The 122,903-nt window shown below is 32.5% G+C and overlaps 2 protein-coding genes across 2 annotated transcripts; both read right to left on the reverse strand.

Annotated features, from left to right (window-relative positions):
- Positions 1 to 5,555: 5,555 nt before the first annotated feature.
- LOC129229637 (WD repeat-containing protein 75-like) lies at positions 5,556 to 96,639 on the reverse strand. Its single transcript, XM_054863991.1, has 20 exons — positions 96,445 to 96,639; positions 86,478 to 86,607; positions 77,520 to 77,585; positions 68,478 to 68,559; positions 65,940 to 66,049; positions 61,610 to 61,680; positions 60,413 to 60,508; positions 53,019 to 53,107; positions 49,466 to 49,621; positions 44,836 to 45,035; positions 43,047 to 43,231; positions 34,435 to 34,580; positions 31,912 to 32,098; positions 28,160 to 28,251; positions 26,908 to 26,994; positions 20,620 to 20,783; positions 11,592 to 11,657; positions 8,542 to 8,661; positions 8,340 to 8,428; positions 5,556 to 5,750 (listed from the first exon to the last, which is right to left on the reverse strand). Exons 1-20 carry the CDS (start codon positions 96,555 to 96,557, stop codon positions 5,594 to 5,596), a joined length of 2,406 nt encoding a protein of 801 aa, XP_054719966.1. The 5' UTR covers positions 96,558 to 96,639; the 3' UTR covers positions 5,556 to 5,593.
- Positions 96,640 to 117,224: 20,585 nt separating this feature from the next.
- Positions 117,225 to 121,378, reverse strand: LOC129229842 (serine/threonine-protein phosphatase 6 regulatory ankyrin repeat subunit C-like; the record flags this gene model as incomplete). The annotated part of the gene is given in 2 exon segments (XM_054864217.1): positions 117,225 to 119,971; positions 121,191 to 121,378. Coding segments are annotated over 2 exon segments (1,878 nt in total). The 3' UTR covers positions 117,225 to 118,230.
- Between the last annotated feature and the right edge of the window lie 1,525 nt (positions 121,379 to 122,903).

Here is a 122,903-nt window from a genome sequence, read left to right on the forward strand (position 1 = left end):
CTTCCATGAAAATCTATTAATGATTTTTGAATGTGCAGCTTTCTAAAAAGTTATGATTTCCTTTGAAAGATATGCAAATCCAAACTAGTAAATATTTTGATATCTTCATTTTTCCGCTGATATAAGTAGTCTTTGGGTAAGTACTTGCTTTTCGTGCAAATAAGTCTATTCATTCTAGTTTTGGTAAGTAAAGAACATAACCTTCTTACTGCAACAGTTTATGATGCAAAAGAATAGTTTTCCAGGCCCGTTTTCATAACTTTCTAGGTTTTTGACTATGTTATTGATTTTTCCCAACTTTTTCGATCAAAATAAAATTTGTTGACAATTTCAGATTCTTACCGACCTGTGGGAATCCTGCTTATCAGGGGAACAAATGGTCCAAAACACAAATTTTTCATAAATTTGAGTTTATTTTTTCCAAATATTCATGAAGAATGAGAAATATGCAATCAGCATATGAATCCAAATTTAATTATTTTTACTATTACTGGTTTTTAACCTTCTTTCCCCAAAGCAAAATACTACTATATTTGCGACATACGTCCCAGAACAGATGCCTGAGCTGCAGAACAATTCTGTTCAAATGTGATCTGAGATCTCAAATTTTGTGCGGAAATTCTACAGATTTCTGTGAAATTTCTCCAGGAAATCTGCAGATCTTCTGCTAATATATTCGCACTCAAGATAGAATTTTGCACAAATTCATCGGATTTCTGTAAACTAGAAGAAATCTAAAACTCCTGGAAAGCGATAACTCGGCGGAAAGCTCGCGAAAAATGTTGAATTCGTTAAGTCATTTGCAGGATCTTTAGATTTACTTTTAATTAAAAGAAATCTGCAGAAAATTTGTGCAAAGTTTTCTTGAAGAAAGGTATTTGTAGAAAATCGGCAGTTTGCAAAAATTTCATGTTCTAAATCTGAAAAGATTCAAAGATTCTAATTTTTTATTGTTTTTAGTTCCCATTATCTTTATTTGTTCCAATCAATCTTTATGCTATGCAATTTCCTCCATAAACGTACGTTTTGAAACAGCTCCACCGCCGCGTGTCTTGTTTGCGATTTCAATCCTTTTGCATCCTAAAAATATTTCAAATATTTAGAATATTTTGAAGTGTTTTATCATACGCTACCAGGGCTGGCTTTTTGCCGGCAGAAACTGGTTTTTGCCCTGCCAGTGGCAGAAACTGGTTATAACCGGCAGAAACTGGTAGAAACTGGCAAAAACTAGAAAACATGTTTAATAACTCTAGTAATTACTTAATGACAGGCAATTAAGTAAAATGAAAAATATAACTCCATTTCGTCATTGCAAAAACTTAATAGAATAGTAATAATTAGTGTAAAAATATGTTAAATAACAAGACTGACATTTCCACAGCAAAGTAAAATTTATCATAGTTGAAATTGCTATGTGTTAGAAATTTTAGCCTTGTAATGTCGTAAACGTAACAAATTTTTCAGTTTGTTGTTTATAATTATTTTGTTTGCATTTAATATAAAGTGTAATATATATATCAAACATTTAAATGAATACAGATTTATTTTATTTCATTAAACTCTAAAATACAAGAATTTGTCCTTTTACACTTAATATAACTTAATAAAGCTATTCTCAAAGAGCTTAATCAAGCAGTTATTGATAATCATTTACTCGCCTATATGCTCCATCCCAAGTATTTGGGAGTAAATTTATCATGTAATCAAGAAGAAAGTGCCCGCACTTTACTCACAAATATGTACCCTGATTATGTACCTTATACCATTGCTTTACAAAACAAATCGGCCCCTTTTTCCAAAAGATATTTTTCCAATCACGTTGTAACAACTACTCCAAATACCGCATGGTGGTCCAGTTTCAAAAAATGTGCTATAGATGAAAGTATTGTGAATCTTGCTTGTTCTTTGAGGATAATGCCAACTAGTTCTGCTGGGATTGAAAGAATCTTTTCAAATTTCTCCGTTGTGCACAACAAATTGGGAAATTGGTTAGGTTTAGAAACAGCGTCAAAACTTTTATTTTGTTACAGGCTGCTGCAGTGTGAAAACAATGTAAAATTTGATTTTGAATGGTGATAGTGTTGTAAATAAATTGTATTTGGGTTAATATTTAATTATTTTTCTTATACATTTTATATTGTATGTCAGGAATTGCATTTATGTCACTTTTTGAGTTTCTGCCAGTTTCTGCCATAAATGTGGCAGAAAGGGGTTTTTGCCATGCCGGTTTTAACCGGTTTCTACCAGTGGTTTTTACCGCCTCGGCAGAAACCTGCCAACCCTGTACGCTACCCTAATTTGACTCATTTTATGTATTATTTTAGTAATTTAATTATTTTTTAACAATGTTTTAATTGTTATTCATGCCAAGTAAAATTATACCAAAAGAAAAAGGTAATTTGATTAATGGGTTTGGAATTTTATAAAATTTTGTATCTTTGCTCTTTTTATGAATTTTAGAATGCATATAAAATATTTTTGGAGATTCTCGATCAGTTAAGGTTCTACAGAAATGCATAGCAACAGTGAAATTTTAAAAACTGGAAAAAAAACCTCCTGCATGAAACGATTTTGATTTAGGGCTCCCGATTTGTGGAAAAGGTCACCTTGGTTGCTTGTGTATACAATGTTTGAAGTACTTGCAGAAAAATTTTGGTCAAATGATTTTATGTTGCAAAACATCGTCAAGTATTCTGCTTTGGGGCCTTCTATGAACGTTAGAGAAAAATTTAACATTATGAAAACTCACATTTTGACAAACAATTTTTACCTTTACATGGAAGAGGAATGCACACATTTTCCAGCAACTAATATCATTGAGAAATCATTGGGTTATGACCAATTTCATCTAAGATAGTATATTATTTTCTAGAAAAGTAATAATATAAAGGAATACATGAAATACACCGCCAGCTCGGTCATTTCTAGCCAAGGACTGCAGTTTCATGCTTATTAGCACTCATCAGCCCGGAATAATCTTCGAGTTGAACCGAATCATTGCTTCGGTCACTCGTCTGGTCTGCTAATTCTACATTAGCTACCAACTTGTTTGGCACTCTTGGCTTCCTTATGAGGTTTTCCATCTCCAGCTCAGTCACTTTCCTATGCCGAGCTGATGAGTGCTAATAAGCACGAAAATGCAGTCCTCGGCTGGAAATGACCGAGCTGGCAGTGTATTTCTGCTTTAGCCGTGGCTAATTGGGCGGTAATTTACTAAATGTAAAGAATATCGTTCTAGTGTGTTCCGGTACCAATTCAGCCATGACCCATAGGTGGTTGATATCAATGCTAATTCCTCTTTTTCGAATATACAGGAGCACATATAAAACATGCTCGCTATTCTTGATTTTCTATTTCCCTAGTATAGAATTAAGTCTTCTTATAATTAACATAAATAATTCAGCTTTAAGCTTTCATGTTTCAAAAAGGTTACTTCGTTTATAACATACATCACATTTTACTTATTGAAATTTTCTTAAATATTTTTTTGGATTTGAAAAATATTTGAATTGAATATGATTTTTATTTTTTTTTAATAACAAAAGGTAAGGGGTACCAAATACAAATTATTAAATTAATTTATTTGCTGCCCTACATGCTTTACAAAATAATATTTTAGCCCAAACTTACCAGATTCCTTTTTATACATATATAACTACACTAGTAGAGAACCTGACAGATGTTGTTCTGTTCAAACTTTGAAATATTTTAACTTTTCAATTTGCAATGTGTTTGAACCGTTTTGTTAGAAAAATATGTAAAAAGAATATTTTTTTTAAGATTCTTGATGTCAGAATGCGTGTATTTATTACAACTTGATTTATCTAATGCCCACTGAGCAGTTGTTTCATTAACTATTTTCTTGCGTACTTGAAAGATCTTCATAGATTGTATGGTTTATTCCTTCAGTCATACTCAAAGGATAAATATCATTCTCAGAAATTAAGTGTAAAACACTAACTACCCATCTAGAACAAACAGGAAATCCCGCCAATTAGAATACTTTGCCAAATAAACAAAAAATACAATAAATTTCCTTAACAGTAGCTTTAAAATTAAAAAAAAATAATCATGTAACTCTATTATTTATGGCCAAAGTCGCCAAGCCACCACGTTACTGCTATCCAGCCAATCAGTAAACGAAGCCAACTCCGACCGATTAGCGGTCCAATCTTTTGAACGAACTTTTAAATCCAGCTCTCTCTCTGAGCATTTGTCTCAATTGCTGTCTTTCCTTGCATACTTGGATGATCTTCATACATTGTTCTTTCCACAAAAGATAAAAATCTTCCACTGCACTGATCTTTTGTGTACAGAGTTACCCTGTTAGACTAAAATAAAAATTTTTGCCTTCAAATTCCACTATCTTTTCCCTTAATTATGTACTGATTAGTTTAATAATCCTTAAAGTGTTCTTACCATTGGTGCCGGAACTCGGATGTATTTGAGCCGAGAAACAAATGTTGCTAGGTATGGTACTTTCCAGTCATCACATGATTCAATTACAACGAAAGAAGATATGTGTACCCGATTTCTTCCAGTACTTTATTTTAAAATACATCACCTGACCTAAAATCGTTGCCTTCAAGAGAGAAATGAAGGCTTCACTCTCTCTCTCTACGTTTTATCTCTTCTCAATTCACATGCCACATTAGGAAATTTCATTACAAAAAGCAGAGCTGGGTTTCTTATTGTCCTTTGGCAACAGGTTAAATATTTATTTCAGTTCTCGCTCAACAATAGGTTAAAATAAATATGAATCATTTGGGAGATATAACCATCCAATGTTTAAATTAATTAACAAAAACGTTTCCGATTCGATCCATCGCGCTTCAAAACCATGCTTGCCACAACTTAATTACACACAAAAAATTTGATCAAAATTGGTCCAGCCATTTAAAAGCCTTATGGTGACAAAAGTCCACACAGAAGATTTTTATATATTAAGATCATGTTTACACGGAAAGCGCAAAATTAAAAATGTTTTTCCATATTTTGCTCATCAGATTACCGCTATGACAATGTGATATATTTGTGTACGTTAAGCTATAATGTACCTAGTTGAGTGGTCGACAAAATTTTACACAAGTATTTTTTTTCTGGAGACAATTTATTCCAGCACTTTATCAGCAATAAAGATGCACCATTGCATTATGAACTAAAATGTTGCATTATTTTTCAAAAATGTAAAGGTTGGCACTAATTGTGCAAGTTAACATAAGTTGTGATTACCAACATAAAAGTTCATGGTAACTACCAGAGCTAGATCTTCAATTTTTCCCAGTCTGGGCAAATGTTAAAACCACCGCCCATCTTCCTTCAAGTTTCAAATAAAAAATGCATATAGAGTGAATTAGCAGCCCCCAGAAATTGCAGACTGTTGAAAGGGCCCTAGTTTGCTTTTCCTACTGCCACTGGTAATTACCATCTTAAAAACTTTATACTGTAAACTTAATACTGTATTTTTAAAGAAGAGTTTTGATTCTTCATTTAAGAAATTTTCTTCTCTAATAGAATTCTAATACATGCCTATTCAAAAAATATGAACAATAACATTCCATTAATAATTTGTTTTATTATTTACATATTATTTTCACTTTGAGCTAAAAACTTCTCTTAAAAAACTAAAGTCCGTGAAAAAATTTCCATTTGATGAAAGATAACCCACATCTTCGCTTTTACTTTGTTTCTCTTCTGAATCATAATACTCTGATTTTCCATCTGTTGTTGGCTCTGGAATCTTTGGAGTCCTAAAATTTAAAGTAATCAAAATTATTAATGCAGTTCACAATCTGCTCAGGAATGGAAAATCCCCCCTCCCAGAAATTCTCCGCTACATTCTGTGCCAAAAATATTTTCAGGAACAAAATTTCCCCCATACAAACAAACATAGTGATGTATTAAAAAGTAAATTTCACAACTGTTACTATAGAATTGCAAATGAAAATAAAGAAGGATATATATTGCTGTAAAAAAAATCTTTTGCCAAGTTTGACATTTTCAGAGTTAGACTGAATTAAAAATTAACAACTGTGTTCCTTCATCATATATCTCATGCACAGGAAAACTTGTGTGTAAGCCAACTGTTTGGCAAAAAGTCCCCCCTCCCCTCCCTGTGAATAACATTCCTCAAAAGATTTTCTCCAAGACTTTCTGACAAATTCTCACATATAAGCATGGAATCCAATCATATATGCAGTTCTAATTGAGAAGTAATGTTGGATTCTTAAATAACTGAGCTTAACAAATATTCAAATTCATAACAGCAATCTACATTTTGATACGTTTCGGTTTTTAAATTTCATCTTAAAATGAAAGCAATGATATTTTTCGAATTCAGGAATATTAAATAATTATTTCTTGTCCAAAGATTAATAACATTGTTAGTAGATAAGCAATTTTGCTCCTCAAGAATCCATGCACTTTCATTCTTAAATTTTGTAAAAAATATTTTTTTATGTAGGGTTAACCTCATATAAATTATTTCAGCTAACTTAACAACCCTTCAGCCCACTGCTTTAGTTAAAATTTCAAAAGACAAAGAAAAAAAAATAAAATATTATTCCTTATATGATATTCTATTTGAGAAAAAGCAATACAGCACATTCCCATTAAACCTGCAAAACCTTTATTTTCACAACCATTAGTACTAAATGCATACTTCCAATTGCAAAAATTGTCAAAATAAGATGCAGAGGTAAGATATAAAAAAATTGAAGCAAAAAAAATTCATAAAAACATCCAGAATCTAACTTTTTAAATGGTCTTCCAGTCCCCCACACTGCAATTAGGGAATTAATCTCCATTAAAATATAATATCAACAAAGAAAAAAAAAGAAGCATTTGTTATGAAAATTCAAAGAGATATTCCAGTTCAAAATTATTAGGGACTGCGCAGAAGAATGACATGCTGCCGAATATATACAAAATATTTATAGTTTTCATTGCAACTGAAAAATAAATGCAAATGTTATGCTATGATACGTAAAAACACACTAAAAAAGTTTCTACAATTTGTTAAAACATACTCTGTGCACACATATAACTACAAACCCTTGTTCGTGAGTGTACTAAATAAAAAATAAATATACATTTTGCTCACTGCAGCTATATCAATTTTCAGCAGTTAAAATACTGAAATTTCAGATGCCTCGATGATTTTAGGTTCAATGAAAATAATTTCAACTGCTTAACATAAATATGGCTTGTTGTATCAATATTAATTAGCAAATGAAATGTGAATGAAAGCATTTTCCAGATAAATTACTGATGAGTACTGGTAAGCTAAATATATTTGAAGACCTATGCTAGCAGATAAATACAGTAGACCCTCGTTTTACGCGGGTTTGTTTTACGGGGTTTAAGATTTGACACTTTTATTTTATTTTACATGGATGAGTTTTGGTTTTATGCGAGGGCGGCAATGCAAACAGATAAAATATTCCCCTCTTTCAAAATCCAAACTCCTAAAGATTTCAGATGATACGTAATAAACTGCATTTTGGCAGGCTAATAATCGAACTTCGGCCACTGGAAACCTTTTAATGTAATTGGTTCTAGAGCTCTTTCGTGAAGTCAAGTTATTAAACTCACACAGTTCAGAACTCATTCGAAGAGCTTTTAGAAGTGACAAAGCAGGACAAAAGCAACAAGGATACCGACATCGATGACACAGTAATTACCAAAGAAACAGCAGAACCAAAAAACGTTAGCATTGAAAATTTTGAGCCATTCCTTGACAACAGAAATGATCTTTCTGATTTGTTAGTGAAGGAAGATTCTATCATGAAAATGATCATAGATGTGTTAATAATGCTCTGCAAAGAACTACAGAGAAAACCTCTTGACTGCCAAAAGACTATCATAGCCAGCTTCTTTTCATAAATATTAAATTAATTTGTGTTTTCTTTATGCATGTTGTGCATAGAAATCGATATAAGTACACATTAAATTTATTAGACAGTTAGTCATCACTAGAATGATGTAATTTTTTTTATCTACAGAACTTAAACCCTATTTTAACGTTAATACTAAGTCTTAATTTACGCGGTTTTGATTTACGCTGCATTTCTGAGGAACGTAACCCCTGCGTAAAATGAGGGTTTACTGTGCAGCATGACTTTATATTAATTTGCTCATTTTTGGCATTTCAAAAATATGTTTCATTAAAAGTTTTAAAATTAATTACAAAATAAAAGGATTTTTTCCTCAGGTAAAAAGGAAGTTTACTAAAACAATTTACATTAAAATCACAACAATTGATATGTAAAAAGCATTAATTCGGTAGTATGTTAAAGTAATCAAATTACAAGTTCTCTTAAATAAGATAGACAACTTACTTTTTTGCAGAAATTAGCAGAGTAGGCAATATGGATGAGCACAGAGCAAGAGGGTCCATTAATGTTGGACATGAAATTTCAAACATATCCTGAATAGGGGGATAAAAGAAAAATTAGCATTTTTTAAAACTATCAAATGAATGAGTGATTGAACAAAAATCAACACTACTGTACATTAATTATTCTTAAAAATACCACCTACCTTATTATTGTTTAAATTTACATCCAGCTCAATTGGTTCCGTCATAGTGACATCGGTGACTGAGTGTTCTGCTTTCAACATTCCAAATGGTGTCAAAGGAATATTCCTACTAACAACGATCTGGAATGACAAAAGAAATAAGTTACACAATATTAAGTAAAGACTTAAATTGCAGTAAAGGACACTGACTTTTTACTATAGCCTTAGAGTTTTTTTTTTTCTTCAATTAATGAGGAAGTTTTTTGAAGTATAATAATGAAATTAATGGAAAATACAGATTTTGATGATTTTTTAATTTAACTTTAGCATCAAAATTATTTCTTCTCCTTTAATTGTCCATCTTTTTTTTTTTTTTTTAATACAAAAAGTAACTTGCTCTTTGTTGCTAATACTTCAAAAAGAAAAAAAAAGAGCAAGCTTTCTAGAAAAATTTTGATGGTTTAATTAATGTCTTGTGCTCTTAATGTATTACTTATTTCACAAAATAATTCTTACTGAATATGGTACAATCCACATGTTTAACTTTTTGGATCCTATAACAGTTGAAGCCCACCAGTCTTGTGTTATGAAGTCAGGGATACTCCCTACCCCTTCAAGAATTAACAAGTACAGATTCGAGAAGTGCATACAGACAGGTCTTGAAAGAGACGAGTTTATACAAACAAGATTACAATTATTACTACTTAATTCTTGAAGAGAGGAAGATGAAGTTTCTTATTTTTTGCAAGATTAACAGCTCAACAACACTTTCAGAGAGAACAAAAGAGAATTTTTGATCTTGGGGCACATGGAGTAAAATAAAAAGTATAATGTGACATTCTACCACTTCATTTTTTACTTCAATTAAATCTAGTAATTACTTAGCTAAATTACTTTAATTCATCATTTACATAAAAAATATAAATACATTATTTTAATTTATTATTTACATAAAAAGAAAAAAAACAAAAATAATAAGCACATAGTCATTGCATTTTTTCATATGAATTTTTAAAATAAATATATTATTTCAAAAACAAATAATGAATCAAACTTTTTTTTTAAAGCTAGAAGTTTTTTTAAAAAACTTGTCACTAAGCAATACATATTCCCCCTAAATTTTAGAATGTGCTACAAATATTGAAAAAAATCCTGCATTTGTGATTTTTGCATCATTTTTGAACTTTTAAAATTTTAGTCTTTAAAATTCCCTGATTTCTGTATCTCACTGATGTTCTAAACCTCCTCAATTAACTTTTTAGACCAATTTTATTTTCTAAAATCTTCATTAACTTAAGGCACTTCTTAAAATTAATGATAACTTTTATGAGTCTCCCGAATATCAACGGGGATGCAGATGACTTAAAATTTTTGAGTCGAATGAGAGCGACAAAATTAGAAGTCTATAAGTCCTTAACTACACAATTCGACATATAAGGGTTAAAAATACTACTAAACACATAATTATAAATGTCCTAACAGTAGAATCACATAGCAAAGAAAAACGAGTGAGTATTATAGAAGCAGATGCAATCGGATTTTGAAATGTGAAAAATCTGGACTAACGCGTAAAAGTGTAAGAAACAACTAAGATGCGTAAATTTTGAATCTAATCTGTACAATTCAATAAATATGCATGTTCTTGAACTCAAAACCCATGACCAGTTGTCAGTTATTATGACTTTTGAGCATTTTTTCCGGAAAACCATGATTTTCCAGGTGTGCCGACACCCTGCAAGGTGAGACTTGCATACCTCCCGGCAAGTCAGGCACATTTCCGTCAATTGTGGGAGGAAGATAAGGACAAGTAGTTTTCTAAAAAATTGTTCTCAAAATTTAGTTGCTGCTTACGAATGGAGCGGGTGCTTTTCTACGGAATTTTAGAGGTCAGAATCTACTTTTAGCTCATTCGAATATGAGAACTAGACATGCTCATGTTGCATTCAGATCACAAGAATAATAAGTACATTAATAATCACTTTTTGTAGCAAAAGGATGAACTAAAAACAAGAGATGTTTCAGAAAAAACAAAAAATCTTAAGCAGACAAAAATAAAAATTTTAGTTTCTCTATTCAAATATATTCTTATCATAACATTCTTAACATACTTTACGTGGAATATAATAATTTTTGTTGGTGCTATAATTGTTTTTGTGTGTTTGAAACTGAGCTCCAAGAGTGACCAACCTCCAAACCACTTTTTTTAGGAATGGAGAATGGTCGCTCCAGAAAAGTTTCACTGTAATTTCAAAAATGCATACTTGCCAACTTGCCAACTCTACTGGATTTTCCAAGAGACTCCCGGATTTTTAACATTTCTCTCGGTCTCCCGATTTTTATTGAAAATCTCCCAGTTTTCATTAATCTCTTTTAAAAAAAATCCCTCCATTTAGGGATTTTATTGGAAAAAAAAAAATTTTAAATTTTTACATTGTTTTAGTGCTTTTACTCCATGGTTTGAAAGCTTTCTACTTAATTTGAAACTTTAGCACATTGGAATCTGGCAACATCAATTCTTGTTTACGTTTGCAATCTCACTTCGCGCACTCATCGCTAAGCCTATGTTGCTTAATTACAACATATCTTGTTGTACACAAAACGACCGCTATTATCGGGCACTTTGCGGCTGAAAAAAATAGATTAAATGGTGTTGAAGACCTGAAAAAACTTGTCTATGATTGTATTTTTACAGATAATTGAAATTCTTTTTTTCAATTGAACTTTTCATTGAAAAAGTATTACTTTAACTTTTATTCTTCCATTTAATATTTTCATTAATTAATCTCTATGTATATGACTCAAGGAACTTGCAAATGATTGTACTTTAAGAGATAATAAAAAAATCCCTATTTTCCACTCAATAACATGGAAAAAAGCAATATTACGCCACATTGAAAAAATCTACTGGATTTTTTTCTTTGAAGGTTGGCAGGTATGAAAATGTGTAGTCACCGTATACTTTAAAACATTAAGAGATCCTGAAGAACATAATAGAAGCTAAATCATAAAATATATTTATTATGCTTCAATGCAAAGAATAGCTGTTGCATTTCATGTACATACAAACATACCTTTTTATCAGTTTTATGTTTCCATTCAAGTTCAACCTCGGGATCATCTGTCAGCGTGAAGAGATTCTGTAAAATATAAAAGAAAATAAAACACCTTGACAATAGCTTGATTTGAAATGCATTTTAGAGGAAATATTTAGAGCAGGGGTCTCCAAAATGGCTCTGTGGGCCAAAAGTGGCCTGTGAGCATATAAAATCTTACCTGCAGCAGCCGGCCAACTTTTAGATCAATAAATCATTAAAGTCATAATTATTCGCTATATTTAATTACACTGTGGGGATTTCTTATGTATTTACATTGCCTGATTTTTACTTTTCACACATACATTAGGACAAATGCAATATCAATCGTTAAAAGTATTCAGTACCATCGAATAACTCAGTTCCTGTTTTCTATTTTAGGGTTATGTTCAATTCGATCGAATTCTAGCTACCAGTATCCTAGCGAGAAATTTGCTTCTTGGGAGAGCAAAGGAAACTTTTGGTTGTGCTACTGGGGGACACTATTGATTGTATTTGATTTGATTGAATATTGTTAGAGTTATATATGCCCCTTAGTCTATCACTTAAAAAGTCGTTACATTTTTTGCACTTTGTTTCATTACAAATTAAGGACAATAAGATCCCTAATTGGATAAAAGTTAGATTACAAGCTGGAAATTTTCATATTTTGTTTTAACGAAGATGCAGCACTGTCCTATTTCTCCCGACTCTTTCTGACACGACAAAGATCTCGGAGAATATTCCTAAGTAAAAAAGGGATTAATAAGGTGATACAAAATGTTTCTAACAGGCAAGGAATGGTATTTTTTCACGAATAATAATTTATGATGATTAACTAAGAAAAATTCAACATAATGTATGTTTGCATGATACAATTTTGTATGATGTAACCTCTAACTGGAGGAGAAGGGGAGGGGACGGTATTGGCCGGCAGTCTCGAGAAAATTTCAAATATGGCCCTTTGGCCGAAAAGTTTGGAGTCCCCTGTTTTGCAGTATAAGTTAGCAGATAAATGCAAAATATCAACAGCCTGGCCATGACATCCAGAGAGTGCAGTTTGGTCCTTGTTGTGGACTTGTCAGTCTAGAATGATCGATAACTGAGTTTCAGGCAGATGCTATCTCTACGGAGCTGAGTGCCAACAAAGTGGTGGCTAAAATTCCACTGCAATCAGCATTTTCTAACAAGTTACAATTAAAACAGCAATATAACTTTTTGTCATTTTGTGGCTTGTTATATCAATCACTTGCATATCTTCCAAATGCTATGAATTTTCTGTAAATGCTACAAAAATTCAAACTCAAAAAAAAAAAAAAAATGTTTAAAATATTTTGGAAACGTCAACTAAAATTATTTGACATTTTATGACATTCATATTAGGTATTTCATAAAAGGATTCTTTAAAGATGCCGGTTGCATTTGTTATTTAGGTCAAAGTAAGGTAAGTGCTGCGGCTGAGCAATGATCAATGTTGATAGGTAAGCATATGGATATAATACGCTCTAAATTTGACACCACCCTACAAAACACATTTCATTTTTAACAGAAATTCCCTTCCTAGTTAAGGAACAAAAGAGGGGTGTTTTCGATTCATTTGAATTCGCTGCAGTTTCAGTTATTGTTTAAATTCTTATTGCATCGAACACAGCTGGAAAATTTTAAGATTTATTCTGTCAAAAAGTTGATAAGCTAATTTTCTTTTGTTGTTTTCATTTCAGAAGGTATTCCATTATGAAAAAAAAAAAAAATGCAGATGCAGATGAGTTACATGAGTGTTAGATGAATGCCTATTTCTCATGACTTCGTTTATATTGATTTTACGAATAAGCTACTCTTTTTTGGTTGTCTCTCAATAGGTGCCGCATAACAAGAGGTCTACTGTATTTCAACTTTTATCCTTAATTCAAAATTTTTAATGAACTATATCCTTATTACAGCAAAAGAATAAAATTAGTAATGTGATAATTAGAGACGTACCGAGTACTCGGTAACTACTCGGTACTCGGCATACTCGGCCAATTTGCCGAGTACTCGGTACTCGGCCAAATTTTGATCAGATACTCGGCCAATACCGAGTAGTTGCAAAAAATTGAATATTGTCCAAGACAGATATTAAAATTTATAAAAAAGCGCAAGCATATTAAATATTCTGCAATCATTTTACAAGTCAATTTTAAATTTTGAGAATAATGAAGTTTTTAATGCTTTAATGAAATAAATCTTTATTTTAATGTCCCCAAAGTTAATAAAACTTATTTATTAAAAATTGTGCAAAAAAGGTAAGTATAGAAAATATGAAATTTTTACACAAAAAATAGATTTTTGCTACAAACAAAAATTAGTTATAAGAAATATAAAAATTCCTTTGCTTAAGAAAAAGGGAAATAAAACAACATTAAAAGCATAGTGCAGGAACATTGCAGACACGTGTTTTGGCGTTACATGAAATTCCAAAATGTGAGCTTGTAGATTTAAAAGCATCCGACAAAAGTCGGATTTTTTTGTCGAATGTCTTAACATTTGTTAGCTCACATTTTATGCACCGATAAAGACGTTCCTTCTAATGCAGAAACACATGTGTGCAGTGTTCCTGCACATTTGCTTTTAAAAATTATTTATGTTTGGCGGACTAGAACTAAAATAGATTGGTATAGTTTGTCTTAATTCCAACTTGATCAATCATACCTTTTATTTATTTATTTTTAATTTTAAAAATAATTTTTTTGTAAAATTTTTGACGTAAACAAAATTTTTTAAATAATGCGAAATTAAATTTCAGCAGGAATTTAGTTTTAAAAACTTTTATATGGACAAAGAGGTCTATACCTACTACTATTCCAATAAGTTCAAAATTGATCACGTGTGTGTCAGTGGTTCTTCTTAAAACATAATTGGTACTTGTTAACTCGGCCGAGTAGTGAAATGCCGAGTACTCGGTAACTCGGTACTCGGCCGAGTAGTGAAAGGCCGAGTACTCGGTACTCGGCTACTCGGCCAAAGTGCTACTCGGTACGTCTCTAGTGATAATGATAAATACACACATAGAATGATAACTGTAAATGTAGCTAGCAAACGTAGAGAAAGCAAGAAAAAACAACATAGAAATATTGAATTGTTTTTTATAATGAGCAGTGGCGGCTCTTGGGAAGGGCCAGAGGGGGCCCGGAACCCCTCAATTTTTTCAGACAATGATTTACAACTTTTTATTTTCCTTTTTTTTGTGCATATGTGCTTGAAATTTAATAAAAAAAAGATTGTATCATATTTTCTGCGTATAATCTGCGGATTATCTGTTAAAAAAGTATAAAATTAATGCGGCATAAAAATGGTGCGGCTTATACGCTGCCTCGGCCTATTTGTTTTTCTTCAATATCAGCGTATTGAACCTCAATATTTACAGCAGAATTCGCCAAGATCGTTACTCTGCCTGTATGTTGTTCATTTTACATAACTTGAATCTTCTTTCTGCGCAATTCAAGCTATGTAAAATAAACGACATACAACAATAAAGGAAGAAGTCTTCATTTGCACAAGATCAGACCGTTTGCTCCTTTCTTGACTCTTTGTCTTCAATTAATTAGCATACTACAATGACAATTTGGAGGAGAAATCATTTTTTAGATTGTTTTTCACAATAGTTTTGAATATACCTTAAAAGTTATTATTTCTTCACGTTTCTAATTTAGTTGCTAAAACTGTATGTAAATCAAAACTTTTTTTTGCTTCGGATTATCGGAAGATTATTTTTTCTTCAAGCCGATTTTAAGGTTTCAATTTTGAAAAAATACTAGGGGAGAGCTCCATAACCCCTTCCCATAAAAATCTTCAAAGTTTGTCTACAATTGCGTTTTTGGAACTGCAATATTGAAAAATTGGAGGGGAGGGGGAGGGAGAAATAGATTTCTATTTATTTTTCAGAAAAATAACAAAAAAAAAAAAAACTATTGGGGAGAGTCCCGGAGCGTCATCCCTTACCCTGTCATCAATAAATCTGGCCTATAACCGCATTTTAAGGCTTCAATTTCTACAAATTTTCGCGGGGTCCTCTGCTGTAACGTTCTTTCACCTAACATCACCAAAAATAGTCTAAAATTGCGTTTTAAAACAAGTTACAAAATTGAGAGATTTGATGAGCAAATCAAATCAATTGAATTGAGATTTTTTTTTCCTATTATGTCCTCCCCCCACCCCTTGAAAATTATTTTGTAGTTGCGCCACTGTTGTGTGTTGTATATAGGTGTGTGCACATATAGTTACCAGGTTATTTTTTTATTCAAAAAATGTCTTCTCATTGTCACACAGAGATTATTACGTGTTTGAAATTACTGCTCTTGTTGTTTTAAAGAAAATGTGACGAGTTATCAATAATTTGAAGAAAATAAAAAGGGTTCCATTTTTTTTCCTTTGCCTGCATAAAAATTCTGAATCTGACTCATGGGCTCCGGCAGATTCAAATGCAAAAGGATGCATCTGCATGTGAATCGCTAAGATTTTTGTAATTAGTTTTTTAATTTAATTATTTTTAGTCTTTTTAATTCAGTTTATCTATTTTATTTATTTTAAAGTGAATACTGCGATGTATTTTAATATTTGTTAAAGTTAATTAATTTGTAACTTTACATATTTCTCTGATCACAATATTTTTGCACTTTTGTAATTTGGCCTTGCTAAAAATAAAATAAATTTTACTCATTTAAAATAATTAGTTATTTAAAGATTAAACATATTACTTTTTAAAATATTAGATTAATATTGCTTTTTAAAATTTATTTATTTTGAAAAGCCACGGGGTGAAAGTTCCTCCCTTGCAGCCCCCAATGCTGCCAGGCGTACTGCAGCGCCGGAAAGCGTACTGGACATTAACTGAGATTAAAAATTTTCATGCTGTATTTTGTAGCTTTTCCCTATCTGATAAATTAAATTTTATTTTTGAAAATCATGGGGTGAAAGTACACTACTCTGCCAGCAATCATGGACATAAACATGATAATAATATTTTTCGTGATTTGCTTAGTAGTTTAAGTGTTTTGTAGTTTGTCCAGTGTTTAAAATGAATTTAATTTTATGTATTTTGCCCAAATAATTATTTTAAGAAAGTTTAAATATCAAAAAGATATTTTTTTTTCAAAAACCGGAGAGGGGGGGGGGGGGGTCGGTGCGAGTGCACCCAAGATCTGGCCCCCTCACTTTCTCAAGGCACAAGCCGCCACTGATAATAAGGGATATTTATTTTCCGATTGATAACAAATTCTATTGCAGGGCAATAAATCAAAAGCACAAGTCTCTTCTGTCAATTTTTGGAAGAAAAATTCTATGAGGTATGTTTGGGGAAGTGGAAATAAATGGAGTATGGAGAACTGTACAGGAACTATTGAGATATTGAGGTAGTAAAATACATTGAATTATAAAGAATGAGATGGGTAAAACATGTTACCCACTAAAGCTCCTAAATGTATGAGCAACTGGTAGATGTCTGAGAGGAAGATCAATAATTAGATAGTTGGATTGCTTGGAAGAAGATTTTAAAACTATCAAATTAGAGAAGTCAAGCAAAAAATAGACCCAACTGGAATAAACTTATGGAAAAGGTAAGGACCCATAATGGGTTGCTGAAGCAACAATGATGATGAACAAATGCATAATTGCATTAAGATGCATAATTAGTGTTTCAAAAATATTTGCATTTAAAAATTATTCCAATGTACAAACGAATTGTTAGATTAAAAATTTCACTGACCATTTTTGGGGTTAAGTAATTCATTAAAGAAACACATGTAGCATACAACCAATAGTGTCACTGCAAGGGGGGGGGGTGACACCCTTTTGGAGGCTGCTACCCAAAATGGATTTGAGAGTTTATGAATAACATAGATACTTAAATTCTGACATTTGTTTCTTCAAATGCACCTTCAATGAATTTAAACTATCCAATTTCAATGAAAATTACAATATTATGAGGAAGAGGCAGTAAGATATGCATGCATTTGGAGGAAATTTTACATAAAATGCATTTATAATTTATACATGTCTTTTACTGTAAATTTTCATTGTGACACTTAAACCAAAATTTGTGTCTAAAAATTTTATGAACTTCATGTTTTCATGAAATATTTAAAGCTTTTTTCAGGGGACAGTAGCAGAAGACATCACAAATCACTGTCCCTTCCTTCTAGGCATTCCTTTTAGGAACGCCACTGCATACAACATACACCTTAAAACCTCTGATCCTAAAGGTCATTATAAAGATGATCTAAACCAGTAGTTCCCAACCTTTTTTGGCTCATCGCCCCTTTCGGAAGTTAAATTACACCTATGCCCCCCCCCCCACGTTCTTCCCTTAAAAACACAAATTAAATGGCGCTGATTTTAGTGAAGATTAATGTTACTGAATGCCTAATTTTAGTTTAAAGCTTCAAAAAGTGCACGATAAAGCAATAATTAGCTTTAAAACTGAATTTTTTATTCTTAACCCCTCCCCCCCCCCCTCAAAAAAAGAAGAAAAAACGTAATTTGAAGTGCTCTAATTAACCAACGTCATTTACATACTTAGAAAAAATAAGAATACTACTTTTTCAGTAACATGCTTTTTTTTTAAATTGAAATCCGGAAAAATTAAAAACTTTTAACTGTTAAGATTTGTTCTTTTTTACCTTTTTAATGGCTGCCTTGTGCTTGATGGAACTATGTTAAAGCTTTGATGTCTGGCTTTATATTAGTGAGATTTAATCTGAGGTCCCCTTTGAGGCAGATGTCCAATCTATTTCTTTGCTTCGTGAGAAGCTGCACTATAGAGCTAAATACTCTTTCAACTAAACATGTTGAAAGGAATGAGATGAGGAGCTGTTCAACTTTTTTCCAAAGTTATGGGTAAGTACCCATAAGCTTCACCCAGGCAAGTTCGTAACCGTATTGCTTGAAAGTAATTTTTGATTCACAATCAAATTTCAAATCTATAAACTCTGTCTGCAAAGAGTTTTCCAGTTCATCCACATCTTCAAAACTAAATGGGTCTAAAGTCCAGTCAGGAATTTGTAAGTTGATCAAATCTGCAAACCTTGATTCCATGTTCTTTTTTCTGATCAAGGTGATCAATAAAAATTGAAATTTTTTCTTCAGCAAGTTCATCATCCACAATTAAACTTTTTTTTAGAGTCAGAAACAGGATAAATTCTTTACGGCCAATATTTGCCATGTGGATTTCGAATTTGGCAATGAATGCTGAAATTATGCTTTTGGCCTGGATGAGGTTCATCTTGTTTCCTTGAAGCTTAATATTGACTTCGTTCATTTTTTCAAAAATATCTGTGAGATACGCAAGTTCCAATTTGCGCTGTTTCAAATTCTCACTTAAAGCAGGATCATGCAAGTCGAGAAACTCAGCTATAGAGTCGAATAATTGAAAGAAATGGCGCAAACAGTTTCCCTTGGAAAGCCATCTCACAGACATACGTAAAAGCAAGAGTTCGAATTTTTCATCATTTTCATGGCAAAGCTCTCAAAACAGGCAATCTTTGAGAGAATTAGCTTTGATCTTGTTATTACCAGTAATGACTAATTGTAAAGTTTCATGTAAACACCACTCAATTTTTTTGCAGCCAAGTGTTGACGATGAATGACACAATGGATGGTAATCACTTTTGGCACTTCTTTTCTGAAGTGTGCAAGAAACCCACCACTTTAAAAAATCGACGTTCCTTTTGTATCAGTATCCTCAGTTATCTCTTTCAGCTCATTAATAAATCTCACGTAAGCTAATAAAATAGCTCTGTTATCTGTCACAGTTGATTCATCAATCTGTAGTGCAAATTTACTTTGTTTCAAAACATTTATGAGTTTGCAGTCAACATCAGCAGCCATTTCATCTATTTTTTTTGGAAACTTTGTTGTTTTTTAGGGGGGGGGGATAGACTTATCTTTTTACTGGAGCCCTCACCAAGCAAAATTTCAAGTATTTTTTTGGCAGCCGGTAGAATAAGAGATTCACCAATTGTATGTTGCTTACCACATTTTGCTATCAAAAGAGACACTTCATAAGAAGCAAGAAGCCCTTTGTCAAGATCTGTTGCTTGTCTACTAAGTAATTCACCCGCCTTTGGCCGTTTATCCGCTTTGTTTTGAGGTCTTGAAAATAACTAAGAGGTTTATTTAATTTGTCACCATGTACTCTTGACAAATACTCTTTCATTCGTGAGGGCTTTATCGCTAGAAAATGTTTTATCGCAAAAAAGATAATGCGGAAACTGCACATTTTGCGGTGACGTGACAAAACCAAATTTTAAATACTCTGCTGAATACTGCCGGCACTTCTTTTTCGAATTCATATCGAACTTCCACACTACGAAACATGCACAATTAAACAGAAATTCACTAAATTAAACCAAACAATAGAATTATGCGCTGAAGCGCTGATTGCAAGATTCTGAATGACGACTGATAAGTAAATGCAAAAATCCATTCCTACACATATCCATCCACTTTTCAGGTGTTAAATATGTGCAGGTGCCAACGGTCAGACAGTGCTTACAAGATTTTTTTTTCTTCTTCGTGAAAACGGCAATAAAATAAAATATACTATTTTTCGCTTTTGGGATTTTTTTAAATCCAAACAGATTTGATTGAGCTGTACATCATACATGCCTTATTTTCTGGGAACGACCCCTTTCTTTGGTTTGACCTGCCATATGCTTGGTTCAGTATTACACAACATAGGTATTCTGAAAGATATTTCTGAATTGCGTACTGATTTGTTTTAATAAATATAGTTTTTGAAAGGTAAAGAATTTCCCATTACCAGGTATCCGAATACCGGTCGCCCCCCTATCGCCCCCCCAGGAATTTATCGCCCCCTAGAAGAATTTGATCGCCCCTTTGGGGGCGATTGCCCGCAGGTTGGGAATCAGATCTAAACACTCCATTGCTATTTCTTTCATACCATCTTACTAACGGTTTTCCTACTCTATCTTATGTTATACTCAAAAAGATAAAGCATAAAGGGGCAAAAAGAAAAATAATAAAATTTCAGTACCTGATCTTGATCAAGGAAGAACAATTGAGATTTGCTGTGGAAACAAGACATTTCTTCATTAATGGAATCTGGAATGGGTATGAAAAGTGCAGACATGATCGGTTTTTCTGATACCTTTTCTAGAGAAAATACTGGATGAGGACTGTTTGGCTTGAAGATGATCACTAAAAGAGAACAATATTGTTTTAGACATTTCAATTGTAAATCATCAGGGTTTAAGCAGATGAGAATTATCTTATAGTCCATATATAGACTTGCCATTTGCAAAGAATATTTTGTACTTCAGTCAAGGCTGCACCCAGAGCAAGGCTTTACCGGCATGCGATACCCTCTGAAATTATACAAAATAGTACCACCACTTGCTCTGACACATTTCCAATATGGGCTGTCCCCCCCCCCCCAAAAAAAAAAAATCTGGGAACAGTCTAAGCTACAGTGAAACATCTCAAAAACAATCAGCCTCTTGTTTATTTAAAAAGTGGTTCAAGTGTCTGCTTACTTTTCTATATATATTTTTTCTTTTTCCCCAGCAGTGGTACATTAAAATGTTTTTCAGAGCATGATTAGTTTCAACTTGTCAAAATCAAATATTGCCATTTAGCACCATACCCAATTTAGTCCACTAAATACCCCTGAGAATAAATTGAATCACTGTTGTTGCTAATAAACAATAAAATACTCACTAAAGATACTCTTAAATCGATTTTTAACTTGTAAATAGCATCTTTAATTCTGAGGAAAAACAAAAAAGATTTTTTTTTTCAGCATTTGCAGCCAGGCTCGTGCCAAGCCTGATCGGCGCCGTCGTGCAAATGTCTTTTGAGAGCCTTTATGCAGTGCTGTCCGGCGAAAATATAGTTAATACCTACAAACAGGTTTTTTTTAGACAAATATGAAGTGGGAAAAAAAAGTTTGGCATTTAATTTATTTTTTTTTTAAATGTGCAATGATGTGTATTAAATTTTGGATTACAGTGTTCGTTTTTATTTCATATCTAAAAGTTATTTCCACTTCAATAGCTCCTCTGATATGCTAATGCGTTTTGGTTAAAGAAAATATTTTAAATATCAAAGTTAATGCCGCTCTAAATATCTCTTTAATCTCTAATTGATGAATAATTAAACACTTTTATGCCTGTTAAAACATGACACAACAGGGTACTACTCATTATATTTCTAAATTGAAGCATAGAGGGTATTCCACCTTAAAATCAGAAACTGAAATCCTTTCCGGTAAAACTAATATTTCTAAAATACGGAATCATTAAGAAGGCACTGAATGTGATTAATAAAACAAATTCATCTTCCATACAAAAAGTCAGTAATCCAACGTCAGAAAGCACAAATATTTGAAAAATATTGCAGACACGTGTTTCGGTGTTACAAGGAACACCTTTTTCAATGCAAAGAAGTGTGAGCTTCTGGATGAAAAGTCATCCGAGAAAAGCAACACCGTGGAACAGGAGATAGTATAAATATCAAAAACTAGAAATTAAACAAAAACAAAAAAGATAAAATGACACCTGGAGGCAAAATTTATTATATAATTCCATCAGGAAAAAAACCGTTAAGTAATAAATTTTCCAAGAAAACCCATAAACAATGCAAAAAGTCCAAAAATGAAACCACTCTGAATAAATTAGCAATAAATTTGCCAGCGGGAAAAACTATGTGTGAAAGCAATGTATCAAATGGAGAAATGCATTTAAGAACAAAGTGAAGGATAAACATATTGGAATTAGTTAATCACAAAACGAAATAAGAAAGCAAAAAATGAAAAAAATAAAAGTAAGAAATGTACGACGTTTACATAAAAAATAATATAAAAACTAAACCAATTTTAACAAAGGAGTCCACACAGAAGAAAAATAGGGAATTGCAGTAAGATCATTGACTAAATTAGAACGGTTCCTCAGGATGTGGAAAGATTCCCAGAAATCAAGATCCAACGAATTGGGGCATTTTTGGATAATTTGATAAGAGTTAAAGTCAAAAGAATGATTTGATTCCCAACAGTGCTGGGCAATACTGGATTTATTCAGCTGTTGTTTCCTCACATAGTTTTGATGTTCTTTTAACCGAAATTTCAAAGAACGGCGGGTCTGTCCGATGTATCCGAGTCCGCAATTGCAAACAATTTTATAGATCCCACAGCAATTAAGAGGATGAATAGGATCTTTAAGAGAAGAGAAAGAAAGTTTATTAATAGGAGAAAATACCACTTGGAATTGGAATCGCTTCAGAATCTTAGCAACCTGAAAACTAATACCAGGGAAGAAAGGCAGAACAACTAAATTCTTAGTGTTAAAAGTTCTATTAAGAGCAATATTTTGAGATTTTCTGCAAAGTTTTTTATAAATGGAATCAACTAAGGTGGGCGGATAGTCTCTATCAACAGGAACAGCTCTTAAATAGTTGAGTTCCGCATTAAGAAGCTCAGGTGAGGAACAAATTTTCATTGCACGATAAACAAATGTCTTGAAAGCTGAATATTTTTGATTAGGAGGGTGAGACGATAATCTATGTGGGGGTAATGAAACAGCAAAAGGTTTGCGATAAACTGTAGTTTCAAAACCGGACTCAGTTCGAGAAACGAGAACATCCAGAAATGGAAGGCAATTATTCTGTTCTTTTTCACAAGAGAATTGAATATGAGGATCAATGGAATTTAAAATAGATAAAGCATCATCAATGCTTAGTTGATCGGGATTCATAAGAACAAAACAGTCATCAACATAGCGAACATAGAATTGAAACTGTAGTTTCTGAAACAACTTGAGCTCAAAGTAATGCATGTAAATATCACTAAGGATGGGGCTAAGTGGGTTTCCCATTGCCAAACCATCCGACATTGTATAAAATTTAGCATTAAAAACAAAGGAACATTGCTTTAGACAAGTTTGAGTAAGGAAAACTAAATCCTCAATTTCCTTAGAAGTAAAATGAAATTCAGACAGTCTACTCTGAAGGCATAACAATGAACCCTCGACCGGAACGTTCGTAAATAATGAGTTCACATCAAAAGAAGCCATAAAAGAATTATTTGGAACGCAAGTCTGAATTTTTTTGACAAAATCGATAGAGTTTTTTACAGTGAATACATTATGACTCATAAGAGGAGAAAACACAGAGACTAAATATTTTGCAAGTTTATACGTTCCGGTCGAGGGTTCATTGTTATGCCTTCAGAGTAGACTGTCTGAATTTCATTTTACTTCTAAGGAAATTGAGGATTTAGTTTTCCTTACTCAAACTTGTCTAAAGCAATGTTCCTTTGTTTTTAATGCTAAATTTTATACAATGTCGGATGGTTTGGCAATGGGAAACCCACTTAGCCCCATCCTTAGTGATATTTACATGCATTACTTTGAGCTCAAGTTGTTTCAGAAACTACAGTTTCAATTCTATGTTCGCTATGTTGATGACTGTTTTGTTCTTATGAATCCCGATCAACTAAGCATTGATGATGCTTTATCTATTTTAAATTCCATTGATCCTCATATTCAATTCTCTTGTGAAAAAGAACAGAATAATTGCCTTCCATTTCTGGATGTTCTCGTTTCTCGAACTGAGTCCGGTTTTGAAACTACAGTTTATCGCAAACCTTTTGCTGTTTCATTACCCCCACATAGATTATCGTCTCACCCTCCTAATCAAAAATATTCAGCTTTCAAGACATTTGTTTATCGTGCAATGAAAATTTGTTCCTCACCTGAGCTTCTTAATGCGGAACTCAACTATTTAAGAGCTGTGGCTGTTGATAGAGACTATCCGCCCACCTTAGTTGATTCCATTTATAAAAAACTTTGCAGAAAATCTCAAAATATTGCTCTTAATAGAACTTTTAACACTAAGAATTTAGTTGTTCTGCCTTTCTTCCCTGGTATTAGTTTTCAGGTTGCTAAGATTCTGAAGCGATTCCAATTCCAAGTGGTATTTTCTCCTATTAATAAACTTTCTTTCTCTTCTCTTAAAGATCCTATTCATCCTCTTAATTGCTGTGGGATCTATAAAATTGTTTGCAATTGCGGACTCGGATACATCGGACAGACCCGCCGTTCTTTGAAATTTCGGTTAAAAGAACATCAAAACTATGTGAGGAAACAACAGCTGAATAAATCCAGTATTGCCCAGCACTGTTGGGAATCAAATCATTCTTTTGACTTTAACTCTTATCAAATTATCCAAAAATGCCCCAATTCGTTGGATCTTGATTTCTGGGAATCTTTCCACATCCTGAGGAACCGTTCTAATTTAGTCAATGATCTTACTGCAATTCCCTATTTTTCTTCTGTGTGGACTCCTTTGTTAAAATTGGTTTAGTTTTTATATTATTTTTTATGTAAACGTCGTACATTTCTTACTTTTATTTTTTTCATTTTTTGCTTTCTTATTTCGTTTTGTGATTAACTAATTCCAATATGTTTATCCTTCACTTTGTTCTTAAATGCATTTCTCCATTTGATACATTGCTTTCACACATAGTTTTTCCCGCTGGCAAATTTATTGCTAATTTATTCAGAGTGGTTTCATTTTTGGACTTTTTGCATTGTTTATGGGTTTTCTTGGAAAATTTATTACTTAACGGTTTTTTTCCTGATGGAATTATATAATAAATTTTGCCTCCAGGTGTCATTTTATCTTTTTTGTTTTTGTTTAATTTCTAGTTTTTGATATTTATACTATCTCCTGTTCCACGGTGTTGCTTTTCTCGGATGACTTTTCATCCAGAAGCTCACACTTCTTTGCATTGAAAAAGGTGTTCCTTGTAACACCGAAACACGTGTCTGCAATATTTTTCAAATATTTGTGCTTTCTGACGTTGGATTACTGACTTTTTGAATTTTCAGCACAAAGGTATTTATTCGTTATTCGTTATCATCTTCCATAGTTCTTTCAATGTGCAAATAATTAAAGAAAAGAGAGGGGGGGGGGGAACTAGTAATTATTGTCAAGTTGCTGCTTTTTGGAACTTAACCAAAACTGATGTCCACAATATTCAAATATTACGTACAAGGAAATATAGTATTTTTCCATGTATGATAACATTGTTCAAATTACCATGAACAATAGTGTGAAATAAAAAAAAAAACATATTTCAAATTACAATACATTATAACCTCAAAAACCAAAATGGGGAATGAATTTCTTGCTCCTCATATGCTCACTCAGACATGTGTAATAGAGACATACCGAAATAGGCTCCACGTCAAGAAGAAAATAGCTAATGTATATAATAATTAGCATCATGTGTTTTCACTGTAAAAAATTGCGCTTTTTAATAGCATATTTAGACATAACAAGGCATTAATGTTTCCTTTTGGATAGGCAGCGAGTGGGTTGCTTGTTTCAATGAGCAGTGTAATTTCACCGCCACAATTGGATATAATCGACCCTTGGTAAACGCACGGTCCCGCAGGTCTAGGGACCTGTGCACCACAGTTTTAGGGATACCAAAATAGGGTAAATTTCTTCTTCCTTTTTTTTTGGAAACTTCCACGTGAAAAATGTGGAGATTATCTTGGAAGAGGGGCTCCAAATTTTGCCAGGGCTTGGGCATCACTTTGGCTTGATCTAGCCCGGATTTAATGAAAAGTTCATTTTTATTTTTTGGTAAGGGAGATTCTCCCAATTTTTTTTTGGAGCATTTTTGAAGGGAAGAGCTTGGAGCCTTTTTGACTCTGGCGTCGTTGTGCGCCTCACGACCTCGAACATAGGGACAGCACGGCCCTGTTTGCAGCATACATATTTTGTTTACTTTTCTATATTTAGGCATGCCTACTTTTCAATATTCTGTGAAGAATAAAAATTTATTGCTTGAACAGTAAGGTCTTTTTTTACAATGTTTATCAATGTTTTAGCGCACTACACTGTACTTGTATTTAGTTTCTTCAGTGGAAGACCAAAGCTGTCTTTGTTTTTAATCACAAACCATACTTAATTTAAACTATGATTTTTTCAAAGAATTTTTTTTATGATTTAAACAAGAATTAATAAAGAGAAAATTTAAATCGGTAATTAAAAAATGAGCGCCAATAATGTGTCAAGTGACACATATTCAACAATCGAGCTTATATAAAAGGGGAAAAAAAGTACTATTTCCTATGAACCTGTAGAAAAGAGCTATTTTATGACTTAAAATTTTAATTTAGACTTCTTTGGATTTTTTAAAAGTCAAATGATTAAGAAATGAATGATTAAACATTTTGATGCAACTTTAAATACAAATGAATGTACTATTACAGATCATAAGAATAAAGAATTTAAGAAAAATAGGAAAACTACTTACAGTTTTGATCTTGCGTGAAAGCAGCAATGAGACCAGAGATGGGGTCAAGAGTGAAGGTTTGAATTTCGGAATGCACCAGCCAGGAAACTAGAATTATATATAATGTTACTTATTCAATCATCTACTATTATGTGCATGAACATATTATCTATATAAATAAAACAAAGAATATATTTATATGTGTGTATATGTGTATGTTCCCTATACAAATCCACAGTTTACGTCGGATCTCAACCAAATTCGGCAGGGAGGTACTTGGGCACCCGAGAAAGAACGTGTGTGGGGGGGGGGGGGTAGGTCAAACGCCAAAAAAAAGCACCAAACCGTTCAAATTTTAATTTTAGGGCCCGAAAATGGCATTAAATGGCTCTTTATACCTGAAATAATTATCTGATCTGTTCAATTTTTACACCATTCGAAAGCCCACAAAAAATACCCACAGAGTTCATTCACTTCCTTCGAATTTCAAAAAAAAAAAAAAAACAGCTGTAATATCACTGGAAAAAAAATAAAAAAGCACTTTTAAGTATAATGGAGCTCTATTTTCATATCGGAAACCTATCGTTTGCAAGATCTCATTTTAAATTAGCGATCTCATTTTAAATTAGCGTTTAGAAGGTTGCCACTTTTTTTTCTTGGTTGTGACTAAATAAAATTTTGTTTTTATTTTGAGGTAAAAATTTCCCCTGATTATTATTTGGCGATTTAAATTCTTTCTGTTTTTTAAGGATTTTAGTTGTATTTATGGAGAGTTGTCTTTAACTTATTCGGGAAATTTTGATTTGCCGTTTAAGAATGATTATTTTGACAGGAAATTTTACAGCATTTTTTTTTCTCTAATTGAAACGCAAATGTTGAACATGTGTCACTTGACATAACTTTTATTTTCCAGGTACACTGTGTGAAGCTGGGCAATGCAGCTAGTGACATATAAAAAAGGAACTAAATTATCCCTACTCAACACTTGTCCTTTTTTTTTTACCATTACTGTGATTTTTTACAAGATAACGGCAAAGATGTCATGAAAAAATAAGGCTTATTTTAACAGCTGTTTGAACTTTGTTAAACATTCTTCAGAAGTATATTCTTATTAAGAGACTCAGATTTCTATAGGCATTCTATCAAAAACTTGAATAAATTTGAAACTCACGTTCCTAATACAAAAACAAAAGCAAGAATTTAGAAAAAGAAAAAATGAATTTTAGAAATAAATTAGAAAAATCAATGAGAAATAAGGAATCAATTTTCATACTTGTCAGATTTAGGACATTCCACACTACTATTGATGCACCATCATGGCAAATGAGGTAATGAGAGCAGGTGCCCCTTCCAAATGTAAGCTGTCTGGAAAAGAAAAAAAAAGTATACTTACAAACACTGACACATTTAACATTCCCCTACAAGTGTATTTAAAACCCTGAGACACAGAAATGTGTTGTATAATTCAGTCAAATGTATTTTCATGTTTTGTATTTTTAATAAAAAATTTAGCATTGAGAAAAACAAGAAAAAAAAATTGGAATTAAAAAAAAAAAACATACTTTTTCATTACATCATTAAATATTGCAAATGGTGGGAACTTGAAAATCCGAGGTAAGTGGCGCTCAGCTCATCTAGGATTACTGAAAACTCTGAGTATCCGAAAAATTCTTCCAGATTTAAAAGTTACACTACTTGGAAAACATAAGGTGGAACACCTTTTACTTCCTTGTATAAAGAATAGTAACTATTGTCTTCACAAAAAATTTATCACACAAATTTCAACATAAATTTCCTTTTTAATTGAGACTAAATGAATGTTGACTTAATTTTTCTTGATATCCGTACTCATTTATGTGTGCAAGGCAACCAAAACATGCATTTTGACTGAGCCTGAATCTATTTCCACGAGTTTTGTCATGCCGTCTTGTATCAATGTGCGCCCATGTGCATGTATGCATCTTGGATTACACAAAAACAGTAAGTTGTAGAAAGGTTTAAATTTCCTCGTATATGCAACTTATGTGGTGTCAAGTTGTGTATATCCTTTTTGATTACAATCAGATATTCGAAAAGGATTTTAACATGTTCTTTGTGACAAACTAATGTCAAATTTATGAATTAAAGTTATTATTTCCAAGCCATCTCTTATTCTATATACTGTAGTCGATGAATATTTGGTGCCACTTAGGGAGTATTGTTGTAACCAACCTCTCAATGTATTTTTATTATTTACTGTTCATAGATAATAAGTTTTACAGCAACCAAATATTTCTATTATCAGATTTTGATGAAAACCAAATTTTGTGTTACTAAAAAATAACTTAAATTGTAAACGAAGCACCTCGGATTAAGCAGAACCTTGAACTTTCGAGACTCTAATGTACTACAGTTGAATCTTTTTTTTTTTCTTTTTTAAATTCCAAAAACCTTTTTTTTTTAAATACAAAATGTCAAATATTCTAAATGTTAAAAATCAAAACAGTACACTTTCCTTCCCTGCCATTTTCTGATTCATCTCCAAAAAGTTGGTTCCTTTTGATAGGTATCAATCATCATCATAGGCAGCTGGTGCACCAAAAAAGTAGCAGGGATGGTCAAAAAAGTGTGGGGTTAGGGAGATTTGCCCCAGAAGCTGCTTTTCTTTTTTTCTTTTGTAGAATTCGGTTGTAAAAGACTTTTAACATTTATAATGATATTATTTATTACATACATGATTCTATTATGTATATGATTCTTATATTTTACCCTAGTTCATGAAACTAACAGGACAGGGATTGACAAATTCCCTATGAAAAGAGCCAAGCAAAAAGGTTAGGAGCCAGAATTTATGTTTCAAAACTTTGACAGTTTTTACTGCAAGACATTGTTTTTCTGTATTTTTTTCAAATTACTTATAATAAAGCTCAAAGTCCTTCTGTCTGGATGTCTGAAGTATGTCTGTAGGATGTCTAGATCTCTGTGACGCGCATAGCCCCTAGACTGTTCGGCCGATTTTCATAAAATTTGGCACAAAGTTAGTTTAGCATGGGGGTGTGCACCTCGAAGTGATTTTTCGAAAATTCGATTTTGTTCTTCTATTTCTATTTTAAGAACATTTTCCGGAGCAAAATTATCATAAGATGAACGAGTAAATTACGAAATTATTGTGACGTGGAATGGGAGAGCGAATGAACATAGCCAATTGGCGAGAAATTCGTCATCCATTATTTGTAAATATACAAGCAAACTGAATGACCTATTAATTTTCAACTACGGGCAAAGCCGTGCGGGTACCACTAGTTTTTAAATAAAACAAAATGAACAGTCAACTGCAAAATAATAACAAACCTGCTTATACAATTTGAAGCAATAACATTTCTCAAAAAATAGTAAAACTAATGAAGGAGGTGGTGACGGGAGGGGGGGGGGAAGCATTTCACTCATAACTAATACAGTAAAACCTAGGTACAACAACACTTTCAGAATTAATACAATCATATAGTGAGATTGATTGTTGCATGAAGATGCAACATAAATTTGATTTTAAGGACAATTTATATCTGCTTTAATATGCTACTCAACATTAATGTAAAAAAAAAAGATAACTGCTTTTGTTTACAGAATTAATTCTAGATTTGTTACCAAAGAGCATTTCGCATGACAAGGCAAGACAATATTGATTTTTCCTTCTTCTACTGACAAATGCTTGAAATGGAATCATCACTGCTGAATAATAATTAATAACAATTGTAAAGGCTAAAATTCAGAGTGATGTGGGGGAACTCATACCATAAGCTTACAGATCTTCTTCTTGAGTTATCCAGGATGAAATACACAAATCTTGAAGAAGAGTCTAAACCACAAAAGCTAGAATGAAACATTTGGATTTTTGCCTCTGCACTCATTCTTCAGAAAAAAATATTTTAAAAAATCCAAAAACCTTTTTTAAATTTGACTTGAATTTTTTAAACTTTTTCTATTAAACCACAAAGAATGTGGTTTAATAGAAAGTCAATTTAACCCATCACATCAGCCACTTTTGAAAGAAATATAAACAGTAAATTGTACTTTGAAAAACAGGAGAATAGCAGCAGATCTGTGGATCACAAAACAAGAGAAAAAAACCGGGATGTTTTACACTGAAAAACAGGAGAAGAGCAGCAGATTTTGCACCAGAAAACATGAGAAAAAACAGCATTACATCGAAAATATTTAGACTTAGCTTATTTTATTAAGTATTGTTGCACAATAAATTTTTGTTTTATTTTCAAAAGACACTACAATGGTTAAAAAAAATTTGAATACAATTTTTAATGAAAAAATAAACTAATTAATTAATATCATTTACCAGCAATTTAATAAAGCATTACAATTAAAAAGCAAACAAAAAAAAAAAAAAAAATCAAAATATAGAAGAAGAAAGATTACCATTTTTTTTGTCAGAAGAATGCGAACAGAGACTTACAGATGGAAAGAATGGCAAAACAACCAAATTCTTTCTGATGAAGGTTCGGTTAAGAACATTAGTTTCGGATTTATTTCTTACTTTACTGTTCCGCACAAAGGTATTTATTTATCTTAAAGTACAGAATTGTATATCAATCTAGCAGTGATGAACAATATTAAAGTACCAAGATTGATCATTTGAACTTTTTGTAAATTTAAAAATAATGGGAAAAAAAGCTTTTTTCATTAAGGGCAATTTGTGCAAATTCCTATCATTTTTGTTTCACTGGATCTCTCAAGAGCGTAGCAGTTTTTACAAATAGTTTTAGTTAAATTATGTTTTGAAGCGGAAAAAAAATCACTCTTAAGCATGCAATCAAGAGACAGTCCAGAAACGCCAAAAGCTCCAGCAAAAAAAAAAAAAAAAAAAAAAAAAAAAAAAAAAAAAAAAAAAAAAAAAAAAAAAAAAACAGTAGCTTCAGCAGGAATTTACTGTATAGAATACTTTTTCACAGGGACATAGAAATACTATTGTTATATAGTTGGAGAGTGTTGCAGCAACGTTTTTTTAGTATGAAGTTTTAGAAAGCTTCTCACTTGATGTCTCCTTCTGACTTGTCACTATAGAGAACTTCTTTGAGAGAAATCTTGTCCACAGTCCAGAGTGTGGCAACGCCGCTGAAGGCTACAGCCATCACAGAGCCTTCTTCCGAGAAACAAGCGTCTCCCACCGGAAGATCCCGATAGCATCCCATTGCCTCACATGTCCAACTTTCTTTGTCATCTGTAAAGAATTCATTCTTGTCATGTGTTATGCAATTAGTTTCTCAGGAGCAGCGGAGCAGAAAATTTCCCATTCTAGTTATTTCCTCAAAAATAAAATGTTTGTGCAAAATTTCTTCAGGCTGTATTTGTATCATATTTAAAGGATTATTGCCCAGGGGAACTTTGTGATCTAATGAGTTATTCAGCATAAATGTGTTTGATATGCATGATGAAAAAATTAACTCTATAAATGATGTGATTTTGGTCTAATTAGTAGCCAAATTTCTTAGACAAAAAGCTAATCTACAAAAATGAAATGGTTGAACATAAAATTAATTTTATATTATAACATTTATATTATTAATTTTATATACTTAATACAAAAACAGAATAAGATGTTTCTATAAGATCTCACACTTTTGCTATGGTTTATACTTGATGGCACAGTTTTGGCTTGAATTTGGATAAATAGAACACAAGTTTCAAATATGTTTATCATTTTTCCAAATATTATTTGTAGCAAAGATTGATCTTCAATTTGTGCATCATAAGAAATCCTTAAGATAGCGAAAAAGCATTAAAAAAGGAACTCAGGCTGGCAGCAAGTAAGTTTTACTATTTAATTATAGTGAACATTAGAGTAAGTCTTATAATGCACTTTTTTTTTTTAAGTTATAATTTCTTATGGGGCATTCTTTTGATGAAAAAAAAAAAAAAAAACACACACTTAAATGTTTTCTAGAAATTGAACAAAATTTAAGGGTTGCTACAGTAATTAAAATTGCAGTATATCTTCAATTTAGCAATTGTAAAGTGACTGAAAAAAGTTATTAAATCAAAGATATTGTTAAATCAAGGAGCATAGACACTTAATACAGTCAAATCCGGACCAGTGAACTGTATCATTGAATTGAGGAAATCTTTAAATCAAAGTTATACTGCATGTTTATTGTGAGAAAATTACGCTCATTATTCAATTTTTATTTTCAAGATATGTGTTTTTCTCCATCCAAAGGAACAAAATGAGAAGGGGCCCCCTGAAAAAATAACACCTTTAAAAATAAGAGCACTCTGGTGAACAGAGCAAAATCAAAGGGTTAATCTCTAATTTTATTTAGCATGCATTACATTTTAAATCAGACGGAGACCTCAATTCTTGGCCTGCCCTTGGTGCAATTTTAGTTAACAAATTATAATTACAAAAACTATTGCTATTGATTGAACATATGAAGAGTTCATTAAAAATACCATTGCATTGTACATTGGAGAACATTTAGTAAATTTTGTTTGCAAAGTTTAAACTGAACCCTCTATTTTTTTAACATGAATTTTAGACATTAACATTTTAATATGCTAAAAAAAAACAAGCTGATGTGTGCATCACATGACTTACTTCCTTTTACTCCAAATTAATGTCATTTTCTCATTATTGGCAGTTTTAATGTGATTCAATAGTTTACTCTCTAAATATCACCAATAGTGGCCAAATTGAAACCAGATTAAAAAAAATTTTTTTTTTTTTAAATCGCCAAATTTGTTGCCAAGTTGGCGACAAAACCTGGCGACCAAAAGACTAGCGATATATCGCCAAGTGTCTGCCAAATTATAACACCACTTGAGTTTGCATTGAAATTAACAATGATTATCCCCCCCCCCAAAAAAAAAGCGTGAAAGACCCCCTTTGAAGCATACGAATGCAACCAAAAAGAAGGTGCTTAATTAGACCCCACTAGGAGTCGATGTACCAAATTTCAACTTTCTACGACATTCCGTTCTTGAGTTATGCGACATACATACGCACATACAGACGTCACGAGAAAACTCGTTGTAATTAACTGGGGGATCGTCAAAATGGATATTTCGGATATCTGTAACATTCCTAGGCACAAATCCACGTGTGGTCAGGATGGGGAAAAAACTCAACATTCATTTGGGGGTGAGCAAAATGGAAATTAAGGCCGATTTTTGGGTGAAAATTTTTTTGCGAATACAATACTTCCTTTTTTGAAAAAGGAAGTAAAAAGACTTAACCAAATTTACTCAACCTGCAACAGATGATATAAATTCTCTTAAATGACGAGACATTACCAGCTTTTGTATATTCATTATATCCTTAGGGTTTTGTAGAATTGAACAGTTTTAATTCCTGAAATGCCTTATTTATTTTGTATGCTAACATTCATTTATAGTTATTTATTAAAAACTATACCTCAAAATGTGAAACTGACCTATTTTGATACATTTGCTTTTCTAAACAAGGAATTTAACTTAACTAAATAAAGAATTTTTAGTAGCTTCCAAAGATAAAAATGCTAAAAAACGAAAGACATTCTGAAAGAAAACTGAAACACTTACTGTCAAGTGATTTGAGACTCCAGACCTTTAGTTTGCAATCATTGCTGCAAGTGACTGCCATGGGAGATTCTGTTGTTAGAGGGCGAAAAACAATGCAATTGATGTCTTTCTCATGAGGAAGGATTACATTTGTATTAAGGACAAAGCTGAAAAGAGGGGAAATTATCAATGTATAAGTGCACACATTAATTGATTGACATCATGGGGGCAAGTTTGGTTACGTGTTCAAGACAGAAAATATTTTCAGCCCCCAAATCCCCTAAGCATGCTTGCTTAAGGAAAAGTTTATGTGTATAAATGTTGTAGATTTTAACTTGCCAGTTTTGGAATCTGTGTTTGATTTGAATTTTAAGCTTTTGACATTTTCTAACAACATGAACTTAGTTTAAATTGTAATATTTAAGCGTTTTGATATCGTAATTCCAAAAACCTAAAAACCGCCAATAACGGGTGGTCTGAGGGTTCTAAATCAGAATTCAGAATTTCAATTCAATCAGTTCCCTCAGAAATTTTTTTTTTAATTGAAGTCCAAAAAACACAATGGTAGGCCATTTTGGTAAAGTTCAAGGAAATGAGGGGTTCAGGGACTCTCTTACATCAATTTTTTCAAATTGTTAGTCCCAAAATCACAATATCAGGCGACTTTCAAAAATATTAGAGAAAGAAGGGGGGGGGGGGGGGGGGACTCTGGACTCTCCCTGAGATTGAAGTTTTAAATACGAAATTCTACTCCATCTTTCATAATGTTTCTACGCTTTTGAATGCATTATCGAAGGGATGGAGTTCAGGAACTCTCCTTTGGCAATTTTTTCCAAAATTGAAGTTTAAAAAACGCAATTTTAAACGATGTTGGATAATGTTAGGAACAAAAGCGTTCAAGGCTCCCGGCCATTAGTTTTTTTGCCAATTGGTAAACATTTTAATTGCAGCAATAAAATTGCTTGGGACATAGATTTTCCTTTTTGCAACATAAATCAGTTCTGATCAGAAGGTCCTACCCAAGGAAGCGCCAACAAACCACAGAAAAGAAAGAAAGGTGGGGGAAGGGTATGGGTGACTAATGATAATGAACGGGCACCGTTCCCCCACAGTCTTCATTAGAAAAAGAATTCTTTTATAAGATAGCAGATGCTGAATATGCTGATAAGATGCTGAAATTAGCCATAAAAAACCCCCAATTCAGTGAAGTAGGTAGATTTTCTAAAGGAGGTACACTTTCCGATATTCATTAATTAAAAAAAGTAACAGGGGAACTGAATCCTCACCACAGGGAAGGCTCCCGAATCACATCCCTCTTAAGAGGCTCAAATATAGTCTTAAAATGGCGTTTTAAAACATTTCACCATTGAAAAATTTTTGGAACCGAACTCCTTCCTCTGAGTTAACCACAAATATTATAAATTGGAGTTTTAAAGCTTCAGTCAGGCCAATATTTTTTTCTAGGAACAGTACCCCCCCTTACGTATATACATGACTTATGACCGCCTAAAAGTTTTAATACTTTAATTTCGGAAACTTTTTGAAAGAAGCTTCCTCCTCCCTTCCCCCTTAAGTCATCCAAATATAGCCCAAAACAGAGCTCTTGAAATTTCAGAAAAAGAAATATTTCGGGCTGGGCAGCGGAATACCCCCTCCCTCTCTTTTTTTGTGTTTATTAAAGGCAGTGTAAGTTTGTGATTAGAATTTATTTTTCTATTGAAAGAGCAACTCCCCTCCCCACAGCGGCAAAGACAACTCAAAATTTTAAGACTTCAATTTTGAAAATGTTTTGAGAAAGACTCCGAATTCCCTAACTGTTAACTCATTCAAAAATAACCAAAACAGCATTTCAAAATTTCAAGATGGGGAGATTTTCGGGGGAGATAGCAAACTCCTTCCCCAAAGTTCACTAAATTTGACCTATTCGCGGTTTCCCATTTTCATCGCCAAAGTTTTAAGAATCTAAGTTCTAAATTTTATTGAGAGAAAGTCTTCAAATTCCCTCAAAGATTACCTAAAGCTGAGTTCTGAATACTTCCGTTTTGAATATTTTTCAGGGAAGGGGGATCCCAAACCCCAAGACGGTCTAAAGGTGCGATTTTAAGCCTCCAGTTGTGGAATTTCTCATAAAGAGATCCTTCTCCCCTGCTTTTGACATTGCCAAAGACAACCTAAAAGTTTTAAGATTTCAATTACAAACAAACACTTTCCGGAAGAGGGTACTAAATTCCCTTTCTCTTAAGAAACGGAAGTATAGCTTCAAATAGTTTTTAATACATCAGCAACAAAACATTTCCAGGTTAGAACATCAAAACCATCTCTCATAAATTCACCAAAGATTGCCTAATTTAGTGTTTTTAAGACTCCAGTTTTCAATTTTTTTTAAAACCTCCCGCTCCCTACTTTTGCATCATTAAAGACATCCTAAAACTTTTAGACTTTTAAATTTTTAAGAGTTTGCAGGAGAAATATCAAACCACTCCTAGCTTCAAAAATGGCTTTCAATTCAGTTTTTCGAAATTTCATATTGGAGCCCTTGAGCGAGGCCTTCGAGATAGGAAGGCCATCCAACTAGCAAATGACGTCATCGTTCGTCGATCCACAATGATATTGGGAAATGAGCACTTCGATTAGTATTTTGGTTTAATTAAACTATTTGGTTTATTTATTATTGTCTTCTATTATTTTAGTAGTATTAAAAGTTCTACTTTTTCATTTGAAAACATAAAAAGGAACCGATAATCATAGACTAAAAAATACACTGAGCTTAATTCTTGGTATTTTACATAAAAACATTTATAAGTCTTACAAAGTATTCAAATAACTAAACACGATTTTATTTTACAATCATGTTAAAACAAAGTGATAAATAAACACAGTTTTATTTTTCATTTGAATTTTTTTTTAAACTAATCGCATTTTAACTACTTGTATATTGTATTGAAACATTAACTCTTAAGAAGTATTCAAATAAATAAATGAACTTTCATTTTACAATTACATCAAAACAAAAAATAATTTTACCATTGTATTTGAATAAGAATTAAATGAAATTTTAAAAAATAAATGAACATTTTTACTTAAGTAAATGGGAAACATGACTGCAATATGTTTCAAAGACATAACATCAAATTAAAGTACATAATACCAGATTATTAATGTTAACTTAGGTGAGCAAATTTATGCTTTTAAAAAGACATGAATGCTTGGGCACCACCCCCCAAAGTAAACACTGCCCTACCCCCTACAATTATGAAAACTTCAAGAAAAATACCCAAAAACATCTCTCCCATCTCCCTTAAAATTTCAAGGGCACAGTTATTTAACTATAGCCGTTGAATAGCTACCATTACTATGAGACTATGATTCCGACCCCTATGATGCCCTTCGGTGGGCACTCTCAAAAAATTACACAGGAATTCAACTTGAAAAACGTTAATTAAAGAAGGAATTATGCAACATCATAAATACTGTATGTTGTACATCAAAAAAAAAAAAATGTATTCAATATCTAAGCAGCCTTTTTTTTTTTTTTGGAATTTGGCTATTTTTTCCATTTTTAGCTTTTTTTGCTGCTAATGATTCTTGTGTGTGTGTGGGGGGGGGGCTTCAATAGTTCATCATTTTAGGCTTTGAAAAATTATTTTAAAAAGCATTAATTGATGACAAAGTAACCTTTTTGAAAAAACTTTTCATAGAATGACCATTTTAACAACTTTCTTCAATACTTAAAACCTCATATATGTTATGCTCTTTTAGGAATTCAGTGTGACAGTTTTGTGACAGGGGGAAGGGAGGGGATAACAAGAAGTGTGACAATCACGCGTTGTTTATAACAATATGCTCATGTTGAACAGCGTTACATGTAACAAGGGGGGGGGGGGCATTTGTTCAAAATTTCGCAACATACTTTATGGACAGCCCCTTAATTCAATTTATGTAACAGTTTCAGAGTTCCTGAAAGCTTACTAACAGAAAACCCAAAGAGTTCAAAAAATATATAGTTCAAGACATTTTGCCCTTTTAAGCATAAACAAACAAGCATAGAGCATTTGGCAAAAACACGTTGCATATCCACTGCTCAAAAGTAATCTTTCGTAAGCCCAGAAATTATGAATACCTTTAACTCAACCACAATTTGTGCATAGATATCATATAAATTAAAGACAACAGTGGAAAAAAACATATATATATATTTTTAATTTATGCACAGAACCAGCTTGTTTGAATAATATTGCAGGGGCGTAGTTGGGAGGAAATGTTTGAATCGAACCCACGACCTCCGGCGTTCAAAGCTAATCTTCTACCTCAGAACTACGGAAACCCATCAAGGAATGTTTTTTGATCAAAATAACAGCTAGCGTATGAAACAATTTAATCAAAACCGAAAATATAAGATTAGTTCAGTTAAAAGCCTGTTTCAATAAACTTGTTTACATACATATTAACTGAATTTCAACACCAAGTTACGTTGCTTCTGATAGCAACAAGTATATTTGCAGAAAATTTTGACATATGTATATTGTCAGCTTGGAAAACCCATTTCGAATAAATGCGTGTACAAGATTGAAAAAATAAAGAAATAAAAAGTTGCAAGTCAACCATTTCAAATATTAAAGCAGTAAGCTGAAATTACAAGACAAAGATATCAGAAAGGAAACTGACAATTGTTTGTGTAATAGAGGAAAAGTTAAGTAACCTTAACTGCATGAACTCAAAAGCAATTTGTTTATCTGAGAAAAGTACTTACCTCCGAACTTTAAAACTTATTCCATAAGGAGTCCAACTTTTTTCTTCGCATGCAGGTTGTTCAGAAGCGGAAATCGCTGACTCACTTTCACTCAGTACACTTACAAAACTTATATTATATTATATATATATAAAATATAATAAATAATTTATATTTACTTGGCTTTTTAGTTTTGCTGCGTTGCGCATCTATGGGCTCTTGGTGTGGTCTTTTCAATATTTTTCACTTTTATTATTATATTATTATTTGAAGTTACATATTTCCCATTTCATCTATTTCAGCCAGAGCACTACGGTTTACTGGTAAAACGCACTGCTTTCAAAGTTTCGCGCCAAGTTCAAAGATCGACAACTCGTGGCGTAACGAAGCGGGAGGGAAAGGAGTTGTCTGGCCTGTTATCACGTGGGTCTCGCCTTGAGTAGCTCTCTATCCCCCCCCCCCGACTTCTCTTTCAGATTGTCCAACATATAAATGCTTTAAGACCTCAGTATGGTGGGCTAATTAACAGACTTATCCTCTTTCCAAGAGCAGCTTTTCTTCGCAAACTCGATCTGTCGTTATTTTTTTGTTTACTTTCTCTCTCCCACCCCCCTTATTTCTATTCCAGCGAGTGTTAGATTCAATGACATTGGAATTTAGTGATTCCTCAAGTCTTTGTCAAAAGTGCAAAAACGGTCACCCATCAGTGTTTCCAACCAGCTTGAAATTCAGCCCAGATGATTTCCAAAATTCCCATTTCCATTAAAATCTTCAAAATCCCTTATAGTTTCAGTTTTACCTGGTATGTGGACGTCCTTTGCTTTGGCGAAAACCTTTCATCTTAACAGCAATCACTCTCAATCAGTGATTTATATTCAACTCTTAGGACATTTTGAGAGCTTACATAATTTTTATTTATGCATGTAAAGTTTGCAACAAAAAAAAAAACCCCCCGCAAATGAGAAAAAACGAAAGGTTGATGGAAAATAGCACGAGAAAAGGCTAAATTTTTAGTTAGAGCCGATTATTTTGAAAAATCAGAGAGAATAGCAAGCAACTCCCCGGTCTGCAATGCAGTGAGTTGGAAATAACCAAGCTATACCTAAAATAAGTCAAATGGCGCAAATCAAAATGCCACTCCTCCAAAAGCATGTTACAAACAAAACAAGCCCATGGCGGAAAATCGAGAGAATGTTGATGTAAATTCGTGGTCATGGAACAATCCAGTAATTAAAGCATATTTTTCAAACACTCAATTTTTCTTTTTTAAGTAAAAACTGAAAGAAAGGCATCGAATTTCTTTCCGTCCCGACCGTCTTGGAAATTTTGTCCACGACGGAAATCTGTCCTGAGACAGAAGGTCTTTGCACCATGACTGACTTGAAAACTAAAACGATACTTTTCCATTAGAGTTTTGTCAGTTGGCTTGGAGACTTGTTAATATTTTACCCTGGTGAAAACAGAAAAATAGCGTATACGTCGCTCTCCTATTTTCTAATTTTTCTCTGATTTTACATTTCAAGGAAACTGTTCTTGTTTATTAAATACTTGTATTGGGTTTCACACTTGCGAAAAAATAAGGTGGGATCTCCACCTCTAAACAAAATTTTAAGTGGGATTCATAAAATCAAAGTGAGATTAATTTTTTTACTTGCTTGATAACTCTTTAGTTAATTATTTATTTGAACAAAGTATTTGTATACCATGCAGCTTAAAACTTACTTAACGAGATTGAAAGAGAATGTTCCATTTGTGTTTGCAGGAATAAAATGCACATCTTATTATTTTAGAGATATCCACTTTTTTTTAATAGCATTTAAATCACTAAAATTCTGCTACATAAATCAATAATTTACTAAATGACGCTATGAAAAATGTATCAATGCCTCAAAAAGGAAAAAAAAGTCTGAAAATGGCAATTTTACCAAGGAAAGCATTTTGGTGCAGCTTTGACACAATAAATGCTAAAAAATATCTTTTGTTTGATGCAACTAAGAGCAGAAGAAAAATTCAAAGTTAAAAAAGTTGTTTGAACATTCAGTAAACGCAAAGAACAATTAAAGCCATTGTCAATATTTTAGTTCTGTTTCTTTGTAGTTAAATTCTTAGATTCTTCTGTTCATTGACACGATGGCAATTGATGAGTTATAGTAAGCCATTTGATTTATATTGGCAATCCTCTTAGAAGAAATATGAAAAAGAGAGGATTCAGAGATAAGACATTTTGCGCTCCTTCTCATGTATGTTTGCTAAGGGTAATCAACGGGTAGGCAAAGGTATTTTTATTATGTGGGATTTTTGAAAAAGTTACGGGAAGCACGCAATCTTGCATACTGGGGCAAACCCTGCAGTGTATAAACTTATTTGGCTGAATATTTTACATTTTAACACAGCAGTATTTGTTTATATATTTGGCAAATGATTTTAACAGAATTTTCATGTGTTTTAATCATTTAGTGGATAGTTTTTTTTTCATTTTAACGGAAATTTTATTCTTGTTTTATAGCTTGTTTTGTTTGAGTGCATTAAGGAGACAAAATGGTATTGTCAGATAAGTAGATCATGTACAACTTCGATTAAACAGCATGACAACAAATAAAATGAAAAAATAAAAAATCTGTTAAGTGACGTGTCTATATCGAAAAGATTTACTGAAACTTGAGGGGGAAAAAAGCAGAAAGTGAATGCATGTTACAATTTTCCTATTATTATGGTTAAGTTAAGTGAGGGAATGTTGCAGGCCCCCCCCCCCCCCTCCTTACCCAGAAGCCATATTGGCAATCCTAGAAGGGCAATCTATCTGTACTTTGGAGATAGAACGACCAATATCAAAAATATCAGTTTTGAGAAAGGTGGTCGAAAAGTTCACCCTTTTTTCTTGCTCTATTTAAGTTTCATATTCCACACTAGAGGCATTTTAAACATTTCAAGAGATTATTGTCTTATGCAACATTTGGAAAATACATACAATTAAATAATAATAATGGCACCCAATAAAGTCTTCCAAAACCACTATAATAGTTGTTCTAGCTGTGATGAACTTTCATGAAATGTCATTGAATTGTATTATTCCAATTAATTTGTGTTTTTTTTTTCTTTATTTTCTACCATGCACAAGATGAGAGAAAACTTTCAATTTACTTCCAAACAATGAAAAAAATTGAAATGTAGATGCGAAAGATTTTTCTTCACCAACTAAGCCTAACGCAAAACAGACAAGTAATTCTAAAGATCTAGGAGATTTGGAGCAACGTTTTGATTAAAAAAAAAAAATCCTTCTAAGGGTGGAATTTTTTGAAAGGTAATTGAGTTTACTTTTATTAAAATAGAAAATAAATATTTTAACATTATTATTAGCTATTCTAATGCCCATTCAGGGTTCGTACTCAATTTCAGAAATAAAATGAAGGAGTTTTGAAGGAGTAAAATGAGGTTTTGAAGGAGTACTAATGGGCTATCATAAAATATCACAATTTTTTTTCAATTATAAAACTTGAAAAAATAGCCAAGCACCATTTAAGCATGTTTTACTTCACTTATGAAATGTCTTACTCTTCTAATAAAACTTTCACCTTCAACTTTTATGACTTAACTATGATCAATTTGTAAATCACATCTTTATGAAAACAAAAGCATGAAATTACTACATTAAAATTGCCTTTGTGACGAAGTTGGTTGTCAATCAAAGTATTATAAGTTACTGTCATAGAGGAAGATTATGTAGTCTTGAACTAAAAAAGAAGGAGTTTTGAAGGAGTTAAAACCAAAATGAAGGAGTTTGAAGGGCCCTTCAAGAAAATTTTCTAAATGAAGGAGTATTGGAGGAGTTTTGAAGGAGCGTACGAACCCTGCCATTATTGAAAAAGTTTTCAATCAAGAAATTTTGTTGCATGGGAAAACTCACTTGTTTTTAGTAGTATCAAACTTCCAGAACTTCAGCCAAATTTGAGGACTGGTTTGACCATCATGCCAGAATTCTGCAGTAGCTAGCCATGAGCCATGACTATCGAATGCAGCACATTGCACATCAACATTGAACACTTCAGCATCACGTTCTCTACTGACGTAATTTCTGCTGGTGATGTCCAGCTGCAAGGAAAAATCAAAATGAAATGTTTTAAAAAAAACCTTTTAAAAATCTCAATAAAATAAAATTCAAAAAAACGATACATTAATTCCTATGGGTAATATCCAGTTTCCAGGAAAAACTAGATTTTTTTTTTTAAGCTACACAATTCCTATTGGTGGTAACCAGTTGCCAGGCAAAACCAAAACAAAATTTTTTAAAAACCTACTGGATTTAACATATTAAAATGTTTTTCATGCTACTTAAAATATTTTTAACTAGTAAGATGATTATCTTATAGGCAAAAATACATTTTTGTGAAAAAATTCTGCCAAATTGCAGCTAAATTTAAAAGTTTTCAAGTAATTTTTCTTTAAAATAATGATTTAATTCAGAACCTCTTTCAAATGACTTTTCTGTTTATAATTAGTGATGTTCGATATACCCGTATCCGCAGATATCCGAGGAAAAATAAAGATCTGTATCCGTATCCGTTACTTTTTTGACGGATCTTTTCATTCAAAATTTTTTTAAATATTTGAATAAAAGACTCTTAAATTCCGTTTAAATTAGGTTTTATTCCGTATTTAAATTAGAGGGTATCATTTCAGAAGCCAACGGCCCTCTGAGAACATTTTTTTTTTTAATTTTTAGTTTAATATTAGTTTTTGTTATTGATATGGGGTTTCTGTTTTCTTTATTTTGGTTTTTCCCGGCATTCTTCAAAAAAAGTGAGACAAAAGTCTCTATTTACTGTTTGTAAAGGTGTTCCTGGCTCTGTTATTTCGTCGGTCAGAGTAATTTGGGTGGAATGGGTAAGCACTGCATTTGTGCTGAAATAAAATGTGAAAAAATATTTCTAGCCTATCCAGAAGCAGCTTTACATTCTCGCTCCTGTATTCTACATCTACCGAGCAAGATAGAAATAATTTTTCACATTCTATTTAAGCATTAATGCTGCGCTGACCTGTTCCTTCCAACTAACTCACCATCAATTTTAACGGAGATTTCTTCAAAGAGTAAATCATAGTCTTTAGTATATTTTCGCTGTAGATGACATTTTTTGAAGAAACAGTGTTATTATAGTGACGGGAATACCTTCCCTAATAAATTTTACACTTGGATAGTTGAATTGGACAAAAACATTTTGAGATCCATATCCGCGGATCTTGACACTAATGATCCGTATCCGTATCCGCGGATCTTCTTTTTTAACAATCTGGCACATCACTATTTTTGATATAGACAACCATTTAATATTGTAAGAGTGAAACAGTTAACCATAAATGTAAGTCAATGCAACTTAAATGACATTAACAGCTAACCATAAATATAAGTCAATGCAAATTAAACGACATTATAAGATCTTTTTTTTTAAATGCAGTCACATATTTTTTCTGTCCAATTTTTGAAGGGGGTTTCATTTAGAAACTAAAGAATGAAGGAAAAATAATTTCTGGTAAGGTCAGTTCTCAGTTGACTAACCCCAATGTTTTGTAATTAAGTCCATTAATTAATGTATCTGGAATGCATAACATTTTAATGCTTGTGCAAAGGAACAAAAAGCTAGGTATGTAACACTCAGCATGTACTCAGAGAAGTATCACAAATATCTTGACATACTCACATTGAACAATTGCTTATCCAAGTTAACATCATAAAACTGAAGGTGACCTGGCTTGCCATTCATCACCAGTGCTCCAGTACCAGGATCATAAAGCATACCAGTGGGCACAGTTTTCTTCACACTGGAGCCTCGGAAATAACACCTGGTCAATCCCTGGATGGACTGTACGACTGTACGGCGAGAGTCTATCACTTGCAAGCCTGTAAAGAACAAGGAAAAAAAGTTCGAAAGCTTTTTCTGTTAGTGTGAAAAAAATACGCTGAAAAGAACAAGCTCAGCATGAATTAAGAACTGAATGTGCTCAATCAGGGGCTGCTCATAAATGATGTAACACTTTTTAACATAATCCCCCCCCCCCCCGTGTCACAAAGCATCTCACTTCACCTTACTCCTCCCCCTCCTGTCTTAAGTCATGCTAGTTTTCATAAACATATTTTTAGAAAACATGTATAAATATATATATATATCCTTAGAAAACATATATATATATATATATATATATATATATATATATACATATACACATGCCCCCTCCCTCTCCCCTTGTCACAAACAGTAACCATTTCTAACCCCCCCCCCCTCAAAGCATGATATCATTTGTGAACAGCCTCTTAGACAAGCATGTGTGTACTAGGTATAGCTTATTCTAAAGTTTAAAACTCAAAAAAAACCAAACTTTAAAAACAATTTACAATTTTTAATAATAAATTTTGCAAGTCTAAAAACCAGGGCTGAGGAGTCTGAGTCGAAGAGTCCGACTGATTTTGGGGTAAAGGAAGAGGAGTCGTTAGAAAGCATGCCGATTCCAAGCTCTTTTTCTTTCATATTCACCGACTCTCCTTGCATTTTTTAAAAACTGACTACCAATCAAAATGTTAGGCAACAAAACATGTAAAAAAACCACTAATGAGAAAATAACTGCCATTATGGCAATCAGCTAGCTTGAGTGCTTACTGAACTTTCTCTAGCCGTCCCTCAGTTTGCTTGCTTTTTTAATTAACTAATAGCAACTGTCAGCAAACGGTTTTGTTGCCTAACATTTTCAAGTAATCACTTTCAAACAAAAATAGAAATATAGTTTATAGTTTGATCTCAGTTATAAAATAGTAAAAGGAACGTAACAATTTAGTACGTCAAGGACCATAGCTCCGGTGGAAACTTTTGAGGGTGATGACCCCAAGCAATCTTCCGGTGTTGGTCATCGTTAGCGATCAGGAGGCAGAGCCTCCTAGTCTTGATTTAAAAAAAAGTTTATTTTGCGCATTTTATTCAAAATTTTTGCTAGTTTGCAAAAAATTGAATTTTACTCAGAAACCAACAAAGATAGGACCATAATCATATTTAGATTTTATGAAGCACTTGTTTTGTTGTGTCGATTGCCATCTTTTGCAGGGCTTTATCTCAAATAGTTTGTGAGTTAGGAGTGTTTTAGCAAACCGCTCCCCCACTGCTTTCCCCCTTCCCCGGGGTTGTCAACCAACCAGGGGGACGACGACATGTGGTTTCATAATCACTATTGTGCCTGTAACAATGATCAGAAATAATATTGCGTCAGCCTTTCCATGCATGCTCAACCCCCTTCAGATCCTGGACTAAATAAATAGCTAGACTCCTAGTCCTTTACAAGAAGGCATAAATTTAAATACTGTCCTAATTTTATTGCAAGAAAAAACATTATATTGTTAAACTGAGTTTGCTAAAAAATATTTTTTTAAATAATTCTTTAATTGACTTCTTATTCAGTTTTGCAAATAAAATGTAGTTGTGTCAGAAAAAGACTTTTTACATTTTATATCCCCTTTCGGAGAACATTTCAATGTTAAAAAGAATTTTAACACACAGAGTCCGACTGAAACCATCAGATATTTGAGTCAAACTTTGAGCTCCTTTGTTCCACAACTGTCCCATTAAGAGTTTTTTCTAATTTGACAAAAGCTTAACAAAGAATAATCACTGGGTTTTTTCTCTGTTGAATTTATTTTGCATTCACTTTCTAGCTATCATTTCAGTTTTTGAAGAGTTGTAAAAATATGTTTTCTCTTATTTTGCCACTATGTTTTTGTTTTTGTAATTAACTATTCAGCAACATCAAACTGAAACATCTCTCTCAAATTTTATTGTATGCATTGCCTTCTTTTTTTTTCTTATTTATTTCATTTTTTTTTCTTTTTGCTTGTTTGTTACTTATTGCACAAGGGGTTCCCCAACTTCTTTATCATTTTACAAGGGGTTTGCAAAGGAAAAAAAGGTTGGGAACCACTGTTCTAGAGTGAAATCTTTCACTTGTAAATTTCATTCTAAGTAAAATAACTTTCTATAAAGGCATACATTTTTGGAAAATAGGGGGGGGGGGACTAAAATATCAGACAGAGCTCTCATTCACTCTAGAAATGAAATTTACGAACTTTTCCAGAAAAAAATTCTTGAAATACTACAGTTGATTTTTGAATTAGAAGTTTTTTAAGGGAATTTAAAAGCTATGACTTCCTTTGAAACATAAATAGAAACAAACTGTTAAGCATTTTAAGATCAAAACTTTAATCTTAATTTTTTAGCATTTCTTTTAGATGACAAGGTAAGTGTTTGCCTAAGTACTCACTCACATGAGAATACATGTTCTCATTCACGTTTTGATGCTGAGGGTCAAGAACACAATAACCTGCTTATTGCAGTAGTTTATGATGTAAATAGCAATGTTTTTTCCTGATCTGTTTTCACCATTTAATAGGTTTTAGATAAAATTAGTGATTTTCCCTGACTTTTTGATCAAAATAAAATTTTCTGACGATTCCAGGTTTTCCCTGACCTGTGTGAACTCTGATCAGAGAGAGCAAAATTATTCTTGCGTTTTGGCTCTAGTTTAGAAAGTTAACATGAGAAATCAAGAGTAGATGCTAATAGATTAACATCTACTCAGTTAACATGCAGCAATGAGAAGCATATTTTTATGTAAAATTAAATTGAGTCCGGGCTGGCATTTTGAAGTGGTGATAGTGCTTTGGGAATACTGTCAATATTTCTAAATCTACTGTGAGTTAGACAATGATTTAAGCTATTTCCTCAAAATGCTACAGTAATCGAAATTTAACCACTATCATTGAAAACCAACACACAAACATAAGCTTTCAAGAATGATTAACACTTGCAGAATCTTTGGTTTTTAATTGTATGTAACTGTACATATAAAAATGTATACAACATATAACAGTATATATGTATAATGTAACAAAATGTAACGGCAAATACAGAAATTTTTACAACATAAGTAGGCAGTCGAAATCAAGAATAAACTATTTTTAAAATGAAATTCTGCCAAACTCAATGCATTGTGGCACACAGTTTACTCACCAGAAATTCCAATGAAATCATGTTGTGGCCCACTAACAAGGACAGATCTCTTTCAGTGGATTAGACAGTTTATAGTTGGGGCAAACCTTACCTGGCAGAACTGTGAAGGCTATGCTGATCCTAATTGCAGCATTATAATGCTGCCAGCTTAGGTTTGCCCCTACTATAGTCTCAAATTTTAGTTAAAAATATAGCGAAAAGTAACCACAAGAAAAAAAATAACAAAAATTTGTTTTTGACAAATTTAACTTTCACAATCAAGAATTGCCTAAAACTTATAATTTTGCATACATTTTAATTGATGTTTTCAGCTTTATTTAGTCAATCTCAGATGAAACAGTTATCAACTCATCGATTGGCATAACACTTGGTACATTTTTTACAGCAGTTTATTACATTATTATGAGTGGGCTTGTTTGCTCGCATGAGCGGTACCTTCGGAAAAAGAAAGACACGATAATAAATGATTTTTTATAAAATCATATTTTTGTCATAACCATGACATCATTTAAAAATAACTACAGAAAAAACTGTGGAATTTTCTTAACTTGGCTGTGTCAATGAATCGAAATTTCGCAAAACTTTTGAGTTATCACATATTTTTTGATGGTGAAAAGATATTATGGACAAAAGTTTATCTTTGCTACAATGGTGAAGAAAAAATAGTGTATTTTTCTTGTTTTAAAGAATGACAGGTAGTTAATTTTCTTGCCCTTAAAGTTCTTAACAGATTTTCAAATTTTTTATGTCAAAAAATTGAGCGAAATTTTTGATGAATTTTAGCATAAATATCAAGTTTGTGCGATTATTAGATTAGATATTCAACTAAATTGAAAAGAGTCATGTGACTAAAATATTCTTTAATTCTTCCAATGTCCAACCAATGAATCATGTGATTGGTTGGACCAATTACAAAGACAATAGTTTACTCCTTACGTGGTCTTGGGTATAAGTAAGATAAATAAGCTTTTCTTCTTCTTCTTCTTCTTTTTTTTTTGATTGAGCAAAAAAAAAAAAAAAAAAAACTACAAAAGAAGAATTTATGACTCAACAGTTAATTTCCCAAAATAATTAATTGCTAAGCTCAAAAACTTGGAAAAATCATTTTAAGCTTCATATTAATATTTTGGGATAAGGATCACAATTCTTCAAACTGAAAGTGATAAACATTTAGGTATATTGCTTTTGAAAAATAGGGTTGTAGTCCCTATTAGATTAATTATTTTCTTGAAATGAGGAAATTTTGCATTTCACTGGTTTCGGAAATAAGCGACTCACTTACCGTTGTCTTCATGTGCAGTGAGGACGTAACTATTACTCGGGGAAATGGCGAGTGCACAGATAGGTGCACCAAGGCGAGGAATGACAAATCGCTCGTTGGAGAAAAGATTCCATTTAACCAAGGCTGCCTCTCCTCCGCCACTGTAGAGGTATGAGCCTAAAGCAGACAGATTATCATAACATAGTTTTTTTTTTCAACATGCAACTGGTCAAAGAAAAAGCGCGATATATCCGAAAGTGCAATGTAATTAAGGTTGTTAAAAATAGTTATCTATCCAACACATACAAGTAAATTAGCATTCACAACTTTTTTTGACATGATTTTCAAACGGTTTTGATATAGTTCAGGAATTTACCATCACACGTATTGAAACTTATACAAGATTTAAACTTAAGTAAATTTTCAGCGTCAATATGAAATGGCAAATAAAGATTATCGTAATTAGCTAAAGCGTAATAAGAGTAAGATTCCAATACCCTTTTATTCCCGGTAGACTTTCTAATCCCTTCGATTTGCAGTAAAAAGGACGTGAAAAGTAAAAGTAACCAGATTGTTTAGAGAAAACTCTTTCGCCCGTTCAGAGCATTTTTCCTTACTTTGACACAAATCTTTTCTTTGCTAACAGGTAGTCAGAGAGGGTGCATGTTCTCTCCTACTTGGACCAGTATGACACCTGCCTGCTGTCTCTCACTCAGTATCAAGTAGTTTCCTAGCAAAATCTTAAACTGAAATATACTGCATGTATGTACATTTGGATGGCAGGAGCTGCGGCTGCTTTTCCAGAGAATTGAGAAGAATAAGAGAACATTGACAAAATAAAGAAGACAAAGTCCTTTTCTGAGTAATACCGTACGTTTGCATGAATGGTTTAAGCTTAAAGCAAGGTTTGTTCATCTTTAGAAACAAAACGCTGAGGAACATAGCATGACTAAGGGGTTAACTTCTATTTTGTTTGGAATGTTCCGTTTGTTCATCTAACGAAGCCAGTAACTGACTGCTAGAAGGCAGTAATTTTCCATTAGTCATTAATGTTTGCCAAATTTTACGAAGACTGTTACTTAAAAGCAATTTTTTGTAGAAAAAAAGATGTCAACAACATAGTGTGCATAATTTGTTTCTGGAATAGATGGAGAAACTAAAGTTGATAAACTGGGCACTGAGCAGAGATTTAAAAACCTAGATGGGATTTTGTGTAAAGTATGATACATTACATCCATTTATTTACTTCAATAAAATTCATACTCAGCAGTTTAAAGTTTGATACTTTAAAGTAGTAAATAATTAAATACTATAAATTAGTTTATCAAAGTTAAACATGCATGCACAATGAGTAAAGTTTTAAAAATGTAGTTATCTTTCAAAGACTGATTGGATCCTTGAAAGACAGTCTATTGTTTAACAGCTATTGTTAAACAGTGGTTAGTGTTCTTAATACCAACTGGATGCTGAAAGAGGAAAGTCAAGGTCTAACTAGATAGAATTGATTGTCATATAACAAAGTCCATTGAAAAGAAACAAATAATTTCTCTTGTTCTTTGTCATAAAATGACCTAGGGGCCACAAATGCCCCCTCTCTTCTATCTAGATATAAAGTTCAATATTTATGCTTTGAGATCAACATATTTGATTCAAAAGAAATTAAGTTATAATGAGGGAAAATCGTTTTACATTCAGTCACCTCCCAATTATCCATGAGCAGATTATCTGTGGGGTGGATTATCTGTGAGTCAATCAGCAATCAGAAACATGGATTTTTGCAGCAAAAAGCAAGTACTAAAGGTTTTTTTTTTTTTTTTGTCAAAAAATTGTAAATTTAAACTTGGCTGTTTTTGTTTTATTTTTTGCACTTTCTTTTATCATGCATGCACTTGTTCTTTATTAATGTTAGGTTCTGTAGTGCAAAAATGCAAAACATGTTTACAGTACTATATATATCTTCACTGCTTGAAGAAAGTTTTACGCATCCATCTATATTTTTGAGGAAGTACAATTTTTACCTTATGTGTCTCTCATTTTAACCTTTTTGCAGCTTATTCGGGATTTTTATTATTCGAGGCACTTGTACCACCCAGTGGCATAGCTAGGGTGAGGCGGAGGTTGTGGTCCGCCCCGGGCGGCATACTTTAAGGGGAGGCGATTCAGCATTTTTGTTGCGAAAAAAGAAAATTTAGATAAGTGAATCATAATTTTAAATCTATTACTGGAGGCAAAGAAAAAAAACCCCTTCCAAATGTAAGGTTTTGTTATGACTACAACTGCACTTCTCAGTGTTCAATGCTGAAATATTTCTGTAGTGATCCCCTGAACCTTCCTCATTCCATTAACATGCTCTAAGACAGATTTAAATTGTATTTTTAAAACTTAAGTTTCGGAAAATATTCAAGAACAGACCTTGACTTTGTAATGTCACAAAAGTCTAAAACTAACTTCAGTTTTGATAAAAATTCGGGAGAGAAACCCATCCCCAGAAGGTTATTTCTAACTGCGATTTTTAATGTTCATTTTGAATATTTCTCTGAGATAGGCGCCTGACACTTCCATCCCCCCCCTTCTTTTTCTTTTTGCAGGAAGAATACGGAATTAATTAGTTTCCCTTTTCTTCTTTGAGTGAAGTTTTCAATTTTAAGTTCAATCATGGAAAGGGCGGCAAAAAAGGAAACCACCCCGGCGGCAGAAACTGCAGCTCCGCCACTGATGCCATTCAATTCCACGGATGATCGGAAGTTTAGTGTAATTACAATTCAACTTATAGAATAACAAACGAAAGATGTTTATCAAGCTACCAGCTCCCTTTACAATTTAAATATTGTTGTTCAGAGTTTTAAATTTTACTAAAAATTACAGCAGAGATTTTTTTACCAGTTATAAAAGAATATAATTTCTTTGGAAACAACCCCTATTCACAACCCTCTTCCAACAAAAAAGCACTAGGAGCAATAGCTAGTGAAAACACTAATCTTACAATAGAGAAAGATGTTGACCAGCAGTAATCGACTTGGTGAGTATTTATTTTACATTTCTATAAAACAAGTAAAAGACAAACAAATAAATACTTGTGAATAATCAACAAAATTATTTTTGAATGTCGTTTTGTTGCATTTTCAAGCTTATGTTTTCAAAACTTGTGAATGTAACAAAGTGGCGAAACAGACTACAAATGAACCTATGGTTATGAGTGCGAAAAATTTCCAAAACTGCACCAAACTGACCAGGAATAATGCACCTAATAGAGCAAAAATGTTACTAATTATTTCATAAGCAAGGAAAAATTTAATGGACTAAAAATTACTGCAACTGAACATTTTGTTAAAATTTTTTTTGAACACAATGGATGTATAGTAGAATCAAAGTTTTCTGGATGGGGGGGGGGGGGGGGGGGGGCATGACCCCTATGACCCTCCCCTGATGTGAAGGATTTGCTGCAGTTTGAAATTTTTTGAAACAGGCACATGAAGAATGCAGATATAGGCAGAATTGTTTAATAAATATTTGTAACTGCTGCAGATGTCATATTACTGTTTGAAAAAAAGTCAAACTGTTATAGTTTTCATACCTTCTGTGGAAAACACAAGATCAGCCAAAGGAAGAGTGTGCCAGTGAAAGATGGATTTGATGGGGTTTTTGGAATTTAATATATCGGACCTGAAAGTAAAGAAAAAGGAAATGTATATTTTTTATGCTTCTATGATATACCAGTAACTGATAATATACCGCAAAACCGTACAACTTTAGACCAGTGTTGCAACTTTAGACCATTGAAGGAATCTGGTAGTATGTGCCATGTAGGGGTTGTTGGAGCAAAGCTGTAATTCAGTAGGTTCGCAAGTGTTGTCCAGAGAAGTTCATGTTGTTTACCCCAAGCTCCAGTGTTATCATTCTCGTGTCAACATTCGTGTTGGAAGGTTTTTTAAAATTCTTGCTTCAGCTCCCAAAGTCTCTTTCGAAACCTATATTTGCCGATTGAATTCTCCAAAGGTAAGTTTATTATTTTATTACTTAGATATCTAAGATGATTTAACCTTGTCTGCGAATCCTGATGTTGCTTTGTTTACTTGTCGTTTTGAAGTGAACAAAATATGGGAATTCGAGTTGCAACTTTAGACCACCAATTTTTACTATCGTTTGTCAATATTTTGTGAACAATTTAGTATTGTCTTGAGCATATTTTTAGTTTTCCCGGTTTCTTTGGTTTTAGACATGAAACCAGAGTAAAGAAATAAGATAGGCAGCCGACCTTACCCAAACTATTCGCCTGAACTGATCGAAAAGGTGACCCAAGAAATCAGGAGTAACCAAATTTCAACAACGAAGGCAAATAAGGGTAACGTTTGGTGTTGCCCTCATTACCGTGATGCCATTTGGTATAAAAAAAATACTGCGACAACGAAGAAACCTACTCAATTGAGCCAAAATTTGTTTCAAGTCCCCACAAAAAAAAATGATAAACAAAAATGCCCTAGTAAAAAAATATAATAAAATTCCGGAGTAGGTACCTACTAATTGTTTTTCAATCTAATGTTCATATTTATATATCTGAATAAAATATTTTATTTTTCATAATTGATTTTATTTAAGAAAACTGGAAATTGACTCAAAAAGTATAAAAAAATTTATAATTCTGAAAAAGTAAGTACAAGTTCTTTTTTTGAGCAATCACGATTGCTTATTGCTTTCATTTGCCTGTTTTTGGCATGCTATCATTTTATTTTCCCACCACCAACCTCCGCACCGTCACCGTCGACCGGGTCCTCACGATGCTGCTCCTATAGCGAAAGTCGTCTCCAGGTTGCATCAATATCCTACACACACGCGCATACATACACAACTACACACACACACACAAACACATACACACACATACACCTACACACACGCACAATTACCCACACATTCATGCCTGCACACAGACACAAACACATATGCCTACACACACATACACATACCCACCCACACATACATTCATGCACACAACTACCCACACACTTATGTCAACACAGACACAAACACACATGCCTACACACACATACACATACCCCCCCCCCCCACACACACAAACACACACGCCTACATAAACACACTCGTGATTGCGAAAAAACATAATTTGAATTCAAGATGTCAAAATTCAAATTAAATTTTTTATTTATTTTATTTTCTTTAATTTTTGCAGTACACGAGATTAGAACAGAATTATCCATGCATTGTAATTTTAGACCGGAGCAGTTTAGCAGTGCATATCAAGGAAAATATGAGGTGGTCTAAAGTTGTCACCCACCATGTGCAAACTTCATACCACTATACAAAAAATTTCCCCTCCCTTTGTGTGTAATTTAGAATTTTTTTCAAAGCATCACTCTACAGCTGAGATGTATAGTAGTGTATGGTTAAATTCTCAAACTTTTTTGGCAAAGAATGATGAAAATATGAAGAAAAATTCATATAAAGTTGTCTAAATTTGTACGGCTTTGTGGTATGTCTTATATTCATAATTTTAAATATGCGTTATCATGCATAATTTTATATAAATAAATACAGTAGACCCTCATCTTTTAGGCAGATATGAATACACAAGGTTTAAGATTTGAGGTCTTTATTTTGTTTTGCACAGCTGCGGTATAACAAACTGACAAAAATTTGCTTTTTCTTTTATCTCCAAACTTTTGAGATTGCTGATGAGACGTAATAAACTGCATTTTAAAGTGCTAATAAGCAAAGCTTGGGCTACTGGAGACAGTTTTTTTTCAGAGAGAGCTCTTTTCAGATGTTAAGTTATTATACTTACACAATTTGGAAGAAGAGCTTTCAGATGTGACAAAGGAAAAAGAAATCAACAAGGATACTGACATCGATAGCACACAATCAAAATCTTTCACATTGAAAATTTTGAGCCATTCCTTGACAATGGCAAATGATCTTTCTGATCTGTTACTGAAGGAAGATTATGTCAAGGAAGTAATGTGATAGATCATGGAAGCGTTAATGTCTTACAAAGAACTACATGAGTTTTTTCAAATAAATACTTTAAGAAAAATATAAAGGAAACAGCATTTCAAAGAAATCAAACCAATACAGTTGGCTCTCTGTTTAACGATGGTAGCAGAAGCTATATTATCTAAAACTTTCAAAACAAAAAATATCTGCAACAAATTTACTTCATTGGAAGAGCAAGACCCGATGCAGGGTGTTCCGCTTTAACCTTGTGATAATGCATATCACATTTTTTACCCATTTATTTTCTTCCCATTTTACTGTAATTTTAATCGTTCCCCCCCCCCCCCCCCCGTTTCGTTGTTTTTTTATTTTCTTGTGCATTCAACGTTCTCCCTGCGTTCCCCTTTAAATTTCGCGCACTTTATGATATCAACTATGTGATTTATTCATTTTTCCAATTGTCTAGCTTTCTGTCCATTTTTTCTGTTGGTGATCCTATTTTTTCATCTTTTTGTCTGCCATTAAAATGGTGGTAGTGTCCTTTTCCTTTGTTGTTTGGGCGCCAAACGTGCTCATTGGTTCCCACACTTCGCCGTGTACCCGGATCTGATCGCCCATTCGCCGATTCAATTTTTCCACTCCACGTCACTCTGATTGCAGCTCCCAGTCAGCTCAGTTGTGCTTTTTGCGGCTCTCCGTTTTCTTCAATGATGGCATGCTGAAGCATCACTGCCCGGCGTCCTTGGACGGCCGTGACTTTCCGCCGTATGTATAAGACCTCAAAATGAGGTGAAACCTCTTTCACTTGTATAGCAACGTAATTATTTAACCAAGAACGTTAAATTTCGTGGCAGAGGATGATAGCATAGGAAGAGAATCGCCTGTGTGTAAAATGACTTCGGAGGGAGGTACGCAGAATGTGCCGGAATCGAGCCCTCCTTCATTACTGACCATATTTTGGTACTCAACCTAGCTGTGAGTGATAATGCAGAGCTGCATTTACCCCAACCAAATTTTAAATATATGATGATTTCAACACCACCACCACGGCGATTACCAACTGATGCGCCATTTTTCGGGGTGGCATGGCCTGCAACCGACATCGTATGCATCCCATTCACCCCTGAATACTTCCCACCATCTTGTGTGCCTCTTCAAATCGAACTTCCCGTTCTGCGCCCATTTCATTTGTGTTTCATAAACCATGCAAATGAACTCCCCGTTTTCCGATTTTTAACGGACTTTGCAAGCTCCAGCTCCACGTTTTTTTCTTTTTGAACTTTTAAGTATTTCACCCGCAGACTTGTGTTTTTTTTATTAAGTGTTTGAATATTTATCGCTAAACTGGTGATCAACATCCATAATTTCCTGTCGTATCTGGTCTGCTTCGAAATTTAACCTGAAATAAAGTATGTACGGTAATTGCTATGTTTCATTCCTATCATCCACATACACTCAACTTGGGGTAAGTCTCTTATGAATTTTAATATTCTTTGGGCATTCAAGGCAGTCGTTGATATGAGGTTATGTGAGGCTGCAATGCTTCCACTTCCATGGCCTAAATTGTTATCTTTTTGTGTTTCTGATTAAATTTTCCAAATTGAACGCGACGCACCATGACAAACCTGCAAGACCTTTATTTTTGCAACCGTTAGTCCTAGATGTATATTTCCAGTTGCAAAAATGTTCGAAATGAGATGCAGAGTTTAGATATCGAAAGTTTGAAGTAAAAATAAAAATAAGTCAAGAAATACAAAATTTAACTTTTTATACGGGCCCCAGCTCCCCTAACTTATGTTTAGGGAAATAATCTCCATTGAAAAATAATTCCAACACAAAAAGTTTGGAATTAGTACGATTAATATTAAAATATTCACGGAGATATTAAACGCAGCGTTTTGTGACTTACACCACTTTACACTCCCGTCAATAACACATTTTGGGGGAAAATATAACAGTTAACAAGTGTTTAAAATTACTTGTGTGCATAGAGTAGTTTTTCAAATTGTTCAAAGCATTGTAAAGTATTTTTGCGTATCATGGTGTAACATTTGCATTTATTTTTGAATAGCAATGAAAAATATGACTACATTGCTTTTCTTATTTTGACAATCTGTCATTCTTCCAAAAGGGCGAAAAGTTCCAATCTAATCTTCAGTATGGTCCCTTAAAACTTTGAATTGGAATATCTCCTTGAGTTTTAGTCAAACAAATGTCAAATTTTTTGTATCAGTAATAGTTTTCAATGGAGATCATTTCTCTAAACATTAGTTAGGGGACCTAGGACCCATATAAAAAATAAACTTTGTATTTTTTGACTCATTTTAAATTTTCACTTCAAACTTTCAATATCTTAATCCTGCATCTGATTTTGATAATTTTTGCAATTGGAAGTATAAATCTAGGACTAACAGTTGCAAAAATAAAGGTCTTGCAGGTTAAAACCTAACACCCTGTATATTTAGGCACAATAAGCCAGTTACCAGTTAGAAAGAAAATGTAAGCTTGATTTGTGTGTCAATTTGTAGCTTAACACAATATCTAGAAGAGAGCAACTTTTACCCTTACAGCTAAGAGACAATGAACCCACTACAACAAATCTTCATCCATTAAATGCTTCCATATTTTAATAAATTTCCAAACCTTAAAAAATGTTTTGGAATTTCAATTTTTCTGCAGAGGCAAACAAAATTTTAGTTTGTAAGAAAACTTTAACTTTGATGTTTGACAAAATGTTCTTTTGTAATCACACAACTGTATTATTATTACTTTCTGTTTTTCAATGATCCACACATGCTGTTATTACAATCACCTTTGTGGGTCTAGTTTCAATGAAAAATATGATTTAAGTCATGTGCCACAAATGTGTACAAAATAATACAAAAGAAAAATTAATAGTATAATTTAAAATACCAGGGGGCTCTGCCCCCTGCTCGCTAATTCTCACCAACCCCCCAAGATTGCTTCACAATCCCATTTGATTCCCAAAGCTTTAAATCATCAGTTAGAAAGAAACGGATTAAAAATGCATAATGAGCTCCCTTTGGATCAAAAAGCACCCCTTCCCCGGGTTTCAAAATAACTTGCACCAACTTGCAGAGCCATAAGGGCTAAGGGGCTCCTGAGCATTGCAAAACTACAGTTTTGTATGTTTGAAAAGTCACTTTCATATTTGTGGTCTTTAGTAATATATTTTGCTCTTTAACTTGGGGCTTGAATTGAGTTGAGCCTAAGACTTTCCGTTGAAATTGAAACCCTTAAAGTTAGCGAATAAAAAAGAAGAAACATGCAAATCAAAAAGACGTAACTATGGCAACGCCAAATAAAACATCAAGAATTTTAATGAAGAAGAGGTTTATTCGAATTTGGATTTTTAATGGCTTGTAACCTTTTTTTTCTTTGGAGACAGAAGCTCAGTTTTTCGACCATAGGTCGAGTTAGATATGGAGTATAAAAAGCTGATCTTTGCAGTGGTGTCAAAAAGAAAACTGGGACAATTCCTTCAATTTTTATTGGTAGATTTAATGAAGAAAGTAGTGCCTAAATTTTAGCTAAGCTTAAAAAACTTCAAACTAAAAACACAAATTACTCTCACCGTATTTAAGTTAGAGCATTGAAACAAATTGCGTAGTACGCAGAAAATTCTACCCTTTCCAATGATATATATTAATATGTGCAAGTCATTTTTCACCCCTTTAATAGGCAATAATAAGCAATTTACTTGATTTTTGAGCTTAAAAAATTAATTACAAAAAAAAAACTAATTTGAATTTTAAAAAATAAAACCCCAGGTGCACACACCATGGGCTCGAAGTAATTTTGCACAAAATTTAAGGGTTTTGGTGCTATGGGGTCCCCTGGATGCACGTCCACCACAGACTTCCCTCCAGAATTTCTTTGAAACCTTACTTTTTATTTATTATAAAGAGATAAGTAACGAAAGAGAAGTTAGAAAAATTTTCCCAAAACTGAATGCCAACTTCCTTAACTTCAAAACTTTATTTTAGCAGTTGCAAGTCTATACTGCCCAATAAGTTTGCAACTCTGATTAGATGTACGTTTTTAGACCAAAAATGGCAATACATATGTAAATATAGTGAAGCATCGTTTTTTACGTTTTGGAAGGGACCGTATGAAAAAAGCGTATAAATGAAAAAACGTATAATAGATGTATGTTAATGTGTATTAGACTCTGCAGGGACCAATTTTTAAAACGTGTAATTTATAAAAAACGTATAAAAGAGAAACGTATAAATGGTGCTTCACTGTACCTTAAACGGTTTAATTAACTGGGAGTTAAATTGATGGATTTTAACATTAATGTACTTGTTCACATTTGCTTATTAATAAAACGAACAATCAGTATAAATATTAGGATTTTATTTTTCAAGAGTTACTAGTTTTTTCAGAAAAAGTCTCATAATTAATAGCTCATCAAAGAATTGGAAAAGAGCTTGATTGTAGTATTAGGAATTTAGGTTTCAGTCAAGGACCTATAACATTTTTTAAAGAATAATGAACTTTTAGGAAATGCAAAAAATTAGAAATTTTGGGTGGAATGAAAGCATTGATAGAAATTTTAAACCTAAATAATTAAATGCTATATCAGAGATATAATTCCAGTACGCAAGAAATTTTTCAGGAACCTCATTGACAGAGTTGTTGTATGTCTTCAAAATAATTATTTGTTCACCTATTTGCAATTTAAGCGTCAATTCCCCTTATATTGAAATGTTAATAAAATTATGCCTTTCTCATGCAGTTACCTTCCAAAACGATGGGGTGCTCCCCCCCTAAAGGCAAAGGCGCACCCCCTTAATTATCGTGGAGACCCCCCCCCCCAAAAAAAAGTTTGAAAAATACCCCTTAAAACAACCACACCTAAAAATTTTAATGGCACAGTCTGCACATATCCCCCCCCCCCCCCCAGGTGGGCATCCTGAAAAAGATCACAAGATTTCCGGCTGTAAAATATTATTGATGTTGACAAGAACAAAAATAAGATGTGAAGTAACTCACCATACTAATGCCCTTCCAGAGCTGTCACCAGTTGCCAGAACCAGTTCAGAGGGATGGAAAGCTACACAGGTCAATCGGTGCTGTCCAATAAAGTGCCTACAAAGAGAATTTTTTTGTAGGTTACAACCAACAAAAAAAAATCCCGGCCACAAACCATTTTTTATGAATCACCAGGGTGGATGAATTTTTACACGTGGGAAACAGGTGACTGGTATGTCTATGGATTGATCTTCTGGATATGATTTTATTTTTATTTTACTTTTACGTTGACAACTGGAAAGGATTTTTATCAGGTTGAACAATGGAATTGGCTCTTTTTACATGGATTTCAAGGTAAGATAATTTTGTTATAGGCAGGTACTGTCCCATGGATGGCTAATTATCTGAGCTTGTTTTCCTAATTAGTCGAGGCGAAACCCCCTGCTTTTAGTTTAGCAAATGGTGCTTTTGCCCAATGTTACTCTATATTGCATGTACTGGAGCTTAAACATTCTCTTTTAGTTCATAGTTAAATTTTTGGTCTTTTGACCATAATTAATGAATCCTCCATGGCTGATGAGCTCTGGATTCATACTTTATCTTTTCCTATTTAATAGCTGTTTGCAATTTTCCTTTTTATCATCATTAATTATATATAATTTGTTTAATATTTGAAATTCTGTTTGCTTAATTTATATATATATATATATATATATATATATATATATATATATATATATATTATATATATATATAATATATTATGCCCGTAAAATCGTCTCAAAATCGAGCCTTTAGACTAGAATACCACCTTAAAGAGCTTGATTACTGCATTGCATGTGGCCATGTATCCAGAGTCCCCAATTGGAAAGGGTTTAAAATTTTAAGTTTCAGTTGATAACTTTGCTTGTTTAATAAAGTGTTTTATCATTACACTGGCACAGATACATGCATAACATTTTGAGAATTTCATGTACCAAAGTTTTTGATATTTTTGATGCTCAAAATAATGCATGTGAAATGTTTCTTGCTGATATGTCTGCCCTGAGTCCTTTGCAGCCATGATTCAGCTTAACTCAAAAAAAAAAAAAAAAAAAATAAATAAATAAATAAATAAATAAATAAATAAATAAATAAATAAATAAAATAAAATAATAATAATGAATAAAAGAAAATAACTTCATAGACAGTTCAATTCAAATAATATATCAAATATACCTGACAGAGTGTTTAGTTTCTACTTCATGTATCTTCAATATCTTTTCAAGCACAGAAGCAACATACTTGCCCTAAAAATGTAAGCATAGAGTGAGCAAGATAGACAGTCACACTATAAAAATTATTAAAAATAAAACTTTCAAATGCACATGCAAATTAAATATGGCAATAAAAAAATACATTTCAAGCAACTATTACAACAGATTATCCAGTTCCTTGAGAAAGGTAAGATTATGGTTTCACTGTATGAAATTTTTATTTTATGAAATATTATTACAATAAAATTTAAAAAGTTTGTTATTTTTCTTGAAATTTATTGTCACATTTTAGTACCAAAACTTTTTAAGAAAGTGATGTATATACAGTGGGACCTCCATATAACGAAGTAGCAAATTGCCGGAAAAAAATTTGATATATAGAAACAATCTTAGTTTATCATAAAAATCTCCTAAAAAATTAAAATTAAAGCTAATTTTTGAGCATGAAAGATAATTTCTAATTTACACAAGTATCGGATTAAATGAAAGTTAATAACTAAAAAATATCATGTGAAACATTTACGGAGCCTTGCATTGTTTCTAAAAAACCGATATTTTATGTTTTGGGGTGAAAGTTTTCTGTAAGTTTCAGTACTATTATTACAGCTTTCCGATTTATCATAATAGCAGACACTCTGCTTGCGGAAATACTAAATTTTCCAGAAATGACATTTTTGCACCTTCATATATCTTCATTCTTCGGCTATTCAACTTCTTCCGCAACATTAGGGGATTTTTGTTTTGACTACGTAATACAGAGAAAAGTAAAAAAATCAATTATCTTAACTTGAATGATTTTCACGGAAGATAAAAACACACTAGGGATGATAATTAACAGAAAAAATGGGATAAATTGAAACTGGTTTTACTGTGTTAGTGGTTACAACTAAGATTTAAAATAAACTTGAGGGAATTTAAGAACTCCAGAACAAAACAACGACCTATGTACACACCCCTCAACCCCCCCAGATTCCTAATGAGTTTCATAGCAAACCTTTAGTGAACATAACTTTTTCCCTGAACCTTTATTGTTCATGAGACAAACAATTTAAATTAGAAAAAAAAATCTACCAATGTCCCGAAATTTTTTCAGATTTTTTCGATAAATAGAAACAATTTTTCTATGTAATGGACATGGAAATTTGCTGGGATTTCGATATATAGAAAAATTTGATACGTTGAAGTTTGATATATGGAAGTTCAACTGTGTATATATATATATATACTTCAGGATTCTGTCCTAATGCATTATATATATACTTTAGGACAAAAAACGAATTTAAAAAAAAAATATTCAAAATAAATTTATTTGATTATCTTTGGCACAAGAAATTCTTAAGTTAGATATTATTTCTGAAATAATTGTGCATAAATGCTATATTTAAACAATTAAAATCATTAAGCCTTACAACAAACAATTGAAATTATAAACCCTCTGCAGTTTGTTTTTCTTTAAAAAAAATTTCGAACAATGAAATCCAAAGAGATTTTGAAATGTAACCGGAAATTATGATACAGCTATCCAGTCGTGCATAATATAGACAAACGCGCAAACAGCGTTTGGAGAAAATTTTTGGCTTTGAAGAAATTTTTTTTGAAACTACTAACGTTATTCAGCAAGTTACAACGTTAATTTTTTTTTTTTAAAAAGAAATAAAGAAAAAAACGAAGAAATGTTTTATTAAATCCCACATTTTATTTTTGTTTCTTCCGGATCTTATGCAAAATTAATCTAAAAAACAATGATTTCTTCTTGAAATCGTGAGCATAGTACACTAATTACTTAAAGACAAAGGAGTAAACGGTGGTCGCAAAAGGAGACTGCTTCTACTATGACTGTATGGTTTTTTATTTTACACAGCCTGAATAGCGTAAGAGGAAAATTCAAGGTAAATAAATAACTTTACAGACTACAGAACTGTCTCTATTAGTGAATTCTGCTGTAAATTGAGATTCAGTACATTGGCCTTGAGAGAGAGGAAAAAAAGGAACTGATCAGTATGCAGCAGCATATAATCTGCACCTCATTAATTTTGAACTTTTTTAACAGATAATATGCAGGAAAATACAGTATTTATTTTTGCAGAAATACTTAATTTAAAACAAATAGTAGTTTTTGTTGATTGTTTACAAAATCAAATACCTTCATAAAATTTTCAAGTGAAAAACAGGTAGCTCATGTTTAAACATATCTACATGGATTTTTTCACTATAAAATGAAAATAATAATAATGATCATGTGATTGATATTGGGAAAAGAATAATGGCTGAGGCAGTTTTCTAAGATTTTTTTTTTTTTTCACTTTTTCATATTTTAATAGAAATTAAGGTTGACTTAGGCAAAATTATTATTTGCAGAAACTTTTCCAGTTAGGATTTATGTTTGCAGAAAGCATTTCATTTTATCTAAGTCTGCAGCTATCCTAGGATAGGTCCATGAAAATTATTTAACCTTTTAATTTATTAGTTTAAACATATGTCTGACATCGGACCACAATTACAAACCTTTCACAGTGGACCAAGTTGGATGAAGGACTGCCATAGGTTATTAAAATAATATTTATTTACGCAATCTGAAAGAAATTACTAAACATAAATAACTGAATAAGTATATAAAATAATAGTAAGAATAAATCTATTCTAATAATATAAACCAGTAGAGTTTGTTTGTTTGAACAAGCTAATCTCAGGAACTACTGGTTGGAATTGAAAATTTCTTTTTATATTGAATCGCCCATTCATTGAGGAAGGCTATAGGCTATATCACATCACACTATGACTAATAAGAGTGGAGCAGTAATAAAAAAATATTATGAAAACAGGAAAATTTATATTATAATATAAAATGCTTGGAACGCCGTAGCCACGGTGGCTCAACCTGAAAGTGAGGGCTTTGTGATTCAGTGAGTATAGGTTCAAGTCAGCCAAGAGGCAAATCTCAAGGGTACTTTTTGGAGAACATCCTAAAAAATGCTAAATATGACTTGTAAAAAAATATACATATGACTTATCTTTGTCTTATGTTTCTTATTAATTATTTAATTTTAAAAAGCTGAACAGTTTGTTTTAATGCGTCCATATCTGGAACTACTGGCTCGAATTAAAAAATTCTTTTTATGTTGAATAGTCCATTTATTCAGGAAGGCTATAGGCTATTATTTTTTCAACCAGATTAAACGAAATATTTGTTATTGCAAATTAAATGTTTATTTAACTGTTTAGTTCTATGAATTCCTAATAGATGGCGGGATAAGTTTAGTTCTATGAATTCCTAATAGATGGCAGGGTAAGGTTAGTTCTATGAATTTCTAATAGATGGTGGGGTAAGTTTAGTTCTATGAATTCCTAATAGATGGCAGGGTAAGGTTAGTTCTATGAATTTCTAATAGATGGTGGGGTAAGTTAACTCTTCGAGAGGGCGCTGACTGACAGTGTCGATAGCTGCAAGGAGACATGCCCATATTACTTTGTTGTGATCAGCAACAGATTTTCGAAAGCTTTTTTTTTATGTTCAGGTACATAATTTGTTTTTGTAGGACTTTTTTTTATTGGGTTTTGTTTTCCTTATTTCTACAATGTTTGTTTTTGTTCTTGTAGTTGAAGATAGTGACTTATCTAAGTAAATAATTTGATTTGTTGTATTATTCAATGGTGATTGTTCTTGTTTCTTGAATTATAGCATAGTTCATTTGGCGAAACACTTTAAATTGCAGGGGGGCGAAAGCGCTTCACTTGCTAACGGGCAGGGTTATGGTAGCTTGGTTGCAGGGTGCATTAAGCGATGAACTATGCAGTTGAAGGATTATTTTGAGTTTTAAAGGTACTTTTAATCTTTTTATGCATTTTTGCGAACAGTTTTAAAATCCAGAGAGACTTTAATGGGACTTTTGAAAAGGTGTGTACGCATTTTAGTTGAAGAAAAATGATCATTTAACATGAGAAGGAGGTCGGGGGGTGTGGGTTTTTTTTGTTCAACAGACTTTCTTTAACTTCTTAACACGGGCATCGCCTTGTGGGTACTGCTAGTAAATAATAAAAGTAAAAATGCTTTACATATGCAAAAAGAAAATAGACAGCATTTGATTCAAAAGAACCAATTTCATTGGTTACACACCAAAGAATAACGTGTCTAACGATCATCAATAACATAAACAATAGATTTGAAGTACACGCACCAGGTGTAGTGAAAGCAATAAGCGATTTTGACTGCTCAACAAAAAAGCCATATTTACTACGATTAATATCAACATCAATAACTTTTGAGAATGGGGAAAAAGAAACTAAAACCATACCTCAAAGCTAAATGCTACAGTATTTTCTGCTGGAAGAACAGGCTTCATTACCATCTGAACATTTGTAGCTTTCCTTCCCTTCCCATCAATGGAATAAAGTCGGAAGTGATCTGAAATTATCAACTGTTGAGTAATTGAGCCACCAACAAAAGTGTTTTTGATTCAGTTTCTTTTATTAAAGTTGTTTGAACTGTTTAAAATTTAGTTCACAGTTTCTGTGTAGGCATGGGAGAATAAATGTTCATTTGGGTCTTTTTTTTTAACACTCTATTAATACTGGAACTAAAAACGCAGGCACGTTTACAATTCTGCACAGTTTCCATTATTGTCCTCTTTTTACAACATGTGAAAATATTATCTAAAATATGAAAATGAAATAAGGTATTTTCACTTTTTACTTAAATACAGAAAATTTTAAAATGTTGATCCTAGAGAGGATACAAGCATGGCGATAGTCAACTTAATCTTATCATATAATTTAGCTTTGATGTTTAAAGCACAATTTAGTCTAACACTTATTGTAACAGGTATTGTGCTCTCACAATAAATGCATTATTATGGGGAGAAGATTTGTTCTATTTAAAAAATTCAACTTAAGGTCCACTTCTCAATCATAAGTAAAATTAAATATGTTTCAAAGTTTTTTAAAACTTATATATTGCTCAGTGCATTTATTTCTTTAAAGATGTCATGGCTGAATAATGAATTTACTTTTCAACTGGAGATGAATGCATTTGGGCATTTAGAAAAATATTTTAAGATATTCATTTATTTTCAAAATTTTAACATTTTGCTGAAGCTGTTTTTTTAGTGTAGCTTTTTAGCTTAAGAAATTTTGAACTCAACTTAGGTTTTTTTTCATTCAGCTTTTATTTACTAAAATAATAAGACTACGAAAAAAAAAGTAAGGGTTTTATAAGATTTACTTGGTACTTCTGGAGGAAATTTTCCAAGTTTCAGATTAAAATACGCGTTGAAAATACTGAGACAAAATACAAACGCACACAAAGAGAACATTGAAAAAGTACCAGGTATGTACTGAACATATGGTATGCAGCGCCCCTAATATAACACACTCGATTTGTTCCATGTAGTATTGTAACCATATTATACGAGACATTTTTATAGATTACTTTTTTAAATTATTTTTTGCACTAATTAATCATGAGCATAGTAAAAATCATGTCAACAGGTATTGTGTTGTATCGAACACATATTTTGTGTTATATCGAAACCGTGTTATACAAGACTTAGAAACAATGTGATTCAAGGGATGTGTACAGTGTTATATCGAAACCAAGTTTCATAAAAGCAAAGTAAAAACTTCTTAGATATTTTTAGGCATAAACAGAATGTATTAAATAAAAATAAAATTCCATAATTTTTAAACATAACTTTGGTGTTTCATCAAGCCCATGAAGCATTAAATACAAGTTTCATACCATGTAATAATAATCATAAATTTGGTACCTCGTAATATCGAAACCCTGTTGTACAAGTATGGTGTTATATGAGGGATGCATGTACTGCCTATTTTGTAGGCAAACCGAACATTTGGTTTGGCTGAATACTGTGACATTTGGCAAACAGATGGTAAACTGTAATTTAAATATTTGTGAACAAACAATTTTTTAAACAATGGATGAAAGTTACAGCATAGTACCATACTACAAAATTAATTCAATTGTTACTTGCAAATATTATGACATTCAAAGTAATTTTAAGTGTCCTTAATAAACTTCCTTTGTACTACAAGATAAAAAGTAAATATAATATGGTAATGTTTGAATTTGACTCCTGAATTTCAATTTTGATAAAATTATTTGTCAGAATTACTGAAGAGAATAAACAGAAAACCACTTGAATTAATTGCAATTTTTTATGACATTTTAAGCAACTTAGGTTTGTATTTGTGAGCAAGGTAAATAAAAGATTATTTATTTACAGCATGCTACCATGATTGTCAGTTATCGTATCATACAGAATGAATTAAATTATTTATTAATTTATGGAGAATTACAAATAAACAGAAATCAAATTAGCAATTTACTACATGGCACTTCAAATAAAAATACACAAAATAGATAAATATTTCAAATTGGAAATTGATCTATTATAAAACACAAAAATTAAAAAAAAATAAAAAAAAAAATAAATAAAACAACTATTTGATTTTTAGCCAAAAATTTGGCTGGAAATTTAACTGAATATTTGGTATTTGGTGTATCCCTAGTATGCACTATCAACATCAATTGAGGGGAAGTTGAAAAGTTACCAACTAGGAATAGAGAAACCCTAGCAAATGACAAAGGAAGTTGAGAGATGTAAAAATTGGAATTCTAACTAGTAAACAGAAGGGGGAAAAACTATGGGGCTCATAAAGTAGTTTAAAAAGAAAAAAAAAGAAACTGCAAATAAAATGCAACAACAGTAATTAATAGTTTACAATACTTTCCTCGTATGACTTGATTTGTACAAATTTCATTTGGTTGAAACAGAGAATTGAAGAAAAAATTCAAAGGAAAAGAGATGACTAACCTTCAAACTTTTTTGTAACAAACCACGGTCCTTTGGCAGAAGGTGCAAAAAAAGCACTTATAGGCATGCAACAGTTCAAAACCTAGGTAAACAATTTTAAAAATTAAAAAAAAATTAAGAAAATGAAATTTACCACCAATAAATTACTTACATATTTTTACAATATAATTACAAATGCTTAAAATTAAAAAAAAAAAAACTAATTTAAAGCTCAAAATGAATTATCCACGGAATTTATATTAGAACAAATGGTGCAAAAACCTGAAAGAACATTTTGCAACTTACATTTTAGTAGAAAGGGTTTTAAAATAAATAACTAAGCATTGTGGGAATTGTGGGATGTGGTGATTTAAAGATGACTGATAAACTAATTTTCTTAATTGATTATATTTTTGCCTGGCCTTTTTTTTTTTTTTTTTTTGCAAAATATTGCATAAGAGCAATTTTTAAAAATAAAGGAGAAAACAATTTGCAGGTCAAAATAACTAATTTCAAAGGAGTAACACATTTCTGGAATTTTGCAATTTTCTGATGTTACTTAATATCATCTAAACAAACTATCAGACCATGCAGTCATTTTAATAAACCAACCTGAAATTAAATTAGACACTGACAGCTCTAACTTCACACATTCTGTTAGAAAATATCCAAGGACTCCTGAGAAAAATCTTGAGGGTCTTAAGAATTTTTGACAAGATTCTTAAAAAACACTCAAGCACACAACATGTATGCATTAGATATCAACCGGAAGCACAAACCTTTGAAAAGTGCACTTTTTCTGAAAAATCTAAAAATTCACCTTGTTACAATAAGTGCCCAGTCAAACATGCAAGTGTAAGTTTTTTTGGTTTAATCCTCAAACCCAAATTTCAAGTTTGCCTGAAAAATTTGCGTCCTAAGGCTATTACACCAAAAAACCTAATCAAGCCAAATGACCTAAAGAATTCTCATATTATCCAAAGTTTATCATTTCCTAGATATTTTAATTTATTGCATGAATTTTGAAAAGTATTGTACAAGCAACTATTTTTGACTTCTAGTTTTCCTTGGGGGAGGGTTGGGGAGGCTGACAAAATTAAGCAGGAACAGGTTACTAGGTATATTACAAAAATCCAAATTGGAAATGGTTTTCTGCAGTTAAATAAAGCAAAGCCTATGATTTCAAAGCAGCAGCACTGAATGTTTTGATGATAAATGTTTATACATATTTGAGGAACACTGAATCCCTTCCTCCCCTTTTAAAAAACTGTACTAACTGTAAATATTCATGTATAATTCAAGCAAATTAAGTACAAAAATAAAATATGAAGTTGGTAGATCGACATTGTGAACCAAAATTTCTTTAAAATTATCTGAAACAAAACTTTAAAACCTGATTTTTTTGTTTTCTTTTATTCTAACTGATTTTACAATACTCATTAAGAAATGACTATACTGACACATTATTATGCATTTTTTCAAATTGTAGGGCCATCAATTTAAAACTTGCAGCAAGAGCTGACTATACAAAAAGTATGGGAAACCATGGATAACAAATTTGTGAATTATCCATACACATCACATGGAATTTATTTATTTTTTTCCAATGACTGCAACAAGGCAACAAGAATTTAAAAGCAAAGTTTTACTAATTTTAGTTCAGCCTAAAAGCAGCAACTAATGGAAATCGTAGTTGCAAAAACTGCATACGGAAAAATTAAATCTTTTCGACACAAGTATAAAACTGCATGTTTCCTCTTGTTAATATATTTCTCATTATTTATTTCATCATTTCAAAATTTATAAGCACTGCTTGACTGTTTTCCTCATTTAGAAATGTACATTACTATTTATCATAGTAAATTGAGTTTGGGTTAGCGTTAGTAGTGCTTTTAACAACCTAAAAAACCAGGAAATTTAGTTTTCTGGGATAACACTGGTCGTGTGTATTTATCAGGATAATTGGCTCTCTGCTTTTTTTTTATCAAAAAGAAAAAAAGTTCCAGCAGGTAAAAAGTCAGGAAGTACACAGCAAAATTAGGATTGTTTCACCACATTGAAGGTAAAGCTGAAAATTAGCAGCTGCCACTTGCTATGTGGCGATTGAAGTCGCAAAAGTGGCGATTAAAAAATGTGTCATCCATTGATCGCCACCCCCCGGTCGCCACTCTTGCTCAGTCACTCTACAAATTCATTTTTCTTAAGATTTAAAACACCGTTCCCAAAAGTAACAATTTCCTTCCTACTTTCAAAACAAAAGTTGTAGAAAATTTTAGGAGAGGAGGAAGGGTTATAATTGAGATTTTTTGAAAAATTAGCCAAAATAGTTGTTTTTAGTAGTATTAATTTTAGGGTACAGAAAAGAAATAATAAGTAAAAAACAGCTAATATTAACGAAGAGTGAGAAATTAATTAAATCCTTTCATAATTCTTCTGTTGTAATAAATTGCAAGTCGGCGCCATTGTTTTTTTTTTTTGAAAGAAAGGATTTTCACCTTAAGTTGGCAAAACCCCTATAATTTAATGCTTGAAAATTCATCATGTGCTGAATGTAATAAGGTTACAGTAAAAGAAGCAAAATCTTAATGTTCTTGTTTCGAAATAGAAGCATAAATGACAAGCACGACCACAAATTCTGTTGGGCTAAATGCCTTTATTTTTGTTTCTTGAAGGATTTCACCAATATTGTTTTAAAAAAAAATTTTTGTAACTTACCTTTTGCCATTCCGGGAAAAACCTTACACGGGAAATAGCATCCACCTGCCACCGACACTCAAATGTCCGAGTTTGAATCGGAAGTGTTCGGAAAAATATGTGGCACGCTATGATTGGTTGCCGTCATTCGGCACATGTCGGTAAACTTCCGACAAAGCACATGTCGATCACATGAGAAAACCATGTTGAGGTGTTGGGTGCTGAATGTCAAATTAAATAAGAATTGTGCAACCTGCAAGCTGCGTTTTTTCGGGTTGAGTTGTTCTTGCAATATGCAAATAAGGTAACGTCACATTGTTACGAGCAAGGTCGGATCTGGCTATAAATACTTTGACCGGCCGTAGCTCGATCTGCTACTTTTTCTCTCACTTGTCTCCTCGTCTTGTGTTGTTTGTATTTGTAAATGTGTTCGTCCATGTCATCATAAGTTTTTTTTTTGCTACTGGCCTCTCAGGTGAGGTCTGATCTTTTCTAAATGATTTGCTGTTGATGTCTTCAGTTTTGGAAGCGCGTGCTGCCATGACGTCCATAAAAGTGAAAAGTTATAGTCAAATCTAAGTGGGTCGTTTGGTCTCCGAGGAAAACGGATCGTGTCCATCTTCGATATTTTTCCCTGATATGGTGAACTTGGCTCATAAGGTGTGAACTGACCAGCTTGCAATTCTGGGGAGATTGCGATGCCGTCCATCTACCTGTGGGGATTCACTATGGAACATCGACAGGACTTTTTGACACCTGCATGGACTTATTGTAAGATCTTTTTAACATAATTTAATTTTTCTTCGGAGGACCAAATTATTGTATTGTAACCATTTTATAATATACGTTAAATAAATGTTTTTCAGTGTAAAGAATGATTCATGTTTTATTTTCTTCGGGCAGACCACTCCCTCAAATTTTCAGTTGGAAATGAGTTGCCTAATTTTCAGCTTAGCTGTAGGCTATTAGCTCTATAATATCTAAAAATCATATCCAACAGGTGGTAGCAGAGCGTGGTTGACCTGCCCGGAGAAAATCGAATCATTTTTTATTATGGAGAAAGATTATAGAAATGTTGAGAAGTTGGGCTCCCATAATTGGGCTACCTGGTCCAAAGATATAAAAATGGTGCTCATAGAAAGGGATTTATGGGAGATTACCCAAAAGAAACCAGAAGGGGAATTAACTAGTGCTGACAGAAAAAGATGTGGCCAAGCTTTAGCCATCATCTATTTAAACTTAGAAAAGGACATAAAAAGGTTAATTGATAATTTGGAAGATCCTATTGAAGCTTGGAAAGCCCTTAAGACAAATTTTGAATCCCCATCTTTGGCCAGAGTAGCCGCACTATGGGAATCCTACTTCTCTTGCAAAATGCAAGAAGGTGAAACGGTGGGATTATTCGCTGAAAGGTTGGGGGGAATTTTTAACCAATTAGTCGAAAATGGATATATTATGGAAGAAAAACTCAGAACTTTTCAATTGATACGGCATTTACCTCCAAATTTCAGCAGTATTGTTCAAGCCATCTACAGATGGGAAGAAGGGAGATTTACCTTCTTGAAAGTAAAAGACGAACTACTGGCTGAGGAAGGCAGGATTAGGTATTTGGCCGAAGAGCCTAATGTAGAAAATTCGGCAATGTTTTCAAAACCCGGAAACTCCGGAATGGCAAATGGTGGGAGTAAATTTTTTGCTAAAAATAAAGTTTGTTACATTTGTAAAAAAAAAGGGCATATTGCGTCGAGGTGTTGGAGCCGTAACAAAGTAAAACAGGATAAGAATTTTAAATTCAAGACCAAAGAAGACCCTCAGGCAGGAATGTTTTGTTCAGTAAATGAAAACGAAATTTCTGCAAACACTACCTACCCAAAATGTGAGGATACATGGCTATTGGATAGCGGCAGTACATCTCATTTTTGTCGAGATAAGTCATTGTTTGCCGAACTAGAGCCTGTACAAAACACACAAATGGAGGTAGCTGTAGGAAACGTGAAGAGCCAAGTAGAGGGCAATGGGAAAGTAAGAATGGGAGCGTCCCTAAAAAGGGACGCTAGGCAGTAAAGGCTGCATTGTTGAATCGTTGCTAGTTTCTTGCTTAGAATTCATAATTGGCCTCAAAAGAAGTTATTAAATGTTTTTAGACTAAAAAATAGGCAATATGTTTTATTTTTAAAAATTAAAAAGACTAATTAATAATAAAATTAAATTTTTTAAAGATATTTCAGTAACAATTTTTTCTGCAATTTCGAAAAATACTTAGGTAAATTTGAAAAGCTAACTGTTTCAAAAATTAACTTCTTTGAAACCTGAATTATTTTTTGACATTAATAATTTTCAGTAACTCATTGAGATTTTCTCATTGTTTTGTCTGACTGTTGAAGAAGCCTTAGCTCTTCTGGAACAGCTCTCTGATGATGAAGAATTCAAGGAGGCTGATATATGCATTTGTCCACCTTCACAAGTTAGTGAAATTACTGACGAATACATTGGGCCGGATGACTCAGTTGATGTTAATCAATTATCAGGTCAACAGTTGAAATCTTCTGCTACAATGACCATTAGAAAAGTTAATCAGGGTAAGGTAGTATGTGTTGGAGATAGTCAAGTGACAGTGATGAAGTTGAGCAGCATCTTACAAGCAAACGCAGAAAAATAAAGAAAAAAAATACAGAAAGAAATTGGGTTAAGAAAGATATATCCATCAATAAAAAAAATAATAATGTATGGAATGTGGAAACACCAAGCTTTTTGAATGTTGAATGGACACCAGTGTCAATATTTGAAGAGTTTTTTACAGATGAAATACTGGATAATTTTGTTTTTCAGAGCACCCTCTATGCTCGACAAAAAAACAATACATCCTCTTCTGTAACGCGAGAGGAGCTGCGTTTATTCTTGGCTATCCTATTAACAAGTATATATGCATGCTTGCCCCAGCGGAGACTCTACTGGAGTCCATCAACTGATGTCAACAACATAGCAATTAGTTCTGCAATGAGTAGAAATCGATTTGAGCAAATTATGCAGTATTTACATTTTGCTGACACCAAACTACACAAAAATGACAAAGTCGGAAAGTTTTTTTTTTTTTTTTTCAAGTATTAAATCGTCGGCAAAAAAATATTTGTCGTTGAAAAAGCATGTACCCTATGATGCCTAGCGTCCCTTTTTAGGGACAATTTTTCTGTTACTAATAAAACATTTATTTTTTGCATTAGATTTTTTTAATTATTTTTCCTGTCTATTAAACACTATTTGCAACTCGTAAACAAAAAATCTTTGAAAAAAAAATGTCAGGCATTAATGGGTTAAACTAAAAATTTTAAAAATTTTCCGGGGGAGGACCCCCGGACCCACCTTTTCTATCAGGTCATTTTTCCTCTTTCAATGTGCCGCTCCCTCCCCCCACCACCAAAAAAAACTTTTTGATTGCGCTACTAGTCACGAAACGTTTTTGTCCTAGCAATTAAGTGAATTGGAAACTATAAGTGCCAATAGTTAGTACAAAAATTAATTCCGTGAATTCAATGATTTGTCTGAAAATATTTTATGATTAAAAGGGCCTCGCAAAACTGCATCGCCGACGTCTACTTTTGCTCCCGCGCCGCCACTGCATCTACCTGTGGGGATTCACTATGGAACATCGACAGGACTTTTTGACACCTGCATGGACTTACTGTAAGATCTTTTTAACATAATTTAATTTTTCTTCGGAGGACCAAATTATTGTATTGTAACCATTTTATAATATACGTTAAATAAATGTTTTTCAGTGTAAAGAATGATTCATGTTTTATTTTCTTCGGGCAGACCACTCCCTCAAATTTTCAGTTGGAAATGAGTTGCATAATTTTCAGCTTAGCTGTAGGCTATTAGCTCTATTATATCTAAAAATCATATCCAACAAATTCGCTATGAAAATCGTTTTTTCAAAAACTGCGCTTTACAAAGTTCGCGAACGTAAAAATAGACAAATCTCTTGCTCGATTTAGTAAAATATACATTTCTGATGATTTTAAACTCGTTCAAGCACTTTATTTCTGCTTTAAAAAAGGTTATTTTTAAGTTTCACGCTACTTTTTAATCAACGTGTGTCCAGAATGGCATCACGTTTTCAAAATGGAGTCGTGTTCAAGATTGTTTATTTTCACAAGTCAGAACAAAAATGCTGTTTCCAAAATGAATAAAAAGCAGTATGATTGCACAAATTTCTTTTGTTATACAAATGAACAAAAATGTTATCTTTTTTACTTTCCTCTATATCTAATATATAGAAGAAAGTATTAGATTCGTATAAATTTTCGAATTTCGACGGATTCGAACGTTTTGAGGTGTGCTGAGTCCATTTCGACTATTTTTGGAAAATGTCTGTCTGTCTGTGTGTGTGTGTGTCACGTCTGTGCGTGACCCTTTTTTTGTGGCCGCCCTACAGCAAAAACTACCGCATGAAATCGAACGAAATTTGGTACACATAAGTGCCCCTATGTGAACTTGTGCCCATTGGTTTTTGGCACCAATTCCTCTAAGGGGGGTGGAGCAATGGGACGTTTTTTGAATTACGCGTACTTGCTATTCCTCAGAAAGTAACTGGCGGAATCAAACAAAATTTGGTCCATATGTTCTCATTAACAGGGACAGGTGCTGATTCAATTTTGGTGTCAATAACTTAAACGGGGGTTGAGCTATAGAACATTTTTTGTCATCAATTGTGACTGCTGTATCTCAAGAAATAATGAACGGAAGGAAAGAAAAATTTATCGGCAAGTAGCCCTTAGTGGGTATAAGAGCTGATTTTATTTTGGTGTCAACAGCTAAAAAGGGGGTAGCGCAATCGCCCTTTCTTTTTTTCCATTGTGAGTGCCCTATCTCAAGAAGTAATGCTACGTTCTGGTTGAAATTTGGAATATATGTGAATCCATATGTAAACAGGCTTTGGTTCAATTTTGGAGCCAATCGCGCCAAGAGGTGCTGATTTATTTTTATTATCATTATTTTTTAGCGAATAAAAATAGCTTTATTAATGCAACAATAAGAAAGATAAATCGTAATAGATTGTCGTCTGCGTATTTCTCGTGATTTTAATTGTATGGAAATGATCGGAAATATTATCTCAATGATTTAAAATTTTTAACTGTTGCCATCTTATGTTTGTTAACAAATAAAATATTTGTAATTAATTCAAGCAAGGCTTTTAAAATAACTTTCAATTTTAGCTCTTTGCTTTGCTTTTGCAATAATTCAGACATTGGGATGGTCGTCAAGTTTTTGCATGTGTAATTTTGTTTTTGTTGAGGTGAATTCGGGATTATAAAATGATTTCACATTTCTTGCCTGTGAGCGATATTCTGATGATATTTCTTTTCCTTATTAATAAAAATTTGAAACATAGCTGCAGTTTTAAAAAGAGGCCACTAATAAAACTGAGTCTACCGGCCCACTGGCTACTAACAAAATTTCCCAGTTTTCAGCTTTAATTGAAGGTAAATTTAAAAAGGAAAAATAATGTAATTAGCATGTTTTAAAATAACCAGAAATGTACAATTTTTTCACTACACTAGTATAATAAAAGGCTTTGTTTTTTTTTTTTCTTTTTCTTCGCAATTTATTTGTAGTAACAATTAAGAGCATTTTAATCTGTCTTTTGTCAATTAAGAATAGTAGCAAAGAAGGAATATTTCCCTGTTTTACACTTGTGCCTGCACAATAGAATACACCTGCAGATGAAGTGTTTAAAAAAAATTTTGCATATAAAGTGAACAAATCAAATAGCATTTCATTAAGAAGAAAAAGAAAAATTGTTAATCTATTGATTTTGAAACAAAGACTACACAACATATAGAAAAAATCAATGGCATTATGGAGGTCAAAATGCAACTGTTTATTCATTCATTTTTTGTTAAACTGAACTTATATATAGGAACATTCCACGGAAAACGACTATTTTGTCCCACACGTGAAGCCCCATACACCCAACATTAAAAATAATCTTTGAAAATATTGTTGAACAAATTTTTTGTGCTTAACAAATTATAAACTCATGTGTGATATCTTAAGCAAAAAATTTTGTCATGACCCTCTGAAATTATTACTTTTTAATGAAATATATGAACCATCACGGGGCAAGCAGTTGACTTTTTCGTGGAATGACCCACACATTATTATATTCATTCATTAATTTGTAAAGTAAAAATTAATATTTCACTTCATTATTTTAAGCACACCTTTCTCTTAAGAAACTTACAAATTGAACCAACAGATCACAAGTTAATAGTAACAAAAGTCTTATATTACTACATTTATCAGATGTACCAGCTTTAGCTGTTGAAATAAATATTTCAGACCATAAAGTTTAAAAAAAATTCTTACTTGTAAAGCTTTTCCATCACCAAGATCCCATCTGACGATGATGCCATCACTGGAGCAACTCAGGATCTGAAATGTACATTAAAACATTATCAATATATTTATTTTAAACTTTACTATGAACTAAATCCTAAAGTTTTTTTTTATTGTACCACAAGGGGAGATAACTTTTATCAGAATATTTCTGGTATATTTATATAAGTAAAAGAATCAGCAGAACTTTGCAATTTGTTTCGGGAGGATTTGAAGGTGAAACGTAACGTTGAAAACACTGAGTGGAAATTAGTTCAGTAAAATAGAACAAAAGGAATGAATAGATTTGAAAATTAGAATTTCTGGTTAGTAACCAGTAACTGGGCGACATTTTTAGTTTAAGCAGAAACTTACTGCAACTAAGCCAGGGCTAAGGCAGAACGACATGCAATATGCAATATACCAACCAGCCCAGTTATCAGATCCTGAGTTTAGTAGGCACATTTTTTATCATTAGTTACCATTTTATTATATAGGACTTCTTTATGTGAGGAAAAAGGCACTACACTAAAAAGGTAAGCTATCAAAGAAAATAATGCCACAACTGTAATTTTATTTATTTGTATTTCTTTATTTTCCCCCATCCTCCAGGCGCATGCAAACCTTTTGCACATATCCGCATAGCACATACTTGCGTTTGATAGTTCTTGCGAGTGAGGGTAGGAGTGAGAAACAAAAGGTGGCTTTATTATTTGTTTGCAATATGGAATATTTTGCGAGAGCTTAGGATCATTTTTACATCACAAAATAAGTACGACAAAATAGAAACACATGTTTTGAAAAAAAAATCAATGCAGTAATGATAATCTACGACCAGCCGGATCTTTGAAAAGTGGTCGAAAAAGGAGCTTTATTTCGTCATCAAGGTAATTTAGTTCCCTGATGAAGAGTGGATTATTTTCAGATCTAGGTTTACAGGGTGCAATACAGGCTGATTTTGCTACCGTTTTTCGGTACCTTCACAATAATCTTGTTTTGAAATCAATACTTTCACAAAAATCAAGTAATAAAATCAGTAGCTTCATAAAAACATCGAAAATTTCACAAAAATTCGTATTTTAAAATATAAAATTTGTTTCTCTGTTTGAAATAAAATTTACTCATAAAATAAAATTCTAAGCAGGTTTATATGAACAATCGCTTAGATAGAAACCTTTTAGTAGTATTTTAACTAATTTTTAGCTGTTTCTCGAAAAAGTGTATTTATGCAATATTATCACAATCTTTCAACATCTGTTTTGAGAAACCGTTTTTCTCATAATTTCCAATATTGTACACAATACATAGCAGATTAAGCTTTAATTACGATGGTATTTTTTGTACTTCTTAGGTTTTTAGCTCTCCCCCACCCTCCCCAAAAATCGAAACCTGTTAAAAATAATACTAGATGACATTTACACTTTTCGAACTAAAATTTCACTTGTTCTACTTCTCTTTTACAAAAATGAGGATGCCTTTAAAATTTCACAAAAAAAAAGTGCTGATGATAAAAAAATGTTCACAAAAATAGAATGATGCAATACTTTCACAAAAATAAGGAGCAAGAAAAAAATCCTGTATTGGCCCCTGGTTTATCAGAATCCAGGTGCATAAATATTAACGTACTATAGTCAGAGCAAAGCTAATTTGGCAGTTTTATGAAGGCAACAGAAAGCCTGATCACATCTCGAGCTAAATTTGTGTGTGGGGGGGGGGGGGGGGGGGTTGCTCCGGGTGGCCAAAGCTTCACCTATTTCTGTGTTTTTTTTTTCATTTAAACTCAATATAAAACCTTTGATAAAGATCAGAGAGGGTGGCTCAAGGACGTAGCCAAGGGGGGGGTCCATGGGGTCCGGACCCCCCCCTCCCGAAAGACCACTGTCTACTTTTTCTCGGTTGTTGCACCTCACGACAACAAAAATTTTCCAAAGAGAGAAATTTTATAAAACCCGGTATTTTCTCCTTAAATATTCCCATTTATTGACAATTTTCCCGCGTCCAAGTCAATTCAGAACACGAGAACCTCGTGAAATAACTGCGGGTTCCGAGTTGCCGCCGGTCTCTTCCTGTGTCGCGAAGAATCCGTTCGAAAACGACGAATTTCCAATTCAACCCAACTGGGTTGTGACCTTGAAATTCGGCCCCTCTCCCTCAGCCCACCAAATTGCCATCGGCAAAGTAATTGAAAACAAACATTCCCCAGTCTCATTGGGGTGGTTTTCTTTCTTTCTTCTTTTCGTTTTGACTCTTTTCCCGTTTGGACTTGATTTCCTAGACACATGCTGCACGAAGGACAGCCAGAGTGAGGTGCATCCCTGGTGAATTAGTAATTGAAATTCCTATTATTTTCTATTTTAACACACAGTTTTTTTCTACCACGCGCTTATAGAAAACATATCTTGAACAAAATTTTAATCAGAAGAAAATTAAGTGTACATAAACTAGGTAAGTTGTAGTGTTTCCTTTTAAAGTTTTCTTAACAATACGAGCAATTTATGTGTTAATATGTTTTCCCATTTAAAAACTAAGTTCCGACAGCAACGAAAAAAAAATTCTACACATTTCGTGTGATTGAGGATGAGAAAAAATAAATATTAATTATTAATTTATTTTTGAACTTTATATTTTTGGTATGATTTATTTCAGATTCATTTTATATTTTGATTAATAGTCTTATTTAAACTTTTAGTTTATTTTTAACAATAATAGATTACTTATCTCCCTGGAAGCTTACAACTTTTAAACTGTAATCCTGAAAAGTTCTTTTTTTTTTTTTTTTTTTTGAACATAAGTGAATAAATAAATTTGAAGTTGATGCAACGAAATTACTTTTCGCTGTATCAAAATTTTATGAAGCGAAGAATGAAATTGAAAATTACTTGAATATTTTACTGTAATCAGTTTATGAAATTGCAAGTTCGGCCATATTAACACATGTAATTTAAAAGTAATTATTAGAAATTCGTACTTTTAAATCTTACTGAAATGTGAGTCTATGGTCCCAAGAGAAGAGCAGCTAGTCATTTTTAACTGAAGAAAAAAATCTTTCTTCGATGTTGTTCCGTTTTTCAAGAAAAGCATATTTGTATTTGTTTCATTGGAATAAATTTTCTGATTAGTATTTACCGCCTTTTTACTGAGGAATTATTTAATAAGCGTCTATGCATCCATCATTAGTAAATTGCGAAGGTAGCATTAAAAGTAACAAAAAACGGACATGTGCATTTAACTATAAAATTACTAGGTGAAAGTTTCTGCTATTTACTACGCATATAATTAAAAAAGGTCAATGCGAGGTACATTTTCTTGTGTTTTTCACGTCTATATTCGATTTTTTTTAACTCTTAATTTCTTCAAGTTAAAATTATTTGCTATTTCTTGCAATAGAATATCTTTTACTAACACCACATAGAAGAAAGAAAAAAAAAGTCAATACCTACGTTATAAAATATGATATGCTTTCGAGAATACTGGACGATTACAAAATTGCTTCTAAAATGAAAGTTATACCAATTTGAAAATGAAAAAATCAGAAGTGTTATAATTGTTATATGAATTTTGGAAGGTAGATTTAAATCATTACTGGATTTTTAACCACAATCATTCTAAGAATTTTTTACAAAAGATTGTCTTTAGACTTTGGAACATCAGATGACTGAGGAGCAAAAAATTTACAAACAGAGGCTGTAAGAAACCTATAAGTTTTGATTCCAAAAATTGGCTAGCTTTATTCATATTGCATATAGTTGAAAATGTATCTAATTTGATGCTACGGTCTTATCGCAATCTCAAACGGGACGAAGATTACCTTAATGATCAAAATTTGACGTTTGACTCCAAATTATGAAATTTTCGAGTCGAACACTTGCTTACTGCTAATAAAGAAAGTAAAGTAACCAAGTTATAATCAAATATTGACACGATAATTCGTAATAGAGTATATTGCCATTTTCCCTGTAGTTGTTTACAATTATATTTTTAATTTGAAAAAGACTGATTTGTACAGAAGTTTTTTTTGTATTGGCAGAATAAACTGAACTCGTGTTTGGTGGTGAGATAGGTGGGTGCGATGCCTCCTCTTGATCTTTTAAATGAAACATCAAATTGAAAACATCAGAGGAAAATCGCCAAAAATGTTGAAATCATTCATGACCTTATAAAAAAACATTTATAAAAAGCAATCATTTGCATTTTTTCCAAAATGTTGTTAAAATAAAAATACATAGATGCTTAATTTCATTCACCATACATTCCACTACTCGACAGGTAAAAGATCTCTCAGATATTCGTTTTGCTTGACAAAATTAAACCCCTAGTGCAGTTTCGCACCAAAGAGAGCTCAAGTGTCTCCATCTGGTGGAAACTCGGCATCGAAATCTCCTGTGCAGTCATATCCGCGCCTTAACGGTAGCATTTGAAAGACTAGATGCCATATCGGTGATTCGCACTAGGTCCGAAAAGGCTAAAGCCTCTAACGAAGCCCCATTAGAAAGAAAAAAAAAATACCATAACGGATCCTAAGATAGCTTATTTTACCAATTCGTTTTGCAAAAAAATAATAATAACGATTTAAAAAAAAAGGCAATACGCATTTTTTTTTTTTTTTTTTTTAATGATTGCAACAAAGGAAGTCTCCATCCATCAAAGAGTTAATAGTTTGTTCAAGTTTTTAAATGATGGTTAGAAATGATAATTAGAAAACGGATAAAATTAGAAACTTCATTCAATTTCGTATAATCAAAAGAATGTTATAAAGTAGATAAATAAAGAACTAAATAACAAATAAATACCTTTGTGCTGAAACTTGGATTACTGATTATTTGAAATAAAGAACTAGTTCAAGCTTTTTAAATGAAACCTTGCTAATATTTTCGTCGAGAGGGTGGTTGAATTTTGCCAGAAATCTTGTTCAAATCGGACAGGGTGGCGGAATTACGTTATATTGCATTCATAGTTATACATTCGACTCGATAGATATAGATTTCTTTATTTTTTTCAAATAAAATGACTTGTACATATTTTGTTGAAATATATTACAAAGCTTTAATATTTTATTAAACTATTACCTGCGTTTTCCAAGTAATCCATAGAACAGTTTTCATTTTGCGATTTTCTTTTATTGTGAACTTTTTATTAATAGGAATTATATCACTCATTTTCAAAGCATCAGAACAGAGGAAGCTTATGTGATGGAATTTTTCTATCCATGTATGAAAACTTAGTATGGGAAAACTTTTAGTTTAATGTTAATTTTATAAACTGACTAATTTTTTTGCCACTTAATGTAAAATTTTTGTTAAATAATTTTTTAATAAATGCTCTATCAATTTCAATTATTTAATTAATTTCAGTTAATTATCATATTTTAATAATTAGTTTTAATTGGATTTATTTTTTAACGTAAATATGAGCTACTAATTTTGCTTTAGCATGCCTCCTCTTTTGAAGTTCGTGAAACCTTGGACCCCCCCCCCCCTTAACAAAGTTCTAGCTACGTGCCTGGGTGGCTGTTTCAAGATTTGGAAAAATTGAAGATCCAGCTCTGATAGCATAATTAGTATGCTACCAGGTTAGCCTTGCCCTAATTATAGCATTAGCAAGATAAGTTTAAAATAAGGTTTCGGGAGTGACAAAACTTTACGTCACTTTGCTGCACCCCTGATTTAATTTAAAGTTAACCCTTTGAAAATGTATAATTTAGAATTATTTCGGTTTTAATGCAACAATTTCCAAGAAGAAAAACATGGTGACAAAATCAAGGAAAAAAAGTTCCCAAAAATGATATTTTGCAAAATCTTTTCGGTTGCTTAAAATATTCTGTAATTCTTTTCAAGTATTTTATTTTAGTACCCTTTGCTCAAGTCTTGTATTTAGGATCAAGGAACAGTATAAGAAAGATTGTATATTTTTGACTATTCTTCACTAGAACAAAAAAAGGCAAAAGAATGCCAATATTTGTTTAATATGCCCAATAAATTGCAAAATACTTTAAAAACAGAGTTTTGAATTTTTTATTGCCATTATACAATCATTAAAGCTTTAATGTAGATTATTTAATAACATTATGTGAAACAAAATACAAAGCCCTAAGGATCTATGGAGAACAAGAAGATATCAGTATGACCTTCAAGCAATCCTTAAAACTTATTACAGGGAACTTTCACATAAAAACAAATGACATAAGGTAGAAATTGAAAGTTAATAATTTAAAGTTTTTAAGGGAATGCTGTTGTTCTTTGGGCATGGTTGGTAACTTTTTTTTTTAATTAAAGGAATGTTAAAAATCATGCAAAAGGGTTTGCTTGCTTAAGTGCTTGCACTAGAATTAAAAATTTATGAGCCACTCACTGAGAGTAAAAGTTAGAGCCAATATTTTAAAAATTAGAATCCATTACCAAGAAAGTTTTTTTTAATGATTATTTTTTTCTAAATTAGTATTTATTCCCCTCGGGAAGTTAATAATTTTACTTTTAGTACTCAATGATGTATGTGAGATAGATTAGCATGCAGTGGATTTCATACATGGGTAGGAATTCTTTTTTAAAATCGAAATATCATCTATGATTTTTAAAAAATAACAAATTTTTAAAGAAGGTAAAAAAAAAATTCTATTTGTTATATTCATACATGAAATGTAGAAACCATGGAAATAAAATATAAGTACCTATACCATTCTTTAATTACTCTCTCTCTCTCTCGCATTTTCAAAATATTAAACATAATATCAAAAGGAAATGTATTTATTGTTACATTACTTAAATTTAAAGTCTTTAAATTAGACAGGGTTCATACACTTGTGGTTGAAAAAAATTCCCTGACTTTTCCAGGTTGTTTTTTAGAAAATTCCTTGTTACTAGCTTCATTCAAAATTTAGTTTAAATAACAATATTTTCGAAAAAAATAGGATTGTTTAAAGTAGCAGTGTGGAAAAACTAAAATTTTACCCTTAGATTTAAAAAAAAAAAAAAATCTTGGAATTATTTTCCTTTTTTTTTTCTTTTTCTCTCATTAACGTTTTGTTCAAAATTATTTTCATTAGTTTACTACTTGTTAAAAACAAAGTACTTTCAACTTATTTTAGCGTTTCTTCGATGCCAGTGTCATGCGTAATGTTAGCATTTTGCTGTAATCATGCAGCAATCTTTTAGCATACGCTTTTGGTTTACATTCTTTTTATTTCGTTATTAGTGTATCATAAAACATATTTAGCCAAATACAAATCTATTTTTCAGTATAAATAAGATTAACTTCTTGCATTGATCGGCATACCATATAATGCATAATAACAAAAATCAACATCCGTTGATCATAGACCAAATCTTTCAGTAATCATCAGTTTTTTTTTCTTTCATGTATTAAAGGATGCTTACATCAAAATTAAATATTTTAATTTTAAAAAATACTTAGTTTTTTGCACATTTTATGTTACTTTCAATAGATTAATTACATTAAGGTAAACATCAAATTCTGTTTTTGGAAATTCATGTCTACTTGCAAATGACCAAATATGGCAACTAAGTAAAAAATTTAAGATAATAAGTTCATTTTTGAATGTGTAGCATAAATGTTGTTATAAATATTTAATAATCCTTAAAAAACTACAATTAGGTAAAAATAGTCAGTGTTTAGTACATAAGCGTCTAAATCAATTATAATTTTAAAAAATGTTCTGAAGATAAAATTTTGCATTTTTCTAGAAAATAATTATGAATGATCCGAAAAAAAAAGGAATATTTTGCGCTGTTTTCAATAGTTTGCATTGCAATAAACATCCAATGCTGTTTTCAGAAACTTAGGCACTTAAAAACTTCCATCTTGGCAATGACCAAATATGGCGGCTACGCAAAAATTAAGAAATAATTTTTTGAATTTGTAGCATGAAAACAATTTAAAAATAGTAAATCTTCATGAAACTAGGATTCAGTTTAAAAGTTTTTAGATAATTTGAGTCCAAGGCAATGAGGAAAAGATTAAGTTTTAAAATTAAAATTTTTCATTTCTCAAGAAAATTATTTTAAATAAAAAAAACAATTTGCGTCATTTTCATTATTTTGCAGTTAGAAAAAACATCCAATTCTGCTTTTTTTTTGGAAACTTAGACATTTAAGCATAGTGTCTACTTCCATCTGTAAATGTTCAAAAATGGCGACTACGTCTCATGGGTAGCTAAAAAGACTTTACGATCTAAAAAACTATTTTCCCCAATCAACCCTCCCATCTTGCTTCTGAAGTTGTAAATTATCTTCTCCCCTGTTGAGTTTGTGCATAATTATTGTTCATCCGAAGAAATTTTTTTCTTGGGAACTATAGAGGGCCAAAAATGGCAAGTTTTCTTGGGTCGCCACTTTTTTATTGCCAGCGTCATTTTGTCTAAAATATTTTACAATCTTTTTCAGGAAACATCGTTAAACACGAAGATTATATCTTATGTTACAAAATTACCAGTGAAAAATTGAAAAAAAAATGAAGGGGCAAAATTGGAAAATTCCCTGACTTTTTTAACTATGCCATTTTTCTTGACAATTCCAGGTTTTCCCGGAGCGTACCAACCCCATTAGAGATTTGTTTTTCTCTCTCTCAGAATTATGTTTAATTCTGTTTTGGGCACTGATGTAAATAGATTATTTTCCTTTGTTTAAAATTTTGGGCATCAATGAGTTGCTCTTTAAAAAAAACACGTGTAGAGTTTGTGTGGTTCCCCCCCCCCCCTTTTCTAAATTAATTTTTTTGAGACGGGGCAATTTCTCTGTCAAAACGTTTTGCTATGTTCATTCTTTAATTTTTCTTCTTTTTGTCAAATAACCTTTTTTGCATGAAGAAATATTGTGCCAGTCCATTTTGAGGCTTCCCCCCCAAAAAAAACCTTTAGGCACAATAATTGAAATAGACATCTGTTGATGCGAACAAATGAAAATTTCTTGAGAAAAGAAAAATAACTTTGCCTCTTACCTGCAAAGGATTATTCTTATTCTGTCTAATGGCAATCACCTGCGACCTGTGATGGGTCACTGTATGAACACATTCTCCACTCAAAATATTGAAAATCTTAATATCACAACCATTAGATACAATTACAGATCTGAAAATAATGCAGATATAGTTAGTTAAATGGTCAAACCACTCATAACAAATATTATACTATTATACATATCACATGCAATACAGTAAACTCCCGACTATACAGCCTAATGTGGCAGAAAGTCAGATCAGATAATAAGAAATTAATATCTCTCAGCCAGAGTTCTATGGATATTTACTCATTTTAGTAAAATGTGAAGGGGTGGTAAGTCTGGCAAAGCCCAGTTCTAAAGTCGTGCAGCATACTATTATGAGTGAACTGGAAAAAAATTTTGGTATCAAAATAATAATGAGAAAAAAATTTTAAATTCTTAATTGAAAACAAAAAAAATCAAGATATTTTGCCATTATAGGTTGTTATGGCAGGACATTTTTAAGCTTGGCAAGTATTTTTCAGTTCATTTATTGTTATAATATTTGGTCAAAGAAACATATCAACTACTTATATGACGATATCATACATTATTTTGTTTCTACTTCCTTCCCTCTCTCTTCTTACGATTCTTGCTTATGATATTTCCAGGCTAGGGAGTAATTAAAAATGAATATGTATAACAAACAGCATTATTTATAAAATGTTCTTAAATTAAAAAAATAGGTGCTTTTATGGCCATTTCCTGAAAATAATAAGATTGTTTCTGGGGGAAAGAATTTTTAAACAAAACAAGCCTTGAAACGAGAGTTCCACTAAAATGAAGAATAAGCCAAATTAAATTAAGCTATTAAACGTAAAACTAGCTCGTGCTAAGGATTTCGAATTGTTCGCAAGTAAATTAGCCAAATTTTTAAAGGGTTAGCCAAATTTCAAAAGTTTTAGTCAAAGACTAAGTTTTACTCATTTTAATGTATTTTTGTCTGCAGAAATATTTAATCAGAGAGTGAAGTATAACTTAATTTTTGACAATTTTTTGAGGATAAGGACATGGGTATATCCAGGAATTTTTGTCCCGTTTTTACGAATTTTGTGAGAAAATAAATGCAAATTAAGTACAGTTTTTCCACAAATCATACGTAATTTTTCAAAGGAAAAACAACTTAAAGTGATATTTATCATTCTTTAATAAATTTGAGAGTAGAAATAAAAGCTTTTAATAAAGTAAAGACTGCATTTCTATCTTACTCCTATGTTTCAGACATCAAACATAATGAAACAAACACGCCATTCTACAAGGCATTCGCCAACAATTTCTACTCCGTAGCCACGCTGCGCACTCGATAACCAATCAGCGAGAGGCAAACGTCATCCTTCCACCGATCCGATGGACAGTAACGTTCCGATCCGATGCTAACGACCATGTACGCACCTCATTCTGCTTGGCGGATAAAACAACTTTCAGTGATTGCTAATCTGGGAGTTTTGTGAAAGGTTTGTTTTTAGGGATTGAAATTTTGTGAAGGGTCTGTTTTTAGGGGTCCGAATTTTGTGAACAGACCTAATTTTTATCTAGATTGACACCTGAAGGGAGTTTTTTTTTCTTCTGTGTATATTTTAGAGAATTTTCTGTTCGCCAATAAATTCGCCAAATTCGAATTTTTTTTCTCCGAATTTATGATTTTATCGCATTTGGCATATTGGCAAATGCTTAACGCGGTCCCTGCAGCTAAAAACAAGTAATCAAATAGCATAAAAAGTCCAAGTAAAAGTAAAAGGAGCCTCGGAAGCGCAGCTGGGAAGTATATAATTCTAATAATGCAGAAGTGGTGGGTTCGATATGCATGTTATCTGCAATCTCAAGACTTTGGATCTCAAAAGAAGAAAAAAATTTATGTTTGTAATGCCACCTCCATGTAAAATCAAAACTCATCCGCATAAAACAAAATAAAGGTGTTGAATCTTAAATGGGGTGTAATCAAATCCGTGTAAAATGAGGATTAAGAAACAAACTTTAAATATTCGATTAACAGCCTCATACATATAATAGCTGATGATCGAGTAACGCGCCTGTTTCAACAATGAAACTTGCACCACGTCATGATAATTTGATAATGTGTTTCGGCATTGTTTGACATGCAGGGAAAGGCTTTATTGTGACAGGACTGAACTCCATCAGGTAACTTAACTGTTTTACTAAGGAAAGACTGTGTCATTTCAGGGGGATGAAAAAACGAAAAAGCAGTCAACTATGAACACTATCTACTGAAGTTTAGGGTTCATCCACTGAAATCAGGGTTAAAATTTCAATTATCAAAATATCACCAAGCAGGCAATTGCTTCGGGAAAATATAGAAGAAGAGAAGCAATTTTCACCTGTCATACCCTGACAGGCAATTTTCTAGTAATAAAATAGTTAGTCAAATATATTAAGTCATAGGTGTGCATTAAAATGTAAAATAGAGCAATCATGATGATAACTAGATACAAACAAAAATTTAAAATCTTATGAGCTATGAAATATTTTAGGCACCAGACAAATTATTTCTCAGAGTTCGGGAAAATCAAGTTTAGTTGGCTCCTCTTGTTTAAGGAGGAAAATCAGGAAGAAATCGAAGACTGGCGACTAAGTCGAGCCAATACGCTTTTTTTGAACATAAATATTATAAAGAGGAGGAAAATGAAATGTAACTTGCATTCTTAGTCAAAAAGTCTGATTTTAATTCTTTTGCACAAAAATGGTTCACTTTCGCGATAGAGATTTTCCTAAAAGGCTTGGTTTTGCTGTTACAATTTTTGTTTCTTGTTGCTTTTACTGCCAATTAATATCAATGAAATTTTTTGCTATAGTCACAATACATAATTAAAAATTAGCATTGATTCGCAACTATCAAGAAAATTTTTAAGTCTTTATTTCTCAGCCAGATCATGTAAAATGTAAATATTTACTTCTTTAGCATTTGAACTAAAATTGGGAAAATATTCACTTCACATTTTCAGAAATTCTGCCCCACATATAAGTCAATTCCCCACCTTTTAACCTCATTTTTTGCACTAAATTTCTTGACACAAGTATGTATAGTAAGTGTTATTTTTCTATATTTGCCAAGGTAGTAGAAAGTAAACAAGTCACCATGCCAAAAATGCATAAGTACCAAACTCAAAATTTAACATTTTAAAAAATTACTTTTTTTTTTTGGTTAATAACTTAGAGTAAAAAACTTTTTATGTTTAAATACCTTAATACTTTAATTTTGTAAACAGAAATTAGTTCTCTTACGACATCATCAATTTGAGCAAGATATACTCTTCAGTCAACTTTGGAATTTCTCACTACCTCTCAGTTAAAGACTGATCTAATTTTCTTTGTTTTATAAGGTTCGGAGTTACATTACATTAATAGGTAGGTGGTTTCATTAATAAAATTATTCAGTAGGAAATAAAATAATTTCAATCAGAGAATGTGAGAATTAAAATAAATCCTTTCATAATAATTTAAAGGTTAAAAAATGTATGTGCTGCTAAGTCTAACTTTTAAAAAGTTGATATATAATAACAATCTAAGTGGGGCAGGTTGGGACACTTTCTCACATTGTTCCACCAGTGTACAGTTCAGAAAAAACCTATTTCACTGTACTTAATAAATCTGATGAGTTTAAATGAACTAAAATTGAGAAAACGGCTACTATTGTATAAAATGGATTTTTCATTTTCGGGAAAGTTTTAAAATATTAAAATAACAAAAATAGTGAGATCTAGAAAAGGAAATAGGAAGCTCCCTGCTGTTGATGTGTCTACTCTTAAAACAGCAGCAGAAAATGTTCTAAGTAATAAGATTTCAATTATTTAAGATGACAATTATTCATTTGGTGGTGTTTCAAAGTGCCCACCTAGTGGGGCAGGTTAGGACATTGTTATGACTTTTTAATTTTTTTTATGAAAATTTGATTTGATGAAATAATGGAGTAAAATTAATTTTTATTGAAGAAAAAGTGTCTAAATTGCATGTTCAGCTAAGTTTGGTGAAAATTGGTTTCAAAATAAAAATTTCTAAAAAAAAAATTATCTAGACCTTCCCCTAATTATATAATAACAAAGCCAATAATTTTAAAAGTAAAAATCAAGAAATCCTTACTCTAAAAAGTAAAATTGGCAAAAGGGCTGTTAATATGACATCAATTTTCCTCAAATTTGACCCCCCACCCCCCACCCCCTGTCAGTGTTACACTTCATCTTACCGCCTCACAGTGCAGTATTTGACTGAAAATCCTGGCCAAAACAAGTTTGAAATTTTCACTCTTCTGAAGACGACACCCTTGTGTGCGTTTGTGCGCTGTACGGCGAAGCTATCCCACTTATAGACACGAAACTTGGTATACAAGTTGTCTGAAAGGTCTGATGTTACAATTTGGAACTCAATTTTTTAAATTTGAATTAGAAAATGAAATATTTAATATTTTATCCACAGTTTAGACTTTTGCATGTTTACGACCGTAAAAACGATCCAAGTAAACGTAGAAAAAACCCAACGCATCACTAGAGAGGAAAAATAATTTTCTTCAAGATTATGGTTTGTTTAAAGTTCTAACGTAATTAACCGAATTTCTAAGAATTTACAAAGGGAGGTCACTTTTTCGACTTTTTTCAATTATTCAATCAATGTAAACTAAAATTCTTGCATCCAATATTCTAATAATGTTATGGCTCTGAAACTTTTTAAGGAAATAATATAAATACCTTACCTTCATTTATAGCGAAAACCGTGAAGTTATGTTTTTTCACTGATTTATAATGAATTTTTTTCAATGAGTTGAAATAAAAATTTTCAATAATTTTCACTCAATCTGAAATAGATGCCACGGTTGGCTCTTTGCCAATAATGCTTAGACAAGTGATAAGTAAACATGTTCAATGCGAATGGCTGTTTCCCTTTGAGAAGATATGTAATTAAGTGCACTGTTCGAGGGGGAAAAAAAGCAAAAAGCGGTTAAAAAATCCTAGTATTCTGTACAAAACACTGATTTGAAACCAAAAAAATAATCAATTTCATTTTTTTCGTTTGGTTTCAATCATTAAAACCCTGAGTTAATAATCATGCACAAAAAGAATTAAAGTCAAGGGTTTTGGGGTTACAAAGAACCTTTTTTCTATTGAAAAAATAAATAAATAAATAAATGAACTAGGATGTTATAACTGTAAAAACACTCAAAAATGGATATTCAAAAGCTCTTTGTTTGTATATATTGTACTCGTACCTTGGGTCGATCCTTAGTTTTACATCGCGTGATGTGTCCCGCTAAAAATTGTACGAACAAAAACTTGGAACTAAAATTTTATATAACTTCAATTTCGCAATGAGTAGGTAAAATGTCTTAAATATGGATAGCTCGCTAGCGTGGGAACGTTAGGAGACAATTACAATTGTCTCCTAACGCTAGCAAGTTCGGGGGGGGGGGGGAGGTTCCCCCTTTTGCTACGTATAAGGAAGAAAAGACCCCCCTCCCCTGGCACATTATTTGCAGCAATGATCTGAAAAAATATAAGGTGAATTCCAGCTAACATGAAACCAAGAGGTCAGAAAATCAATTTAAACAAATCCCTAAGAGTTATATATCATTGGAAAGCTTATAACCCCTAGAACAAGAATCCAGTGTTGCTTTTTTCTCATATTATGTTTATTTAGTGGAGGAAGAGATGGTAAAATGTCTATTTTTTGTTTTTTTTAGCAAGTAAAATGATCATTTTTGTACCTTATTAGTAATGCAAATTATGATTCTCAATTTAAATGGAGTAAATTTAATATTGATATAAAAACTATAAAAGTAAAATAAAACCATGTTTGGGCTTGTTTCGAACATAAATAGTCTAATTAGGGGCATAATTACAACATCATGTATTATATGTAACGTCCGTTACATAAAGGTAAATAAATTCTCCTCACATTGTGAAACATTTTTTAAAAAGTTTTGTTTTTAATTATTTTCTTCATTTTTAGGTTGAGGAAACTATAATTCCCAAAATTTATATGATTATAATAAAAACCATGCAGAAACAGGCATGTAACAGATGTTACATAAGTTTGTAACGGACGTTACAACTTGAATGTAACATCCGTTACACATTTTTAAATGCAATTATAAAAATGTATTCAACACATCAGACAATTCATAATGGTTGCCAACATGTAGCCAGGGTTGGACTGGGTCCTGAAAAAGGCACATGCCAGTGGGGGGAGGGGGGGGGGGTATAGACAAGCATTTTTGGGGAGCGAATGGCTAATGACAAATTAACATAAAACGAAATATATATATATATAAGATTTGAGGTACGCCTAATTTTTTAAATCCTGATTAAAGGGGTTGTAATTAGAAGTGTTTCAAGTAAAAAGAATGAAAAAAAAAAGAATTTTTACCAGTATTTTGGTTCTACTCAAATTGTTCACCGATTGATTCATTTGTGGACTCGAACTATTTCTAACAATCAATTTAGATCCTCAATGGTACTTTTTTTCCTTGTAAGAAAATATGCAATATCAAGATGGCATCTCTTTTTACCAGTTTTCGTATCAAATGTGATGAAATAAGCAGAGAGAAAGGTCATTAGAAAGATTAAAATTGTAAATACAGTTTGAAGATAAATAGTGACATACTCAATATTTGATTAAGCGGTTTAATTTTCTTTCATAAATAGGGTACTAAGGGGCTCTAAGCCTTAGCTAAATTTTGAAAAATTTTATTGCTGAAAACAGCTTGCGATGATCTTTGGCAGGGGGAGAGAATTTCGGAGGCTCTTATCCGGAATTTTTTTTAAACTGAAGTCTTTTAAATCATGATAGTTGGCCATATTTGGTAGTGTCAAGGAGACAAATTCGTGATCTCTTCCTCAAGCACTTCTTGATATTGAAACAGTAAAAACAAGATTTTAGACAATTTTAAATATGATGCTATGGAAAGGGAGGTGTGAGAGCTCTCCCCAATCACATCTTTAGAATTGAAGCTCTAAAAACGCAATTGTAGGGACCATCTTTGAGGTAGGAAAAGGACAACGTTTAAAATTCTCTCTCCTTGGAAATGTTTTTACATTGAAATTCCGACCCAATTTTAGACTATTTTTTTGTAATGTTGGTAGTCAATGCTTAAAAACTCTGGTGACAAAGCTTGAATTGTAGTGAAACTTAGTGCCATCCATGAATCTAATCACATTGACTCAAGTTTGAAGGTTAGGAGATTGTTCCGTCCCTTCAAAGATGGAGAAACTCAAAACTACTGACCAGCAGGGACAGATTAAGATGGGGTCATTGTCGCCCTCCCCTCCAAACCTTATGAACTTTGGAATTTTTTTCGGAAAGGAAAAAAATATGTTTAAAAAAATGACGAAAACTAAAAAAACAAATAGTGATTCTTATCAGATGTGTTTTACTTTAAATAAATTTAACTCCTAGTCAGGGCAGAATTATTTCCTTTCCCTTGAAACAGAAAAATTTATCTTTATTTTTAAAATGTTCAGACATTTTTCATGATATCAATTTAGAGGCTCGTTCAACTCAACTTCTGACCGGATGTAGTAACTCGGGCCATGCATAGGGGGTAGATCAATGGTTCAGATTGTGCCATTGATTTTTTTGGGGGGGAGGGTATTAATCTATTTTTGGTTTGGGCTCTCTTAGGAGGATTGACACCAATGAGAATTGAGCTAATTTGAGAATGCTGCTCCCCCAAATGATCCGGCTAAATCCGCCACTGTCTGCTAATCAGCGGAAACATTTATATTATAAGAATTATAATAACAGTTGTTTTGAATGGTGAGATATATCCTGACCAAGTCCAAGAAATAATTGAGGGTACAAACCGGTAACTTTTCTACACTGGTCTGAAAAGAGCAGAAAAAAAACAGATGCAGAATGGTACAAGGTAAATCAAGTTTTCCGGAAAAATCAGCGCTCCAGTGAAGCTAGTTTCAGCTCAAGAGTTATTTTCATTTAATGTGAATAAAATGCAAATATGTTTTTGAATTCATGAAATGTTAACATTCTTTTTAGTGAAGTAAATGTCACAAAAACATTGTGGGCAAAAATGTTTGTCGAAGGTATTTTTTTTAATATCATAATTAGGTTATAGGTTTAACTTTTTACAATTATTGTATGAAATGATTGACTATGACTGTGTGATTTTATTATATGGTCTATAAGAAGTTAAGATATCACCTTTCAACTATTAATTTATCATTCAGTACATGCATACAACTTGTCCATGTCATACAGTGTAACATCCGTTACAGCCCGTAACGTCCGTTACAGAGATTTTAAAAATTTTTATCACAAAAGAGAATAACTGAATTTTAATACCAAGGTTCTGATAAATTAGAGGCATGTTTTGTGATGTTAAATCAAAAAGATTTGAACAAATTTACATAATAGATTCACAGACTTTTTAATCTGATCATGCCATAGCACAAATGATGTTCCACTTTATGTAACGTCCGTTACAGTTAAATATTATTTATTTTTTGCAGCTTAAATACAAAAATAAATTTTGAAACTTGGTCAAAGTAATCTTCAGTCTTGATTTTATCAAGAAAAAATAACTTGCTCCTATTTGGAAGCATTTATATGCATCTCATAATCTTTTTATAATTGATTTTGTGTGTGAATGTAACGTCCATTACAATGGAATTCACCATAAATATTTATTTATTTTATCTAAAATCTATCTCAATTTTAAGGAAGAGCAAATTTTCTTAGCGAGATCACAAAATAATTTAATTTATTAACTCATTAATGTACCGTACATGAGAAAATTAACATAACTGAATGCAAACACATGTTTTAGGGGTGCAATGAATCTCTTTAGCGATGCCTAAAGGTAAGCGTTTCGAAATTAATTGGATGATTCTCTTTCCACAACTTACATCTTTACACATTGATGAAGCGGTTTCTCGTAACCTTGAAAGTCGTGTCTGAAATTTTATTGTTGTTTGTGCGCTCAGATATGTCGATCTTTTCATTCAGTAGTATTTATGATAACTTTTTTACAAATTTATTAAATCTTTGTAGGTAATTTCAGTTTGAAATCATGACTTGTCATAAAAAGATCGGATTATGCACTTTTTTTAAAAAAAATTATTTAAAAGAAGGGCAGTTGTAGGCGGAAGATTTTTTTGCTGAAATTAGCACTAGACTTTGCCAAATACAATGCAACTTTCAAAACAGCCCGACCAAGTCCGACACCCATTTAAAAAGATTTCTCTAGTTATAAATTAAGGTGAAAGCCATTAAAAATCTCACGTATCAAGTTTTCTTTATTATTTTTTTCACGGAAAGAAAATAAAAATATTTACTTTGATTTATAATTAGCACTAAGCCCTGACATTTCTTTATACCGTAATATTGGTTTGGTTCAATTCCATTCATTTAGAAAGTCACAAAAAAAACTACATTGAAACGTAATAATTAAGCTGAAACGTAACAAAAAAGCGAAAATTCTTATAGAAATCTCATCTTTCACCGAGGCTATGAGCAATTGTATGTGACTCAAGTTACCAAAACAGGTGCCGATCGATGCACCAGTTAGACAACTATCATGGAATAAATTTTCATAAAAATCGGGTAAATTTTTAATTTTGGCAATGATTTTCAGTCAAATACTCCACTGTGCGCCTGCTCATCAATGTTAGGAAGCCCTCCTCTCTCCTTAAAGCGTGACATCAATTGTGGACAACCTCACATCAGTGAATAAACAAAATTGCAAGTATTCTTTTAGCTGTTAATAAGATTGCATTTTGAAAAGTATTGTTAAGAAAATGGGGAAAACAGAAAAAAAAAACAATCAACAAAACATTTCAAAAAATCCAGTCTAAGAGGAAGAAAGACCCAAAAACAGTCAAAACGTGTTCAGGATAAATGTAAATCAAAATATAACATTCAGTTTTGAGACTGACACTTTTCTTCAAAAAAATTGTAATGCTTACGCTGAATCGTGAGTAAACAAGGATTTTGAGTTAATAATGCTGGCACCAACTTTTAGTTTAACTTTTAACTCACAAGGCTCTTTCTCATCCTGATCCAGCGTGTTTACAGCCATTTTTTAATTACTAACTTTCATTTCAAGATTGTTATTTATATTTATTAAATAACGTTGCTGCGAATTGTTTACCATGCGTCTATGCGTGCAATGTGTTTCTTGAGCAGTTGCAGTTAACACTAATCCCCGATACGACTGACATCCCATGGTTGCGTTCGACGAACCTCACCGGTAGCGCCGTTTAGTTAATCACGTGACAGCTAATGATCGCGTGCTACAATCCACCAATCAACAGCTTAAAATGATAACCGGTGAGGTAACCGATAGATGATAGAACGCTGCAGTTTGTAACGGTTACCTACCGGTCGACCGAGGAGCCGGATACTAGCTTACGGCCGGATTCAAATGCAACACTACACAATCGCAATCGACGAGATTTGCAATCGCAGGTACTTGGAGCGATTAACTGATGTCAACCAATGAGAGAATTAGGTTTAAGCTCCCTGGGTTTGAGATGGTTAAAATCGTGATGCAATATTTGTTTAGATGTTGAATTCATGTGATCGCTCGCTTAATGGATATATTCCGTGCTATTTTTTTTTTCAACTTTCAGCTCTACAGTTAGAAAAGAAAGCAAACTTAATAAAAAATGTTGCCGTTTAAGAAATGCTTTATATGTTCCACATGCATTTGTTTTGAATAAAACGAATGATGTTTAAAGGAAAATTACGATTTGATAGTCATCCGATGAGAATGAATCTGATGAGGATCAAAGATTTTCAAATAATTTTCTCACAACGACAATTGAATAATACAGGGTGGCGACAGATCAGGGAAAATTCAGGGAACTTTATTAATCAGGGAAAAAATCAGGGAGATATCAGGGAATTTTGAAAAAATAACAAAAAATCAGGAAAAATTGATTTTATGAAGAAAAAAAAAATTTTTTTTTTTTTGCTTTACAAAATTAAATACTCTAATTCCCTACGCATTTTCCCCAATTATCTGTTCAAAAAAAGTAAAATTAATAAGGTACGATTATACACTGCCGCATATTTGTGCATCTTTTTTCCTTAACGTCAAAGTATTGAATCTTACTTATTAAACACAGGATGAATTTATTAAGATTGCTTCTGTGTCTGTTAGGTTGTTTATTTTACCTAACTTGAAATTTCCTTTTACGCTTTCAATGCTACGTAAACTAAACAACCATACATGCAAAGAGGAAGCCTTCATTAATGCCTTAGCTCCGTTGCCTTTATATTCCATTGTCTCGAAGTAATTAAGTACTGTAATCACGATTTCAAGAAGAAATCCTTGGTTTTTGAATTACTACTATAAAAGCTTAAAAGTTATTAATTCTTTGGGTTTTTAATTTAACTGCTAAATTAGAACTTTCAATTGAAAAAACTTTGTTTTTGGCCGTTATACTATTTGTTGTCACCGCAGAATATAAAGGTTTTCTTTTCTTCAGACTTAAGTAATTTTTAAATTATATTACCAAGTTGTATTCTTTTATATATTTTGATTTCAACTAATTGCTTTTTTTCCCCCCTTGCATTCAAAGTTGTTTGTTACAAAAGCAATCTAAGATTTTTTTTTTCGTTACATACTGAAATCATTTGAAATAGAGTTAACTTGTGAACTTAAGTAAATATTTTTATTTTTTTATTGTTAAAATGCTGTATTCATTCATTAAAACCTATATTCTTGATTAGAGCTCCTTATGAAGCTCCTTATGAATGAATGTCGAATGGTTTCATCTGTTTTGCATAAATATGTCAATTAGTTAGATAAGAATAATTACATTACTTCTATTCTTTCACTATTACTTGTTATTCTTGCAACAATTATTATACTGTTTGAAAACTTAGTTCAAAATAATTTCAATTACTTTTTAGTTCTATCATAAATACACATATGTTTTTAAGAGTAGTTTTAATAGTTTCTTAAATTTCTTATGCTAAGTGGTTTCTGGAAGTAAAGTTTTTTTTTTTTTTAAATTTTCTATAATCTTTCCATGTATAAAAACTTAATATACTGTTTTGTTGGTTTTTCTTTCCTTCCAAAAAAAATTGTCTTGTTTTTTTAACCATTTTATTAAAAAATACATCTTTAGTTCAACAACTTTACACAACTTAAAATGTTTAAAATACTGCATTTAATACAAACATACAATGGATTTCAAGTAGAGCAAAGAAAGAAAACCATTATCAATGGTAACGTAAATCAGGGAAATTTGGTGAACTTAATCAGGGAAAAGTCAGGGAACTTTTTTTCACAGTTCCTGTCGCCACCCTGTAATACTTAGAGAATTTTGAATTTAAACTGCCTATTGTAATATCTGTTTGATTTGAACATGTTTGTTTCCCTACGTTGAATACATCACAAGTAGTAAGTAAAAATATGTTTACTTATGAAGCAAAATGAGTTTTTGTTAATGTACAAGTTTTATTAATTCAAAAGCTGAAGCCAATTTCTAGGATAGGTACAAATAATCACACTGATAAGATACATCCAGTTTTGAAATGGTGATACACATTGTGCAGAGATAAGTTCTTTTTACTTCAACTAAACACATTTTTACTGTATTTTACTTACTTTAGTTCATCTAGATCATAATAGGTCTCTTTGATTTCGTTTAATTAGGTGTGATTGCAGTATGTCTTCTTTGTTATTAAGGGAAGTCGGTTGTTTTTTCATCAGTAAAATGTAAACTAATTTCTTGTTACCCTGAAATAAGTGTAGCTTCAAAAAAGAAATTTTATTCAAAAATATAATTATAAAACTAATTGCACCTACATGTACTGTAATACGAACAATGAAAGATCATAGTACGACCAGGGCCAGGCCCGAATCTATCAATTTTGAGGCCCCCTGCCAAAAATTAGCATGGCCGCTAACTGCCTACTAAATTTCTATGTCACTAAGGGCCGGGGGGCACTTTCCAGTGGCATGCCCCCCCCCCTCCCCACACACACTGCAGAGTCTGCGAGGATGTAGATCCGGGCCTGACCAAGGCGGCACAGAGGGTAGGAAAGCAGGGGCAGGGCCGTCCGAAGAGACTGACTATGTTATCTTTCCTTTTATTAAAAAAGATAGGAATGTGTTAGTATTTTAAATTAAATCTGTACTAATAATAAAGCTGTGACTCGCATAGCACCTAGACCATTTGGCCAATTTTCATGAAATTTAGCAAAGTTTGTAGCATAAGTGTGTGCACCTCCAAGCGATTTTTCAAAAATTTAATTTTGTTCTTTTTCTATGCCAATTTGCAGAAAATTTCTCCGAACAAATTATCACAACGTGGAATAGTAAATTACGAAATCATTATAACGCGGAACTGTAACATGGGCAAGCGAATTGGCGAGAAATTCACCATACATTATTTAAATATACAGGCGAACCAAAAGACCTTTTAATTTTCTACTATGGGCAAAGCCGTGTGGGTACCACTAGCACTCAATAAAAGTAAAAAGAATGCATTTTAATGCATCTAAAGCTCAGTTTAGGGCTCGCCCTCATGTCTTCACTCCCGCCCGGCGCGGGATGCCCTGCTCATCCTTCTCTTTGGACTGCCATGTGTCAGGCAAAAACTATGAAGCTGGCTCACAAGGGGCCTGCTAGCCCTGGAAATGGACACAAAAGGGTGTTTTTGGGCATTGTAGCATAACGAGAAATTTTTTATGTGGAGGTGAAGGTTTACTTATAACCGGGGTTGCAGCGTCAGGCCAATTTTAGGTTAGGAGATACGAGTTGGAAGCTTTGAAATTCTAGAATTTGGAATCGTTTTTCCTCTAGACTGTAGCTGTGTTAGGGATACGGAGTAATAGTGGGAATTGGTTTGCTTTTGGGGTAAAGGCAGAGCAGCTGAGAGTCAAGGCGAACCTGTTGTTAGTTTGGTCCCCAGCCCCCACTCTCCTCATAAAACTCTGAGCTGTGAACCCTAGTTTTCGACTAGGCTGACATGGTCTCTCGTTGGCCCTGCGCAAACAAGTCTGAGATTAAAAAATTTAAATGCATTGCTCTAATACAATTTTCCCATCACTGCCGCACGTAAAGGCATACATTAGCCTTAAAACCAGCCATGCACTTCATGTAGTATTACAGAGCTACATGCTGTATAACCCGCCACAAGTCGAACCGCACCATGCTGCGGACACTCACTGGTGGGATAAATTTACTTTGTCTACCAGTTTGTTGGAGCTCTCAGCTCCAATGAGTTGATATCTGCCTCCAGTTCGGTTGTTCACACTATTCCAGACTGATGAGTTCTAAGAAGAACAAAACTGCAGTCTTTGGATGTGATAACCGGACTGTCTGGAACCGTTGCAGGTTATTCTCTCGTACATCAAGTGCTGGATCCAGGGCCAAGGAAGCATATTGTAACATAACTAGATGCAAAACTCAGCTGCAGTCACCGACTGTGCGACTTTTTAAGTAAATGGGCAAAAACATAGCCAACAAGGATACAATGCTGTTTCCATCCTATCAGAGGCTACGGCAGAAGTTGTTTGTGCACGTCTTGTTTGAGCACTTGTCTATTTACTAAAAGGTCTTAATTACCTACGGAACCGTTTTGTTGTAGTGTATCTGGTTAATACAGTCGAATTTGCTTATAACGAGCCCTGTTTTAACGAGAACTTGGATTTAGCGAGGGAATCAAAAAGCTTTGGCTGGTACAATGTTAAGCCTATAAGAACGTAACTCGCCTTATCGAGCAAACCCCGCTTCAAGCGAGCAATATTTTTGTCATTCATAAAATTTCTGTCAATTTCCACTGCAGAAAACATTGTTCCATTTCTCGAAAAATTTCATTAATATTTTGAATTAAAAAAAAAAAGACATGAATCCTGAGAAAAAGTGAAGACACAGCCTTTTTAAAAAAAATTCGTGAAATTTAGGAGGATTTAGAAATTATATTTGTTGAAGCAAATGTTAAATCATTTTCGAGATATACTTCCAAGGATATTGTATCTCTAAGCCTTGGACATACGGTCAGACCGGCTTAATCGAATATCGTCGGTTCCAAGAAATATTATTTGATTAAGCGGGGAAATTTTATTTACCTTTTTAAATTTACAACTTGTCTTAAAACATAATAATAAAAAAACAAGTTTTTAAAGGAAATAATTAGTGTTATTTCTTAAGCTTTATAAATAAGCTAAATAAACAACAAAATAGTTTCTTATATAAACAAGTATATTACAAGTACATATGAAAATTATAAAAAGTAGCTTACAACTTCAGTTATGAAATCTTTATTTTTGGCACTTTTTTTCAGAACATTGTTTTTTGAAAAATTCCGTAATAGGCGATTGCTTGCTCAAGATCTTTTGGGAACACTTTCTGACACCCTTTTCCCCCTCCCCTTGTCTACCGTATCTTACATTAAATATTTGTCAATTTATCATCGTTTAAATTGTGTACAGTATTTATTTAGGTTATCGACTGCGCTATTTTTTTTTTAATGTAAAGACAGTTGGTAGTAAATATTACTTTATAGTTTAACTCAAACTATACTCAAACTGGTTGAGCTGGAGCTTGCTTGCGACCAGCTCAACCAGTTAACCGATCACGTGCTTTAATCAACCAACCAACAGTTTAAAATGGTAACCGAAAAATGATAGAACGTTGCGGTTAGTAACCGGTTGCTCACCCGTCGACCGGTGAGGTTTGTCGAACGCAAACAATAAGTGTTCTTACTTTATTTTTTTCTAATGAATTCAAAATGTTTCTCATCAAAATTGTTTGTGAAAGCTCGCTGATTAATCTTTTTCGATTATCCGGGGAAATTATTCGATTAAGTGGGGATCTTTAGCATTGCATCTATGGGGTAATATTCGGTTCCAGGAGGTTTTATTCGTATAAACGGGTTATTCGTTTATCCGTTACCCGATTAAGCGGGGCTTACAGTATTCAACAGTTTCTAAAGTGCAGAAAAAAATTTGAACTATTTTAAGCCGCAAATGCCATTGGCGATGTTTTTCATACCATGAAATCCTTGAAAAAATAACAAGAAAGAGAGAAATAAGACAGTTCAAAGCAAATAGCTAACTTTGGTGTTATATTGAAATATAAAAATAACTCAGTATGGATACATTTTCATGATTTTTTCCACAAACCCTTTTTTTTACGAGCACTCTGTTATATATAACAAGCAAATGCTGCAGTCTCTGCGCTTGTTTTTAGTGAGTTGGACTGTACTACATATATGGGAGCAAGCCCTTGCTACAGGCGGCAACTTCTGAAAGGTGGCAAAATTCACCATAATTATTTTCTTCAAATTTGTTCTAACTTGATATAAAACCTTGGGCATAATCGAATCACTCGAGAACTCTTATTGTCACGAATTCTTGGTTATTGATTGACTCAGCTGCAATTCTCGATTTCAAAAGATTTGGATTATCAATCGCTCAAGCTCTCGATTTGGAAAGATCTTGATTATCAAAAGGTCTCGATAATGCCCATCACTAGTGAGAGCATCAGTTTCAACATTTGCCACAGAAATATAAAAATAACAGAAAAATTAATCATTTGGCACTGCTCGCTTTTTCACTATCACCCCCTCCCAAACCAGTATTAAACAACTGAATTTGAAATTTGCCCCCCTTGTCTGACTACGTTTTGTATATGCACCTTTGTGAAGTACTGCCATTATTTTTTTCCTCATTGGAAAAAAACAACAACAGGATTTGGATCATTATTTATTTTTTTCATTTATTTACAGCGAAATGTTTCTGCCAATTACTTTTTTTAAATCATGTATATGCAGTACATATATGTTACTGTAAAACACCAAAATTAAAGAATGTCGACTTTTACTGGCGATTCACCAGAAATATTAAGTATATCACTGATGCCTTTGGTATGTGTATGTTGATATGCACTGGATGCCTTTGGTATGTGTATGTTGATATGCACTGACTAGTGTCGACATTTACCAGATTTCAGACTTTCAGTTTAACTTTTATTGGGAGTGCAATGCATGTCATAGTAGGAACTTATGCCGGGGGGCCATGTAGCTAAGTTTGATGCATTTTGTTATTGTACCATAATACGTAAATAAATGCAATTTTAGCAAAAAATTCAAAAATACTAGCCTAGAATTGAGATTTTATATTAGTAAGATAGTGATTGCTAAACAAATTTACTCACTTTCAACAGTCCCTTTTCTTTTTCTTTCTCAACTAGTATAGTACTAACTACTAAAATTACAACAATGAAGAGAATTTAATTATAATTTCTCATCACAGTCGTAATTCAACTGGTACTGTTGTTCAGCCGGGAAAAAAATCCGTTGATTTCTTCAAAACAACGAAGTAGTATAATGACTATGCAGAATATTATGCCATTAAGTATTAAGTCATAATTAAAATAAGTACTGCATTTGCGGATGAAAACAATGTTAAATTGAAGAAGTATCGCATATTTTAAGTAAATAAAACCAATTATACTTCCAATTTAAAATGAAGGCAACTGCAAAAATGCTACGGTAAACAAAAAACGAGTCTTGCATTGAGTTGCCAATTTAGAATTGAAAATTTCCAACAATATTCCATTAATTCTAAAATCAACTTTGCGTTCGAAACAGACGCCATTGATGTTTTTCTGCACTTGAGAGGGATTTTCTAGACTTATGACAGCTCGAGAGCAATTGCAAATTTTGCGAGGGAATCGGGACTGAAGACAATCGCAATGTTACACTTGAATTCAAATTGGGGAAATAGCGATCGCATCGGTGCATTGCGATCTGCCGTGTTTCACTTGAATCCCTGTGTTAGCCTAGTAGTAGAGTAGTTGGGGAAGTCCAACATGCGAAAGCATTCCAAAAATTCAAAAAGGGAGGGGTGAGGAAGAGATGTCTTATTATGGACTCGTTAGGGCGACGAGTCCGCTTATGACGGCTTGAAGCTGCTGCTGCTGTTGGGCCTGGAGCTGGGAGAGCGCTTGGGTGAGCATGATCAGAATCTTACTGGTGTCGGGCTTGGATGAGGAGGCTATAGCTGCTGGAGAGCAACGGGTCTTGGGGTGAAGTCCAGAGGGCTGGTGGATGGCTTGATGAGAGGGCGATAGTCCAGGCATTTCTGAGGCGATCGGGAAAATCCGAGGAGGCTTTGGCTGACGCGGCTTGGGGCGTGCAGGACAGACAGGAACGTTAGCAGCATGATCACCGCCGCAAAGGGCACAGCAAGCTGGGGAGTCCTTTGTCTTGGTACACTCATACGAGCGATGGTCTTCAGCACACTTGAGACATCTAGGTGCGCAGAAACATTTGACTGCAGTGTGTCCATATCGCTGACAATTGTAGCATTGTATGGCGTTGCTCTTGGGCGAAGCCGCTTGACTTGGATTTTTAAGGAACTGAGATTGCTGAGGCTAAGATATCCTCTACATCATCAGTTTTCTTGAGGAGAGCAAATGACGAGAGGGAGAGTCTTTTGTCAGATCCAGTTATCATTTGTACCACCTTGATGATACCAAAACCCTTGCTTTTTTAAGCTCGGAATGGATATCTTGAGTCGGGAAGTCAAGAGGGAGGCTACGAAGAACCACCTTGAACGGTCGTTGCACGCTTGGGAAGGAGACGGCTATGGAATTGATGAAGGCATGAAATAAGACAAGAAACCAATCAGCAAAGCCTGTGACAGATGTCTTCCATTACTCACAGAAACTTGCTAAATTTGACGACTTGACTTAAACTTTCGGCAGACTTTAATATCTCATATTTCGCTAACCGGGATATAAGGGCAAACAATTTATGCATTCAGAAACATGTTTTACTATACACTTTTGTTTGCTAATTATTTAACTTTTATTGAAATATGTCCTGTTGCTATAGAATTGCCAGACGTCCCGGTCGCATTTAAGCATACGGTACTCGAATTTGGACATGCGAATAACACGCGCTCTTCATTGGTTGAATCGTCTGTCAATCAATCGCCTTTCGCTGGAAGTAAACTGAGAACGTTAAGTCCGAATGTAAACATCGTGCTATAAGCTGTTAATTTTTCATTTTTGAAATAAATTGTTTTGTTGAGAAATAAATTGTTTTGCTATCTTTTTATGTTTCTCGAAAGCATAGTGGCCGCATTTTTGTTCTGATTTTAAAAAGAAGGTTATGTTTTAGTGGCAACTATTTTGTTGTTTACATTGTGAATTTCTGTTGCTTGCGATTCGAGTATGCTTCTTCATTACCTTTTCCTTTAATGAATTTTATGCATAGATTGGATCATTAAGAATATTCATTTTTATCTTATTGTTCAATCATTGCTAAGGTAAAGTTTGCTAGAAAATAATCTTATTATAATTGTTTTCCAATGTTACTATGAATCGTTATATACCAACTGAAACTCGAGTGATGCAATAACTAGAAGCAAACTTAAAAGAGACGATGATTTAAAGGCCTGCAAAATAGCTCAGAAGAGTTATGTGGGATAGTTTGCTAGACATATACTTTATAGTATATTTAGTTTCTGTTCCACGCTGTCACATACTTTAACGCTGATTTAAAGCTGGAAAAAGCTTTAAGGTTTTAATTTGTTCTACTATTTCGAGTACTACAAGTATGGTTTTGTGACTGTCTTTTCATTGACATCAAAAGCAAGTGAACATAGTACTTTGAATCAATTAACTAATCAGAAACTTCATCTTAAAACTGCTCTTCATCATTAGCATTCGTTTCATAAAATGCATGTAATCATTACGTAAGGAAGAAACTTCAAACAGTACTTTTATAGAAATGGACAAAATGTACAAGAATCTTCAAACATGAATAATAAGAGTTATTTGTTTTCCGATGAAATCACCTTCATGACCAATACAGTGCCTGCTAATACATTCAGCCAATATATCTACAGATATTTTATCTACAATTCATTATTCTGAACCAAAAAGGCGAAAAGCAGAAACTAGGCACTCAGGCCTCATGGCAGGGAACTGCCAGTTAAATACCCATGATTTATCAACTTATAATATTTTAGACATATTGATGTCTATGGATACTGGTGGAGGGTGCATTTTTACCTTCTGACCTATAAAATTTAAATAATCGAGAACTATAATCTGCTTTAAAAACTTCAAATAAAATTTCTTGAAAATTATTAATATCATATTTATGATCACATGTGAACCTGGGGGGATGGGGAGGCAGTGGGTACAGAGATGAATTCTCATACCTCTCGACTTTAAACAATGAAATTAAATTAAAATAAAAAGAGAATGTTTGCAAAAATATGTTTAAAAATTACTGAACTTGAACAATTAAATTCATTTTAAAAGTAGGACAAACTACAAAATACTAATTGGTGCTGGCAGGGGGCGCAAAAGAATGCACTTGCACCCCCTGGCTTTTGACAAAACAAACCATTCAAAACAAATTAGACATTTTTAATGATATTTTTTTATTAAAAATTATTTTGTAAATTTAATGAATAAAATTTTAAAAAAAGAATTACAATGTACATCACAAATTATCTTATGCTTATGTCCATAAGTGCCGGCAAAAGATTACAAGAAGGTGCTCTTTTACTCCTTGGCTTTTAAATTAATAAAATTAATTTTAAAAGTCACCTTAGGTTAATACTTCTTAATATATTATTTGAAATATTTGAATGATTACTGACATCAAATAAGCAAAGTACAAAATTTACAAAATACTTTCAAGAATTCACCTTGCCAAATGCTATAAAATCGTAAATCTGGCTTAAAAAACTCGTTGGCAAATAGAAAAATCTGAAATTTTCTCTAGAAACAAAAATGTATTTTAAATGAAACAAAAATTTTGATTAAACTTCATTGAATCATATCTTTGACTAACATTTTCAAAATTTGACGAAGTTTTGAAATTTGTTTAATTTTCTGGAAAACAACTTGAAATTCATAGCGAGTTTTCATAATCACGAATTGTAATGCAAGTCTATTCGTTGGATTTCTTGTTTCTACGAATAGCTACTGTCTACCGGAATCAACTATTTTTTTTTAATATCCAACCGTCTTGACAATAAACTATCTTTTTCAGACAGAAACAGCATTCAGCACACAAAAAACTTTTAAATGTGTTCCTCCTCCTGTGCACTGGGGTGGAGCTGTGTGTTCCGCAGTTTTTCAGTGTGTCTGTGTGTGCCAATGAGTGTTTGTGCTTGCGTATGTGTTAGTCTACGTGTTTGTAAACATCATTCTGTGCTAGTAGGGGCTTGTGTGTATCCGCGTTTTGTATCCGCGGGGGCGGCTACAGGAGAGGCCACAGGGCATGCCCCCCCCCCAATTGACCACTATACTATCCATCCCTTGTGTTGAAATATTTTATGAATAAAGTGTAAACAATTACAACAATTGATTCAATTCATGAATTATCTTGAGTTGCAAAGGTTGAAACCTTTTTTTTTTAATTGTTCATAAAATTCATTCGTACAGTTATTTGGTGCCTTATTGCTAGCTGATTTGGTGCTTTTTATTGACACCTAAGCAGTTTCAAAAATTTTTTGTGGTCAAAACTCTAAAAATTGGTCAGCATCATCCTCCACCCCCCCCCCTTTCCAAAAAAAAAAAAAAGGTAGTTAGTAGCCGCCCTTGGGTGTGTCTTTTCTGAAATCCTGTGATTTGACACAAATGAACCTGTTTTTTAAAGTAAATTCTGGTTTAGTTAAGCTTTGAAAAAAAAAAGGCACGCAACCACAGATAACTTGTAACCATCCGAACGAAAATTAATCTCTCTTAATAAGGCTTTAAAACAACAAGCTACAGTTCTTATTATTAGCATAGTAATTATTTTCACAGGAACATTTTTTTTTCAATCAAGCATAAGCAAAAAATACCCACAATTGATTAAATATAACAAATAACTCCTTTTTCCGTTTTAATTGGATTTTGTAAGAAACTTTATACATAATTTTGATGTTTAGCTGTGTTTCCCTTTTTCAATTAAAACATTGCGCAATTGATTGATTTAACAATAATTTAAAATATTTTAACACCAATGGCAAGTTTTGTACTAATAAATCCTGGAATACATCACTCTGTAGTTCAACAGTTTAATTAATCAAAATTTACTTTGAAATATAAATATATATTTATACATATAATTTAGCCATAAATAATTGTTTTTTAATCATTTATTAATACTTCAAATCTATAGAAAACATAGCTGCACAATTTAATTTAAAAGTTTATTACATGTTTAAAAAAATCTTTGAAAAAAATTAAAGTATTCAAATTTAAATTAAGTATTTAAAAAAAAGGACGAAGGAAAAAATAAATAAACTAACCAGCAAACGAACTTTTGACCTGATGGGCATGAATTTCTGGTGTTCCACTTAGTATTTGTTTTCTTTCCAAATTCTAGGACCCAAGTATCTATGTCTACCGTGAACGCGACGTTGCCTCTTATTAAGATCTTTTCATCATTTTCTACAATAATATTGTGAAACTTAGCAGGTAGATGTTAAATTTTTATTTTCATGGAGAACGAGAGAGAATCCATATCGGCCATCTCAGAACAACATGGCGCGCGTTTCAGCGACTGCGGCGCGAAAGGCATTTGATTGACAAACGATTCGACCAATGAAGAGCGCGTGTTGTTCACATGTCCAAACTCGAGTACCGTATGCTTAAATGCGTCCCGGTCACCGGGACAGCCCCGGCTTTCAGGGAAAATCCCGGTGCTCCGGCCGGTTTACTTCACGTCCCGGTAAAAGATAAATTTGATTAGATGACCAAATAAGTCTAAAAATATTAACTGTGAAAGATTATTTTCGATAATTACTTTGTCATTTGAAACATAGACTTATAAAATTAATATCGAATCAGCTTGTGAGGATTTTTACAACAACATTAAAACCAAAAAAGACTTTTCAAAAAAAGTCCTAGCGAATGAAAAATACATGTAAATATTGTTCAAGTTTTTATTCCTCATTCAAAGTATTTCTTCGCACTAAAGTAACTAATAAATACTAACATGTAAAAAATAAAATGTTTCAATTCATCTGTTTGCATCATTTATTATTACCCCTGGTTTAGCCTCATAATTAGTATTTATTCAAAGCATTGATAATGAACTACTCTCTAAAACACGCTAAGAACCAGCCAGGGGTGTGTTCCCTTCAGGGGTGTTTGTGATCTGAAATTTCCAAATATTTTGGGCTGACAACACCATTTTAAAGCTGAAAAAATGTTTTTAAAAAAAAAAAAAACTTTTCTAAAATGTTTCTTTTCAATAATTTCTGTTCGCATGTTGAAAAATTTTTCAGGGGGGGGGGGGGGGTCGAGTTCCTTATAATTTTTTAAAATTTCACACTGGAGTCTGTCACCCCCTGGTTTCCTTTTGAATACTCCTGACGGGGGGGGGGGGGGTATTCCGGTTGGAAATTTCAGAAATCTGGCAAGTCTATTGTTGCAGCTGCCTAATTTTTACCGCTAAACTAGAGAAGAGTATGAAAACCTTTACCATCAAGTTCATAAAGCAGCCACAATTTTACTGATTTAGAAACATTCAAGTTCCCTTCATTCTTGTCTAATGCTGCCGTGCTCATGTAAAGGGCAATAACTGCAAATTTTTCATTTCTTTGCATTTTTGTCATCGCTTATATGTAAGCTTTATTGTACAAGCTTGCTTATTTGGTTTCCTCTGGAAAAAAAAAGAGTGAAATAAGTCTTCCAACATTTCCCTGTTACTAGTATTGAATCCAAAATGAGTTTCTTTCAACTATCTCAAAAACTTATTTTTGCAGCTGTTTACCTTCCTAAAGCAGAATACATCAACTGCATTTTCAAAACTTGGTGCATCTACGAAGCAAGAAGTGACTGAGGCAAAAATAAAATTTCATGTGGAAAATTTTTAAAGTCAAATGATATTAGTGTATAAAAACTTTTATTTCGAAAGATATGAGAAAACAATGTCACAATTTTAATATCATTCTTTAAAAAAATAAATCACACATTCTCGATTGAAAACATACATATGTCTTGATACGAATGAAAAAAGTATTAAGTGAAAAGTCAACATGTTCCCTGCTCAAACATATTAAAAACTTGAATAATGCAATGATTAAACGTCTTAAATTGAAGCATTTAGACATTTTGCACAAGAAATCAAATACTCAGGCAAAGCATAACGATAATTTCATTTAGTAGTTGGTTTGTGCAGGGCCTGATTAGCCTTTGAAGTTAGGGGAAGCTTAATTTCATTTCGGGGCCCCTTTCTTTTTGGTTGGCGGGAATTTTTGCAAATTCTATGCACATTGAAACAAAACTCACTAATGTTATTTTGAAAAGTGTTCCATCTGATTAAAAATTATTCTTCCCTCTCCCGAACTAACATATAGATATTTTGAACATTATATCCTTCCCACAAAGCAATATATTACATTAGGAACAATAGTAAAATATCCTATTCATGGCAACGCTGTATGGATGCACCGCAATTCAATGGTTAGTTGTTGAATCAAATTCATCTCTTTATAGAATTATTTATAACACACACAAGCACTTTGTAACAAAATTGGGTTAAATCCTGCATTAAAAAAGCATGCAGAGACCATATTTTATAAAATCTGCCCACTTTTTTTTTTTTTTTTTTAATTCCAAATTTCAATCATTTTTGGTCTATGAAAACTTTGAATCGAAGCTCAAGCTTCCTGAGATTTTTAAGCAATCAGGTCCTGGATTTGTATGAAGTAGTTACAAAACAAACTAACCATACACTGACTTGAAAAGAATATACTTGAACATAAATTAGTAAACATCATAAATGCATGAAATTTCTCAAATGAGCTTCTACAAAACTTAAATATTTTTTAAAGTGAGATGGACACTTTCATTAAGTGTTTAGTTTCAAAATATCAAAAACTGAACTGAAGGTAAATTACTCTTCAGATGTTTGAGAACCAAAGCATAAAATAGTTTAAGCAGACCAAAATAACTACATTTACACCTGTAGTAATTTTTTGAACTTTTAAAATTATTTCTGTTTCTGCGACTTGATCACTGCAAGAAAGTTTTGTTTTTTATTTTTCAGTTTATCATAGTATAGTTAGCATACAAAATGAATTTATTTATCAAAAGCTGAATCAAATAGCATTTAATTCTAACTACTCGATCAAAAGCAAGTGATACCAAAAAAAAAACTAAATTATAGATAAATATTTATTAGAAATTTTATAAAAATCTTATTTAACCAAAATAAGTGAAAAAAAATCATTTGTTGCTTACTCCACTCAATGTTTTGTGACAAATAATCTGTTAAGTATTTTAATTATGGCAAGAAACATAAATGGGGATAAAAAAATGGAAACAGGAACTTCAATGCTTCAACTTGAAATCCTTCCATCCATTTGGATGAACTAGAAGATAAAAATTTGCATTATTGAACTAGATGCAACCTGAGGATAACTGGGCAAGAAAAATTCCTTAAAAGGCTATTTTTAATTATTTATATTTACCACAGAGACAAGGGGTAAATTTAGAATGAGATTTATGTCTGCAGAAAGGTGAATTTTACGCCACTTTAAAATAAAAAAATTATATATATATATTTTCTTGATTAATGTAATTAGTTTTTTTTAAAATACCATTTAATATTTCATATAGTGTAAAACTTTAGACATTAAATTACTGTATAAAATGTAATATCTAAGTGTTTCCTTTATATAAGAGAGACTGGGGATACTTGATCCCCACTTTAGTTTTCATTTTTTTTTCTCTCTGCTGCAAATTATCAGTATCTCTTTATGGTAAATAAAAGTAAGGTTTCAAAGAAATTCAAGAAGGAAGTCGGTGGCGGCGTGCGTCCAGGAGATTCCATAGCACCTACAGCCTTGAAATTTTGTACAAAATTACTTCAAGACCCGGGGTGGGCACCTGAGGTTTTAATTTATAAATATTGAATTTTTTTTTTGTAATTAATTTTTTAAGCTCAAATTTTGCGTAAATTGCCTATTATAGGGGGGAAAAATTACTTGCACATAACAATATCATATACTGTTGGACAGGGTAGAATTTTCCGCGTTCTACGCAATTTGTTTCAATGCTCTAACTTAAATACGGCGGGAATTATTTGCGTCTTTAGCTCGAACTTTTTTAGGCTTAGCTAAAATTTAGACACTACTTTCTTCATTAAATCTATCAGTAAAAAGCAAAGGAATTGTCCCACAGTTTTCTTTTTGACATCACTGGAAAGAGTGGCTTTTTTTACTCCAGATCTAACTTGACCTATGGTCGAAAAACTGAGCTATCTCCCAAGCAAAAAAAGTTACAAGCGTTAAAAATAAAGTTCGAATAATCCTCATCTCCATTAAAATTATTGATGTTTTATTTGGCGTTCCCATAGTTACGTCTTTTCAATTTGCATGTTTTAGACCCCGAAGTGGTTTTTTGGAGCGAAAAAGTAGGAAATAAGGAATTAAAAATTTAAAAAGTAGGAAAAGTAGGAAAAAATCACTTAAAAAAGTAGGAAAAAATAGGAAAAGATAGGACTACACACACGTCAAGAGGAAACAAATTTAGCGTAAATTTTATTTCTAATGTAAAATAAACTAATATTATTTTTGATTTAAAACTTTCCCAAAAATAAACCAACAGTACTTTTCAAGTATCAAAGAAATTTAATGTAAGACCGAGCCGCAAAAACAAAACGAAAGAAACAAGCTGACAATCACCAGTATGAAAAATAAACTGGTGGAAACAAAGATATAAATTACAAAAATATGAAAAAAAAATCTAAACAAAGAAACACCTTTCAACAATACAGTAATAAAATTTTTAATGGTTAAAGAATAAAATGCAATATGGCAATCTCAAAAAAAACAATAACAACAATAATAATAATAGTAATAATAATAAAATTTATATTTTGGTACAATAAAACCATTTTTGTTAAGGATTTTGTTTTGTCAAAAACGAAAACATTCCTTCGAGAGCATCCATTTATCATTTGAAAATACTAACACTTTCAGCTCCTGTTGTCATAAACTATGATACAAAAAGCAAAGCAAATATTAAATTACATAAAAAGTAGTCGAAAACTTTGTACTGCATAGTGAATAAAATATGACAACGTATATAAAGTACAAATTAAGAATGGAAAAAGGTTAAAAAACCAGCAAAGTTTTTAGTCGGGTGAACCTGTCTTCGTTTTTAATGCACTGATAATGGCACTTGTATTTTAGAGTGCCGAAACAGCTGTTTGCTGGTTTTTTAACCTTTTTCCATTCTTAATTTGTACTTTATATACGTTGTCATATTTTATTCACAAATATTAAATTAGTTTTAGTTAAGAATAATCAGCAGCTGACATGCATTTTTGCATAAGCAAGGGCAAAAGTTTGAATTTGAAAAAAAAAAGGAAATGGACTGAAAGTGCAGAACTAAAATAAATTTGTTCTTAAATACGGGACATAAAATTTATAACAAAATAATAAAACTAAATAAATCACGAAATAAATAAACTGAAGGGCTTGTATTATGCTATGTATTTTTAGCATTTAACATAAATTTTTGTTTCAGGCACGTCATTTATGGGGGTCAGTGGGGTCAATTTCTCCCCTCCCTGGCTTTTGAAAATTAATGCTTAACTATACAAGAGTTTGTGCGGTTTTTGTTGTTTTCAGATAAAATTTGAGTATACATCCTTTGATAGCCACCCTCGGGGGAAAAATCAAAATGATTGGCCAGTTTTAATTTTAATCAAGCAATAAAATCGAATATTGTTTTATTGTCTTGATGATTTTTACCCCCTTCTTGTTCCAACATTTTTGTCACGGAAAAAAACATGATGGTAAACATAACATTTTTATCAAAGACAAAGATCTGTTTCTAATGTTTATCTGTGCATAAAAGGGAAGGCATGTAGTTTCTCTCAATCCTCACCATGCAACAAAAATATTCAATCGGAAATTGTTCACAAAATTGAGAGTGAGGGGGGGGGGGAGCACCTGGCATGAAATGCCCGCATATATCTCTTTCTCCCCCCCCCCCCTTCCTTTGATAAGGCGCCCTGAGTACAATAACTTACAGTAGATACGCCGCATCGGTGTAATTGCCGCACCCAGAAAAGAGTAAGTCTGTCAAAAAAAAATTTAAAGAAAATGTGCGGAATGCCGTAATGCCATAAACGCATCAGCACATAAAAATGATAAGCAACACCTCAATCAGAGGATTTTATCAGAGTAGAAAATATCCATAAAAAAGAAAAAAAAAATCAGTAATTATTTACTTGTGGCTCTATCCCCCAACTTTTAAAAAAGTCAAGAAATAAAAACGGAATCTCGCATTTAAATTAATTTCCGATTTTTGGAGAAAAATCGGAAACGTTTTGCTCATCTAGGTTTTGCAGTTTTTTTTTTTTTTTTTTTTTTTTGCAAATACTCTTTGTAAAGGAAAAAAATGAAATGTAGATTTTATAATCATGTTTACGATTTAGAATGAACATTGAACAATAATCATATTTATGTATGAAAAAAGTTTATTTCCTCGATTATTTTGAAGTGGCCGTTTTTGCGAATTTCTGTTATATGTAACTTTTATTTTGTACTAACATTAATAAAATATGTAAAGTGTACATATTTTTCATTTTTTGCTTCCTTACGTTCCTTTTAAGGTTTTACATTGCCTTTCTGTTTAAATAGAGCTCCATTTCACTTGTAATCAACAAAACAAAAAATTGGTGAATAGGAAATTTACGGCTTTTCCCGAACTTTTTGAAGTTGGCCGTTTTTTTTAATTAAAGCTTCTAATTGACGAGTAAATAATATATATTTGCATCAGAATGTGCCAGTATCTATTTCTTTATTGTTTCATTAAAGCAGTAGGAGGAGGAGATAAAAAGAAAAGTCGATCATAAACGCTGAAACGGCAAAAAAGTCGCTAACGAAAATTTAACTTTAAACACGCTAACGTCGCGGCGTTCCTTCCAGAAATTACTGCAGTCAGTCAATGAAAAGCTCAGGATCCGCTTGTTTCTTTTGCTTTTCAAAATTGAAACATGCAGAAAATTATAGATGCGGCATTGTAAAAATAAGAATCAATGCACAATTAGAAGTGCTATACTAAAGAAAGAAAAAGTAGGAAAAAAAAGAAAAAAGTAGGAAAATAAGGAGAGAGCTCTAAAAAGTAGGAAAAAGTAGGAAAAATAGGAACTCTTCGGGGTCTGATGTTTCTTCTTTCCCTTATTCACAAACTTTAAGGGTTTTGATTTCAACGGAAAATCTTAGGCTCAACTCAATTCAAGCCTCAAGCTAAAGAGAATAATATGTTACTGAGACCATGAATATACACAACTGCACAGTTTTGCAATGCTCAGGAGCCTCTTAGCCCTTACTGAGAAAATACATAGACTTTTCATTAGATCGGCAATTTATTTACAGATTTTAGTTTTCTACATAATGTTTTTAAAAAATAACACCATTTCTAATTTTCTTTATTAGATTATAATAACGTGAACAAAAAATAAGTTTCCAATTTCACTCGACATTTGTAAAAAAAAATGTGCACAACTTTCATGAACTTATGATGTTTTTGATCAGTTACTTATTATCCAATACAGTTGTGAACAATACTATATTTTATAAATAAAACTAATAATTTTTTAAAGTAGCATAATGAAGCTAAAATTACGACAAATAAAAAAAATAGGATGACAAGCAGGAAAATCATCTTATTTGCTTCTTGTCTTGCAATTATAAAATTAAGAGTTTCATCAATTGAATTAATTTTTAAAAAGAAGGAAGAAAAATGTAAGTACCAGTGTACTTATTAAAAAAAAAGCTTAGCTTATATGTTTTCAAAATCTGAAAAGTCAAAAATGCAAACAATTCGTTTGTTGGAGTTTAAGTTCCGCTCAACCCAACTCTATGTGTGCAGCCTAACACATTTTGTCGATTTTACAGGAAAAATTGATTGATTACGCATATTACCTTTTCGCTTCAGAAAACTAATTTCGAACTCTAGAAATCCAACTTTGCATTCTATCCGCTAAAGGGTCTACATAATGGGAAACTTTTTTTTTGTTGTTGTTGTAAATTTAACTATAGCAAAATCATTTTTGTTTTCTTTCAAACAAAGATTTGACATCTATTTCAACTTGTTCAAGTTCATTTGGCTGATCAGAACATAATTTATCAGTAGAGTTAGTTTATATTTAGATGTTTGAGGTATTATGTGGGTTACAAGTGGCAAACTGATATTTTAATTGTTTAGCATACTTACTGCAGCGATTGTTTAAATGTATCACTCAAACTATTATAAATTTTACTATGTTAACATGGTTTTGAATGTTTAAAGTTAATGTTCCACTAAGTAAACACTATTTATATTTAGATAAATAAATACTTTTGTGCTGAAAAGTAAAGCAAGAAATAATGTTTAAAAGTGCAAATTGCATATTACTGCAGACACGTGTTTCAGCATTACAAGGAACGCCTTTTTCAATGCAAAAAGTAATAGACTTTTGTCGGATGTCTTTTCATCCATAAGCTCATTACTTTTTGCATTGAAAAAGACGTCCCTTGTAACACCGAAACACGTGTCTGCAGTAATCTGCAATTTGTGCTTTTTTGACGTTGTTACCTCTTACTTTAATACTTATATTGTTTTCATTTTATTTATATTGACATATAAATACTTGATCCCTCGGATCATGTATCCCTCTAAAAGAAGTGATCAAGTATCCCTAATATGCAATCTTTACAACAGTGGCAATTTACTAAAAACATGTCGCAATGATTAAAGACTATCTATACTTTAACATTACACTTCAGAATTTTTTTAAAGTCGTATTTCACGGATAATGTAAACTTCGGAATGCTTTCCTAAAAAAAGTTTCTCTTGACACATTCAGACAATCACTTCTTGAGCTGAAACAAAATGGCTGAAAAAAACAATGTTGCCAATTTTTATATACAAGTATAACTTTAATATTATTGTCAGGTTTCAAATCGCTACTTAATGATTTTGGTACATTTTTGGCAATAGGATCATGTATCCCTAGGAATCAAATATCCCCAGTCTCCTTTATTACTGATCACTTTTTTAAACATTTGAAAGGTTTTTTTTTTCTACAGCAAAAAAAAAAAGTAATTTTCTTACATAATTACTGAACTGAACACTTAATATTATGAGTTTTGCGGTTGCTGTATCATATTTGAATAAGTTAGCCACAGAAAAATTAATGTGATGTGTCAATTTAAGCAAAATTAACAAGCAACAAAATCTAAGTTTAACATCAAAGTTCTCTTAATTTAATCTTAATATTACTATGAGAATGCAGAAGAATGAAATTTCCCAAAATATTTGTTTTTTATTACAAAAATTATATAAATTGGTTTCCAACTACCTTTTTGTTTGGAGTGTTTCCCCGAACCAAAGGTGAGTTCCACAAGTTATTTTTCTTCAACTAGAGCTCTGAAGAATAACTTTCATTCATTGTCTAAACAAAACCCATATTTGTTTATCAATTGTCCAGTATTTAAAATATACATTTATTTTTGGGTTGCGGAATATTAAAATATTCGGCTGAACCAAAAATTTAGTTTGTTGGAGGAATAGGCAGAACATAATAGAAATCCAGTCAAATATTCATAGCATCCAAATCCCAAAGTTAAATCACAGAAAGAGTGGTCAGGGCTAAAATTTACAATACATTCAGAATAAAAACAATATTTCTTTATCTAAATTAAAGAAATTTTACACAGGCAGATACTTTTGATACCAATCGACTTTAATAGCATTAAGACAATGCTTCTCATTTGAAAGCGCGGACAAAATTTCTCATTTCTATTTCATTCAAACAAACAGATATGTTGTCAACGGTATATTTTGGTAAAAAAGGTAATTGCCTGGATAACATGGAGAAGCACTGCACACACTGACCATTCAGTATTCTTCTCCGCTCCGCTTTCCTAACTTTGAATGCAATCATTCTTGCGTAGTTAGGGAAACTTGGCATCAAATTTTCAACAGATAACGCATTCTGTATGTCACTGTTCTCCAGGTACACTGCCAACCTGTTCACATGACACATCATGACATCATAATAAGAAAGGGAGATATGGCCCAGGATCTTGGTATCTTTCATCCTTTGGAGTTCAGTATTGCAATTTGCCAATAGTTTTTGACAGTAATCTATAAACTGTAGATAAGTCGGCAGTTTGTTCCAATCAACCTTAATATCCTTCAAGCTGATCGCAGAGATAATCATTTGTACAGTTATCCAGTCTTCCCCTGAGAGAGCAAACACCAGTGGCGCTGTTCCCCTCTTATCCAACACATGAGGATGTACACCGGAAAATAACAAGTTCTCTACAACCTCATGCCGCCTGTATTTTACGGCATAGTGCAAGGGGGTTCGTCCAACTATATCCAACAGACAATTTCCACCGTCATGATCACAGAGGATTTCGGCAATGCTCCCTGAACGAATGACATGGAGAGGCGTATAGCCATTTTTATCCTTCTGATGGGTATCTGCACCTGCTGTAAGCAGCATTCTGACAATCTCGGTAGATGACCAATTGGCGGCAGTGTGCAAGGCAGTCCACTGCATTTTGTCCTGCATATCAATGATTTTCCTTCTGTTTTCTGCTGAGAGACCAAGAGCGGTAACATAATCATGCTTTACCTCATCACAATCAAGTTCTGCATTCTCTCTCTCTCTTGCATTGGCTCTTGAAAGGAGCATCCTTACAATGTTTTCAAATCCAAGTTTTGCAGCATAATGCAAGGAAGTTAGTCCGTACCTAGACTGTAGCAGGTCTCCATTGTCATGATCAAAAAAGGCTTCGGCATTCTTTTCCATTTGGTTGATCACTGCAATGTGTACTGGCATATAGCCGCTTCGATCTTCTAAACGGGCACTTGCCCCTGCTTCAAGTAGCATTTTCACCATCTCTGTAGATCCTCTGGCAGCAATGTGTAAAACCGTTTCTCCTTCATGATCTTGTACGTTGAGAAAATTATTTTCCTTTTCACACAGGGCAAGATAGGCATTGTCACCGGCATGCACACTAGACCCTTCATATTGATTCAAGTTGTAGGAATTACCACCTTCACCTGCATATGAGTAGGTATTGCCACCTTTACATGCTGCAGCCAGTAGTTTCTTCAGAACACCTTCATGTCCATTTATTGCTGCAACATGCAAGGCAGTCCTGCCATATACATCTCGCACACTGTTCACACCATCATGATTGATAATGATTTCAAGTTTATCCTCCTTCCCCCAAGCAGCAGAATGGAGGGCAGTCCAGCCATTTTGATCTTGCACACGGGCATTGGCACCTGCCTCAAGCAGAATTTGAACCATCTCTGCAGTGGAAGACTCAATAGCCATGTGCAAAGCTGTCTTGCCAGCCTTGTTTCTAATATCAATGAGACTCTTTTCATTAGTAGATATTGCAAGAACAGCACTTGCGTCTTTGTGTGCAACGGCACAATGAAGTTTTGTTTCCAAGGTTACACCTGGACCCTCATGAATAGTTCTTCTCCTAAAGGGAGAAATGACAATGAAATAAGTATCATTTAATAAAACAAGAAAAATGATTTACAAAAGTTTTAATTTTATAAATCTGGTAATTTTAATAACAATTTTAAGTATGTGTTCTATGTAGTATGAAATGAAGGAGGACAAAGAAATTAGATGCCACATCAAGTCCATGGCAATTTTATTTGGAAACAAAACACTAAATAAACTGGTATGCATTTTCTTACAAATTTTGTGTAGGACTGTGTCTTCTAATAAACAAATAAAAAGGCAAGGACCAGGAACAGGCTTTAGAGGATTAAGTCAATTTATCAATTCCAATAAAGATCGAAACCCTTTTGAAACTATTCATTCCCATAAACAGCTAGTTTGGATTATATTTATCTGCAATTCTGCATAAATGGATAATTACTTTCTTTCCTGATATATGATTTTATTACTGATATTTGTGGCAACATGTTTTGTCATAAATAAAGAATCTTGCATTGACCTAACATACAAACACAAACCTAAGTGTTCCTTATTTTTCTGATATTTTAATCTGTTTGGTAACTGATAAATTGTACCATCAAAGGGTTATTAACTTTGATTACAATGATTAATTTTAATTAGATTGTTTTCAAACAATAATATTTTATATGGTGTAACACTTTAGAAATTAAAGTACTGAAAAATTTAATATCGAAGTGCTTTATTTTTTTGCTTTTAGCTCTTCATTTTGTATAAAAAAATTTGACGTTCAAGTTAAGTAGAAGAAATTTACGTCAAATATTTATTACTGCTTAACATTATATTTTTTTTTCTTCTGGTTACTGTGTCATATAATAAAATGGGTTTGCAACAGTGGCTAAATGTAATGTATCATAAGATTTTTTAAAAATTGAAAAGCGCAACCAAATTTAAATTCAACCAAGTGTTTTCTTTTACATTAAAATTACTTTGAATGTGATGAAATTAATAAACAACAATTTTAATTTTAATTTTGTACAATGGAATAATGTTGTAACTTTCATTAAATGTATTTAAAAATATGTTTGCTCACCGGTTTATTTGGTTGCCAAATATACTGTAATATTAGGCTAAACCGAATAATCTAATGTTTGAAGAATATGCAGTATACCAAATACCAACAGAATATTTGGCGCATCTCTGATTTGAATCCCATCAGTGCACATAACACAATCAAAACATCATGTTAGAGGATTTATAAACAGAAAGCCTACCTTTTACATGCCTTGGGGATCTTTTCAAACAGCTGGAAGAAATTCTCATGGATCATACAAGGGTCAATATCACGTAAAGGATTTGGACTGTCATCACTGTCATCAGAAAAGACTTCTTCATCAGAAAAATTATCCATGGCCTTAAAGTTTTTCTGCAGAGGTCAACAGGGTGATGAGCCCAGGATGAGCTGAAAAGGAATGAGGTTTGCTAAAAATGTCCACATCTTTATTTTACAAGAAACTGTTTCAATTCATTCAATCTAAACATCTAGTACCTTGATATTTTGAACCTCCTTATCTCGAAACCCTTGATATCTCGAAAATAAGTTTTTCCCCTGCATTTTGCATTTAACTCTAACGTGTTTTATATAGTTCTCAAAATTTAGTTTTTGGTACCTTTGCTATGTCAAAATTTTTGCCACAGAAGCAAGTTTCAATTGATACTTTTCCATTGAAAAATTTTCTGGCAGAACCAGTTATGGAGACATCTGCATGTAGCCATTCACCCTGTTTTCCTGGAAAGCATGAGAATAGAGGACTGGGGTAAAAGAATAGGGTAGAGTTGGTATGAGGGGGTGCTGACCAGGGCTGTCCCAAGACGGGGGCGAGCGGGGCAATCGCCCCGGGCGCCACGAAATGAGGGGGAGCCGCAAGGTGCCCCTGGTTTTGACGGCACATGACAACATTCACACAAAATACAGAATCATTGCAATCAATTTTCTTCCTAGGGCACAAAAATATTCCTCTCTTTGTCCCCAAAACATTAGTTTCCTTTGTATCATTTAAGCAGATACAATTCCTGAGAAGATTACTGTTTAGAGTCAAACAAAAGGCACTTCTCCTTTTTCTAGTTCTCACCGCATTTGCTTGAATTCTGCCGTTGTGTGCAGTGACGTAACCAGAAAAAAAGTTTTATAAGGGGGCACATTGAAAAAACAGAAAAAAAAAATGTTTTTTTTTATCAAATAGGAAACAGTTAAAAGGTGTCTGGTCAAAATTTTGAAGCTTTTAGTTTTAAAAACGCAATTTTAGCCTTACAAACACGATTATACGTCATGTTTATTGACGTTAGGGTACGGGAAGGAGCTCAGAGACTGTTTCCGATTGATTGTTTTTTTTAAATAGATTGAAATCAATTCCTTCTCTCCCTGCAAGTTTTCGAAATTGAATGAAGTTTCAAAAACACAAACTTTAGACAAACTTTGAAGATTTTATGAATAGGAGGATGTGGAGCATTTCCCAGGAAGGTTGCTCAAAATTATGGTTCAAGCAATGTTTCACATTCAATGGCTATTGCCCTTAATTTTTTTAAAAGTGTCGTTTAAAAAGGCCATTGCTTGTCATATTAAAGAAAGGCGGCATGGGGACCCTAGCACGAATACCTTCTTAAACTCACATCTTAAAACGCAATTTGTAAGGCCAAATTTTGTAATATTAGGGCCAGTGATTTTTCGAACTTAGAGCTCCAAAAACGCAATTCTGAGGGATTTTCGATGATTTTGAGAATTTGTGGGCTTTTCCCCTAAAACTTACAAATATTTGATGAAAAAAAAATAACATCTTTGTTTATAACATATATGAAAGCTGGTATTAAGTTGGTAAAAGTAAAACAAAAAAAAAAAAAAAAAACTCTTGAAAAGAATCATTGGATGAGTCCAGATCGAAAATTAATTTTGATGTAACTTACTTCGATAAATACATTTTCTATTTATA

This window comes from Uloborus diversus, chromosome 9 (genome assembly GCF_026930045.1).
Source record: "Uloborus diversus isolate 005 chromosome 9, Udiv.v.3.1, whole genome shotgun sequence".
NCBI classification, from domain to species: Eukaryota; Metazoa; Arthropoda; class Arachnida; order Araneae; family Uloboridae; genus Uloborus; species Uloborus diversus.

Coding starts and splice junctions, on each gene's coding strand:
- LOC129229637 (XM_054863991.1), bottom strand. CDS start 96,557: ATGGCTGTAAACACGCTGGATCAGGATGAGAAAGAGCCTTGTGAGTTA. Junction 66,050..68,477: donor TGTTACAAAAAAGTTTGAAG/GTTAGTCATCTC, acceptor TGATAATTTCAG/ATCACTTCCGACTTTATTCC. Junction 60,509..61,609: donor GAAACTAAACACTCTGTCAG/GTATATTTGATA, acceptor TTCTCTTTGTAG/GCACTTTATTGGACAGCACC.